The following is a 144,179-nucleotide window of genomic DNA, read 5'->3' as shown; positions in this document are numbered from 1 at the left end:
GTTTGTGTGTGTGTGTGTGTGTGTGTGTGTGTGTGTGTTCCAGAGATAAAACCTAGGTTTTTCATGTGGTGAGGTAAACATCTTTACCTTCTGAACCGTTTTTCTGAGCCTTAGTCTGAGACACTTTGTTCAGTGTTAAGTAGTCCACACTCCTGTAAATAATCTGTCACATACTTCTGTAAAAAAGTCCAATGGAGCTCATTGTACCACCAAAAACAAAGGCCTGAAAGTAAAGAGGACTAATTGGGAAGAGGAAGGAGATCAGTAAGAGTGACAGCGAAGCAAGCCCAGGTCACCTGGGAAGGCAAATACAAAGTATGTGGCATATGAAAATGCCATAAGGATAGAGCAGCGGCTCAAGGAATGGTCATTCAGAGCCTGACCCACATGTGGCCCATATATATACAGTCACCAAAACTAGATAAGATTGACGAAGCTAGAAAATGCATGCGGAAAGGGACTGGATATAGATCTCTCCAGAGAGACACATCCAGAGCATGTCCAATACAGAGGTCAATGCTAGCAACAAACCACTGAACTGAGAACAGGACCCCCTTGGGAGGGAATTAGAGGAAGGATTGAAAGAGTTGAAGGAGCTTGCAATCCCATAAAAACAACAATGCCAACCAACCAGAGCTTCCAGGGACTAAACCACTACCGAAAGACCGACACAGGGCTCCAACTGCATATGTAGCAGAGGATGGCCTTGTTGGGGCACCAGGGGAAGGGGAAGGAAGTCCTTGGTTCTGCCAAGGTTGGATCCCCAGTGCAGGGGCATATGGGGGTGCAATAAGGGGGTTGTATAGGGGAAATACCCATCTGGGGAAGGGGGAGAGGAGGGAATGGGTACTTATGGACAGGAAACCAGGAAGGGGAATAACATTTGAAATGTAAGTAAAGAAATATATCTAATAAAAAAATTTTTAAAAAAGAACATTAAAAAAAAAAGAAAATGCCATAAGGAAACCTATTACTATACGTAAAGTAGTTTATACTAATAAAGTTTTAAAAATATAGTATAAAGTCTACCTAAAAATCTAACTTGATAGAATATTCCCTCTGATCAGAAAAAAAATGTACTCAATGTCATTAACCAATGTAAATTAAATGACTTTGAGAGCTCACCCATTCACCTAGAATGGTTATTATCAAGAAAACAAATGACAACACATGCCTGAAAGGAAAAAAGGGAACAGTGTGCACTTCTGAGAAGTGGCCATCTCTGAGGTCCAAGAGGACATCAGAGTGAAGGTTTCTCAAAAAGATAAAAATAGAACTACCGGGGTTGGGGATTTGGCTCAGTGGTAGAGTGCTTGCCTAGGAAGCGCAAGGCCCTGGGTTCGGTCCCCAGCTCCGAAAAAAAGAATTAAAAAAAAAAAAAATAGAACTACCATTTGGTAGCTCTTCCATTTCTGGGCATGTGCCCAAATTACTCTCTGTATGTCTTACCACAGAGGTTCCTAGTCAGTCTTGTTCATTGCTGCTCTGTACACAATAGCCAGGAAATGGAACCAGTCTAGATATCCACCAACAGATGAACAGATAATGAAAATACAGTTTATATACAAAGTGGAACTTTATTCAGCTACAAATAAAAATCAAAATATGAAACTTGTAGTTAAATGTGGAATGATAAACTATTATATTAAATGGGATAGTCCAGGCTCAAATCCTGTGTTATTCTCTCTCCTATGAAGTTCCTAGCTTCTAACTCTGATGTACTTATCCAGAAGTGAATGTTTAGATCAGGAAGCAAGAAAGGGAGCTGTGAGAGGGGGAAGAGGATTGAAGGGAAAGGGTCAGAAAGGTAGCAGTGTATGTATGGTATGAAGATTGAAGGGGGAGTGGCCAAGATGGAAGGAATAATTAGGGATCTGAATGCTCAACTAAAACTAAAAACACAAGAACATGTTGTAAGGAAAATTGTTATCCTATAAACTAACTTCAAAATATTGAAAAATAGTTAATATGAAATGGTTACAAACATTTGATTATAAATATTTGAGTAAAATTAACAGGACATTTGAAAAGATTGATTAAATAAAGAAAACAGTGGGTCCTATGCAGGAAAACCATTTCCAGATACATTTAAAAGTTTTTGAGACTATAACTCCATCATTTCTCTCTTCCCTTTCCTCCATCCACAGCCTCTCATGTCCCTCTCCTTGCTCTCTTCCAAATTCACAACCTCTTTTACATTAATTGTTGTTATATGTATATAGGTATATACATATACTTATAACTATATTTACTCAGTCTATATAATGCATCTTGTGTGTATGTGTCAGGGATAGCCATTTGGAATTGGATAACCAATTGTTGTGCTTTCTCACCTGGGGATGACTGCTTCTGCCATCAGCATCCCTTAGTTACCTATAGTTCCTTGTGTAGGGTTGATGCCTTAAGGTCTTTAATTCAGATTATTTCTGAAAATAGTCTAAGTGGCATCCTTAAATTGATTTTAATATGTATTAAATCCCTAAACCAAGGACAAGGTAACAAGAAGATAAACATCAGAAAAATGAGAGATTTCTAACATGGACGAAAGGGAGAGAGAAGAAAGAGAGTTGCAGAGTATAAGGAGTGTTGTCAAAGGACAGTGTATACTTGTACAAAAATTTCCTTATGAAATATAAACTGTATTTTCATTATCTGTTCATATATAGCGAATATATATATCTATTAAAAGAGGGAAGAAAGGAAGATTTCTTTAAAAATAAAATTATACTAAAAAAAGCTGAAAGTTAGTCAGGGAAACAGCCCAAATAGAAATTTCTTTTATCAAAGATAAAAGTTAGAGTCATAAATTAAGATGCTTATTGACGAAGAAACAGGAGGGACAGAGAGGGTAGCCGGTAGACAACATGAAAGGTGACATTAAGATTCCACTCTGTGTATTTACAGGTTGTTATTAATATTCTTAAGGGATGGATGGTACTGGGCTCTGTATGTTTAGGTGGGCAATTATATCTTATCAATTGGGTCAAAAAATGCTTATTGAACAGAAATAATACAATTTCAGGAAGAGAGATTAGAGCTATAAGGAGGCAAACAGAGATAGATAGACAGACATATATATATATACTTTGTGCGTGTGTGTGAGAGAGAGAGAGACATGGGGAGAGAGACAGACACATGGACACATAGACACACAAATCTGATATTTAGGTGCATCATCTTGAAACTGTACAAGAGTGATAATGTTGGAAGCTTCGTGGTGTGGTAGAAACAGATTCATACACACACACACACCCACACACACACACACACACACACACACACACACACACACACACAGTGGGCTAGTGCCCATGCTTGCACAGTTCTGAGACAAAATTTAGTGCTCTGACCTCCATTGTATTCACAACTCCCCAGATCTCGGGTCTGTGTTCTCTTAAAATTGTCCTTAAAACTACCTATATTTTTCTCATATCTAATTTTTGTAAACTTACTGCCTGCCCAAGAAGACACATTATTTGTAAAGCTTGTTGTTGTTGTTGTGTTGTTGTTATTAGTAGTATTATTGTTGGGTGCACAACAGAGGTTGGGGCTTTAAGTCTTCCCAGAGCTGGAATTACAGGCAGCTGTGAACCACCAAGGACACTGGGAACTGAACTCAGGTTCTGAGGTAGAGTTGGTACTCACTCTTAATGGCTGAGCCATCTCTGAGGTCCAAGATATTTTAAATGTAGAATTATATACATCCAAACGGGAGGCCTGGTATTTGCTATTATAAAATAATGGGACCGTATTTTCTTCATTTCTGAAGACATTTATTGAGTGGGATTCTGATATTTTCCTTAGAGTCCATTCTTCTCATTGGTATATGCCATCCAAATAGGCAACATGGAGGTATATGGGCTTACTTGCACTAATTTGGGACTTTAAATAAAGTCACCAGGCTGCTATGAAACACATAAAGTTCAGGCAATGACAAACACAGTGTTTAATATCTTAAGTGATTTTTCAGTGGCTGAGAAAGTAGAACCACGCCTAGGGATGGGGGTTTCAGATGGGAAAAAAGGATTTTAAAGATATACCTAAGGCGTAGAGGTGCTAGCTACTAGCTCTGATGATCTGAGTTCAGTCCCTGGGGTGTGCATGGTGGAAGGAGAAAACTGACTCTCTCTGACCTCCATGTATATGCACACATGCACACAGGTACACACACAGTGTTAGAAACCTACTCTTTCATCAATAGAGTTACTAGGGACTAAGAGATGGCTTGCTCACTAAGAGCACTGGCTACCCTCATAGAGAACCTGGATTCAGTTTTTAGCACCCACAATCACAAGTGCCCGAAACTCCAGTTCCAGGGTATGTGTCACCATCTTCTGGCATTTTGAGCACTGCACGCATGTGGCACACTTACAGAAAAAAATACTCAGACTGGAGAGATGGCTCAGTGGTTAAGAGCACTGACTGCTCTTCCAGATTTTGTGAGTTTAATTCCCAGCAACCACATGATGGATAACAATCATCTGTAATAAATCAGATGCCCTCTTCTGGTGTGTCTGAAGACATCGACAGTGTCCAATGTACTTACATAAAACAAATAAATAACTCCTTTTTAAAAAAAAAATCCCTTTAAAAAATACTCATGCACATAAAATAAAACTAAATAAATCTCTAAAAGAAGAGAAAGTTACTTTCCTCTTGCTTCTGTGGGCTACAGTAGTGGTGGTCATGGTAAGAATGTACCACGGTGGGTAACTTAGTATAATATTTTAACTATGTATGGAACAGGAGCTGATAACATTTTCTGTTAAGGGATGACTGTATTTCATACCATGGAGTCTCATGGTCTATGTCTCAACTTCTCAGCTCTGTTGTTGCAGGACAAAGTAGGGCAGATAGACAGCGGGTAATGTGATGGGCAAAGACTTCATTCACAGATGCTGTTGGATCAGGATCCAGACGCAACGGTTACTGCTCCTTGGGTTTAGTTATAGAAAATATTCAAGTTCTTAAGGACCACTTGACTATATTTATGTCTCATATTTTAACTCTTGCTTTTAAAACATAATGAATTATGTAGAAAGCTATAGCACACTGACTTTAGTCTTCAAAAAAATCACTCTGGTTCATTTTGTAGCACCGTAGCAAAATATGACAGACTGGTTCTGGGCAATTTAAAACGAACAGTAACTTATTGTTTCATGATTCTGGAGACTGTGACCAGTGTCTAATGAGCGTCTTCTTGCTCTGTTAGCCCTTGCGGAAAGGGCAACGACAGTTCAGGAGAGTGAGCTTGCCACTCCAGGCTTTTTCAAAGCAGGAACAAGCCCATTAACAACCCCTTCCTATTAGACTCTATTTCCCAATGCTTTCCCACTGGTGATTAAGCTTCCCACTTGTGTCTCTTAGGGGACACATTGAAACCATAGCAACCTCCACATGATGTAGATGTGCTAGAATTCATGATACCATTTTCTGTTTGAACAGTGAAATTTGGCTATCTATTCTTGAGTAATGGTGTCATGTTAATTGTCTTAAAAATCACCTCCAATATGTAACTGCTTAAAGCAATGATCAATTCTTCCGTCATAATTGTAGCATAGCAGATTGAGCATCTTTGTTCTATATAGGCCAGCTAGGTGTAAGTGTGGGACCCACCTAGGGAGGCTGAACTGGCTACAATGGCTACCTTTATTTTTTTTCTCCAGAAAAGACTAATTTTTTATTCAAGTATACTGCAAATAAGAACCCAAAGGGGGATCCCCAGACTGGGACAAATACCAGCCACTCCCATCACATAACAAAGGGGGAAGATGGTCTCCATATCTCTGTCTCATCAAAGTGCCCCTCCTCTGTGCTGCAGCATCCAAGGGGCAGGGCCCCATCTTCCCTGGGTTGGGATAGTCAGTAACAAGCCTGTTGCACCCCAGCCTCCCTTCCGTCTAGAGTGTCTTGGGAAAGATGACTAAGTTTGGTGCCAGGAGCAGCTACAATGGTGGGTGTCAAAGAATGAAAATCAAACAAAAAAAAAAATCAACACAACTGTCCAGAGGTAGTTTGTGAACAGAGGAAAAGATGGAATCTGAACCTTTAGGAGCAGAGAAGAGCAAGAGGAGGAGGGGCAAGGCTAGATCCTCATTAGTGCCCCCCTGGAGCAAGTGATCAGCCTGATGTCAGAGCAGTGGAGTCAACTTGGTGCTCCGTGAAGGCCAGAGAACAGGATCTAACCATGGAGATAGGTGGTACGTTCCATCCATCATTTCATCAGGTCCTACGTGAGGGCAAGGTGGGCGGGGTCAACATTTGCCCGACTTTCTGTAGTCCAACCTAGTGCAGGAGCTAGGTAAAGTAAGGCAGCAGTGGCACAAAACCTACTCGGTGACAATTTGGTGGGGGCATGCTGGGATCTAAACATTGATCACACCTGCTGCTGCCAGGTCAGCCAACTGGGGTTTGTCAGAAGGACATGGGCCCTTGATAGCCAAAGAGCATGCGGCTCTCTATGTGTCGTCCCTGCTCCTCCTCCAAGGACCCCTGAGAGATGACCTCATGTTTCTCCTTCCCTATGTTTTTTGGTCTGCACCTTGGTTTCTTCCTGAAGCTAGGGTAATTTTCCATGTTTTAGCAGCACCTTTATCTTTGCTCTCTTTTAACCCGCTGGCCTTGAGGTCTCTTCAATGTTGACACTTTACTGGCCTCGTCTGGAGGTTGCTTGCCCTGCCTGCCTGGGCCTCGCTTCTCAGCCCTATCCCTTTCCTGCTTGGAGGACAAGGGCTGCTTGGACATTGAGTTGGACTCCCTCATTTCCCCTCTCTATGGAGCAGTCAGAGTGACTGGCTATAATGGCCTTCTTGGAGACTGGTCAACACCAGAAACCCCCCAATTCTGCAATGGCTTTTATTCCCTTCGGAGACTTGTTGGTGTCTTGGGCTCCCCAGCAGGAGGAAAGTGAGTCCCTGGGCACAAACACTTTCCAAGCCTCTGCTTAAGTCATGCTTTCTCCTGTACCATCACAGGTAAGTAGAATTCATAGCCATGTTTTTCACAACGAGTGACATAGCAGACAGAGTACCTACAAACTGGAAAAGGACAGGGGACGGTGAGCAGGCCTGACTCAAAGAGGAGGTTCTGGATCTTCTGGGGTAACTGACTTACTACCAACGCTGTACCGAGTACTTGGTTAATTACCTGCAGAATCCAGCCTGTTCCTAATATGCCTTTGGAATCATGCTGCTTGTGCTCTCCCATTCTAGATCTTCCTCAGCAGCACTGTTTAGAGCGAATCAACTAGTTTAGTCCGGGCCAATCAGTAAGACTAGAGGAAGTCAATGAACTTACAGCTTAGAGATTTTCAGTGTCTATCACCAGTCAGGCCTATGTTTGTAATGTCTTCTAGCTTCCAGATTAGTACCAGGCGGAGACTAGAGCTGCGTATTTGATTAATTTAGCTTTGTACTCCACCTGCTATGGTTAAGAAGGAAGCCACTGCTTTGATTCTCTGTGTTAGACCCCCTGAGAACCAGCAAAGGACATCCTTTTTCCATGTCGGCCCTAAGCTCGACCTCTCAATACCAAGCATCACTTGTTGCCTAGTAACCCTCTATCCAGCAGAAGACTGATTTTTTCTTTGAAGTTTTCCTTAAATACAGTTCTCCCTTCTAGCAATTCTTCAATGCGAGGCTTTTCTCTTCAAGGTGTCCCCTGCTTCAGAGCTTTCATACCCTTGTCCTAGCTGCCTAGAAGTCAGTCTTCTGCTAGCAGCCTTCAGATGAAGATGTAGAACTCTCAGCTCCTCCTACACCATGCCTGCCTGGATGCTGCCATGCTCTTGCCTTGATGATAATCTGAACCTGTAAGCCAGTCCCAGTTAAATGTTGTCCTTGTAAGACTTGCCTTGGTCACGGTGTCTCTTCGCAGTAGGAAAACCCCAACTAAGATACTCGCTTATCCTTTCTGGGACCAACAAGATGGTTCTGCTGGTAAAACTGTTTGTATACAAGCCTGACAGCCTGAGTTTGATCCCTGGATCCCTTAACAGAAGGGAAAAACTGAGTCCTGAAAGGACCTCCATAGTCATACTGTGGCACGCACATGTATGCCGCACACACATGAGGAACAGTAATAATAAATGATTTTATTAAAAATAAGAAAATGAGATTTCATTACTTATGAAAAATAGAAAAATTATCATCAAACATGTATCTAAACAGTTGAGCATAGGTTCTGTCCACCTGTGGTACAGTGACAGAGAGAGGCCCAGCCTGAGCTACAGAGTGATCCCATCAAAAGGCAAAGGGCCTTGTTCGGTTGATTCTTTGTATATTTCTTTTTGTTTCTACTTAATTTCAGTCCTGAGTTTGATTATTTCCTGATGTCTACTCCTCCTGGGTGTATTTGCTTCTTTTTGTTCTAGAGCTTTCAGGTGTGCTGTCAAGTTTCCTTTTGGGGGCATTCAGAGCTATGCATTTTCCTTTTAGTACTGTTTGTGTCTCATAAATTTTGGTATGTCGTGCCTTCATTTTCATTAAATTCTAAAAAGTCTTTAGTTTCTTTCTTAATTTCTTCCTTGACCAAGTTTTCATTAAGTAGAGCATTGTTCAGCTTCCACGTGTATGCATGCTTTCTGTTGTTTTTGTCATTAATGGAGACCAGCCTTAGTCAGTGGTGATCTGATAGGATGCATGGGATCATTTCAATCTTTTTGTATCTTTTGAGGCTTGTTTTGTGACCGATTACATGGTCAGTTTTGGAGAAGGTATCATGAGAAGAAGGTATATTCTTTTGTTTTAGGATGAAATGTTCTAGAGATATCTGTTAAATTCATTTGGTTCATAACTTCTGTTAGTTTCTCTGTGTCTCTGTTTAGTTTCTGTTTCCATGATCCGTCCATTGATGAGAGTGGGGTGTTGAAATCTCCCACTATTATTGTGTGAGTTACAATGTTTGCTTTGAGCTATAGTAAAGTTTCTTTTATGAATGTGGGTGCCCTTGCATTTGGAGCATAGATGTTCATAATTGAGAGTTTGTCTTGGTGAATTTTTCCTTTGACAAGTATGAAGTGTCTTGCCTTAATCTTTCTTGAACTTTTGGTTGAAAGTCGATTTTATTTGATATTAGAATGGCTACTCCAGCTTGTTTCTTGGGATCATTACTTGGAAAATTTTTTCCAGCCTTTTATTCTGAGGTAGTGTCTTCGTCTTTGTCACTGAAGTGGGTTTCCTGTATGCAGCACAATGCTGGGTCCTGTTTATGTATCCAGGGAATGGAATTCATTGATGTTAATAGATATTAAGAAAAAGTGATTTTGCTTCCTGTTATTTTTGTTGTTAGAGGTGGAATTATGTTTGTAAGGCTTTCTTTTGTAGGGTGCAGTTTCCTTTCTTGTTTTGGAGTTTTCCGTCTGTTATCCTTTGTAGGGCTGGATTTGTGTCAAGATATTGTGTAAATTTGGTTTTGTCATGAAATATGTTGGTTTCTCTATCTATGTTAATTGAGCGTTTTGCTGGGTATCGTAGCCTGGGATATCATTTGTGTTTTCTTAGGGTCTGTATGACATCTGCCCAGGATCTTTTGGCGTTTATAGTCTCTGTTGACAACTCTGCTATAATTCTAGTAGGTTTGCCCTTATATGTTACTTACCTTTTTCTTAACTGATTTTAATACTCTTTTTTGTTTTGTGCATTTGGTGTTGTGATTATTATGTGATGGAAGGAGTTTCTTTTCTGGTCCAGTCTATTTGGAATTCTTCTTTATATTAGGGAAGTTTTCTTCTATAATTTTGTTGAAGATATTTACTGGTCCTTTAAATTGGGAATCTTCACTATCTTCTATACCTATTATCTTTAGCTTTGGTCTTCTCATTGTGTCCTGGATTTTCTGGATATTTTGGGTTGGGAGTTTCTGGGCATTTTGTGTTTTCTTTGACTGTTGTCTCAATGTCTCCTATGGTATTTTATGCACCTGTATTCCTCTATCTCTTGTATTCTGTTGGTGATGTTTGCATCTATGACTTCCGATCTCTTTCCTAGGTTTTTTCTGTCTCCAGGGTTTTATCCCTTATGATGTCTTTATTGTTTCTATTTCCATTTTTAGATCCTGGATGGTTTTGTTCAATCCCTTCACTCATTTGGCTGTTTTTTTTTGTTTTTTTTTTTTTTGTTTTGTATTGTTTTTTTTTTTGTAATTTTTAAAGGGATTTTTACTTTTTCCTCTTTTAGGATTCTACCTGTTTACTTGTGTTGTTCTGTATTTCTTTAAGTGATTTATTTATGTCCTTCCTAAATTCCTCTGTCATCGTCATGATATATGATTTTAAATGCAAATCTTGCTTATCTGGTGTGATGGTGTATCCAGGACTTGCTGTGGTGGGAGAATTGGGTTCTGATGATGCCATGTAGCTTTGGTTTCTGTTGCTTTTGTTCCTGTGCTTGCCTCTTGCCATCTGGTTATCCCACATGTTACATGCCCTTGCTGTCTCTGACTGCAGCCTGTGCCTCCTGTGATCCTGATTGTGTCAGAACTCTTTGAAGTCCAGCTGGCTCTGTGATCCTGTGATTCTGGGATAATGTGATCATGAGATTCTGTTGTGTCAGAGCTCTTGGGAGTCAAGGTTTTCAGGATGTCTCAGGAGTGGGTGCAGAGCCAGATCCCTGGGTTTGCTCTGGGCACAGGTGTAAGCTGGAAGGGACCCGCACATCTAGATAGGCGGGATTTCATGTATCCCTGGTTCCTGTGTGGGTCTCAGTTATGCTGGAAAGGTGTTGTGGCCTCAATTGTGATCTTGAGTGTGCCAGAAGTCTAATGCTCCGGGTTGTGTCTGATCTCCTGGGAATCCAGCTTTCTCTGTGATCCTGTTATCCTGTGATCCTGTGACCCTGGGGTTTCAGAGCACCTCTGATCCTGGGTCTATTAGAGTGCCTGGGAGTTGGGCTTTCTCTGGGCGTGGTTGGACTGGGTGCAGAGACAGCGCCCAGGGGACTGGTTCAGATTGGTAGAAGCCCATGCCACTGGCTGGGTCAGGATTCCTGTGATCCTGAGGGTTCCAGTTACTCTGGGTGTGGGGGCAGGTGTTGGGGCAGATGTTGTGGCCTCTCCTGTGATCCTGGGTGTTTCAGAGTACCTGGAAGTCGGGCTCCCTTTGGGTTTTGTAGAAGTGGGTGCAGAGCCAGCGCCCAAGGTCTGCTCAGACACTGGTTCAGACCGGAAGGAACCCATGCCACTGGTTGGGCAGGGTTCTTATATCCCTGGATCCTCCGGGTCTCAGTTACTTTGGATGTTGGGGTAGTTGTTGTGGCCTTCTCACCTCTGATCCTGGGCACGTTAAAGCACCTGGGAATCTGGCTTCCTTTGGGTGTTGAGTCAGTGGATGTGGAACCAGTGCCCCAGGTCTGCTCAGGGCAGTGCATTGTCGCGCGCCCAATGTCCCGCCAGCAAGAACGACGCGCGGCAACAGGATTCTTCTGCGAACAAGCCTTTACTGTGTTACAGCTCTTCTTAGTGTTACAGCTCTCTTGAACAGGGACCCCGAGCAGCAAAATCGGGCTTTATATAGAACAACAGTATGCTAATTATCTCAGGGATTGGTGGGGTTTGGATCACCCCACTACTTGTCCTCCAGGGATTGGCGGAGAATGAATCACCTCATTAGCATATTAACGGGTCAACTGACACCTGGTGCATAAACCGCACATGTGCAGTACCGCTGTTCACCACTAGAGGGAGACCTAGTAAGGAGACAAGCCTGCACATGCGCAGTAAGTCGTTTATATCCAGACAAGGCTGGATGTCGGCGCCATCTTTGTTTTGCTGCGCCGCTCTCTACATCTCCCCCTTTTTTGTTTCATAAAATGACTGGTCTAGATCTGGGTGTCACGTCAATCTTGTCATTGCTCCTGTCTTAGGTCGTTCTCATCCAAACTCGGCCTTACCCGTCATAGAGTTACCCTATTGCCACCGGGCCCCGTGTCTCGGTTTGGTCCGAGCTTGAGGAAAGTTGCCCGTCCCTGGATACAATGACTCCACATGACTGTGACAAAAATGATCTAGGGCGAACTCTTGATCTTTCAAAGAGGCCAGCCATATGTTGGGAGAAGCACCCTTTTTAATGGTGGTCATAGCCTGGTAAACAACCACTTTGTGTCTGGCACGTTCTCTTTTTAAACGGCCAATAAGCCAGAGACCTACTCCGCAACCCAGGAGGACAATAGCTCCCCGGGACAAACATGCCCGCCCACTCCTTGAAAAGGGAGAAAGCATTGTTAATCCATGAGGTAAAGTCTTCAACTGTGATGGGGTCCAGCCTAGTGCTGTTGAGGACAGCAATCTGCATCAGCGATTGTCTTGATAGTTGCTCTGCTTTCATGGACCAGTTTCCTTTCAGATAATTTGAGATTTCTTTGCTCTGTTGAAAATGCTGAGAAAAGTTAGCTCACAAAGGAATAATGCATAAACCTCTAAGGGAGGAAACACAAGACAGCTGTGTCATATGATACAGTGCTTCAATTTGTTCTTGAACTAAATCTAACCTTTGATTGGCTAATAGAAGGCCAGATGCCAAATGGGTATTAAATTCTTCTTGTATCTCTAGCGCCATTGCAGTTCTTTCTACAATCTGATTGACAGTCTCAGCCGTCTGTATTTGATTGGTCATAGAGATTGCAGCTGTGGTAGCTGCGGCAGCAGACAGCACAATGGCTGAAATTATGGCTGCCGTAATTCCAAAATCTCTTTTGGCTCTCAGCAAATTAAGAATAGGAAAGCTATCTGGGTTTGCCTCCACTGGGATTGGCACAAAGGAGGGAATCTTAACCATCACTGCGGTGTCATTGGTGCCATCCCAGCATTCAGCTAAATAGCAGACTACATCAGAGCTATTACAATTTAAAGCACCATTGCTGACATTAGTGCTTATCAGAAAAAAGGTGATCTAGCACATACTGAAGTACTAGTGGCAGTATTATTTACCAAGAGGTTATTATATTGAATATTGATCAACCTGGTATCACTTTTTTCTGGTAGCTGAAACATTATACAGCACGAAGTTCTCTCCCATCAACCTAGCAAAGGGGGTCAGGGATGTATATGCCCCTTGCTCATTGGACAGCACCCATTGAAACCAAGGCCAGAGATTATGCTTGACAGTCTTATTCTCAAAACAGTAGAATTGCTATGAACTGACATGGGTACTGGCCAGGATCTGGCAATAGCCTACAGGGTGAGCAAATTAACCTGTAATACCATTCCCAGTAATAATAGTAGGGTTCGTAGTCTCATCTTCAGGAAGAGCAGAAGGCAATTTTCGAGTCAAGCGCTCAGGTACCAAATTGGATTTTCTTGATTCTGTGGAAAAACACAAATCGCTCCCCTAGATCTCGAAATCACGGGATCTGGGCCACGCCATTCATCAGTTAAGACATCCTTCCACTTTACTTCTGCATTGTAGGTGTAGTAGTAGCATGGCAATCCACAGCAGAGTGGCCATGCATCCAGAATTCAGAAATTTAGAGTAAAAAGAGCTAAAGAAAGTTGTTCTTTTGGTGTTCGGCTGCTGGCAATTCCCCCTTTTTGTTTTTGTATAAGCTCTTTTAAGGTACGATGTACTCTTTCCACAATTCCTTGACCTTGGGGATTGTATGGTAAGCCTGTAGTATGACTGACCTGTATTGTCTGGCAAAATGCCTGAAAGGACTTTGCAGTGTAGTGCATTAGTAATCATTTTATTGATTTCTTTTTTATGGTGTTTGGTTATATTCTGGGTTTCTGACTATCCAGGCAATGGGCTCCCTCTCATGGTATGGGACTCAAGTTTAAGCAGACATTGGTTGTCCACCCCCCACAAGTCCTGCTACATTACCCCAGCGCATCAGTAGGCAGGACAGGTAAAAGGATTTGTTCCTGTTTTATTATCCCAGTCCATTTCTAGAAACATTCACAGGTTATAGAAGATGACTGGCTCAGGTCCATGGCTAGGACTCTTTGTTAGGCTCACTCTCATAGATTCCAGTGAGTTTTTACTGTAGTAAGTTTCCACATCACCCCTCAGTACACTCTCCCTCCATTCCTCTCCAATCCCCATCTCATCTCTCCTGTTCCCATCCCACCAGTCAACAGTCTTTCCCCTTTCCAGAGAGACCTTGTTACTTCGCCTCTCTGCAACTGTGGGTTGCAGTACGATTGTCTTTTACTTTAGAGCTAATGCCCACCTATAAGCAAGGACATACTATGTTTGTCCTTCATGGTCTGGGTTACATCATTCAGGATGTTTTTATAGTTCCATCCATTTGCCTTCTAATTTCATGATGTTATTTCTTTTCATCGATGACTAATATCCCATTGTGTAAAATACATTAAATCTATTTAAAATCCATTCTTAGGTCAAGAGACATCTAAGTTATCCCTAGTTTATGAATATTACAAAATAACAACAACAACAACAAAGCTGCTATTAACATACTTCAGCAAGTGTCCTTGTTGTATGATGGATTTTTTTTGACCATATGCCCAGGAGTGGTATAGCTGGTTCTTGAGGTAGGTAAGTTCCAATTTTTCTGGAAAACCACCATATTTGTTTACAAAGTGACTATACAAGTATGTATGAGTGTTCCTCTTGCTCCGCATCTTTACCAGCATGAGCTGTCACTTGTGTTTTTGACCTTAGCCACTCTGACAGGTGTCAGAATTATGATTTACATTCCTAATGGGTATGTTGAACATTTATGTGTTTCTCTGCCATTTAAGATTCTTCAATTGATAATTGTCTGTTTATATCTGTATCCCATTTTTAATTGGATTGTTTGCTTTGTTAATGTCTAGCTTCTTGAGTTCTTTATATATTTTGGAAATTAGTCCTCTGTGATATATGGAGTTTGTAAAAATCTTTTCCTATTCTATTAGTTGTTATTTTGTCCTGTTGATGGTATCCTTTATCTTATTGAAGTTTTTCAGTTATATGAGGTTCCACTTATAAATTGTTGATCTTAGTGCCTATGATAATGGTATTCTGTTCAGGAAGTTGTCTCCTGGGCCTGTGTGATCAAGGCTGTTCCTTCTATTCTCTTCCATTAGGTTCAATGTATCTGTACTTATGTTAAGGTCTTTAATCCACTTGGACTTGAGTTTTGTTCAGGGTGATGATATGGATCTATTTGCATTCTTCTATGTATAGACATCCAGTAAGACCAGTACCATTTATTGAAGATGCTGTCTTTTCTCCACTGGATGATTTTGGATCCTTTGTCAAGACACCAGGTGTCCATAGGTGTGCAGATTTATGTCTGAATCTTCAATTTGATTCCATTGATGAAACTTTTCTGTTTTTATGCCCATGCCATGTGGTTTTTATCACTATAGTTCAATAGTACATCTTGAGAACAGGAATGGTGATACCTCTGGAAGTTCTTTTATTATATAAGATTGTTTTAGTCATTCTGGATCTTTGTTTTTCCATGTGAAATTGAGAATTTTTCTTTAAGGTCTGTAAATAATTGTGTTAGAATTTTAATGAGCATTGCATTGAATCTTAGATTCCTTTTGGTAAGATGGTCAACTTTACTATGTTAATCCTACTGGTCTATGAGAATGGGAGATCTTTCTATTTTTTGATACCTTTTTCAGTTTCTTTTTCAAAGACGTGAAGTTCTTGTCATACAGGTCTTTCACTTGCTGGGTTAGAGTTGCCCCAAGATAGTTTATGTTATTTGTGGTTATTGTGGAGGATCTTGTTTCCCTGATTTCTTCTTCAGCCTGTTTGTCATTTGTGTATAGGAGGACTACTGATTTTTGTTTTAATTTAATCTTGTATCCAACCACTTAACTGAAAGTGTTTATCAGCTGTAGGAGTTCCCTAATAGAAATTTTAGGGTCCCCCTATGTATACTATCATCTCATCTGCAAATAGCAATATTTTGACTCCTTTCTTTCCAATCTGTAACCCATTTAGTTCCCTTAGTTGTCTTATTGTTCAAGTACTTCAAGTACAATATTAAATAGATATGAAGGGAGTGGAATATGTTTTGTTTCTGATTTTAGTGAAATTGCTTTGACTTTCTCTCCATTTAATTTGAGCAAGAGGCTTGCTTAAATTGACTTTATTATGTTTAGGTATGTCATTGATATCCCTAATTTTTACAAGACATTTATGATGAAAATGTATTGGATTTTATCAAAGGCTTTTCAGCAAGTACTGAAATGATTATGTATTTTTTCTTTCAGTTTGTTTGTTTATATGGTGGATTATATTGACAGATTTTTATATGTTGAATTATCTTTGAATCTCTGGATGAACCTGCTTGATCATGGTAGATTATCTTTTTGATGTGTTTTTGGATTCAATTTGTGTTTTTGAATCAATGTTCATGAGGGAATTTGATCTATAATTTTCTTCTTTTGTTGAATTTTCATGTTGCTTGAGTATCAGGGTATTTGTGGGCTCATAACATGTATTTGGCAATATTCTTTCTGTTTCTATTTTGTAGAATATTTGAAAAGTATAGGTATTAGATGTATTTTTGAAAGTTTGGCAGATTTCTGGGATAAAACTATCTGACCCAGGTCATTTTTGGTTGGGAGACTTAATGACTACTTCTATTTCCTTGGTGAGTATAGGTCTATTTAAATTGTTTATCTGATTTTGATTTAACTTTGTAAAGTAGTATGTATCAAGAAAATTGTCCATTTATTAAAAAGATTTTAATTTTGTGGAGGACTTGTTTTTGAAGTTTGACTTAATGATTCTTCGAATTTCCTCAGTATCTGTTGTTATGTCCCCCTTTTTGTTTCCAATTTTGTTAATTTGGATAGTCTCTCTCTCTCTCTCTCTCTCTCTCTCTCTCTCTCTCTCCGTTTTAAATAGTTTGGATCAGAGTCCTTTTATCTTGTTGATTTTCTCAAAGAAGCAACTTCTTGTTTCATTGATTCTTTGTATTGTTCTCTGTGTTTCTATTTTATTGATTCCAGATATGAGTTTGATTATTCCCTGCCATCTTCTTCTCTTGGGTATGTTTGCTTCTTTTTATTCTAGAGATTTCAGGAGTGTTGTTAAGTTGATGTATGAGAGCTCTCCAATGTCTTCATGAAGGTACCTAGTACTATGAACTTTCCTCTTAGCAGTGCTCTCATTGTGTCCCCTAAGTTTGGGTATGTGGTGCCTTCTTTTATATTGACTAGGAGATCTATAATTTCTTTCTTTGTTCTTCTTTGATCCGATGATCATTAAGTAAATAATTGTACAGTTTCCACGAGTTCATAGACTTTCTGTTGTTGCTGAAATCCAGCTTTAATCCAGGGTAGTCTGATAGGATGCGGGGTGTGGTTTTAATTTCTTGTATCTTTTGAGACTTGGTTATAACTAAATATGTGGTCAGTTTTGGAGATGGTTCCATAAGGTGCTGAGAAGAAGGTCTCTTATATTTGGGTAAAATGTTCTGTAGATATCTATTAGGTTCATTTGACTCATAACATCTAGTTCCATTATTTCTGTTTAGTTTCTGTCTGGATGGCCTTTCCATTGGTGGTATATTGAAGTCTCTCACTATTAATGTGTGGAACTCAATGTATGAATTATGCTTCAGTAATGTTTCTTTTACAAATGTGGATGCCCTTGCATTTGGTGCATAGAACTTGAGAATTGAGGAGTCTTTTGGTGGATTTTTCTTTAGATGAGTATAATGTATCCTTCCATATCTCTTTTGATTAATTTTTGTTAGAAGTCTTTTTTATTAGATATTAGAATGGCTACTCCAGCTTGCTTCTTGGATCCACTTGCTTGGTAAATGTTTTTCTAACCTTTTACTCTTACATAATGACTATCTTTGGTGTTGAAGTGTGTTTCTTGTATGCAACAGAATGATGGATCCTGTTTTCACATTTATTCTGTTAGTCTACATTTTTTTTTAAATTGGGGAATTGAGTCCATTGATATTGACAGCTATTAATGACCAATGGCTGTTAATTTTAGTGGCGGTGATGTGTGTGTGTGTGTGTGTGTGTGTGTGTGTGTGTGTGTGTGTGTGTTTCCATTCTTTTGATTTAACTGGTATGAGATTATTTATAGCTTCTGTTTTCATGGATGTAGTTAAAGTTCTTTAAACAGAGTTTTCCTTCTAGCAACTTCTGTAAGGCTGGATTTATGGATAGATACTGCTTGAATTGACTTTGTCATGGAATAGCTTGTTTATTTAATCACCATCTACAGTGTCTATGGTGATTGAAAGTTTTGCTGGGTATAATATTCTAGGTTGACATCTGTGGTTTTTTAGAATCTGCAAGACTCTTGGAGTCTTTGTGCAGGCCCTTCTGTTTTTTGAGTCTCCATTTAGAAGTCAAGTATAATTCTTATAGTGTGTCTTTATATGTTACTTGGTATTTTTCCCCTTGCATCTTTTAATTTTTTCATTCTGTATGTTTAGTGTTTTGCATATGATATGGCCAAAGAACCTGCTTTTCTGATCCAATTTATTTGATGTTCTGTAAACATTTTGTAGCTTTACAGGTACATCCTTCTTGCTTGTTGTTTTTGTTTGTTTTGAGACATATTCTCACTATTTATCCGTGGGTGGCCCCTAGGAAGACCAGGCTAACTTTAAGCTTACAGTCTCTCCCACCTGAGAACAGGGATTAAAAGCATGTGTTACTATGGCCAGTCTTTGATATATTTATTTATTTATTTATTGTTTTTCAAGACAAGTTCTGTTTGTATAGTTCTGGGTGTCCTGGAACTCACTCTATAGACCTGGCTGGCCTTGAACACAGCAATCCGATTACATTTGCCTCCTAAATGCTATTATTTAATGTAAGTGCCACCACCTCCCAGGCATGTCCTTCTTAATGTTAGGAAATTATTTCTTCTATGATTTTCTTGATTTTTTTTTTTTTTTTTTTTTGCCTTTGAGCTGGGATCTTCTTCTATTCCTATTATTCTTAGATTTGGTCTTTTCATAGTGTCCTAGATTTCCTGGATGTTTTGTGTCAGGAAATATTCAGACTTAACATTTTCTTTGACTGCTGTATCAATTCTTCTTTTGTATCTCCTATACCTGAGATTCTCTCTTCTATCTCCTGTATTCTGTTGATGATTCTTGAGCCTGTTGTTCTTGTCTTCTTCCTGAGATTTTTCAACTCCAGGATTCTCTCAGTCTGTGTTTTCTTTATTCTCCTCTTTTCCCATATTCTGGTCTTGAATAGTTTTTTTTTTTTTTATTTCATTCACTTCTTTGTTTGTTCTTGCCTCTGTTGCATTTTTATTGGTTTTATCATTTCTTCCCATTGTTTGTGTTTTCCTAGATTTCTTTAAAGGATTTATTCATTTCATCTTTAAGGACCTCTGTCATCCTCATAAAATTATTTTTAAGATTGTTTTTTCTTGTGCTTCAGGTGTGTTGGGATATTCAGGTCTTTCTGGAATAGGATAGCATGACTCTGGTGGTGACATATTGCCCTGGCTATTGTTGTTTGTATTGGCCTCTCGGCATCCGGGCTTAGGGTAATTATAGGTTTCAGTGCCAATTTCTGAATTTATATTTGTTGGATTGGTGTTTTCCCATTGGTATCTGTTCCTTTTCTGGTTTTCTGTACTGACTGGCCTATGGTTCTAGTAGTCAGTGAGCCCTCAGGACCAATAGGGTGTCTACATTGGGGTCTGTTGGCCTGTGTGACCTCGGAGTTTTGGGTGCAGTTGTTGCTTCTGGAGTTACGCAGTTCTGAGAGCTGGTATGGCCTTTGGGGTCCCAGGTATTGGTGTGGATTCTGGGGTTCTAGGTGCTGTTGTAGCCTCCCATATAGCAGTGGGCTTCTGCTAGAGTTGTGGGATGGAGTATGGTGACAGAAGGAGGGGCTACTGTTGGGAAGCTGGGTGGACTCCAGAAACAGTGACTACCTTCAGGTGCATACTCTAGTTGTGGATGCTGGTATGGCCTCTGGTAGAACAATAAGTTTTTTGCTGGAATATGGTCATATTCTTTTTAAAGACCTACCTCTGTCAATTCTTGTTTCTCTGATAAACATGAATTGCATGATAGGAGCAGTAGCGATTAAGACATAAACGATCTTTCTAATACATTGTTTATGTGTTTAATTATGACTTAATTTAGCAGATGTGCTGTGGTTTGAATGTGAATATCGTTGCATAGGTTCATGTATTTGCTCTTTTGGCCTCTGGCTGGTGCTGTGTTTAGAAGACTGCAGAACCTTAAGGAAGTAGAGCATCTCTGGAGGAATTGGCTTACTGGGTAAGGGCATGAGGTTTGATATTAAGGCCCTACTTCCTGTCTTCTCTTTTTCTTGACTGTAAAAAAGATGTGTCCAGCTATCTCACACTTCCGGTGCTATGATTCCTATGATGAATTGTGCCCTCCCTAAATCATGAGGCAAAATAAAGCTGACTGCTACAGTTCTTTTGACAGCACTTTATCAAGAGAAGAAAAGTTACTAATATGTGATCAAACCAAGAAATTCAACTAATACATTTGAGTTACTCATTTCCCTTCTGTCATTTCTAGGTGGAGGAACACTGGCTGTTTATCTAATCATTCTTAGAGACTGTTCTATCACGTGTAATTTTGGGAGGAAGTGACTGCCATCCCTTGGTAAAAGCCAGGGTTTAGGGGTGAGGAAGCAGCGGGAACAGGAAGCATTAAGACTGTGATTTGGTTTTGGACAACTAAATGATTCCCTGGGAACCAGTGGGCCACTCTCCTAAGAACACTTAGAAGTTGGCAGAAGATTTCTAAGGTTGTGTGACTACTGCTAAGACATTGTTTCTTGATCCTTGGGAGTAAGTTGTGTCTTGTTCTCTGTCCAAGTCTATTTCTCCAGCTTTCAAGAAAATCTGTAAGCTATTCCAGTACATACCAGTTTACTTACTATAGCAAGAATTGGTTGCTATTTGCAATAACATACCGAGGTGAACTACAAATTCCTACTTTGATTCTACTATAAAACTAAAAAAACAGTGTCATGGTCACATGACTAAAAATGCTTCAAGGAGCAACTTATTTCCAGCTTCTTCTTCTGCTCTGATTCCAAGATAAGGTAATAGCCTTGAGGCTTGACTGTTGTAGGTCGCACTGGTCCTGTTTGTATTCTAATGTTAATTCTGCTTCCTCAAGAGGGGCTACCCATGATGGTAGACCATGTACTTAGGTGATTTCATATAAATCTTCTCCTGTGATTCCCCACTCCCCGAAAAAATAAAGAAAAGAAAAGAAAACTGAGCTCCTGTCCATTGACCCATTGACTGAAGGTTTTGTGTAGCATCAAGTATTGCTTTGGGGGAAAAAGTTTAAATTAAGGAGAACTCTGTCTAGGAAGTATCCAGTCAAGCTAGGACAGTCCTCTAACTCTGGTCACATGCATTTGCATGATTCATTCAGCAGATAACTGGTGCTACTGTTTGGGGGTTATTCACTGACCCAATAGGCCTCAGGGCTTCCTGACTGGTTCCAACATGCTTTCTTACTTATTGCTAGAGTCTGAAAGCCCAGTATAACATGGGAACACCGAAGAAATGGAACTCCTTGTGTGTTTGAGACAAGTCTTAGAATGTAGTCTAGGCTGGTCTTGAACTCATGAGCTTCTTGCTTCTGCCTCCTGATGTGTTTATAAAGAGAAAGAGAGGGGGGATTATGGTCTATGTAAGTGGTATAGTATAGAATAGAGTTTATTCAGGGCATGGGGAATGGAGTTAAGAGAGTAGTAGGGCAGAGAAAGGAAGAGAGACAGGGGCGGGGTAGAGAGGCCGGCCATGAGCATGTGGAGAGAAGGGGGTTGGGGAAAGAAGGGACAAGGGGGGAAGAGGGTAAAAGAGTAAGAGAGCAAGGGAGAACAAGAGAGCAAGAGAGAGGGGAGGGGGCAAACAGCCCCTTTTATTGTGAGTCAGGCATGCCTGACTGTTGCCAAATAACTGTAGGGGTGGAGCTTAGACAGAATGCTAATATTCCCCCATTTTGGTTTAATTAAAAAAGGAAAATTAGAGGTGATGGTGGAGCAGGAATGGGGTGGTCGTGATCTCTGACTACTATTTGGTTCATGTAGCTTATAAGTTTACAAAAGAGATAACGTGAGTGTCTTAGTCAGGGTTTCTATTCCTGTACAAAACATTAGGACCAGGAAGCAAGTTGGGGAGGAAAGGGTTTATTTAGCTTACACTTCCACATTGCTGTTCATCCCCAAAGGAAGTCAGGACTGGAACTCAGGCAGGTCAGGAAGCAGGAACTGATGCAGAGGCCATGGAGGGATGTTACTTACTGGCTTGCTTTCCCTGGCTTGTTCAGCTTGCCCTCTTATAGAACCCAAAACTACCAGCCCAGGGACGGCACCACCCACAATGGGCTGGGTCCTCTCCCTTTGATCACTAGGTGAGAAAATGCCTTGTAGCTGGGTCTCATGGAGGCATTTACTCAACTGAGACTCCTTTCTCTGTGATAACCTCAGCTTGTGTCAAGTTGACACACAAAACGAGCCAGTACACGTGGTCCCTGTGGTCTCAGTGGTCTTTATAGCAATTTGGGGGGAGTCATTCTAACTTTCAAGCTGAGAAGATACAGTCCTTATTCTCTGTGGAATGGATACGTGTGACATGAGAAATAACTTTACCTTGATTTAGATAAATCATTTGATTCGGAGGGTATCCAGTTTTGTCCACTGTGTTTCTCAGTGGTTATTATATCACAATCCAGGCAGACTCCCGAAGCTGAGACTTTGTGGGGTAAACTGTTAAAGGCTTCAGGAGATTCTGTCCATCATAAACTTAAATATATCAATAATTAGGAGATTTTTGACAAGATTGAAGGCTATATCAATCTTGGTTACATCTGAGTTATATAACGTGTGTTTGTTAAATTGCATGTTTGAGACTGTGTAGAGTAAATATAGGGCACTATAATTTAGTGGCAATAGTAAAAATCATTTACCAAGGCAGGATAGGAACAAACATCTTAAGTAACTATGTAAGGTTGTATAGTATAAAAAAATACGTTACGTGGGGGCAGAGGCAGCTCCAGGTGCTGGGCGAGCATTAGAACGGTTGGAGCTGGGCGTGCAGAGCAGCCACAACCCTCACGCACCCGTGACCTGGTCTGCAGAGCTAGAGACAGGTGCATGTGCATGGCAGAGCTGCCTTCCTTTCCAGACAGCGGCGGTGGTGATGGTGGCAACTGGTGTGTTTACTCCAGCCGAACAGGGGTGGGACTTCCTCCCAGCAGCCAGAAGCCACCACCCAGTGCTTCTGGCTATGCGAGTCTGAGGTGGGCTGGGGGTGGGGGTGGTCAGGGGAGTGGGTAGGAGAGGCTGAGAGGGGGTAGGAAGTATTCGAAGTAGCTTCCAGTATCCTAGTAACGAGTGTGCTATTCTTGTGGCGGGCGATGTGCAAGCATGGGAAAGACAGGGGCAAGGCAGTTTTTCTTGAGGCTGTGGGGGACAGAGCACGGGAGCAAAGTCCTGGACCCAGGGAGGATGGTGGCGCACAGGGAAAGGGAGGGTCTCAGCAGGCAGAAACTTTGGCAGGACTCAAGGGACAGGGCCAGACCTGCTCTCCCCCCAATACTCCCAACACCCCCCGCTGCAAACCATAGGCTGCAGTGGCAGTTAGAGTGCAGAAGCCTTGTGTGAGAGAGAGCACCAAGTGTCAAGTGCAGGGGTGGCAGATAGTCATGCTTGCGTGGGAAAGCAAGTCTCACAAACTGAGTCCCTGGCAGGATGCAAGGGGTGGGGCCAGACCTGCTATTGCTACAAACCGGGAGCAGAGCTAACGAGCAAATGAGGGAGGGCGGGAAAGGAAGCCTAAGCTACAGATTGCTAGTTTAGTGGGCATGAAGAGATATTGCTTTCTGCTTATGTGAATTAGACCAAAACATCCCAGCAAAGAGGGACAAAGCAGCGAAGACAGACCCATAGGAGAGAGAATAGGAGCAGGTCTCCCTGAGCCAGAGAGCAGTTTATCCAGGCCTGGCCTGGCATTTTCAGTTGTGAGAAAGAAACGGTTTCAAAAGGAGAGTAGAAAATCTCACCCAAGGGGAAAAGTCCTAGAACAAGGGTCAGTGAAAAAGAAAAAGCTCCATCCTCAAGGGCAGCACAGGGGTAGCTCCAAGCTCAAGGACTCTCCCCTGGGACCATGCGGACTTTTACTCTGACCAGTAGGGGGAGGAGACTTACCAGTTCTCGGAAGTTTAGACCAGTGAGCGCAGGATCTCCATGTGATGGGGAGAGGGAGGGAGGGAGGGGAGATGCAAACCTGTGGAGTTTCTAAATTCGAGTCACAGCACCATATGATGTGTTTATATAAAGATAAAGAGAGGGGGGTTATGTTCTATGGAGGTGTGGTAAAGTATGGGGGAAGAGGGTGCCTCTGCAGGCCCATGCTGAGACATCCCTTCCCCCTGAGAGACCAGCCACACAACAGTATAGAGGCCAGCCCAGAGCACGTGGAGAGAAGGGGGGAGGGGAATGGGGAGAGAAGGGACAAAGCGGTAAGAGGGTAAGAGAGCGAGGAGGGGGGGCAGGCAGCCCCTTTTACAGTGTCAGGCATACCTGGCTGTTGCCAGCTAACTGCGGAGGTGGAGCTTAGACAGAATGCTAACATCTCCCAGTGCTGGGATACTAGTAGTAGTATGCCTAGCTACCAGTCTTTCTTAACATGTAAGTAATAACGAGCATGACACGAAGATTACATTGAACATTGCAGTTTTATAAACAGAAACTCAAAGAACTGAGAGCTTTGAGAGTCTGTGCTGTACATTTGATAATACATTTTAAAGTGATATGTGGACAGACATTAAGTCATGTAAATAATTTCTTACCAAACATTTTAATTGTGATATAATATAGAAATAGAGGTCGGCCACGAGCACCATATATTGTGGTGGATGGAGGCCCATGCGTTTAATCCCAGGACTCAGGAGGAAGAGGCAGGTGGATCTTTGGTTCCAGACCAGCCTGTTCTACAGAGCAAGTTCCAGAACAGCTAGGGCTACACAGAGAAAGCCTGTCTCAAAACAAACAAGCAAACAAACAAAACCAAATATATACACAATTCTAACTGTCTGTCAGTGACAGTGCAGCATCATCTTTAACATCCAGACCCATCACTTCTCTCACCACACCACGCTGGAATTCCGTGTTCATTAAAGAAACACTCTTCAGTCCCCGTCTTCCAATCCTTGGCTACCACAGTTCTTCTTTGTCTATAGATCTGACAGCTGTAAATACTTCATATAAATTAACTCACACAACTTTCTCTTTCCCCCATGTTTTTTTTTTTTTAAAAGATTCATTCGTGTCGGTCACTGTCTCTGGCTGTATGTCCATGCATGTGCACATACGCGTGCGGGTGCCTGCGGAGGTCAGAAGAGGGCATCATCTGAGATCAGAAGAGTTACAGACATTTGTGAGATGCCACCCCAAGGCTTCCAGCTTTCACTGAGTCAAAACTAAGGAGCCATTGGCCCCTGGGTGGCAGAGGGTGCTTTATGTTTCTAAAGCATCTTTGCGGGTTGTGGAGATGGCTCTGTGGGTAAAGTCAACTGCCATCGGAGGGTGCGAGCCTTAAGACACAGTTCAAACCCTGCCACTGTGTGAGAGTAGAAAGAAAGAAAAGAGAATTAACTCCAGAAAGATGTCCCTTGATTTCCACACATTCCCCATACATACATATGACATACACATACACAATAAAACTCAAAAATAAAAGCAAAACAACCTCCCTGCCCCCTCATCACTGGCAGCAACAGCGGACTATAAGAAGTGAACAGAAGCACCGTGGTCAGGTTAGAAAGCAACTGAACAATACTCAGGGAGGAGAGGGGGTAGCAAGGATGAGGAAGAGGTCAAAGATAGGACTAGAAATACAGCTAAGGTGTACAGTGCCTGTAGAGTACTACCAAGCTTGTAAGCAATCCTCAGCCTTGAAAACAAACAAATATCCAAGACAGAAGCAGCAGAGTGCCTTGTTAGGACAGCTATGCAATGCATAGTTGTTAGCTCTACCAACACGGAGGCTGAGTAAACACAAGTGAGCTCAGTAAGGCTCATGACCGGGAGTGTGTTTTGGATGCGAGTTGGACACAGACTTCACTGACATTCCCGTGGAGATGTTGCACAAGGAGACTGTGGTGGTTTGAATAGGAGTGGCCTTCACATATTCATGGGTTTGAATGCTTGGCCCACAGAGAGTGGCATTATTAAGAGGAGTGGCCCTGTTGTAGAAAGTGTGTCACTAGGATGGTGGGCTTTGTGGTCTCCCATTCTCAAGTTATGCCCAGTGTGAGAGTCTCCTGCTGCCTTCAGATAAGGATGTAAAATTCTCAGTTCCTACTCTAGCACCACGTCTGCCTGTGTGCGCCATCACAATAATAATGTTTCCCATCATGATAATAGTGGACCAAACCTCTGACCCTGTGAGCCAGCCCCAATTAAATGTTTTCCTTTATAAGAGTTTCTGTTTCCCTAAATGACATGAAAAGTATGACTTGTAAATGGATATTAGCTATAAAATACAGGTACCGTGCTACAATCCTCAGACCCAAAGAAGCTAAACAAGAAGGAAGGAACAATCAAGGATACTTGAATCTCCAATCCCACACTTACTCCAACAAGGACACTCCCTGGTCCAGTGATATTCAAACCACCACAACCACCAACCAAAGAACTTTCACAGGCTGGATCTAGGCCTCCCTGCACACATGTAGCAGATGTACAACTTGATCTTCATGTGAGTCTTGAATAACTGTAGTGGAAGCTATCTCAAAAGCTGCGTGGGATATGTTCCAGCTGGGCTGCCTTGTGTGACTTCAGTGGGAGAGGAAGCACCTAGCCTTGAAGAGAATTGAGTGCCAGGGTAGTAAAATACCCAGGGTGCCCCCACCTGCTCAGGTGATGGGGAAAGAATTGTGGAAGGGGGTAACTGGAAGGGGAGCAGTGAGTGGGATGTAAAGTGAATAACTAAAAGATAAAATTAAATAAATAAAGAGTTACTGTGTTTATGATGTCTCTTCATAGCAATAGAACTCTAATTAAGACAGAGATCTGAGTTGAAGTAGGGAAGTCAAGGCTATATAAATTATGGAGTTATCAGCAAATGAGCGATTCAAAAAAAGATTTCCCCAAAAGCCACTGATAAACAAATGGTCTGCAATAGAAAGAATGGTAAGATAAAATGTACTCTTTTATCCAGAAATTAAACTGAAAGCCATATATCCAGAGTCAAATGATACTAGACCTGCAGAGCTGTCTGTTAAGATGAGCATATGGAGAGGATTTGTGACCACAATGCTTTAGTAAAGGGGAGAATACCTGACTGGAGTGGAGTTTGGTGTAAAATTGGGAGAGGACTTCTTTATTTATATGGGTTGTATGTGTGTGTGCTGCAGTGTGCATGTAGGTCATAGGACAACTTTTAGTAGTCAGTTGCCTCCTCCCACCACATGGGTCTTAGCAATTGAAATCAAGTAGTCAATATTGGCAACAAGTGCCTTTACCTGCTAAGATGGGGCTGGCCCTTGGTTTATTTTAGAGATGGGAAAATATCAATGCTGGACTTGTGGTGGAAGTTGTCTTCATTGGAGGCAAACTTTGTTTGAGGTAGAATTGCACATTAGTCCTGAGATCTCAGAGGGGACAGGATCTAGTATAGAGGAAACTTAATCCAGCAACATGGCTGCTTTGGCAAGGGATCACATCCAAAGACCTATATGTCTGTCTGTGTGATCCAGGTGGAATGCAGACACACCAAACACCTTTAATCCCTCTGCCTGGAATGCATATATAGCCTTAGTATCCCAAACAATTTGCGTAAGTGAAGAAATAAAGTTTCATAGATATGAGAAACAAAGTTGTAAAAACAAGGTTTTGAGAAGTACATCTGACATCAGGTTGCCTAATGATATGGCAAAGTTTTAGTAGTCAAGAATGACTAGGCTTCACTGACCAAGGCCAAGCTAATTAGGACAAAACAAAGATAACTGTTCTCAGAAAGACCCCTCCTACCCCTCCCTGTGGTAAATCCTGAGAACAACCACAAGATGTCATCCTGACCTTGCCCGACCCAGTTCCCCCACTCCCACCCCTCTAAGAGATGTGCCAACTTAACCCTTTCCCAGTGATTCTCCAAGGCCAAGTGCGGGACTGGATGAGGAAAGTGACCAACTGAGCCAAGAACAGCCCCTTGAGCAGGCCAGCCAATACCTGACAAGACCCTTTGTCCTATGTACCAACCACCAATGAGAATAAGCCAGCTAACCCTGTTGCTGAAGTCTGTCCTCTGTACCGAATAAAAGCTGTGTGCTTTTTGGGTTCAGGGTTGCCTCTCCCTGCGTGGATGAGCAACCCCACGTACATGGATTATTAAACCTCTTGCTATTGCAGCAGTCGCTTTGTCAATTTGTGATCTGTGGGTTGCACTCCTGAGGTAGGGCCACTTCGGGGTCTTACAACATAAATTTATTAAGAAAGCAGCCATATTTGAAAGTGATTGGGGGCTGACAAAGTGACAAATCAGAGAATGATTTGACAAAATGAGTCAGAGATAGGCTATGGCCAAGAGAGGTGAATTAAGGGAGCAACACAGAGAAAAGGGTTAAGAGGGGGGGAAGAGAGAGGGGAAAGAGAGGGGAGGGGGGGAGAGAGGGAGGGAGAGAGAGAGAGAGAGAGAGAGAGAGAGAGAGAGAGAGAGAGAGCAGTTTTACAGGGAAAATTACAGAGAAATGTTGCAGAGAGAACAAGCTAGACACAGATGAAAACAGAATGAACCAGAAAATGAGAAGGAATCTGAAGATTAGAACGTATTGCCAAAGTTAGTACTGGACCAAGCAGAGCAATTCAGTCAGAAGCCAAGAGAAAGCAGATTATATCAGTCAGCTTGGAAATTTAGATTGTATGGAGGTTAGAGGCTTTGAGGCCTAGGCCTAGGGATAGTTAGAACAGAGAAGGAAATGCTCTCTGGCTCAGCCCAAGCTGTGTATTTGTAAAGCTCTCATCTCATCACTTCATCTGAGGAAACAAAAGCTACATTTCCATTTACAATCTGGGGTGGGAATCAGCAGTGATTTTGCTGTTGTTTGTTTTCTTCTGTTTTTCTGTAAAGGGCCAAACAGTATTTTAAAATTTGTGGGCTACATCCCATCTCTGTTGCACATTTTTCCACCCAACAATTTAAAATTATGAAAATTATTCTTAGCTATAAAACACAGTGACCAGGATCTGGCTCCCAAGCTAAAGTTTGCACATGTCTAACACAGGACACAGGTAAAGCCTCTGACTTTAGATAAGGACAGATTGAACCTGTCTAGTCATGCATGTTATCCGTGGGCTGCAAAGCACTGGGTAAGAGCTCAGATGCTGATAAGGCTGCATATGAACAGCAGGTCTCTTTTGATTACTCCATTCTTCTCTAGGAAACAGGAAAAAAGTTATCACTATGAGTAAGACTGGGAGTTCAAAGGTAGGCACAGTGATAGTTGTTTTTTAGAAATAATTATTGTGGCTTGGGGGATGCTTATGTTCATTCTTAGGACCAAGCTCAAGTTGCCGAGCTTGGCGGCAAACATCTCTATCTACTGAGCCATTTTATCAGCCCAGAATGTGATTTAACTCCAGCACCCAGCAATCTAAAGTGAGAACACTGTCAATTCAAAGTCATAGGAGTTATAGAGTAGGTTCTAGGATGTCTGAAGTATTTATCGTGACCATGTCTCACAACACACAAAAAAGTACTAAGTATTTGCAGAAGGAAATATTTTAATCCAAGTCAGGGTGAGTGCTGTGATCTGAGTGCCCCCCACACACCTGTGTTGGAATCTGAACTCCTGAGATGAGGCTTTGGGAAATGTTTTCTCCCTGAGGATGGAGCCTCATGATTTCTTAGAGATGTAATGGATCTCTAAGAAAGATCCTGATGGACAAGGGGAATGCAGAGAAAGGGAACAATGGGGCATATAGGAACACATAGTCAAAGTGCATTATATACTTGTATGAAAATGTACTTATTGGGGTTGGGGATGTAGCTCAGTGGTTAGAGCGCTTGCCTAGGAAGCGCAAGCCCCGGGGTTCGACCCCCAGCTCCAAAAAAAAAAAAACCAAAAAAAAAAAAAAAAAAAGAAAATGAAAATGTACTTATGACACCTAGTGTCATGTATTAATAAGTGTTCTTTTGATAAGGTTTGGGATCCTTCATCTCTAGAATCCAGAAAATAGATTTCTTTTTGTTATTGTTGTTTGTTTTTCAAGACAGAGTTTCTTTGTAATAGCACTCACTGTCTTGGAACTCACTTTGTAGACTAGGAAGGCCTTGAACTCAACAGATATGCACCCTCCTCTGCCTCCTGAGGGTTTGGATTAAAGGCTTGTGCCACTGCACCTGATTCTGGAGAATGGTTTCTTGCCAGTAACCAATCTGGTGGTGGCACCAACCAGATGATTCCCCAAGCCCCAAACTCATGCCTCGAGGTCTGCCCTGACTGCATTGCACTCTTTCAGTTCTACACCTCTAACTACAACCCCGAACACCCACAGTCATCAGCAACCACCGATTTGGTGGTGCCATGATCAAGAATTTTTTACTATAATAAATACATTTCTTGTCCAATGAAACAACTCAGTGGATAAATCCATTTGCTACCAAGACTGAAGAACTGTGGTCACCAGCATCCTTATGACAGAATGAGAGAGCTGACTCACACAGACGGATGGGCACACACACACACATAAGTAAAGAAAGGCACCTTTAGAAAGAACGTCCTATTGTTTATTAACTACCAAGATTTTGCTAACTGGAAGAATGAATAAACTGGAGAAAATCTGATCAGCTGGCAGTATTGTGAGACTGCTTGGAATTCATGCTTCTAAATTTAATATACATTTTTCTTTCACTCATATTCGGCTACACAAAAACAAAATGGAGTAGATAAACTGGACTGGAGTTTCAGTTTTGTCTTCACACATAAAGAATCTGGAGAGGAAATTGAGGAAATACCTAATGGTATGATCACTGACTGACTATGTAATTTGATCACTGACTGACTATGTAATATAATCTGAAGCAGTTAAACAGTGAGAGAATCAAAACATCACAATTCCCAAAGAGAGGAATGATAAGGATCTAGAGTGAGTTAGTAGAAGTACAGGAAGGAGTGGTTAGAGAAAGCTGTGTATGACAGGACAGCAACATGATTCAGTGGTTAAGGGTGCTTGCTGACAAGCCCAATGACCTGATTCACACACACTTCAAATAAATAGGTATTAAAAAGAGAGTGGTGTATTAATTTGAGACAATTGAGGGTTTGCCAGTTCCTAGGAATAAGATTTAAGCAAACAATGACCATAAACAGAGTAAAAGAGGTGTCTGGGATCCTGGGGGGTCAAGGCACAGCAACCATGTGATTATTAAAATCAATAAGACAGGGGTTGGGGATTTAGCTCAGTGGTAGAGCGCTTGCCTAGCAAGCGCAAGGCCCTGGGTTCAGTCCCCAGCTCCGAAAAAAAAGAAAAAAGAAAAAAAAAATCAATAAGACAGCACACATGTCCCCCTAATACTCAGAAGTCTGAGGCCAGAGGATTGTGAAATTGAGGTCAGCCTGGACTACATAACGAGACCTTGCCTCAGAGTATAAACAAGCAAGTGAAATCATAGCAGGAGTAACAAACAATGTGTCAGCCTTTAAGTCATCGAGACACCAAGGCGACCTTGGTTGCCTGAAGGTCAAACCTGAAATCTGAGGAGGAAGTTGAAACAATATTTTGCTTTAATTTACTGAGGGTGTTGACCTTGAACGTGAACTCACTACTTGTGAGTTACAAGATAATGCTTTACAATATTTGTGTCTTATATCATCTTTAAAGGTTCCGTTACTTGTTTGTGTGGGAGTAGGGTGTACTTGTGTAATGGCCCTGGTGCCACATACTGTGGTGGAGGAAGAACACGACCTGCACGTATTTCTCTTTCTTGTTCCACCACGAAAATCCCAGGAATCAACTCATCAAGCTATGGGCAAGTGCATTTGTCTGCTGAGCCATCTGCCAGGCAGATTTCATTGGGCTTTAATGGATGTGGAAAGCTCAGATTGGAGCCAAAGATGGTGGCTTGGATGAGGCCAGTGTTATAAAGAAGAGCAAGCAGAGGGAAGGAGGATCTAGGAAGTCAAACCCATGGGGCCCAGAATTCCATGCTTCCCTTGCCACCACAACCAAACTCTATGGAAGCAACCCCAGGGACGGTTCCATCCTAGGCCTGCTGGTACGGACCTCCTTCCAGCAATGAGGCTAAAGCAGGAGATCATTGTGAGTTTGAGGCCCAACAATGAGCAAACAAACCCTAAAAGGTTAATAGACACATATTTTTTGTTAATGTACAGTAAAACTTACATTCTCATCATTTAAGTGCATGGTCCCAGGACTTGAATACATTTGCAATGTTCATAACCATCACTACGTAGGTCTCAATAATTTTACCATTCAAAACATCAATCTCATACCATGTAATAAGTTTATTCTTGTCTTTCTCTAGGCTCTAGCAACTGCTAGTCCACATCCTGTCACTATAGATTTATTTATTCCAGTTATTACTGGTACAAGAATGGTATCACAGTCTATCGTGCTTTTGCTGTCCAACTTATTTTCACGTGGGATGTTTTTAAGATTGATCCATGCTGGAAGCCAAGGACTACATTCTCGTTTATGGTTGAGCAATAGTCCATCATGTGCATATACCACCGCCTCTTGATTGGGGTGTGCAGTTTTCAACTACTCTGAGTAACGAGTAAGCTTATTGCAAGCTTGTTTTCTTCTTTTGATATTTGGTGATTGAACATTGGCCTTGCATATGCTAGGTAAGTGACCTCTCACTGAACTACATCTCCAGCTTTTACAAATGTTTTTAATATCAATTTTTTCTGTTTCCTTGTATAGGTATTTAGAACTTCTAGATTGTTGAGTATTCCTGTTTAAATACTTTGTTTTTCTTATTTCTATGATGTGTGTAATATGCTGACCATTTAAATGATCTAATACTTATTCCCATAAAGACACAGGAGGCTGATGGGAAAACCTGCTAGCTCAGTGACATAATTTTATTTTCTTAACTATACAAAATATTGATTTATAAGCCTGATTCTATAAACAACTAAGCTATTAGCTCATTAGAAATCTTTCTGTGCCATTCTATCTAGCTAGACTACATTTCTCTTGAGCTCCAAACCCAAGAGGACTCCTTAGCTCTTTCTTAAAACACTGTTTTACTTGTGTCTTGCCAGCTGCTTCTCTGTTGATTTTGCAAACTCAAAGAGAAAATCCCTATCTCTTACCTGGAGCTCCTTCCATGAAAGCTCTTAACAACGCAAAAGAAATAGCTTTCAACGGTCCAATTGCTTATCCAAGACCTCTCTGGCTCCTCCCCTACACCCTTGACAGGACAAACCATGCCACCATCAAGGTGGTGGAGGTGGTGGTGGTGGAGGTGGTGGTGGTGGTGGTGGAGGTGGAGGTGGAGGAGGTGGAGGTGGAGGTGGTGGAGGTGGAGGAGGTGGAGGTGGTGGTGGAGGTGGAGATGGTGGAGGTGGAGGTGGAGGTGGTGGTGGTGGGGGTGGTGGTGGTGGAGGTGGAGGTGGTGGTGGTGGTGGTGGTGGTGGTGGTGGTGGTGGAGGTGGTGGTGATGGTGGTGGTGGAGGTGATGGTGGTGGTGGTGGTGATGGTGGTGGAGGTGGAGGTGGTGGAGGTGGAGGTGGAGGTGGTGGAGGTGGAGGTGGTGGAGGTGGAGTTGGAGGTGGAGGTGGAGGTCGTGGTGGAAGTGGTGGTAGGTGATGGAGGTGGTGGTGGTGGTGGAGGTGGAGGTGATGGTGGTGGTGATTGTGTTTAATAAAAAAGAAAGGAAGAGCCAGGATATGTTTGGTAGAGTAAGGTATGGTGAGGTGGAAGGGGCTATGAAGGATATGGTATGGAAAGTATGGGATAGAGTTTATTTAGGGCATGGAAAGGGGAGTTGAAGGAGTAGAGGCAGGAGAGAGGAGGAGGCTCACCAAGAACACATGGAGAGAGGGGGAAAGGGAATGGTGAGAGAAGGGACAGAGAGGGTGGGCTAGACAGATGGCTCAGTGGTTAAGAGCACTGACTGCTCTTCCAGAGGTCCTGAGTTCAAATCCCAGCAACCACATGGTAGCTCACAACCATCTTAATAGGATCCAATGCTCTCTTCTGGTGTGTCTGAAAACAGTTACAGTGTACTTATATATAATAAAGAAATAAATCTTTAAAAAATAAAAAAACAGATTTATAAAAAAAAGTTAGAGGGCGAGGAGGGGGCAAACAGCACCTTTTATTGTGAGTCAGGCACACCTGGCTGTTTAGCTGCTTCCTGCTTACTTTGGGGCAACGTAAGAAACGTAACGTAAGAAAATTGGTTATGGGGATGTTGCTCCAGTATTAGGAGAGTTGGCTTTCCTTGTTGTTCAGTGTCTGTGGAACTATCTGTGGGTAAGAAGGATCAGGTCGAGTAGAAGTATCAGTGTCTGTGAGAGTAGATTGGAGCATCTGTGGGCTGCTTCTCTGGAGCTGTCCTGGATGTAGATTTTGAGTAAATGCCTGGACTTTGACAATGTGCTGAAATTCACACACACACACACACACACACACACACACACACACATTAAAAGAATATTGAAAGAAAAAGATTTCTTAGGTGTACATTTGAAGCGCTTAGGTCTTGGTGGTTGGGGTGAGGGAGTCCCAGGGCACAGCAGAGGAATCTCGCCCTGTGGAATGGGTAGCAAGTGGGAATTTAGGCTACTGATGGCAGGTAAACTAGGGGAAGGTCTGAGTGGGTGTCCTGCAGCTTATAAGTTTACAAAAGAGATAAATTTATTAGCAAATGATAATTTTTAAAGATGAGCTTAAAAAGACAACAGAACAAAACAAAAACAAAAACAAACCTTTTGTGGAGCAGAAGGAGCAAGCATGGCCTTTTTCTTCTGTCTAGGAGACTGAATAGCATAATGAGAAACATTTTTAAGTTTACATTTAAAAGACAAAGAAGGGCCAGAGAGATGGCTCAGTGGTTAGGAGCACTGACTGCTCTTCCAGAGGTCCTGAGTTCAAATCCCAGCAAACACATGGTGATTGCTCACAACCATCAGTAATGAGATCTGATGCCCTCTTCTGGTGTGTCTGAAGACAGCAACAGTGTACTTACATACAATAAATAAATAAATCTTTCAAAAATTTTTTAAAAAGGACAAAGGAAATGTGAATATGAGAGTTGATCATAGGTTTAGCATGAGAAACACTCAAGTTTATAGTTAAAAGGCAACCAAAGAAAATGAACTTGTAGTTATAAAATGGAATGTTTTTATTAGAGCTAGGCTAATTTATAAGAACTCTATTGGTTAATGTTAGGACAATAGCTATAGTGACTATTCCTGGTTGTCAACTTGACTATTTCTGTATGAACTATAATCCAGAATTGGAAGGCTCATCTGTGATCCTGATCTTGAGGCTGGGAGATATCAAGTTTCTGGCCTGGATCTTGGCATGGACATCTTGAGACATAGTGGCTATGAATCCCAGAAGACTAAGACAAGGAGATCTCTGAGTTCAAGGTCATCTGGGACAAAGGAAGTCCCTGACCCAGGTGTGGTGGTACTTACCTTTAATCTGGGCCACACCTTCTGCTGGAGACCTACATAAGGACATTGGAAGAAGGAAGGTTATCTCTCTTTTCTTCACCTGCCTGCCTTGTGGGACTGAGCAACGGCTAGATCCTTGGACTTCCATACACAGCTGCTGGAGACCATTGTTGGGGAGTTGGACTACAGACTTGTCAGTCATCAACAAGTTCCCTTACTATATAGAGAGACTCCCATAAGTTCTGTGACTCTAGAGAACCCTGACTAATACAATGTCATAGCAAGGAGAGGAAATATGAAGCATTTAGTCTCTGGAAACTGAATTTAGATAAAGTAACTATTTATGTAGCTTTTTGATACCCCACCTAAGCTTTGAGAACAGGTCCATGCCACCACCTCCCACCCAGTTTCCTTTGAATCAGTGGATAAAAGACACACACGGTTGTTTTCAATTTGCCTTCTTAGCACAATTGCTGGGTATTATTAAATTCTGCTAGCATGCCCTTATTAATACTCTCAGCTCTGTACCTCCTGCCTGCCCTAAACTTTAGTGCCCAGTTACATCTAGTCTCTGCTAAACATCCCTGACCACCTACCTATAGGAGCGGCCTGTGTGGCCACTCCATTTCAAGATCTCACATGACTGGCTAACTTCTCCATCAGAAACATGGCAAACTAGTCTCTACTGAGCCCTTGCATCACTCTGCTTGCTTCCAGGGATCCAGAAGTCCCACTTATCCCTTCCACACAGCAATTGGTCCATGGCTTTTTAACTGAGAGATCAAGAACCAATCAGGGAACAGGACAGCATCAGGACCACCCCTACATGTAACAAAAGTTTACGTCTGTGAAATCTTACATCTGAACTTGTGTATCTTTTATGGGGAAGTCTGTGTGCAAGGCAAACCTGCCTGCCTTTGATAAGAGATCTGGCAGTCTTAGCTAATTTACTAATGAGCCAATAAGGTGGTGGATTACCTTGGGGTAAGGAGCTAGAAGTCTGTTTTCTAGTTGTAAAGTTATAGTTACCATAGCTGTCAATGAACACACACACACACACACACACACACACACACATGCACGCACACGAGATATAGCAGTAAAAGTGTGGAGATACCGGTATTCTGAGCAGGATGATTCTTAGCTGTAAACGATTGTTTCTGTACGTCTCTGTCTTTTGCATCGTTGACCACTCACAGCTAAATGTCTGTAATGACCCCTGCTCTCAGGTAATTACCCCTATTCTCAGGTAATGACCCCTGCTCTCAGGTAGGACTGAGAAACGTAGAAGAGATACAAAGAGCTATTGCCCGCCTCCCTCTGAAGCAGCAGCATCCTGAGGCAATCTGCATGGGTGATTCACAGAGGTGGAGGTCTGACTGACTCATCTGAAATAAGAACAGAATAAGAAATAAGAAGGATTACAACCCTGAGATTTCACCTCACACTAGTGAGAATGGCTAAGATCAAAAACTCAGGTGACAACAGATGCTGGCGAGGATGTGGAGAAAGAGGAACACTCCTCCATTGTTGGTGGGATTGCAGACTGGTACAACCACTCTGGAAATCAGTCTGGAGGTTCCTTAGAAAATTGGACATTGAAACCTTACAGAGTGATCTTAAAAGACATAAAAGAACACATACTGGCGAGAAACCTTACAGAGTGATCTTAAAAGACATAAAAGAACACATACTGGCGAGAAACCTTACAGAGTGATCTTAAAAGACATAAAAGAACACATACTGGCGAGAAACCTTACAGAGTGATCTTAAAAGACATAAAAGAACACATACTGGCGAGAAACCTTACAGAGTGATCTTAAAAGACATAAAAGAACACATACTGGCGAGAAAATTGGACATTGAACTACCTGAGGACCCAGCTATACATCTCTTGGGCATATACCCAAAAGATGCCCCAACATAGAACAAAGACACATGCTCCACTATGTTCATAATAGCCTTATTTATAATAGCCAGAAGCTGGAAAGAACCTAGATGCCCTTCAACAGAGGAATGGATACAGAAAATGTGGTACATCTACATAATGGAATATTACTCAGCTATCAAAAACAATGACTTTATGAAATTCATAGGCAAATGGATGGAACTGGAAAATATCATCTTGAGTGAGGTAACCAAATCACAGAAAAACACACATGATGCACTCACTGATAAGTGGCTATTAGCCCAAATGCTTGAATTACCCTAGATGCACAGAACACATGGAACTCAAGAAGGATGACCAAAATGCGAATGCTTCACTCCTTCTTTAAAAGGGGAACAAGAATACCCTTGGCAGGGAATAGGGAGGCAAAGTTTAGAACAGAAGCAGAAGGAACACCCATTCAGAGCTTGCCCCACATGTGGCCCATACATATACAGCCACCCAATTAGACAAGATGGATGAAGCAAAGAAGTGCAGACCAACAGGAGCCAGATGTAGATCGCTCCTGAGAGACACAGCCAGAATACAGCAAATACAATAGGCAAATGCCATCATTAAACCACCGAACTGAGAATGGGACCCCTGTTGAAGGAATCAGAGAAAGGACTGGAAGAGCTTGAAGGGGCTCGAGACCCCATATGAACAACAATGCCAAGCAACCAGAGCTTCCAGGGACTAAGCCACTACCCAAAGACTATACATGGACTGACCCTGGGCTCCAACCTCATAGGTAGCAATGAATAGCCTAATAAGAGCACCAGTGGAAGGGGAAGCCCTTGGTCCTGCCAAGGCTGGACCCTAGTGAACGGTGATGGTTGGGGGGGGGGGGTAAGGGGGGGAGGAGGGGGGGGGGAACACCCATATAGAAGGGGGGGGGGAGGGTTAGGGGGATGTTGGCCCGGAAACCAGGAAAGGGAATAACAATCGAAATGTAAATAAGAAATACCCAAGTTAATAAAGATCAAAAAAAAAAAAAAAAAAAAAAAAAGACAAGGAAGTTTAAAGATAAAACTTTCTAAAGGGATAATTATTTAGTAATAAAAACTCCAACAGCAAAAAAATAAAATAAAATAAAATAAAATAGGGCATGCTCACTATGAAAAAAAAAAAAAAGGAAGTAAGAAGGATTTACAGGAAGTTTGGCTGACATGAGGAAGAGGACAGCCTAAAGGCAAGAAAGGTGGGGTCAAGGAATTTCTTAAAGTAGGATTCAGAAAGTGAAAACAAGTCAGATGAAATGGAAAAATAACGAATCAGCAAGAAAAGGAATACTGAATATAGACAACTGAAAGTGTGAAAGGAGAATAAAAACGGTGAAAATGACCTTAGAAATAGTGACCCTAGAAAGTCAGTAGCCTCATCTGGCTTTCTTCACCTCCCAATAGAGCTCTCAGCTCTGTCTCCAGCACCGTGTCTGCCTCCCTGCATGTAGCCTTGCTTCCCACTAGGACAATAATGGACTAACCTCTGAAACTGTAAGATAGCCCCAATTAAATGTTTTCCTTTGGTTATGGTGTTTCTTCATAGCAATAAAACCCTAAGACAGAAGTTGGTACCAGGGACTGGGGTGTTGCTGTGATAGGCCTGACCATGATTTTGTTTGGAGAAATGGGAATTTTGAGTTAGAAAAGCAGTTGAACACTTTAAGGGGGGCTTAATGAGCCATCTTCGTAGGAGCAAGGGCGACAGTGGCGCTGAGGGTGATTTGAACTGTGTAGGTCTACCTCAAGAGGTTTCAGAGGAGAAAGAAATGGTAGTAGGTATCCTAGAGATTGCTGTTTGTAATAGTTTAATGACGAATGCGGCTGCCTTTTGCCCTTGTAAAGAGAAAATTTGCCAAGGCTAAATTAAAGAGGTTTGGATTAATTGCTTTTCTGAGATTTCAAAACGGCCTAGTGTAGACCTTGTCCTGTGCTCATGCAGATCTGTAATGCAAAGGTACTGGCTGAGCGAGAAAAACGCCAAATGTACAATTTGTACAGAGAAAGGGGGCACCAGGAAATGGAATGGAGCTAAATCCTATGTCAAGGAGATAAACAGATTAAAGAAAATCCTGATGTCACATGGCATAAAGGGCGGGGCTACCTCAGGGCAAGATCCCATCCAGCTAAGATTGTAACAGGCAAAAAGGGATTCTTCTCAAAAACAACTTAGAGGCAGGTGCCGGGGTGCACACCTTTAGCCCTAGCACTCTGGAGGCAGAGACATGTAGATCTCTGAATTTGCGGCCAACCTGCTGGTTTAAAGATCCAGTTTCAGGACACTCAAGCTTAGGCAGTAAAAAGAAACCCTTGAAAACAGAAAGCTGGTGAAGATGTAGTTGAACAAGCGGTCATGTTCCAGCTCCAACAAGCAGCAAAATTTGGCAGCTTTGGCCATGTGCTTTACAGTCAAGGACAGAAGAGAGGGATTATGGGATTGGCCTTCACGACTACGGAAAACCTCGGAGACGAGGCATGTGTCAGGGGCGTCCCTTCATGAAGGTCTACAGAGACCATTGTGTGAAACTGTGGAGGTGATCCCTGGATTGCCTTGGAGAACCCAAAATGTTAGAGACCTGCCTGCCTCTGCCTCCTCCTGAGTGCTAGGATTAAAAGTATAAAGCCACCACAGGAGGCTCTGCTTCCTGAGGAGGATGCAGAATACCCAGCTGCCTCACACTCCTGCCAATGAACAAACCGATTCTCAACGTGATGGGCTGTATACCCGTTAGATTGTACCCCAAACAACCTTTTGTGAAGGGGTAGGTCAGGCGCTTTGTCACGTTAGTGATTAACATTGATCCACACAGTGAGTTTGCATATGTGACAGCAGGAGAGAGGCCTGAGATGCCTTCATTTAGTTTGGAATGAAAGAAGCAATACTACCAAGTAAGTGAAGGTAAGGTAGGGCGGTGTGGAGAGGGTCTAGGGAGGATGAGAGTTTGAGAAATACCTTAGAATAGATGAAAAAAGTCGAAGACAGAAATGGTCATACTGCAGATCCATTTGACTTTAGGCAGCATGGACTGTCTTTTTATGTTGTATTGGGATCTGAACTCAGGTTCTCAATGGCAGATACTACCAGTAAAGCTGCTTTTCCAGCCCAGACCCGTTATTTTAGTCTGCAGTAACGTATTACTATTTGTGTGATCAGAGGCTGAAAATTCCATTAATTCGAGTTGAAGTTTTTCCACACACACACACACACACACACACACACACACACACGCAGACACACACACACATGCAGACACACGCAGACACACGCAGACACACACACACACACAAACACACGCAGACACACACACGGTTTAGAGTATAGCGCTCAGTTTGAGATGAACATTAAAGATTGGTTAGTCCTTCTCTCTGCCTATACATGACTCATGAAGTAACCATTATGTGGCCTCTTACCTGCATTACTTACTTTATTCCTATTTCCTATTCAGGATATATCATATCGATCCATTGCTATCCTAGAGGTTTTCATTTCCCTTTAGAAATATTGTTGTTGGTGTTATACTAACTTTACTCATAATTGAGTTACCACCAACTTGAGAAATCAAAGCTTCTCCTTGCAGTTAAATTTCATATGCTTGAGGTTTTCATTTTGCCTTTTTACTTTTTTAAACTGGGCACAGTATCTTGCACCAGCAAGCCTAGCACCAAGGAGACTGCAACAAAAAGGCTGTCTCAAATTCAAGGCCTACTTGGCCTACAGTTTTGAGACTTTGTTTCAAAAAACAACCAACTGAAAAGATTATTTTTTAAAAACAGATGGCAACCACAAGTAGAGAGTGTATATGCCAGGGATAATCACACTTACCTAATGCCATACACTTTTCAAACAAAATAAGACCCTCCTTGAGGTTAGAGGTAAGAAAACTGTCAGAGTGAAATCACAGTTCTCACCTTAGAGGTGAGTAAGAGCTTGCTCACTTGCACATTCTCTTTTTCCCTCCCCCTCTCTCTCCCTCTCTTCCTCTCCCTCCTTCCCTCCTTCTCCCCCTCCCCTCCTCTCCCTCCCTTCCTCTCTCTCCCTCCCTCCTTCTCTCATTCCCTCTCTTCCTTCCCCTCTCCCTTTCCTGTACCAGTCTTGTCTGCATGTAAGTATGTGCACCTCAAGTGTATGAAGTGCCCTCAGAGGCAGAAGAGGGCATTGGACCCCTGGAACTGGAGTTAAAGGCCGTTGTGGGTCCTAGGAATCAAACTTGGATCCTTTGGAAGAACAGCCAGATCTCTTAATGACTGAGCCATCTACCCAGCTAAAGATAGCTTATTCTTGTTATGTAAATAACCTTAACCCATGTTTCTAGATCATATGAATGTGAATGATCTAGAAACATGGATTAAAGTTGTTGCCAAAGACATGTTCTGCAATGGACCAGGTTACATGAAAATTTATTAGTTACACAACAAAGACTGTCCAAATTAAGGCATATACCAGATACATTGTCATATTATAGCAAAACAGGCAAACTATTACAAGTGTTAAATGCTGTCTGCTGCCATTCTTAGGTTTGGGTAAGTAGAGGTTAGTGGCCTGTTAAGAAAGCATTATAATGGTTTTGAGAATGACAATGATGTTAGGTCAGATATAGGTGTGGTTGTTAAATGGCTTTCCAATGAGCTAAAAATGGCCAAGATAATTTTTCTCTGGTCTGTAACATTTACATTCTCCACAATCAAGAAATTCAGTCATTTGACCTGTAGAATCTGACATAGTTGTGACTTTTTTTTCTGAGAATTTCCTCTGTTGGCCAATTGTTGCTGTAAAAATATAAAAAATGTATTGTGGTCTTTTACCCACTAGGTCCTGTACCTCGGTGCCCAGATATCTGCTAGATATCTTGGCAGAAACACATCCAGCCGCACACTTTCCTACACTCAAACCCTCACATAAAAGAACACACAAGGGGCTGGGGATTTAGCCCAGTGGGAGAGCGCTTACCTAGGAAGCGCAAGGCCCTGGGTTCGGTCCCCAGCCCCGGAAAAAAACAAAAAAAAAAAAAAAAAAAGAACACACAACACAATAATCTTTGACCCAATTGGTAAGATATAATTGCCCACTTAAACATACAAAGCCCGGTACCACCCATCCCTTAAGAACATTGATAACAACCTGTAAATACACAGAGCAGAATCTTAACATCACCTGCCATGGCTTCTCCCCTCTCTCCGTCTTCTCTCCTTCTCTCCCCTGTCTCCTCCCCTTCCTTCAAACTTCTCTCCCGCCCATCCTTTCTTCTCCTCCAATGACAGGCCTCCTTCTATCCTGTACCTGCCCCTCACCAGTACTTTACAAATTCAATGGAGAGGTGGTTCTGGTGAAGTCACCTGAGTTCTGAGTCCTTGACTAGACAGCTGTCCTTGGGGCAGTAGAATTAGCATCAAAATACAGTAACTTCAGGACAAACCACAACAGCCAATCACATTATATCTATGTGGGAGCCATTCTTTTATGCCTAATGGTGCTGGAAAAGGCTTGCTCTTAGAGTTTGCTATAAAACAATGGAGCTGGGTAGGCAGCAAAGCAGTCTTCAGGAGAGAGCAATAGCTGCCCATGTTGTGTACGAACAAATCCCTAGGTCATATCAAATTTATGAGCTATTATGATAGGGTCTGATCTTTCTTTTTCCTGACCTCTGTATCTGACTTCACATTCACCTGTGACATAGTAGGAATATTAGGTAATAGTATAGTAATCAAGAATACAGTATGACCTAAAGAAGTAAAAATATCTAGGGGAAGAAGCATTTTAACCCCTCACCACCCACAATCAGATTGACTCTGTCTCCACTTGTGTCTACGGTTATTTGTATTCTGTAAAATATTTTATTTGATGTTAGGAGGATAAGTTGTTATCTTTTAATTCATAATCTTCTCCTAGGTAGTTTGATTCCATAGCTATACTCTTCTGTGGTGGCTAGTTCTAATTTTTAGAAAAAAATTTTAAATAAATTATCATAACTTCTGGTGATACATAATTTTGTAACTGTCTTAGGGTCTTATTGCTGTGAACAGACACCATGACCAATGTAAGTTTTATAAAGGACAACATTTAATTGGGGCTGGCTTATAGGTTCAGAGGTTCATTCCATTATCATCCAGGCAGGCATGGTGCAGGAGGAGCTGAGTTCTACATCTTCACCCAAAAGAAGCCAGGAACAGACTGAGCATCCTCAGGCAGCTAGGAAGAGGGTCTCCAAGCCCACCCCCACAGTGACACACTTCCTCCAACAAGGCCACACCTTCTAATCGTGCCACTCCCTGGGCCAAACATATGTAAACCATCACAGTAACAAACTTTATTCTGTTAGCACATTAGGTTCCAAGATGGAAATTTAAATGGATAGTCATATTACAGAAGAAATCAGAAATCCTAGTATCCCTTTAAATTTTTTAAAACAAAATATATCCTTTCTCAGATATCAAATAGTGACAGAGATGAAAAGATTAAACTTGTGAGAACTTAGGTTTTTCCATAGATTTTTTGAACATAGCCAAGTCATATTTCCTTTTTTCTAATCAGATAAGAAACTGGAACCCCAATAGAATTAATCTTGCAATATTGTCATTTACTTTCATTGGCAAAATATAAATATTATTCAATTAAAAGTTCTGGGTAATTACGACACTCTGATGACTCAATCAACAAAAACGAACTTTAAAAAAACACACACAACAAGCTTTGTTATCATTGGAAACTTTTGTACAATTGAAATACAAAGGGTCAACCCAGAGCTGGAGAAGTTTCAGTGTAGGAGTTCTTGAAGCTTTTAATTTGTTAAATGTAACATTTTAATATCTGCAGTGACGCAGTTAACCACTTGGCTGGATCCAGATCTATCTCCTTTCTTAGTGGGAAGCAGTGCTTTACCCTCTCCACACATTGGTATTTAAAATAAAGGTATACCCAACATGGAGCTCCTTTTGGAAACTTATGGTTTCAGCAATTTAAAAGTGGTATATTGAAGTCCAAATCACACCATATGATGAGAAAATTGCTTTATGAAGGCCATGAGATTTGAACCATTTAAATACGCATTTATGAGTTAAGTAAAACAAGATCTTGGTAAGCTGTCACGGTAAAACACCATCATTTGTCATTTTACCAAAAGCACCACTATTTCTCACAATAAGAAAACATACTAAGGAAAAATGTAAAAATCTCATGTAAAAATAAGATAAATATAAATATGAAAGGATTTAGAGGTATACGAGGTGAGTATCAGTGGTGAGGCATGAGTCCATGTAGACATGCTTTCACAAGTTGGCACAAGCTTGAAGTAAGAAATCTAAGGAGTTTGTGTACTTAAGTTTTATAGTTAGATGTACCCAGTAGAATCCTTTTCCTCCAGGCTGAAGAGCTTTAAAAGAAATACTTTAAACATTTTTAATTACTATGTGTCTGCATATTTGTGTGTACATGAGTGGAGGTGCTTGTGGAGGCCAGAAAAGGGTATCAGGCCTCTGTGAACCAGTTGTAGGCAGTTGTAACAACCTGACATGGGTGTTGGAAACTGGATTATGGTGTTAACTGACTTTAATATCTATTTCTGTATATACATGTATGTATGTATGTATGTATGTATGTATGTATGTATGTATGTATGTATGTATGTGTTTTTCATGACAGGGCTTTTCTGCATAGCCTGAAATTGACTCTGTAGACCAGGCTGGTCTCAAACTCAGAGATCTCCTGTCTCTGTTTCTGGAGTGCTGGGATTCAAGGTGTGCACCAGAGGCTGGAGAGATGGCTCTTCCAGAGGTCCTGAGTTCAATTCCCAGCAATCACCATGGTAGCTCACAACCATCTGTAAAGGGATCTGATGCCCTCTTCTGGTGTGTCTGAGGACAGCTACAGTGTACTTGTATATATAAAATAAGTCTTAAAAAAAAGGGGGGTGCATTACCATTGCCAAGTTGATTAAGTTTTTATTTTTTTAGTTTTTATTTTTATTTATTCTTCTTTCATATATTACATCCCAGAGTTTACCCTCTCTTCTCTCATTCCAGTTTCTCCTCCCCAAATCCTCTATTTCCCTGAATTTTAATATTTTTAACTATGGTAAACTAATATATGTGTATCTTTCTATTAATTCCAGTCTTTTGTAAACCTTTTAACAATATAATTAACCTTATCCTCTTAGGTTTTTTACCCTTCTCTGTTAAAAGCTCCTTTACTTTAGGAAAGAAAATTTACCATAAAAACCTCCATATTAATACCATGAGACAAAGAAACAAAATAAGGACATTTATTAACTTAATCCAAATTGCATTTGTGGCACAAGGTGACCGAGGGCAACCGCTCACATATAGTTGAGGCTCTTGCAGGACTAGGCAGACTTCACTGCTGCTTAGGGTTTTTAGTTTTTACTTTTTATATTTTAAAGTTTACGTGTATGGGTGTTTTGTCTGCATGCATGAATATGCATCACACGCATGTAGTACCCACAGAGGGCAGAAGAGGATGTTGTATTCTTGGATTTGGATTTACAGATTGCTGTGAACTACTGTGTAGGTGCTGGGAATCGAACCTGGATCAGCCAGAGCACTTAACCACTCAGCTGTCTCTCTAGCTCCTGCCTAGATTTAAAAAAAAGATTAAAAAAAAAGAAAGAAAGAAAGGAAGGAAGGAAGAAAATAAGATTCTTTACTATTTTTTTTAATCTTTGAAGACCCTGAAAGTTACAGAACGTTAAGTTCTAGGAGGGCCTAGCTGAGGTACCAGATGATTTTGAACAATTATTTTACTTTAGTAGAAAAGGCAGAGAGGAAACACAGCTAAATTTCTTCATGTTAACCCTTTAATTAGTTTTGGATACAAAAGCTTTCTGTTCCTCTGAAAAAACTAAGGGGGTTAGCAAATAGTTTTATTCACTAGGCTAAACCGGAGTCTCTGTTGAAAACAGTGGCTGCAGACTAAATCTACAATATTTGTATACCTAAGTGGTTTTTTTAAAGCATATTTTATAAAATATATTCTACAACATTACATCATGTTAAATATGTCAGAAACCTACTCATATAACATTCTATTACATGCAACAGAAGAACATTTTCTGCAAAGATAAATATATATTTAACTTTTCAAAAATTATTATTATGCTGTATATGTGAGTGGGATAAAAGAATGCCATTGTGCATGTGCAAAGGTCAGAGAACAACTTCTGGGAGACATTTTCCTCTCTCCTTCCACTGTGCTTCTGATAGAATTCAGGTATCTCAGGCTTGCACAGCACAAGCTTTTATCTGTTGAGCTATCTCACCATCCGTAAATCATCAATACTGAGTCTAATGACTTAATGGATATAGAGATTCTTAAATCCAATACTGTCTTTTTATAAACAATACTAGTTTTACTCAGATAACTTTAGCATATATATATGTATATATATATATATAACTATTAAAATATCTAATTTTGTAACATTTATAACAGAATGCACTAACTCTTAAGAATGAATTAATGTTGAGTAAAGCTTTGGTTTACTTACTATTGCAAAGATAAACAGCATGACCAGAAGATCTTGGAATGGAAAGGGTTTCTTCAGTCTTGTATGTTGTTTTATGTATGTTGTTTTTGTTTTGTTTTTTTGTGGTCTTTGTTTTTTTGAGGCAGGATCTCATTATGTAGTTTTTACTCTTCTGTAATTTGATATGTAGACCAGGCTGTCCTTGAACTCACAGAGAATTCTGCTTGCCTTTGCCTCCCAAAGTCTGGGATTAAGTTTTTTTTTTTTTTTTCTTTTTTTTCGGAGCTGGGGACCGAACCCAGGGCCTTGCGCTTGCTAGGCAAGCGCTCTACCACTGAGCTAAATCCCCAACCCCACTGAGCTAAATCCCCAACCCCTGGGATGGGCCTTTTCATTTCAACCATAAATCAAGAAAATGCCCCACAGACTTGTCTACAGGCAATTTATAGAGGTAGCTTCTCAACAGAGGTTCCCTCTTCCCAGATGACCCTAGTCTGTATCAGGTGAGAAAAAAATAACTACCACAAGAGACGACTTTATTTTTAAATAGCAAAAGTAGCAAGCTCAACCTAAAAAAAAATGCATATTTCATATGCAAAGCCCAGAAGCATGTAAAGGTGTCTCTACATATAAGCATACATACATACATATCTGGTTCTTTCATTTCTTTTTAAATCTTATAAATTTATATTTTAAGTTTACCTAGAAAAGAGCATCGTAGAATTTTCTTGAGCATTTAATAAGAGTATGTTTTAACAATTTAGTCAATCATTAAGCATAAGATATTAGTTATCTCTCCTGTAAACCTGTAGTAAATATTTTTTGTAGTTTTTCCAGAACTAACATTTGAAAATGCCAGATCTAAATCATTCTATCAAGTAACTCAAAATTAACATTGCAATACCTATAATTTTGTTAGTTCTGACTGAGGTAGTCTTTGTGTAACTCAGATTTTACAGTTGACTCTCAGTTTTCTTTTTTTCCTTTCTTGATAAGTTTTCTCCTAAGAGAGTTGCAGAAGGAAAGGGACAATAACAGTCCATATACATTAATGCCATAATTCTAAATTAAGAAATTATCCTAAAAATGTTTATACACACACACACACACACACACACACACACACACACACACACACGAAGTACATCTTGCTGCTCAGCAGTGTTCAGAAAATTTATGGGCTGGTTTAGACTAAAACCACCACCGAAGAAAAAAACTCAACTCCCAGAATGCATGTCATAAATTCCATAAGCACAATTAGACCATCATTCACAGAAATACAGTAGAAATGTATGTAGCATGTGTGAAAGAAAAGGTGAACACATGAAGCTTGTTATGTGGACTTCAGTCCTATCTATTTTTAACAGTGGCTTGGTAGAAGGGGTTGCACTTACAAATGGAGATTTCTAATTGATGTCAGAAAACACTTTATTGTGCAGGTAGGGTGACTCAAAGTTCCTTGTAAATTTCACCAAATGTGACTCCGTTTTTCAGCCCAGATGTGAAAACTTAGGTTCCTTAAAATTTTCTTTAGTTTGACTGTCTGTAGATTTTTCTTATTTACAGATGGTTCTGAGCCACCATGTGGTTGCTGGGATTTGAACTCAGGACCTCTGGAAGAGCAGTCAGTGCTCTTAACCACTGAGCCATCTCTCCAGCGATTTTTCTTATTTACAATCCTGATTTTTTTTTTGGACAGACTGACCTCTCATTTTAGACTTGACTAACCTCAAACTCAGAAATCTTGACTGCCTGTCTCCTAGGATTAAAGGTGTACACTACCGTGTCTGATCTCTCTTTATGTTTATTCAAGGATAACATAAAATCTGTCCCCTAGACATAGATCTAGCTCCGTTTGGGCATCTCTAGAGAAGAGTGGGATGTGCTGGTGATGAGGTAGCTCCAGGTTTTCTAGTGGAGGGCAGGAAAACAGAAACAGGTGACTAGAAGTCTGAAAAATAATGCACCTTACAACTTCTCTTTATTTGACAGTCTATACAATTTTTATTTATTTTATTTATATGAGAACACTGTAGCTGTCAGACACACCAGAAGAGGACATCGGATCCCAGATGGTTGTGAGTCACCATGTGGTTGCTGGGAATTGAACTCAGGACCTCTGGAAGAGCAGTCAATGCTCTTAACCGCTCAGCCATTTCTCCAGCCCACATTTTTATTTCCAATCCTTTAATATATTTCTTGAATTCTGGTAGTTTTCTAAACTCTCTTATTAACCATTTCTGAGCTGTCTTATCGTTTCTTATTGGATGCACTTAATTCTGAATAAAGCAGACTGCTCAGTGACCATTAGAACCTTCTACACATAATAAATTGCTCAGTTAGCACCTATAATTCTACTGCACAAGACAGCGCAGACTGTGTAGTTACCGGCTATAATATTACTACACAGACCTTGTTTAGAGTGCAAACACCCAAACCAACCAGCCAAATGGAAAGAAGAAAGAAAAAAAAAAAAAACCTAGTTACAGAACGAGGAAAGGCTGTAACCAATGTATTGGTGTGGACAAGTAGGAAGTTACAGCACAGGAGAGGAATCTGTGCTACCCATACACTATCTGCTACAGTTCTTAGATTTGGGATTAATGGAAGCTAATTTTAAAGGTCTTAATTGTCACAAAAATATTAGGTCAGACACAGGAGTGAATAATGACTGGCTTTCAAAGCACCTAAAATTAGCCCAGATAATTTCTCTGGTCTGCAACATTTTCACTCTCTGTAAGCAGTCATTTGGCCCTGAGGAGTCTCTAGAACAGGTGCAGCTTCTAGTCAGCGAGGTGGGTAGGGTGGGGGTGGGGGTGTGCTTCAGTTTATAAAACCCTAGGATTGGGATTACAAGTGAGTGCCTCCCCACCCAGTTCTCTTCTGTTCTTTTAAAAAATACAAAAGGAATTAGAAAACTCCTTCTTGGGGCTGGAGAGATGGCTCAGTGGTTAAGAGCAGTAACCACTCCTCTTCCAGAGGTCCTGAGTTCAATTCCCAGCAACCCATTGGTGGCTCACAACCATCTGTAATGGGATCTGATGCCCTCTTCTGGTGCATTGGAGTTAGCTACTATGTATTCACATACATAAATAAATCTTTAAAAAAAACTTCCTCTTGAGATTTCCATAATTTTGTTATTTTTCTATTAAATAGCTTTTCACTTAAATATTTTCAGACATCTAACAGGTAGCTTTGATTTTAGTGTAAAATGATAATCATGTATAGGAAATGGTGTAAAAATAGGTTAAGTGCCAGTTGCAGGTATTGGATCCTGGGCACTCTAGGCTTTAGGGGTGAAAAAGTGTGATGATTTTCTCAGAAAAATCTCAGGAAAGATCTTCTTGACAAGGTGAAATTTAAGCAAAGCCTACAAGAGGGCTAATATGTAACTTTAATCTTTTCAAATCCTTTTTTTTTTTTAAGATTTATTTTTTATACATGAGTACACTGTAGCTGTTTTCAGATACATCAGAAGAGGGCATCAGATTCCATTACAGATGGTTTACAGATGGTTGTAAGACATCATGTGGTTGCTGGGATTTGAACTCAGGACCTCTGGAAAGAACAGTCAGTGCTCTTAACCACTGAGCCATCTCTCCAGCCCCCAAATCCTATTTTTAATGATGGTTCTTAAATGCTTTAACCTCCCTTGTAGCCCACCACCTACCAGAGGTAGTGGAAAAGAAAGGATACAGAGTGGGGGTGGGGAAGTGGACCTGTTTAGAAAAGTTCTTTGGAGTGCAAGTCTTGAAGTGAGTCTTAACTATAGGGAGACCCTCAAGTGAGACACGAGAACGGAGTTCAATGCAAATGCAACAGGTTTATTTTTTCCAATGTGTCGGGGTGAGCGACTAGAACAAGCAGCTTTTATACTTTTTAGGGGTACAGGTTACATCAGCAAGGTTACAGTTTAAACTTATTGGCTAAGCATATTGAATCTTATTGGTTAGCAAGCATATGACATGCATTTGAACTCTATCTGGGACCAGACAGTCAGGTGATTATCAGTACATTCTGCAGTTTTTCAAGAATGTCCCTACTCCTCCAGAGAACTGTGGGTGGAGAATGGAACTTGGCCTAGCCTTGACCCAAGGTGGGAAGCTGGTACTTGGTCTAATCTTGACCTGAGGAGGTGGGTGTAAGGCTGGCGTAAAGCCCCTAGGGTCCTTCACATGAACCTTATAACCCACGTACTTTCTACCAGGCCAAGACTCTTAATAGCTCTTATACTTCAGTAAGAACTAGGGTCCTTCAGGGGCAATTCCTGCCTGTGTTGTCTGGAAATCGGTGGTTCAGTTCACATGTTAGTAGGCAGCAGCAGCTCGATCCACTCCCAAACACTTTACAGATACACCAGCAGTCAAGTTCTGTGGGGCTGTGTTAGCAACAATGGTAACATGTTAACAGGACCTAGAAGAAACAGCCAGGCCTTAGCCTCAGCTAGAGTCAGCAGGAGGGACCCAGAGGGACACCAGGAGAAATTTATTTTCAGCTGTGCCTCTCTTAGGGAAGCCAAGATCAGTGAAGACTGGAGAACCACAAGTGCAGAGTGGCTAGCTGTACCAGCAAGCCAAGAAGGCTCCTTAGCTCTTTCCTAGAATGCTGTTTCACCCATGTCCTGCAAGCTGCTTCTCTGTTGTTTTTGCAAACCCAAAGAGAAAATCCCTATCTTACTTGGAGCTCCTTCCACGAAGGCTCTTCCAAACCAAAAATGAGAGGAAGCGGCAGAGGGAGAGGAAGGAGAAGGGGAGGGAAAGAAGGAGAGCCCTCTTTATCAAAGGTCCAATTGCTTATAAAAGGAATATCTAGCTCCCACTCAATACCCTTAGCAGGCTGAACCCTGTCACAGAGGTGGTGGTGGTGCTCCATAACAAGTCAGTAGGGGCTGAACCATTTTACCTTTATGGTTGGGTAGGTTGAGGTCACCCTGCTGACTTTGCCTCTGGTCAGACATCAAAGACCACAAACAAGATCTCTCCCAAGCAACTCGCCTTAAAATAGGTAAGAACTTTCCATTTCTTAACATTCTCATCTGTGGAGTCTCTTAGAGGCACACCAGAACTGCATCTCTTCAGGACACACCTACCTGCAGCTGACAAACGCGCTATCTATTTAAACTTTTATATTTTGCTAAAAACTAGGTTTCCCTATGTATAACAAACAAATATCCTATAACAGCAACAGAGCAAAAGTTCTTGAGGCAGATATATTCTTGGTATACTGAAGAAGTAAGAGTGAACAGTGTGAAATCAATCAGTGAGTAAAAAAATCAAATCATGAAATGACAATCCAGATGACAGCACAGATGGGACAGTTTGCATAGCACTTGTGCATTATAAAGTGTTACCTTCTGAAATAGGAACCCACTGGTGTGTTAGGTGAGGAAAGTTTTTGTTTTTTGAGACAAGGTCTCACTATAAAGCTGAGAGTGGTCTAAAAATTTGCCATGCTATCTAGGCTGATCACACATTTGTAATCATCCTGCTGTGTCCTATGAACTGGGATTACAAAATGATATTAATTTTTAAAAGGATCACCTTGACTACTGTGTAGAATGAAGTAGATCCAGTGGACAGGGGCTGACATTCTCATGGTTCAGTGGTTAGGTGATGGAGATTGTGAATAGAAAGCCTATGCTCAATGTCTTTGGACATATATTACTATTGGTACAATTTGCTAACGGGGCTAAACTATGACAGAATCAAGGATGGCTCCAAAGACCATTCTATGGGAGATTAGGATTCTTTCGGGGAGTGTGTGTGTGTGTGTGTGTGTGTGTGTGTGTATGTGCGAGCGAGCATGCATGATTTGGTTTTGAATATACTGACTAATGCACAGTAGACATCTGAGTAATGTTGCTGAGTAAGTCTGATTGTAGTGTTTAAGGATGTGAGGGCTGCAGACTTAAACCATCCAGCTAGTTTTGAGTGTTATCGCCTAGATAAGAGACAAGTACCAGTAATACAATTTGAATCTTGGGGCAAGCCAGGTTTCAGGGCTTAGAAAATGAGGAGGAATGAATGAAGAAAATCAGGAATAGCTTATTCAAGCAGGAAGAGCAGCAAAGGTGGCAGTGTGCATGCCTTGGAGGCAGAGGCAGGTGGATCTTGGTGCTCTGTGAATTTGAGGCCAGCCTGGTCTAGAGTTGAGTTCTGTGACAGCCAACATTATATTAGAGAGATCCTGTCTTGAAACACACACACACACACACACACACACACACACACACACACACACACACACACTTAAGATTTTAAAATGGAGAATACTGATGATCTGGAGCAGAGCTCAGGGTGCGAGGGAATGGTCTGCTTGGGTCTGAGAGAGAGTTGTGAGGGAAAGAGGGAGAAAAAAGGGGAGAGGGGGAGAGAGGTGAGGGAGAGAGGGAGAGGGAGAGAAGGAGGGAGGGAGAGGGAGAGAGAGAGGGAGAGGGAGAGCGCAAGCAAGCAAAAGTGAAAGAGTCCAATAAAAAAATTCAGATCAAGAAGAACAAAAGTAAATAGGAGTCTTCAGAGTAGTGTTTTTCAACCTGTGAACTGAACAACCCTTTCACAGGGGTGACCTAAGAGCACCAGAAAACACACATATCTACGAATTTTAACAGTGGCAAAATTACAGTTTAAAATAGCAACAAAAATAATTTTACGTTCAGGGTTACCACAACATGATGAACTGTATCAAAGAGTCGTGCAGCATTAAGAAAGTTGAGAACCGGGGTTGGGGATTTAGCTCAGTGGTAGAGCGCTTGCCTGGCAAGCACAAGGCCCTGGGTTCGGTCCCCAGCTCCGAAAAAAAGAAAAGAAAAGAAAAAAAAAAGTTGAGAACCACTGTTTTAGAGGGAAATGCAAATCAACCCCCACCCCTTCCACAGATGCTAATTATTATAACTCGTTTTAAGTTGACTGAAGTGATCTGACATCAGACAATTATGTGTAAGTGACAAGTTTGGCTTTGCAGTTTGTAGTGCAGTTTATCAGAGTGATGTGTTCTGTTCTGATGTAGAAAGTTTGTTGCTGCTTTCTGATTTCTATTATCTGGGGTAAGAAGCAAGTCTTTTGAGTGAGGAAGCATTGGTAGGTTTAGAAGATGTTATACAACTCATTAAGAAGCAGGGACATGGATTAACAGACCTAGGGATTTGCCTATATACACTTCAGGAGTCAGGAAAATAACTAACTTCATTCTTACAGGGCGGTTTTTTCCAGCCAAGGTCATCTGTCCTATGGAAAGGTATATATTGTAGTGAGTTAAGAGAACTGTACCATAGGCCGTTAAGGAGGAAAGGAACTGATAGGATTTTCCAAGGATTTATCTAATCGAGGCAATGGAGTGTATATTTATATATTTTATAGGGACTGAGCTCAGGCCCCAGGAAGAACAGCTAGTGCTCTAGACCACTAAGCCTTATTTATCTCCAGCCGTAGGCAATAGTTTTTTTAAAAATGAGTATAATATTTGATTTACTCCCTAGTGAATACATGTAACCTTTATTTGTTGTAGTTCTGGCCAATATGTAAGATAATTTCATGGGTTTGTTTGAAGATATGTTCTTGAAAATAATATAAACATTTACAGGGTACTACTTATGGCCAAAAGCACTACGGGTATGCCTGAATAAAACTAATCTAGTCCAGGTTTTTACCTCTAAGACTTACTACATCCTTACTATGTCTAAGAAAACTAGACAGCATCACAACTATCACTGGTGGACATTTAAGTAACAAAATCACTAAGCACGAGAACTGTGAAAACCATGACAGTACATATATAGTGGAAAGGATGGTTTACAGTATGAGATATCAACTATTGAGGCAGACAATGTTGTCAGCTATGTCATCCTCACATCTATGTACATTGGGTACATGCTGATGTGGGAGTGAAAAATGAATTTTACTGTGTAACTTTGCAATCAATGAGTATCACTCCTACATCTGAACATTCCCTCCATAGCTCAGTCCTGTTACTATTTCAGAAGGGAACAAGGAATAAGAATGATGATGGAAGTCTTCAGAATTTCTGTGTAAGACATGTAATATTTTTCCAACTTGGTGTTTGGGACGGGACCAAAGGACCCTTACAGGAGAGATCTGACAAGCCCCACCAAGGGCATTTTAATTGTTTCTTGTGTTTAATCTGTACCAATGACCTCTCCCTCTAGCCCTTCCCTGTCATTCCAGGCACCGACCACCTTTTTTCCCTAGTTACTGACAGCTTCCGTGGGCACTAAGCAGGGTTTTACTAGTTGCCATAACAATCTTAGCATTTGATAAGTGAATCTGACAAGCCAACACTGCCATCATTTAAACATTTTTTTTTCTGCTATGATTTCAAGATCTCTTTATTTCTAGGTCTATTCCGTTATTACACTATTTAGAATTAACACTGTTGTAACTTTTTGGATACCAAATAGTCTTTTCGATTTTTCTTTTTTAACCTTGAAGGGGTATTGTTTACTTTCCTTATGTGTTTTATCCTGCTCTCTTTACTGTTTACTGCAATTCCTTCTGTTAAGCCCATGTTCCGGGACTGCCACCAAGAAAAGATTGTCACGGATACGTTTCCTCCCCGTGTATCGCAAATAAATTATAGCAACCTCACTCACTACACTGCACGCTTTCTTCACACCCGTCCTCTCGAAAGAATTTCCTTCCAGGGAGAGGAAGAGCTAGGAGGGACACAGGAATCGCGGTAGGAAGGCTCCGTGGCTCCCCGTGGCCGGGCACTTACGTCTGCAGTGCCCAGGCCTGAGCCACAGGCGTGTGCTCCGCGCTAGTCGGTGACAGCACCGGCCGCGACTCTCGGTTCCCGCGGCCGACTGAGGGCGACTTCCGCCGCGGCCCGTCGAGGCTCCGCGAAAACCGTCCGGGCCGCCCAATTAGGGGCTTTCCGACCCCCGCACGGAGCCCGAGGGGCGGGGGCCGCGGCCGCCTCGCGGAGGGCACCCCGCCCCCGCCGCCGTTGCGCCTCTGGGCGCACGCGCAGCTGCCGCCGCTCCGCATTTAGTCCGAGATGGCGTCCCTCGCGCCCCACGGTTCTCCTCCCGAAGGCGGCTCCCACCCCGCGCAGCCAGGAGGCCCCAGGGCCCGCCTCACGCAGGCTCCCGAGCACGACTACCCCTAAAGTGGAACGGGAGTGGCCGGATTCGAGAGCGAGGAAAAGCAGCAACCGGAAGGGCTTGACGGGTCGCGGCGCTAGGAGCCCAGGCCTCAGAGGAAGAAGAGGGCGGGAGCAAGCCGAGGTTTGCCGAAGGCGGCTTTCTCGAGCTGCGCGGGGTGGGGAGGAGGGGGTGTGGCGGAAACTGCCGAGCTTTCCCGAAGGCGGCTGCGTCCGAGTTGCCCGGATGTAGTTGGTGGAGCGGCGGCGGCTGTAGCAGCGGCAGGAGGCGGCGAGAAGGACCCGGCGGCGGGGGGGGAGGAGGGCAGGCGGCGGCGGAGCAGGAGGAGGGAAGGTGCTGGAGGCGTTCGCTCTCCGCGGGGACCGGAACACGGCCTCTCGCCCCCCTCCCCCCGGCTCGCGCTGCCGCCCTGTAGTTGGCACCTCTGTCCCGGCTGACCCTAAGCGGTGGTGACGGAGGGAGATGACCGGGGACCGCCGGCGCCAGTAACGGGGAGGTGCCGCGAGCCGCCGAGGGTGCGCCGAGTCCTGGTGCCGGGGCTGCCCGCCGCCCGCCCGCCGCCTGCGCGCGCGCCCGCCCGCCTCGCGGCCGCTCTCCCCCTCCCCGACACACACACACAGCCGGGCATTGATGGTAATGTATGCGAGGAAACAGCAGAGACTCAGTGATGGGTAAATCGTCTTTTCGTTTCGGGCCGGGCCGCGGCGGAGGGCGGGCAGGCGGACGGGCGGGCGGGCGTCCTTATCGGGAGCTGGCCGCGCCGCCATTTTTGTTGTTAACCCTGATCGGGATCAGTCGGAGGAGGCGGCGGGCCGGGCCGGGCCGGGCGGACAGGCGGGCGCCCTGGGGACCTGGCGGGCTTAGCGAGCGGGCTGCTGCTGCGGCTGCGGCCCGAGTCCGAACCCGGGCCTTTGAGCCCCGGGAGCGTCCGCGGCGCACAGATCCGCGCCGGTACGTTTGTCGCCGGCCCGCGGGGAGGGGCGGACGGGAGACCCGCTTTCTTCCTTTCCCGCGATGTCTCTCACACTACGGTCCTTCTTTACTGTTTTTCAGCTGTCACGACCGGAGGGGGGACTCTCAGCCTTTCCAGGTACCAGCCGATCATGGGGTGGAGGGATTGAAGGGGTTGGAGGGGGAAGGGAGGGACTGCTACTCGAGCGCAGGCTTCAAAAGTCGCTACAGGCCCTTTGGTGCAACAAATCTGAAAGTAGCACCACTGGCCCGCTTAAAATTCCGTATTGGCTTTTATTAGCATTCTCCAAACGTGTCTAGGGACTTATCTTGAGAGCTGACTAGAGGAAGTTCAGGGTTTTGTTTTGTTTTGCCTTTTGTTTTTTGTTTGCTTGTTTGTTTTTAAGGAAAAAAAAATACTCGGAAGCAGGAAGACCTGGCTAGGTTTGAGTGTGAAGGAGTCACTGAGGTGTAGTGATAGGTGACTTCGGAGGCACATTTGCTTACTATCCTGTTGGGGAGCTGAAAGATAAATGTGAAAGTTTTAAAAGTATATGAACGGCCAGAGAGAAGTAACTTGAGTTACTCTAAGTAACGATACTCTTACCATTTTTTTTTTTTTTTTTTTTTTAGCTCAGATTATTCTATTTCAAGGGAAGGGTTTTGTTTTTGCTTCAGTTAATTTAAACCTTCTGTGACTTAGTACTTCATTCTAATAGAAATGATTCTGGGTGTCTATTCCACTGAAGGTTTTGCATGGAAAGTTTTAAAGGTTTGCTAAAGTGTCCTCAGGATACTGTCTGAAGACAACAGAAGTAAATGCTTTATACTCTAATCACCTCTAAAAGAGAAAAGAATAGGAACAGGTCTGTGTCCCCCTCAAGGTTCTGTGGTCCAGGCTTGTGTCCAATTTTACTCCTGTCAGTCTTCTGAATGCTTGATTACACGTGGGAGCCACCAGCCTGGGAAGAGTGCAAGCATGTTTTCTAACCTGGTACAGGAACTTCTGGGATGTCAGAATATTTGCATCTGTCAAACATTATTGACCTCCCTCTCTCCTTCCCTCCCTCTCCCCCTTCTTCCTTCCCTCCCAGACTGATACATTGTGTTCATCTTCAGACACCTGCAGTGTAAAACCATTATTTTGAGAGCATTTAGAATTATGCCTTCTTAGAAACATTGTTCATGAATCAGTTTGTTCTGGCACATATTGTTACTTTTAAAAGTATTTTATCCCTGAAAACTTATAAATTAAGGATAGTGCTTTATTTAAATCAAAAAAAAAAGAGGAAAAACTTGTTTTTAAAAAAATATGGTTATTAAAATATGCTAATTTATAGATGTGCTTGATGTATTTATTAGTTATAGAGATTAAATGGATAGTAATTTAAGCTCTCAAAAAGTGATTTTAGTTTTGAAGGTTTTTTTTTCTAGTGGATCAGTGTGCCAAAATACTGCTTAAAAAGGTTTACATGATCGAGTAGGTTTTTTTTCTTTGTGTGTGTGTTTGTTGTGTGTTTTGTGGTTGCATTTGTTACTAGGAGTTGCACAGTAACTTTTGATCATTTACATCTTCTCTAAATAAAGGAAGTACTGAAACTGGAAATTCTGAGTTTTAGTGTAAGGGAACTTGATATACCAAAACTCGTAATTTAAAGTGAGAATTGAGTTTAAATTTCAATTTTTCTCTCTCTTTGGGGGGGTGATGTTTTACAGACACTTAAGTATTCGTCAAAGAGTCACCCCAGCAGTGGTGATCACAGACATGAAAAGATGCGAGACGCCGCAGATCCTTCACCACCAAACAAAATGTTGCGGAGATCTAATAGTCCTGAAAACAAATACAGTGACAACACAGGTCACAATAAGGCCAAAAATGTGCATACTCAAAGAGTTAGAGAAAGGGAAGGTGGTAAGTAGCTTTCTGACCTAAACTATCATGTATGCATACTGCGAGAGTTCAAGAAAACAGTGCATTTAGCTGGGGAAGTTACCCTGTGCTGATACCACTTTGAATCCATTTTTGTTTTTTATTTTTGCAGGCACTGTTGGAAAATGGTGTTAGCATGAGCACAGTGTTTGATAGTGCTTTTACAAATACAGTCTTAAACTAAATGTTTGCTAATGATAGAGAGTTCCTGAACAGTTTCCCAAGAAAGAAATTTTTAGTTTTTAAGAATTTTGGTTTTAGTTTGAAATCATTGGTCCTTCAAATTATTTCTTAAGGTGTTCAAGTTTTAATTGTAATCATGAATTATATACTTAAGAGGTTTATCAAGATAGCTACCACCACTAAAAAGGTTTTTTGAAATTCAGGAAATTAATTTTTGTTATAACCATTTAAAATTTTATGTTCCACCCCCTGGGGGGTCTTGATGTTTAGATGAAACAGCCCTTTTTTTAAATTCTTACTTGGCCTTTTGTATTGAGGCTAGCCTCAGATGAGCTCTACAGCTGAGGAAGATTAAGCTAGTCTTGTTTTATTTTTTGCAGTACTGATATCTTCCTGTTACCTGCTCACAGATTGTGGTGGGGATGGGAATCAGTACATTCTTAGGCTCACTTTACTTACAGGTTATGGATATAACATTTACTTTTAAAGCCCACATGGTGGGATAAAATAGTTTCACTCAGGTAATTAAAAGCTGTCTATTTTTCTTTGACAATAAGACCTCATTGCTTAAGTAGATAACATTTACTCATGAAGTATTGATTGAATAATGGAGGAGATTCGCAGTAGAATGCCAGAGGCTTATTGCTTTTGTTTATGACTAGTTCTTGATGTCTTTAACTGCTTTTTGAAAATATTTTACATCTTCCATTTTACTCTTTTTTTGTTGTTTATTTTATTTTTTTGCCTAATGGCAGAATCAGCATTATTCGGTGCTATCATATATTGAGAAACACTGGCCTCTGCATTGAGGAATTATTAATGATCAGGAGATTGCTTTAGGATTGAGTAATTGGCAGAAGATAGTTGTATTGAATATAGATACATTTTGTGGTGCTTATGCAGATAAACTTACATGCTTGTAAGTGTAGCAGGTAACTTATTCAAGTATTAGACAATCCTGGGTACTAAAATGACAATTGTCAGTTTTATGGGTGAATTTTCTATAGTTTTGCATGCCTCCTGGGTAGTACTATTGATCAATAACTCTTCTATGTTTATTTTGCACATTAACTATTGGAAGGCTAGACTATACTTTTATTATGCTTTGTTTTGAGCAGTTTTGGTAATTGAACCGCAATAGTATATTGTACTTGAGCTGATAGACTCTCAAGTTGTTTTGTAACAGCTTTACCCAGTTCGGCCATCCATTCTGAAATCCAGGAAGAAATTAGTATTATACACTCAGGAAAGTGTCTATAAATGATTTCATCTACTTACAGTGAGGCAGTGAGTTCCTTTAGAGTTAAAATAGTCCTCACCAGTTTCCTTGCTTATTCATTCAACAACTGTTGTGCCAAGAATTGTGTTATATTCGTGGAAGTCAAGCTATGCTGTGATCCTTGTGACCCTTTGCCTTAAAGCCGTCCTTAGGGTTTTTGACTTGTCGTTTAGGCCTAAGAGTGGGTTAGTTGCTTGTCTTCCCTTTTTGTTTGTTTCTTCACTTTGGTTTTCATTCTCTCTCATAAACGAACTCAAATACTCATTGGCTTTGTTTACTTTTTATTTGTGTCTTTGTTGATTAGTTCCACTTGCAAGCAGATTGTTAGTAATTTTTCTCCCTAGTTACATGCTGAATTATACCTTATTTGGTAATTCACTTCCACCTCTTCTCTGACTTCTGTAGGTAGCATAACAGATAACCATAACTCTATTCTTTCCTAGTTCTTTATGGCAGGAATGGAGCATACTATGAGATAATTTTTCCTTTTTAAATTAAAATTTTGTTCTTTTGAGAGGATCTCACTGGCTGGCTTGAAATGTGATACACACCAGACTGGCCCCCAATCCATAGAGATTCATCTCCTTCTTATAAAATCAATCTTCAGTTCAGGGTACATCTTTGAAGTTCATTATACATGTGTATAATAAGTGTATATATACTTTTTCTTTGAGTCAGGGCCTATGTGATTATCTTACCATCTCAGCCCCCTCCTGAGTTCTGGGATTTGAGTAGTGGTCCACAGTTTCTGGATCTGTTTTTGTTTTCATTGTGTTCAAAAACAAGAGAAAAGAAAGTGTTTGAGAGAATCCTTAAGAGTTTTAAATAATTAAAAAAAAACTTAATGGTACAAATAACTTAGGGTGTATTATTTTTGTAGGGATTCTGTGACACTTCACAGAATTTCAGACTTAACAGTACTCGTTGTCTTCCACGAGTGAAAAAGTATATTTGGAGTTCTTGTTTAGATGAAATATGTATGTATGTATATATGTAGGCACATATGTATTTATGTATGTATGCGTGTACCTACATACACGTGTGTGTGAACTTAGTAAAATTACAAAATTACATATTAAGTACTGCTTCTGAGGATTTGAAGTTTCTAGCTGTATGTTCTGTCTATCCCATCAGTTCTAGAATGTTCTCATCTTGTAATATATTCATTATGTATGCTGAGCATGCCTCATCAGAAGATCTGAAATCCTGTCAAAATGTTAAAGCCTTTTGGATGATGATACATGCTCAGCTGGTAAAGTCTAAAGAGACACCCTAAACCTCAAAAGTACTGAACATTTGGGGTAACATACTAATACGTTAAAGAATTAATCACTACTGATCATTGGAAATTTAAGTCTTCTAGATATAGTTTAATAATGTCTGCATCATTTTATAAAATAATCCTATTAAGTGTGGTCCTATGCTCATCATGGTATATTTTAGGCAGGGTTTTCCATCATTAATAGAAAGCTCTAGTTGTACTTGGCCCTCATGTTGACATTAGAAAGTAGTACAAATAGCTTCGCTATTTTTACATTTCTACAAAAAAGGAAATAAAACAGGAAACTATTGATAGGTGTGTCTTGAAATTGTCTCTTTCTACTGGGGAGTTGTAAACTCCGAAGTGAGACAAACTAAAAACTTATTGATAGTGCTTAATATGGAATGGGTTTGTTTAAAACTTGGCTTTTATCGACTTAGTACCTTCGTTAAGCTGTTTTTAGTGGTTAGTTTTTACCTAATTTGTAATATCAAAGGTAGGACTGAACATTATAGTACACTATATATGTATAGCTCTAGGCCAAGTTGTTACATGCTAGTGTTTTCTATTTACCAAAAGTTTCTTTAGGAAGAAATTATAGTTTCCCACCTGAGAATAAAGCTTGTTTATTTTTTTCTTTTGCTAAGTGAGTTGTTACTTTGGTACAGAATTTAATATGCTTATATATGGATTTTAGAAACTTCACTGATGAGTAATTTTGGTTTTATGAAAACTTTTTCTTTAAAAAGTCATCTTATGTAGTATAGACAGAAATATAGTCATTGAACCTTTAGGCAAGTTACAAAAACAGGAAATACTTAAGTGATCAACAGAGTAAGGTTGAAAGATAAGTAGTCTGACTTTTGTCTTTTCTCTGGGTGGCACAAGGTTTCAATGTAATGGCCTTATATAGTCTTGATGATCCTGTATCAGCATCCCTGCTTTTTTTTATTATTACATTCACACATTTGTGTGTAGGGAGCATGCAAGATGGTCAGAAGTTCTTTCCTATCTTGTGGAGCATGGGGATTGGACTCAGGTAGGGCTTAGCAGCAAGCACCCTTACCCCTGAGCCTTCTCACCAGCTCCTCCCTAGTGTTTTTACTTTTTTGATCATTTTGAAAAGGTGGCCCATGCTTCTCTTGAATTCCTGATTCTCCTGTGTACACTTTTGAAGTGCTGGAGCATATCAGCAGTCTGACAATTTCAATGTCTTAATGTTTCAGCTCTGGTGCTTTGCCCTTAATTTGAGAAAACACCCAACTGTGCACAGTCTAAGCATGTGATTATAAATCTTGATTTAAAAATGTATAACAAGTTATTTCTCTTATAGCTTTTTGCCATACCACTATTTTTCCCTTTTGCTTTATTTTTGGGGAGAAATTGTTATTTATCAAGGTCTTTTTTTGTATTTCTATTTTATAATATAAACATTTGGATGTCCACTTTGACTGTTTAAGAAAATCTCTTACTCAAACTACTTTCTATTTAGCTAGATAACAAAAATAATTGGTGTGATATGCCAATGACTTCGGCTTTATAAGGTATAAAGTTATGATTGTTTTATTTGCTGAAAGCATAACTTTTCCTAAGTGTGTATGCTGTGCGGTTTTGGGGTGACATATCAGTTAACTGATGCTAAAGGGAAGATGACATTGAGCTGGTACCTTTGAGACACTGTAACAAGTTAGGAAACTAATTCCCTTATCATTTCAGAGCCTAGTATTTCAAGTTTATATGTCCACTCTCTTAAGGGCTTCTGTGATACCTTAAAGTTGCAAAGTCCCTCTGATCACATAGTCCCCCTCTGAAATCAGTTCATAGTGTGTCCTGGTCTGCTGATTAAATTAATCAAGACCTTTAGGCCCTACTGTTTAAAGTAGCAAGCCAGAGTCTTCCTTGTACTTAAAACTTTATTTCTGCCCCCAGATTATACTTAAGGTAGCATATACCTTAAGTATACTTCCTACTACCTAGAAAAGGATGGTTTTGTGCTTACTGCCACTTTCTGTGATGATTCCCTGAGAGTGGCCCCTGAGTATTCCCTAAGAGCCCCTGAGTGGTGTTTTTTCTTTTTTGTTACATACTTATTTCTCATACAGGAAGTAGAATTGATCTAGTTAAAGTGCTGTGAAGCCACTGAGGGGATAAAGAGTTTTTCAGTGACTTGAAATTCTTAGACCTGCTCTCACTATCCTGAATGGGTTTTTCAGTTTGTGCTTGTTGCTTCTTGTTTGTTTTTAAGATAGGCCTCTGGCTCTGGCAGTTTCCTGCCAGCCTCTGTGCTGGGGTTATATACCATGCACTCTTCTGAATACTTAAAAGTTAGTGTCAGTTTCAAAGAACTAGGTTAACTGGTTCTTTTAGAGTTAGAAAAGAAAGGAGCGTGGTGGATAATTGAATAAAGAGAGCTATAAAACAGGCTGCAGAGCATTTGTTCACATCCCTTGTGCCATTTGTAAATTTGGGTGGGATGTTTGATAAATAAAAACTTCAGTGAGTCTGGAGAAGTGGTAACCAGTTTTGGCTGCTTGTCAGGATTGCAGAAGAGCTCGCTACAGTTTATTTGATAACGTCTGAACTACTGAGTCATAGGAGTTAGGAGATGGAACCTAGTAAATTGAGTTTTAAATAAAACTAGTTAATGTAGGTCTTTGTAATTTGAAGTTCTCGGGTTTCCAACTCTTGACAACATGAGGACTCTGCCCATTAGAGTGATTATTTGCTAGAACATGTATTCTGCATGTTTTATTCAGCTCAAGAACTTCTCTGTCACCTTCCTATACAAATGGATGGTATTATAATTTGTATGCTTCTTAAATAACCAACTTAATGTCTAGTGGCAAAGGTATCCAGCTAATGTCTGGCACTAGAGAGATTTCTAACTTGTGTTAGCAACTGCATAGATCAGTGGATGTACCAAATTTGGGTAATTTGTAGCCGCTGTTATTTCAGATAAAATTATTTTAAGCACTAGGATAGTTCAGTAGTTAATTTGAGTTCTTCTATTTGAAAACATACAAGTTAGCGTATTTACACTGAGTTAGGTACCAGCAATTAGTTCATATAGTTTATTTATGTGTATTTGTGAGACATTGAAATGAGATAACAGGTCAGAGCACTTTGTAGCACAAGCCTAACAATGAGGTTTATCCTGGGAACCCATGGTAGAAAGAGCCAAGTTCTGAAAGTTGTTGATTGACTGGTACCCTTAAGGTGTAGCGTGAGCCTGAACTAACTTATCTCACACACTGACACACACACTCAGCTTTCAAAGTATTATTAGCACTTAAAGAATACTTAGGATATGTGTGGTGGATAAATTAATAGGCTTAGATTTAAAAAATTTTGAATTCTTAATTTGAATCTGTATGCTGTAACAGCATTTCCTGAAAAAGTTATAAACTATTTTAACCTCAGAAGTCATCTATTCTGGTAATGATAAAAACAATATTTGCAAAGTATGATCTCAGAATATTTTGCCTAGTATAAGGAAAGGTTGCATAAAATATTTTTTACATTTACTATTTGTGATTTATAAGAATAAATTTTAATCTTTATCAATATCAAAGAAGGCCGTGCCTGTTGGAGACAGTTGAATTGTAAAGATGCTTGAGGGTTGTTGACTAAGAATGTAAGAATGTTAATATTTTGGCATAATGAGAAAAGACATCTTTTTGTTTCATTTTTGTATTTAGAGATTTTCTTAATGTTTCCCTGGCTGGCCTCAAAGTTTCATTGTACTGGCTGGCCTTGAACTCACAGACAGATCTTTCTGCCTCTGTCTCCCAAGTGCTGGGAATAAAACTTAAACCATCAGGCCTGGCCATGTATTTAGTTTTGTTTTTTTTTTTTTTGAGACAAAGTCTCAGTATGTATCCTTGGCTGGCTTGAAACTCAAAGATCCCCTCTCTCTGCCACCAAGTGCTGAGATTAACAGTGCGTGCCACCACACCTGGCAGAGAACTTTTTTATATGACCACTAAGTTTTGCTTTGAAAGCTAGTTGTGCTTTGAGAAAGTAGAATTAACATATGTTGGCTAAAAAAATATTGGGCCTGACTTAACTTATTTTGAGACCTGATCTTTAGTAGGCTTGAGTGACTTTGTCTTGATTCCTCTCTCCCCCAAAAAGCCTATTATTGGAACATGTAAAATATGAAGGTGTTTTTTCTTTGTTCATATTGTATAGGCTTTCAGAGTCTAAGGTTATCTTTTTTGTTTGTATCTATGTGATTTCAGTTTGCTTTTTGTCCTTTTTGGCCCATGTCTATATTAATTATTTGTCTTTTTTTTTGTCCATGTCTACGTGAATTATAAATCATTATTTAGTTTTATTTCTGTTAAACTTTACTGGTATTTGCAATTAATAGTTCTTTACATATCATAGATTCTCCATTATCCTAGATACTTTCTATGTTTCATTATATTAGATAATTTTTGTGTTGGGAGTGAAACCTAGGCAGAGACTCATGCTGGGCAGTTGCTCTACCACTGAGTTACACCCTTCCCTTAGGAATAATTTTGATGTTTGAAAATACTTTTTCATTGCTATGATTTCAGTAAATAGATCAAGTTCTTTGCTTAATATCTTTTGTATTTTTACGTGATTCGTGAGTTTCCTCACAGTGGGATAATGGTGCAGTTAGATTTAATTTCTCAGTTTTTAAGGCATAGTTTTTTCTGTGTATTCTGTCTTTGATAATACGTAGAACATAGAACTCAACTTTGTTTCTGGATAGTAATGAGACTGCATATAAGGAAGGTCTTATCAAACTTTAAAAAATGATTTCTTTAAGTTACAGTAATCTTGTTTTAAAATTTTTAATTAATAGGTTGATATTTTTGAGTTTGTTTTGCTAGGTGTAGTTTTTATCCTGGAATTCATCTATGTAGGCTGGTCTTACAGTTAGGATAATCTTCTTTCAAGTGCTGGTATAACAGGTGTGTGCACAATAATATACTTATCAAGTTATTTTCTCTCCTACTATGTAGCTAAATTAATGATTGGTGCAATGATACAAATGGGCGCAATCTGCTATTAAATGCAAATGATCATTGGGGTGGATGTCTCTGACTCTTCAATTGGAGGTTAGGATCCTTGAGTTTAAATGCAGGATATATTTTTGTCCTTTGTAAGAATCTAGACATATATGCTTATGTTAAATGAAGCTATTACTAGTTTCTTCTAACAGTAACAACATACTAGGAAGGACCAGGCAAATAAAAATTAAGAAATAGAGTTTTCCTACAGTCCTAGACTATGTTCTTCTAGGACACTGGGAGCAAGGTGTAGGGAAACTGCCTTGTTGGTGTACTAGCCAGCTTGGCTTTTAGGATCAGCTTGCCCTTTGCTGTGAGTGAATGTAGGGGCCTGGAGTAACAATGACGTAAGAAGGAAGAGACTGGACATTGCTAGAGGCTTGGAGTGTCTCACCAGTCTGTCAGGCCATGATGTCAGATCTGCTTTTGCCTTTTCCAAATGTTCCTTTTCTGTCACCCTTGCCCTTGTCTCTAATTTAGCTGAGTAAAAGTGCATATATAGTCCTGGTATATGCTTTTATATGTATTGTCTCTTTATCTTTATATCCTAACCTTCATGTTGCCAACTTGGCCAAGAAAATAGTATCTAGTTGTTTGTTTTTCCTTTATGTATGTGTCTGTCTGTTTACCACCTGCATAACTGATGGTACAGGAGGAGGAGGCCAGAAGGGAATGTCTGATTCTCTGCAGCTGGATTTGAAGATGGTTGTGAACTGCTTAGTAGGTGCTGGACTCAAACCCAGGTCCCCTAGAAAAGTATCCAATACTCTTAACTGCAGAACCCAGAGCCTTAGGTTGTTTTGTTCCCATTGTAGGAATCTGCATTGATCCTGACTCTGCTTTATGTTATGGCTGGTTTTGTTTAGTATTCCGAGACAGGCTCTCAGTTTGACAGGTGGACCTTGAACTCAACTGTGTCTCGAACTTCTGATCCTTCTTCTGGATCAGAGTGCTGAGATCTTAAGTGTGCACCACTACCAGAACTGTTAAAAGTTTTGCTGCTAAACTGAATGCAGGGCTTTGTGTATGCTAGACAGACTCTCTGAACTAGTTGAGCTACATCCCCACCCCATATTCTAGTGCCTTAATAGTGGTTAATAATATATTGCACTATAGGCTTCTGGTAGTCAGAGATGGTTATTGTATATTACCTATTCCTAAAAACACTGACAGATTGTAGTCTATGCTCTTCATTCTTGAGAACAACTATTCATATTTAAACTAGTGATTTATTGTGTATGTGTTTTATTTCTAAAGTGAGCAATAATAATTGAAAGACCCTTTGAACAGGAAAAATGAGAATGCCAGTATTACATGGCTAAACGTCATTTTTTTTTTTTTTTACAAAAATTGACTTGTGAAAATAAATCCAGGGCTGGGGAGATGGCTCGGTGGTTAAGAGCACTGACTGCTCTTCCAGAGGTCCTGAGTTCAAACACCAGCAACCACATGGTGGCTCACAACTATCTGTAATGAGATCAGATGCCCTCTTCTGGTGTGTCTGAAGACAGCTACAGTGTACTTATATATAATAAATAAATAAGTCTTAAAAAGGGGGAGGGGGAGTAAATCCATCCAAAACAGCTGTTCTCATTCAGCAATGGCTCAATGTTTAAAAAATTTTGTAGGTTGATTTCATTGATGTATGTGGCAAAGCTATTTGGCAGGTAAATCAATGTCTCTTGAGTCACATCTGAGTTTTGACCTGAAAAATGACCAAGTTTTCTTTTGTTTCACAATATGCTCATTAATTTACTGATTTTAGTAGTCAGACCTGTCCTTAGTGATAAAGGAATTGGGTTATATTTGAGTGAATGTTACAGGTTCCTAGGCTTGTTTTTAGAGGAATACTATTTACTGTTAATGTGTTTGTGGTTCTCTATTCCTTTTTTGAATATTAGTGTAATAATGTTTACTTCTGAGAAATCACTACACTATTACCTTTCCAATATTTTTCTGTGTGTTCTTAAAAAAAGATGTCTTCTTACCTAGGTTCATAATTGACCAAAATTATGTTCAGAAATTCAGGGTTGTTGATTCACAGATACTTATGCTTTGGTTTGTTGAACTTATTTTATTCTCCTCTTTAGTATTTGAGGATTTCATACATGGCTGTATCTTGATGAAATCCACTCCTTATTCCCCAAACCTCCTTTCTGTGCCCATGCCTCTTATTCTTCCAATCAGCTTCATAGGCTGCATTTAGATTCTTTAGTTGACTTAGTGCTGACTTGTATGTGCATGGGTAGGACCCTCTCCTTGAGGGAGGGAGCATGGATATCCTTTCAGACCCTATCTCTAAAGAACATTTTGTCTCCTGAAGCCATGATTTGACAAAAGCCTCTGAGATGGGGTGGGACTCCATGCTCTTCCTCATTCATGTTGGGATTTTCCAGGCTTCATTTTGTGCATACATTTCTAGTCACTGCTGGTTCATGGGTACATTGGTGCTGTGTTGACAGCATATAAATGCATTTATAAAAGTGATAATTTTTCTCTATCCTAGCTAGCTCCCAAATAAATTTGACAGAGACTGAGATTTATTTTACAGCATAATATGGCTGAGCAGTTGTTAATCCATTCTATTTCTCTAAGCTAATCTGGGTACCTTTCAGCCAAAATCCCTGAGATACCTGCATTTTAGTATTGGTCTTGTGCTCTCTGTTCCAAGTATGTTCTCACTGTGTCTTCTCAGCCCTCTGGCAAATCCTCTCCCTTTCCCCTGACTGGATTGGAAGTTCGGCCCTATTCTCTCTTCTCTTCACCAATTGACCGATCAACTTAAAAAAAATTTTTTTTTTTAAGATTTATTTATTTTATGTATGTGAGTACATTGTATACCAGAAGAGGATATCAGATCCCTATTACATGGTTGTGAGCCACCATGTGCTTGCTGGGAATTGAACTCAGGACCTCTGGAAGAGCAGTCAGTGCTTTTAACCACTGAGCCATCTCTCCAAACCGGACTGATCAACTTTTACTGACAAGTCAGAGAATAAATTGGAACAGTTTTTACACAACATTCAGGCAGGAGATACTTCGAATAAGCATTACAGTGCCTTGTCCGGATTGCAACCAGGTATGGGAGCAGAGAAATCAATATTTGAATAACACAAGGATAAATCTCTGCATAGTCTTCAATAACATTATGCCTATGATATCCTGTCTGCAAATACATTCTAAACAGCTTCTGGCATTGTTTCTGCCCCTTCTTCCAATTCCATCCCAGTACCTTGGTGGCAGTGGTTTGTAATTTAAGATAAAGCATTTAGATGTGACTACTTCACAGCCTCTTATCTGTGGTTGTGGGTTTCTGATAAGGGTCAAGAAGTGTGCATAGGTATAAAGACAACTTAAAGTGGCAGTTAAATATAGTTTGTGTATTTAGCTAAGTAATAATAGGTTTTGAGGGGGTGTGTGTCCTAGCTAGCTACTGTTTTTTTTTTCTTCCTTACTTTATAGATGTGGGTGCTAAGTTAACAGTGTCAAGTGTGAGTTGTTCTGAATTAATCTGTTTTTTAAAAGTCGTTGGTTATTCCCATAATATTTGTGCCACTATTATACCAGTGGGCATATCTTTCCAGGTTAGTCATTTTTGTAGTGTTCAAGGGTCCTGTAGCATACGGTGAAAGCTAGCCAGTTGGTACCACCTTGGTTTCTCCATGTCCTATGACTCAAGTATTTGGTGTCTTCAACAATGGGGGTCTTAGTGATGTTTGGAGGGCAAGAAGGAGTGTTGTTTATGGATCCCACTGACCAAGAACTCAAAAAAAGGTAACTCATACCTGTCACTGGACCTTTTATTTGATAAGCTGTGGTTTGAGAGCAGGGAGAGACAATGTCTACAATTAAATCCTGCACATAAAACTAGCTAGCTTTCGCAAGTGAGAGATTACAAAATGCAGTATTTTTCCCCCTAGTTCTGGGTTACCTCTCTGAGAATGATAATTTCCAATCCACACATTTACTTGGAAATTCCGTAATTTTTTTTTCTTTTCTAGGTGAACAATTCATTGTATATGTAAACATGTTAGTCTATTATTTATAAAATATTTATGGATGTGTCAAGCTTATGTAAATATTTTAGGAAATGTATTTAGTGTCTTTTCCCTTTTATGCTGTACCTTTTTACATCACAGCCTCATCAACCTTAGCATGAACCCTTACTAGTTTCCTGCTTTTGGGTACTGCGACTTCAACATACAAGGCTAGGTAGCATCTGTATGTGAGAGTACATGCTTTTTTTTTTTTTTTGGGGGGGGGTCTTTCTCAGACTGAGTTAACCTCCCTCAGAATGAGACTTTCCAGTACCACCCATTTCTTTATTCTAGGTGACTAATACTCCATAGTGTATGTAAACCATATTTCCATTGTTCATTAGTAGATGGCTATCAATCTAAGTGGCTTCCATTTCCTGGCTGTTGTGACTAGCACAGCAGTGAAGACAAATGAGCAGATAGCTGTCTAGTAGTATATAGAGTCCTTTAGGACACAGTGCTGGTGTAACTCTGCACCAGAGCGATAAACTGGGTCATAGGATAGGATAAATGCATTCTAGAGTCTTAATGTCAGATGTATAACTGGTGAAGTCTTTGGCCCCCTCCCATTCCATAAGCTGCCTTTTCGCTCATGTGACAGTGTCCTTTGTTTATGAGGTCCCATTTGTCAGTTGTTGGTTTTAATATCTGTACTACCAGTGTCCTGTTAAGATAGTCCTTTCTTATGTTGATAAAATGAAGCACATTCCACATTTTCTGAGATTCATGATATCAGGAATAAATGTTACACATTTTAAAGTTGAGTTTTGTATAGTAGTCCTGTATCTTTGTGTTAGATGCTTTAGCTTTTCATTTAGCATCATTTATGTTGGTATCAGTGGAAGAGGGCAAGTATTATATGGAGTTCTCTTTGGGTTTTGGAAGACTCATTAGTTGATCTTTGGGTCTGTAATGTACCTGTCTGAGTATCACAGGAATGACCAGAAGAAGAAAATGTTGTCAGTGCAAGAATGCTTGTGCGATACTCTGTCCACAGTATTGAGGGCAGAAGTTAATTCATATAGCCAGAAATCTTGAGTGCTGACTGGATTCTGATATTGTGAAAAGGGTCTCTTTTGAGCTTGGCAGTGTGTAGAGGTAAAGAATTAAGTGGAAATAATACCAGGCAGGTCTTTATTAAAATTTGGAGGTTAAACATTTGCTAGATTTTAGCATTTTGACTGAACACATAACGTCTTGAGTACTATTTAACAAAATACAGAACCAGATTGAAATGTATAATTACAAAACTCCCTTGTAAAAAAAGAAATGAGTAAATCAGGAGAAACGAGACTTTTGCTTGAATTTCTGCCTTACTGGGGTTTGCTGTAATTTCCGCAAGCACATGCTAACTCAAATGCCCAGCCAGAAGTGTAGTGTTTCTTTGGTAATATCTTGGTTTTGCCTGTTGGTGTGGTGATGTTCATTTAGTGTTTTTAGTACATAATGTAGAGAACAGCAGACACCAAAACAGATACCTTCGCTATTTTTAAGTTTAAGTTGAAGAAGGCTTAAAGTTTCAAAAATATTGTAGACAGAACCCAGTTTTAGTTTTGTCTGTAGATGCCAAATAAACTTTAAAATTACTGAAAATATTTCAATTTCATATATACTTTAATCTTGACACTGGAGAGGTAGGAACAGTGAGTAACATTACTTTAGTTCTATCTAGAAGCAGTGTGGCTTCTAGTTTGTCTTAAATTGTGTGTTAAATTTACTTTTCATTTTCAAGAACAGAGGTTTCTCAGACCTCCATACCTCCAGTCCCAAAGCTAGAACCAGCTCTTTCTCTTGGACATACATCCAGAGGGATTCTATTCTACCACAGTGATTGTTTTTTAAATTTGCCAATTTTAAAGAATTAAAATATAATTGAATCATTATCTCTAGTTTCTCAACCACCATACTCCCAATAATGATATGGAGACTTTTTCTTATTTTTATTATTATTATTTAGGTTTATTCCCAACTAACGTAACTTAATAATTCCGTCTATACTAGTCCCTGTTTGCCATGTGCTTTATTAACTTCTCATTCTGTCCCTGAACGTCCAGCTTCCTCTGAGCCTGATTCTTTTCCAGAGTTCCAACTCTGCCTGGAAGTTATGCTTTTCCTCTTCTGTCCTGCTATAGGCTGTCAGCTCTTTATTAAAACCAATCACCAACTGATGCAGAAGAATGTTTACAAAAGACTCAGGCAGGTATTTATCCAGTAACAGTAACAATACCAAGGTCAACCCTGTATTCAAAATTATTATCCCAGCAAATACTTTCTCCCTCTAACTCTTCTAACCATTCGTACATTGCTCACTCCTTACCCTAACTCATTCATGCTCTTTTTTTTTTTTTTTTTGTGTCAAGCCAGGAGAGGAAGAAAGAGAGAGAGAGAGAGAAAGGGGGGAAGAGCAGAAGAGAGAGTGACCTCATTCATGTTCTTTAGTTTTTATTTATTACGGTTATATGTATATGTATCTATCTACATACACTGACACATACCCCACACACATAGACGTATATACATACATACATAAATATATAAATAAAAGCTGCTGAATCCATTTGCTGTTGCTTGTTTGTATATTTTCAGGGCTTGGAATTGGATTAAGGGGCTCATCCAGGGGAAGACTTAAATCTTCCTCACTCAGCACAGAACACCAACTCTAGGGGTGAGACCCAGGAGATTTGTAGCATGTCTGTTGGTGTCGTCATTCAGGTTTTGTTAGACAGTCATGTTGAGACATGGGTATAGCTTCCCAGTCATTTCTAGGAAGAAATTTCACAGCAGACTTTCTGGTCCTCTGTTCCTACACTCTTTGCCTGTCAGTGGATGTTCCTTGAGTCTCAGTTTGTTGATCATATTGTAGGTTCATGCCTTTTGCCCCTTCATCAGTTGTTCTCCTTATTTTACCAATTGTGACTTTCCGTAACGCTCTTCACCTGCCCTCCCCCACCCCAATCCCACCCTACTCCTGCAAAGAGAAGCTCTGAAGAAGGATGAGAGCCACATTTCTATTACCATAGGTTCTTGCACATTCATGTTCTATTTAGAATTGTATGGAAATGGAATCACCTCAATGTACATCAGTGGTGATAAATAAGTGCTTCATAAGCATAATGGAATTTTATTCAGTCACAAAGTGAAATTATATAGAAAATGGATACGTGTGGAAATAATAAATGAAGTAACCCTGACTTGGGAAGTAAAATGTTACATGTTCTTCATATATACATCCTAGGTTTTTGTATTTTCTCATTTACCTGGAATTCTAGTAGATTTTAATGGGTGACCAGCATCTCCTTGTTTGTTCCTCCTTTTTACGTGATCACACACTTGGACCACCATGTCCATCTTCTTTTTAAATGGATTCTGAAGTAGAACTAAGGTCCTCACGGTTGTATAGCAAGCACTTTGCTGACCGAGCTATCCCCTCAGTTCCTAGATCTTAGCTTCTTATGATTGTATTTGTATCAGTGACTGTGGCTGTGGGTGGGTCATGAAATTATAAAGGGAGAAAGCGAATATAGGTCTAGAATGGGATTGGGAAAGTCATTAAAGAATGCTTGTGACACGAAAACAGAAAAAGTATTGGGGAAGGTGAGAATGTGGCGGGAGGATCTTCAAAAACATGTTATTTTTTAAAAACAAACCTAAAATATTTGGTATGCTAATTAAAAATACTTTATCAGAATGAGTAGCTTTTACCCTCAAAAATTCTGGCTGTTAATCAAATACTGATTTTTGTTTCTCGTTGGTTTAATTTTAAACTGGAAATGCTAGGGTGGTGGTTTAGAGGGTGAAGGCACTTGCCATCAAGCCTCAGCACCTAAGCTCAGTCTCTAGGATATTTATTGTGAATGGAAGTGTCTGCCTGACAAGTTGTCCTCTAGCTTCCTCAAGCACACATGCGTTATCATAATACAAAAAAGTCTAAGAAGGCATTTTACAACTTTCATAAATTATTTTGATGTTTTATACATGAGAATACTATACTTGGATTGCTTCCATGGCTACCCCCTCCAGCTCCTTCAGTTTTCATGTATTTTTTAGGTTTTTATTTTATGTGTATGAGGATTTTGCCTGCATGTATTTATGTGTATCATCGTGTGCCACATTGGTGCTGCAGATGAAATGCATGTCCGCTGTAAGAGCAAGAGCAGCAGCTGTCCCTGAGTCATCTGTTTGGCCCTAATCTTTATATGTTTATTAAAACTCAAACATCACTTGAATGTTATATATGAATACACTGCATTTGCATTATTTGTACCTTACTCTGTTTAGTTTCTTATATATTTTCCCAGCCATTCCTTTTCAAAGTTGTGATTTATTCCGTTTGTTTTTGCTTCGTATACACTTAACACACACACACAGCCTTAGTCCAGTTACGTTGCCCTTATTGGCATGTGTGTAGGACTGATCACTTAAGATTGAGCTAAGTATCCTAACTTGTTATTTCTTGATGTGAATATTAAAACCTAAATTTCATTATTGATTTTTAGAAATGGATATTTCAAATAGCTAGTATAAGTTCCAGACTTCTCTAACTATTGAGTTTAGAGTACTGAGGTTTAATGAAAATTAGTTATCTTGTTATTGATCTTCACTTACTTTTGCTTAGCCAGGTTTAACTGTCTGTATAGCTGAGGCTGGCCTTCAATTCCTGATTCACAAGCTTCCACAGTTTAGATCTTGGTTTTTGATGCCTTTATTTTTCTTTGTCTATAGCATTTACCACCTGCTTGTAGCAGCTTATGAGTCACATTTCTTGATTTGGATTAAATAGTTGTCACACCCTTCCCCATCTCTTGCAGTTTATTCTCAACCCTGCAGTTACTCTTGCCTGAAACACTCATGATAAAGGAAAAGCACATTTGCTAATGTATATAAAAATCCTTTAGTGCCTTCCTGTTGGTCTTGAGCTAGAATACTAACATTTCAAGGAGTAACTAGCTATAGTGTTTCTTACATTCCTAGCTTGAGTTCCTAGTTCTTGGTAAATATCTAGTCTGGATGTATTAAATGTTACCTCCTGGTCCCCTTTGCCCATTGCTTTGTACTTTTTAGACTTCAATTTGCAAGCTCCTTTCTCTAACCAGCCAAACCAAGCCTAGAATAATGCAACATGTCAGTTTTGGCATATATATTGTCTGGCATCTATTCTATTAGATACTCTATATTTTAATGTGTAAAATTAGCTGCTTGGTTTTCTGTCGCATTCATGCTAATTGTTAAGTGATGAGAGGCGCCTTCTAGTACAGGCCTGGAATACTGACTTGTTTCCTCTTGTGTGTCTTCTTTAGGCACGTGTGAGTAGCAGATTGTTACTATTCATGGTTACTCTTCCTCTTCATTGTCTTGATGGCTAACCCTAAGCTTGGTTAGCTTGTTTGGTCCTCCCCTCTTGTCTCTGGAGTCTTGGTTCTTCACCCTCAGGGTTTTACAAAACCACACCTTTCTTGTAGTCCTGAGAGTATATAAGTCAGATTGCTGCCTTACTACTTACCTTTCTTAAAAAAAATTGATAAATGTCCTGTCATTTCAGACTTTTGAAAGTGATAAATGTTTGAAATGAATAATTCTAGAGAATAGTAACAATTTATTGAAATGTAGTAATCAGAAGGGTCACAGTGACTGATGTGTTAACCACATTTTGTATTCACAACATGAACAGATGGTAAAATGCTTGGTTCCCCTAGAATGTTTTTCTGCATCTACAGCCAGTGATTTAGTCTTGTTAACTTCTCTGTGTGCAGTTTTGTTCACCCAGTTTCCCAGAGGGAGCCCTGTACGTTTTTTTTTGGCATGGCCAGAAATGTTATACAGTTGTTTTTCGAAGTTTGATGATTGCTTGAGGTACATAAAAATGCCATGTATAAAGGCCATGTATGTGCAAAATTGTGGGTGATAGAAACTTAATGTATGCAGGTTTATCATGCTTCCACAGTCACAATGCTCATTCTCAGAGAACTTTGCAAATTGCAAGTATTCTTACAACACTAGGAATTAATAGAGTTCAGGAACTAAGAATTAAATCTCATCGTGATTATTGGTGGGACATCTGGGATAAATAATAAGTTAGAGCCTAAAAAATTATTTAAGTATGCTTAAAACTATAATTTAGATTTTTTTTTTTTTTTTTTGGTTTTTTTTTTCGGAGCTGGGGACCGAACCCAGGGCCTTGCGCTTCCTAGGCAAGCGCTCTACCACTGAGCTAAATCCCCAGCCCTATAATTTAGATTCTTGATGGTAAGAGAACATTGACCCTTATTGTTCAGAGAAGTGCAATGATCTTGGTCGTCCTGGGAATTTTGGTCTGTGTCCCTCTCAGATTAACACCTTCCCTGTTTAAGTCCTTTAATAGAAAGTCTATTTAGGATACTATACACAGATCACCTACAGAATATTGGTGTGTGTGTAATACAGTGTAACATTGTTGTACAGTACAGTAAGCAGTTGCTATGTTGTGCTGCTGAGAAACTGGTAGCGAGGAAATGCCTTCGTGCATGTTCAGTATGACTCTCCCAATTTTTAAAATGCTTATTTTGTGTGTGTGCATAATTGAAGTATGCTATGATGTGTACATATGGCATTTACATTTACAGAATTCTCCGTCCTATTGTCCCCCTCCCCAATACTTTTGCGCTGTGATTGGTTAAAGATAGGGAACCCCCAGATACTGAGATCTGACTTGTATCCTCTTTTTCCTTGTAAGCAATTCTAATGAGATTTAGTAGGACCCATTTGGAAATCATTTGCCCTTTCATTCTTAGTGACTTTTTGACTCTTGAATCATATACCTTGGGGGGGGGGTGTGACATTTTGATTCAAATAGGAGAAAGGTGCATATGGTATTGTAAGATTGCCACAAACTCCATTCTCTAGGAAATAAATACCCCTTGTTTATTTTCTTGAAAAAAAAACTGCTAAAATAAAGTTTTTAAATGTATTTATTTTTTTTTTACTTGTGTGGGAAACTTCCTAGATGTAGGGTTTCTATCTTTTTTCAAAATTCCAGATCTTTAGTAATAGCTGTCAGTTGTTAAATTTTAAATATTTAATTGGCCAAAATGGAGTGTTTCAAAAGTATCCAGTGTGATGATTTGATAAATAATTGTATCGTTGAAAAATTAATATGCTCATTACTAATGCAAGAGACTCACAGAACTTGTTACTATATTCAAAGTGAAAGTTTGTGTGCCTTCGACAGCCTGGCCCCACACTTTTTTCTGTTCTATCATCAGTTCAGCCAAAGTTTCCACATGAAAATTGTATGTCGTACATTGTTTTTCTGTCTTTATGTAGCAAAATCTGTGTTGGTACAAATGGTAGGCTCTTTCTTTGGTGAGTAGGTGAATAATATTCCTTTGTGTGTATGCACCATATTTTCTTGAGTTACTACTTAAGACCGCACATTCTGACTCTTGGAAGCAGTGCATGACAGTGGCTGAGGTGTAGATAACCTGCCTTGGTTTTCTTTGGTTGTTTGTACATAGGTAAGTGGACATTAAGGCCAGATAAGATAGTAAACTCATGGCTAGGTTAGATTCTAATTTAATTATAATAAAGTGCTTTCAATTTACTCATAGAAATGATTAAGAATAGATAAAGTTTAACAGTTCAAATATACTTTATATAAATAGTCTTCAAAAACATCAGAAATCCACAAAATCTGACATTTAACCATTATAATTAAAAGTTTTAACTAGAAACATGTTTGTTCCTGACAGCACTCCCTTCACAGTTCAGAAAAAATATTGCACATCTTTACTTCCAGATGTGGCAAGGTAGCCACAGGGCAAAATTGCCTGTTTCATCTATGAACAAAATACTGCCCCAAATGGACACCCTGCAGAATAGTTGATCGATAACTCTGTTGAGACAGGGGAAACATCCTTTAATTTTGCTTTACAAAGGTCAGATGATCCTAGGCCAAAAGGCTCCACTGTTTTGAGGAATGGGGGACTGTCAAAGTAATCAGCTGTCTCTACATTTGTTTAAATTTGAGAAGCTATGTTTGGTGCTTCCTATATACTCAGGTAATGTTTAATTCCTTCTTAGATTTCTGACAGGGTTGAAGACTACTTATAATAGTCCCATACCATTAAAGACATCATATAGAGTAGAAAACAAAGTTTTCAGATGGTGTTACTTACAGTCTAAAATCTAAACATAATTCAGGAATAGAATTGTAACTCTTAAGTTAGGAATGACTACTTTATCTAATTGACAAATATGTAGACTAGATTTTAATTATATATCATACTTAGTTATTTACATGATTGTTATGGTTCTTCTTAGTTTATGTCTGAGGAATTTTTTTTAATTGGATAGAAAGGGTGAAATGCAGAGGGTGGTTCTGATGCTTTGATTTAATTGGGAATCTGTTTACTGACGAAGGGCCTTGTCATTGTAGTGGCACCCTGGAACTCTCGCTATTAAAATCATTTCTCTTTCCTCTTCTGCAGTGTCCTATGGTTAGGACGGGTGAGATCTATCCTTGCATCTGCACATGTGAATAAATATTTAGAGTACAGTAAGAGAGTATGCTGGTTTGGAACTGGCACTATATTAAGATTTCTTGAAGTCTGTAAAATTCTGTAAAAATCTTGAAGTCTTTAAAAATAATTCTGGTAGTGACCTGGATTTATATTACCAGGATAAATCCTTTTCTTTCAGAGTGCCTTAAATCCAGATAGACTCAAGTACACTTGCTGCTATTGCACTGTGGATATTTCTTGCTTTTCTGGTTATTGTTGTGGTTCATAGGCATCGTGACTGGTAGGGCTATTTACTTTCCTTCCTTGGCAGCTTGAATAGTACCTGTGGATACTGTGAGAGCTAGTCCTCAGTCAGGAGGCTTCCAGGTTAGTCCCAGCTTGATTCCTCTAAGTGCTGGGTCACAAGTGTGGCATCTTCAGCAGAGGGTCAACCAAGGGTGAGGGCAAAAGCCTGGAAACTGTTTTGCTAGTCCCTTCAAACCCCCTGACCAGCTTGAAGGGAGGTTCCCCATGACTGGTACTATGTTTTTATTATCTGGCTTCTTTTTAAGCATTTTTCGTCAAGTGGGATTTTTTTAAAAATATGTATTTACTAACATATGCGTATTTTTAGGATTTTTCTTACATCTTTTCAAAGTCCTTAGTGTTATCTCGCACTTATTTCTCTCCTTTTGAATTTCCCTGCTTTCCATATTTGCAGTTAAGGTATTTCACTACACACTCCAATACCCATCCCCTGCCAGCCTGGTTTTCCCAGTTTCTCCTTCATAGAGCCTGTGTCCTACCATTCCCCTCACTAGAGCTTCTTGTACCCCACTCTCTAGTGCGTTTTAACTTTCCTGGTCTCTCCAGTTAATCCAGATTGTGTACTCACATCAAGATTACAGGTTGGAATCCATGAGTAAGAGAACATTCTTCTAATACTTTACTCAATATATAATGCATTCATTATATATTTTGGATATTTGAATCTTATGAGGTATTTGACTCAAAACCATGCATTCCCATTTTTCAGGGCAGTGTCTGCTGCAGCAGCCTCTGAACAGAGGTGTTTTGTACTGTGATACCAGTTAATTTGTATGTTGTTGTGTGCTCGTGTCATATCACCTAAGAGACAGTTTTCAAACAGTTTTAGAGTTTTCATATAAGTATTTAACCTTTTTGCATATGTTCTAAAAGGCCTCAGTTTTCTTCTTAGAGATGTTTAGATTTCTTGTTGTTTGTTTCTTGTAATGTATTCTTGGTAGTATTTTCTCTGTGTGTTTGTTTCGTATGTCTTAGTGGCAGACCCATCCTAGTTGGGTTACTATATTTTTGTCTTAAAGTTTTATAATTGAAAGTATGGATTATTGGCGCTTTCTTCTTAAAAATGTTCATTTGGTATGTTTATTTTTTGAGAAAGGATAGTTATAAAGATGACTCAAAGTGATGTGATCGTGTCTAATAAACAGTTATTTCTTGCATGAAAATGGACTTACATAATTATGATAAATAGCTGATAAACAAGTGTATAGCTGATAGTCACTATGAACACCGTGGGTTTGGCTTTTTATGTCAGTGTCATCCGTGTCACTCCCTGTCACCAATCTGAGGCTGTACCCAGAACTCAGTGATGGTACAGTCGTCACCTCTGCCCAAGTCCTAGTAGTTAGAATGACAAATGCCTTCTTCAGTGTCTCTCCAGCATCCTTTACCACTGCTTCTCTCACACTCTTCCCACTCTTCACAGCCAGCTCTCTGGCTGCACTTCACCAGCCACGTTTTCCTAGTTCTCGAGAGCCAAGCAAGTAGGACAGCTCCTGGTAGAGTTTGATGCTCTTTGAGTTTACTCAGTATCATCCTGGGGCTTCAGGCTTCAGTGTAAGAGCAATGTGCTCCATTTCATTAAGATAATTAGGATTCCCTTTTGTTAATCACACTGTTCTGACTGTTACATGGAACATTTGTTATGTTTTCTGACAGGAACTAAATATTATATAATTGACTGATCATTGGCCATAACTTAATGAGTTTCCAGCACCAACCAATAATATCTACTTAGACAGTGTAGCACCAATATAAAATTAGTGACATACAGTGTCACCATTAGGTGTAAGAAAGAATTTTTTTTTTACGCATCCCTAACAAAAACCTTAAAGGATAGCTTTAAATGTTCAGAATTCAGAAAAATGTTCTTTTTGTCCTATTTTTCACCTTTGCTCCCTGACCTTTCCCTTACTATGCCTGGAAGGGAGTGGAGGGTTGCTCTAAGAGACCTTTCAGTACACCAAATTGAGAAACTGGCTTGTGGGAAGGGTTTGATGGAAGTTGAGTGATTAAAGTATTTTTAAAAGAATCTGAAGCCTGGAATTTGATTGGTAGTTTCTGTGCTGCAGTCAAAGGTGTTGGAAGGATCAGAGAAATTGAGGTGGTTTTCCTTTGTATTTTTGTTTGTCTTACATCAGAGAGATTGGTAGCTAGATCAGAGCATTGGAGTGGATTTACTAACACAAAGATTTAGAGTTTAAGGGAATCAACTTAGGACTCCAGAAGATGAATGAATACTAGGGTTAGTAGAGTTTTGGTAAAGGTCAGATAGTAAATTTTAGTTTTATAGTCAGTGGGCTTTGCAAATACTACACTGTAAAATACTGTAAGTCAGATGAATGTATTGTGATGTGGCTGACTAGGATTTATAGATTGACCAGAGAGTCCATGTACTAATTCCCTGGGAAAAGATAAATATTTGAAGTACAACTTTTATTGAATTTATATTGATTTCACACCATTATAAAATCATTAAGTGGAACCATTGCTAGTTGGGTAACTTGAATTTATACTTCTAAAACAACCATAGGCAGGAGGATGGGTGTGATCTGATTTAAATGGGGGTTTGCCAACACCTATTTTACATAAAGAAGTGAGGACTAGGGTTTTGCCCTGAAACTTAAGTCAAAGTTTGAGAAAGAAACTTAGCACAGGTGTGAGGTGCTATTGACAGAATAAGAGGAATGTCTGGGAAGGGTGTCTCCTGGAGGGTCAGGAGGGAAAGCAATTTAAAAACTGTGCGTGGGTCAGCCTATGCCAGTGGATAGAAAATGTGAGAATTGGTGACTTGGAGGCCTGCAGGATATGGGCCACAATAAGAGGAGAGTAGTGGATTTGGGCTTTTTCGGAAATTTTGGGCTTTTTTACGCCACCCATAATCTATCTATGTGTTGGATGAAAAGTAGATACTTGAGATCCTGCAAATCGTTTAAGGTATAAGGAAAAATAATGTATGTAAATGATGTCTAGCAAGTCTTATTAGTCTTGTGTAATCTGATAATTTTGATTTATCAACATATTTGCCCTGTTTAATGATACTATGTTTAAGTGAAAAGTCTCGATTTAAGAATAAGGAAAATTGAAGAGATTAAAAGTTGTGCTGCCGCCCTCCCCCTCCCTCTTGTATTTATTTTGTGTGTGGTTGTTTGCGTGCAGCTTGGACTGATTTTTCTAGGGGATCACAGTCCAGTCAGCACTGTGTTTATCTGCTGCCTATTTCAGTGGTTTCAGAATTTTTTTTTAAGTGTGATGTTGTCTAAACCTGTCTTAACAGCATCTAAGCAAACAAGGCTGAGACCCGAGAAGTCTCTTAGCCTAGTCATGCTTCTGTGGGCTGTGATAAAACTCCAAAAGCGGCTTGGGGAGGAAAGGGTTTGTTTATTCGGCTTACAGGCTATCATGCAGGCAAGTCAGTCAGGAACTCAATGCAGAAGTAGAGGCTAGAACTGAAAGACACCAGGGGACTGCGCTTTATTGATTTGCTCCTCCTGGCTTCCCTAGTTTTCTTTCCTGTTTCTTTTATTTTTTTTTTTTAATTGATAATAGATTTTCATACTATATATTTTGATCCTGGTTTTATTTTCCCTAGTTCCTCCCAGCTCTTCCCTTCCATCCTATTCTGTAGCATTTTTTTTTTTTTTTTTGACTTAAGGTCAGAATTCCTATTCATAGCACCACCTGCCCAGTGGTTGTAATGCCTTTTCCCAGATAACTCAAGGTTATCTTGACCAAAACAACACAAAAGAAAAAAGGCCAGCTAGGACTGTTATTAACTGCAGCCAGCCTAGGCTATGGAGTGAGGACCTATCTCAAAATATAATCAAATAAAATAACAACAGCAGCAAACCCTCTTGTAATTGCGTACCTTTATGCATATTCTTTTCAAATAATCTGATTGTTTTCATCAGCACTTTGGAAGATCTGGTTATAAAAGCACCTAGTATTTTTATCTATTGTGAAATTTGGCTTTTTAACCAAGCTTAATGCTTTTGTTGAGGTAGGTATGTAGAACAGGGAAGCTTTGGGCTTGGGTAGGAGCTGCTTCAGGTATTGTATACTTAGTTCTTTATTTCTGAAGCAAATCTCAGGATGACACGTGAAGAATGACATACAAAGTTGTCGTTTGGCCTCTTCTTTAGCACTGCACCTTAAGCACATGTGTGCCTTCCTATGAATACACAAGAAGATTGGGAGTAGTGGAAAGTGAAAATGTCATTAATTTGACTGATTTTTATAGCTATTAGGATCTTAAATGGGCTGATTGAAGTTTTGGAGTAAGATTCAGAAGAGCCATTAAATTAACAGTTACTAGGAATGACTAGTAGTTAGGAGTAGTGTCTATGGAGTGTCAGAAAGCATCTTTAAGCAAGTGAAAGAACAAAAACATAAAACTTGTAAGTGCATGTATTTAATGGTCTGCTTTTTAAATTTTTTTAGCTTGTTAACATTTGTGTATGTGTGTGTGTGCACGTGCACTCTTGCCTCCTCCTTATTGTCTGTGAGATCCCTGATCCTGGGCTGGTTGGTATAGGTGTCCCATTTGGGACTGAGCAGTCAATCACTTGTTAGCCTTTCTGCATCAACTGATGCTCACTGCAGATGCTCACTGCAGAGAGAAGCGTCTTGGTACAAGGTTGAGAACAGCACTAACTTGGGAGGTAAAAACATAAATACTTAGAAGGCAGTTTTGTAACATTATAAATGACATTAGTAGTTTTCTCTCCTAGAAGCTATGACCCTCCCAGGTTTATAGTCATAGCAAGTATGAGCTCCTCTTGTGAAGCAGGCTCCCAGTCAGACTTAGAAGTAGTTACTCACCTCATAACCTTCTCAAGTCCCTGACAGGCAACTGTAGTTTTTATTTTTATGTTGTCTTTTGTACCCTACCACTGACCTTTACTTCCAGGCCCTCTTTGATTATTTATAGTGTACCATTTCTTTGATCGTATCATTAGTTTGTGGAGAGGAAAATCTTTGCTTCTAAGATTTCTTTGAAATATATTTCCTTGACTGGTTTATGTTGTCCCTTTGGTCTCTGTTACTAAGATTATGTGTACTTTCCCATATTCTTGTACATTTAAATGTATTTGTATGTAGGGTTTTTTTTAAAATTGTCTTTCTTATTTTTTTCGGTATCCTTTTTTTTATGTCCTTGAATCTTTTTATAATTGTTTATAATCTTATACAAATACAGAAGAAAGTTTGAGAAATTTATTGGAGCAGAGTGACAAGTGGAGATTGTTTTCTCTGAAGTTTCTAGTATTTGATTAATTATCCTCTCAAGCAAGGACTTCGATATCTTGTGGTTCAGGAAGTTCTTCATCACACTTAAAAAATTTCGTAAGGAGACAGTTCTCATCTTCCTCTTTGGTTTTGAGTGGGGCATGTTTTATGTGTGTCATTCAGCAGCCCTGTGCATTTTTAACAAAGTTTTAAAATATTTGAAGTCATATGGTAATAATAAAATTGTGTCTTTTACTAAAGAAAGTGAATTTTATACAAAAGAGAGGGAATAAAGGACATAATGTATAGCAAACACAAGATTTGCAATGTCAAAACTTATCCAAAGTATTTAAAATAGAGGAAAGAGTAAATTTAACAAAGTTCTAAGATATTTACCTACTTAATGTGTATTGTTGGTGCGTCGCGTCTTTGTGTAAGCACACGTGTGCCTGGTGTCAGAGGAAGCTAGAAAAGAGGCCTGCATGTTGGACTCGCTGGCCTTTATTTGCAGATGATGCCTCTGAATAGCAGCAGCTGTTCCTAACTGTTGAGCCATCTCTCCGGGGCCGGTTTCCCTGACTTTTAAATTGGGTTATTTTTACTAAGCTGTAAAATTTCTTACTATTATAGCAGTTCAAAGTCATTTTCATATACTGTTTATGATTGTAAAACATGTCATATCCGTCCTTATTACCAAAATCTGGATAGAGTTCCTTGTATAAAAATGGCATAGTTTTTTGCATATGGCCTATACTCATCTGTTGTATCATCTATAATTTCTACTATAACTCCAATGCTATGCAATTAAAATAATTTTATCATGTATTGTTTAGTTAAATATATTTAAATGAACCATATGAGAGATGATAGTATAATATTTTGTACTTTTTGATTGAGTGCATAAAACACACATTTATGATAAAGCTCAATTCATGACCTTTGTTTTAAATGTTTACTCACTGGTTGCTATCATTAAAATTATCACTGGTCCAAAGATGGTCACTGACTATCGAGTACAGTTAAGTAAGCTTAGTGTGCGTACACAGACAAAGACGCGACGCACCAACAATACACATTAAGTAGGTAAGTATTTTAGAACTTTATCTATCTTCTAATGTGCTCATTCTCATTAAGAGACATTGGATTAGTTTTGATTTAACATCTCACTACTAGTCAGCTGCTGAGTATTTTGTAAATTACAGTATAATTCAAAGCTAGCTTACCTTGTTCATGCATTGAGACATCTTTTCAAGGCAGAGGATCAGTATTGAAATCACATTTGAAGAGCAGAAGGCAGAAGCCGTTCACTGCTGAGCAGTGGAGCATCAGTTGGAAAGCAGTACAGGCTCATGCTATATCTCCATGCTGTGCTTCTTGGGATAAATATTGAAGAGGGTAGAACTTCGCTTATCCTTTAAATTCTTCAAACCACAAATATAAATGTCACTTTCCTACCCCCAGCGTTACCTTGTAAAGGAATCCTTAAGGTGCTGTACTGTTCTTATGATTCATTTTAATGCTAAAGCTTTAAGGGCTCAGAGGACATTTCATTAAACTTGAAGTTTTATTAGTAATGTGCAGAGAGCATAAAGAGGGCACTAGATTATACAAATAGCTTAGTTTCTGTTTGCTGAATTGGATGCAACATGATGAGATTATCTCTGCATAGGTGTGTTACCTCCCATTGTTCACTTGAAAGGTCACTGGGTTTCTGGGTTGAGCATTATGGATGGTTCTGTTCCTGCTCATGTTATTGTCTCAAACGCTTATTTTTTTCTGTTTCCCTTATAGTCTTTGTTATTTTAAGAAAAAAAATATTTTTCTTCTCATCCTGAAACTACGATCATTGGGTGTGATACAGAAGTTAAATATGACATAAAAACAAGTTAGATTTCATAAAAATTTTGTGTTCAGTACTATTTTAGGGCAGGACTCAAGCCATCACTGCTACCCTGGGGGGTTTGCTCCTCTGCCAGTTGTATTGCTTAAACTTAGAAAGACAGTATGCAGAGGGGAAAGCTCAAAATTCTCCCTCCAAATGCTTTGCTAAGTTATGGCTTCGATTAGTTCCCTTTGTTAAGTTTAGTCTAGTGTATGTTGATGCCTCCATGTTTGGACATGCCATCTGAAGATAGAATTACTTGATTTAAAAACTAACTGATAATCTTCTGTCAGTCATAAAATCCTTACAGTTTTTAAGAGAGTCTTACTAATTGTTGCAATGTTGGGTGGTATTTATGGTTTCATTGATAATCACTAAGGCAAGTAGATTCTTGGGTCTTAACTTTGTGAGACATCATGCACAAAATACTATGTCCATAGAGTAAACCATTGTGTCTTTAGCAAAGCTCTTATTTGATCCTTCTTTAGATTTAACATAGCTTTTTCTTTAAGAAAATGAACAAATGTCAGAGTAGATCATTTAATTCATCCTTATTACTAGATTATTTTGTTTTCATTTCAGGCATTATTGTATGAAAATCCACGTAAGCAACTTGATGAATAGTACATAAAGATACTCTAATGACATGTGTTAATTACTGCATGATTTATCTGCAAATGGAAAATTAGCAAATATTTAAGATTCGCTTTAAAACCTTGGTGTAATAATTGGTAATCGTTATTGTATATATTTGTAATAACCTTTTAGGGCATTGGTTTTCAGCCTGTGAGTCATGACTCCTTTGGGGTCAAAACAACGCTTTTATAGGGGTGGCCTAAGACCATCAGAAAACAGGTATTTGCATTAAGAGTCAGAATAGCAAAATTACAGTTACGAAGGAACAACAGCAAAAATAATTTTATGGTGGGAGGTCACAGTATGAGGAACTGTATTAAAAAGTCAGCAGCATAAGGGAGGGCGAGTACCACTGTCCGTCCATAGGGCCCTTACTGTGGTGTTGAGTTCCTAGGTGCAGCGTAGCAGATTGATTCCAGGGCTTTGTTTCCAAACGTCTCCTACCAAGTAGCCCCTGAAAATACCCTTCATCCTTCCAGTATCAGGTTTTGATCCTAGTTCGAGAAGGCTGTCTCTAACATGCTCAGATTGGATTTAAATTAAATTTTAAGATTGGAATAGTTTTACCCTTTACCTACCTAGCACATGAGAAAATTTATACTCTTAGTGGGAAACTGAAGTTCAACACACTGTATTTTGTGCGTGCAGCCTAGAAATCATGAGCAGTACTTTGCAGAGTTGGGAAGAGTTTCTGGAATGTAGATTTTTCTCATGATTATGTGATTATATTGTGTATGGCCTGAAACTTGGACATTTGCCTACTTCTGCCCAACCTGAGCCTAATTGGTCTCTGATTCTCGTGGTTGTTGGATTTATTTATTACCTATTATATCTAGAAAAAATGGTTTAATACCATATTAGATAACAAGTGCAGTATGTAAGCACATGTAAAAGCCATCAGGCTTCTCTGCTTGGTAGACTTATGGGCGAAGTTTTTCATTAAATTCCTCACACTGGTGTTAATTTGGTTAACCGTACTAATTAATGTTTAAGTGATCCTCTTCCATGTGTGACATCAGTCGATGTTGAGTCTGTTCATGACCTCACTTAGAAAGTGAAGAATCCATATCCAAAAGTAAGTGTTGGCCCCAGCTGTCGCCAACCACTGTTTGTTAGTGCACAGTGAGTGTGTATTCGGTCACCTACTGTTGATCTCACACACTGCTCCCTCTCCTGTTGACTTTTGAGTAGATCAGCTGATGGTTTCTGAGTTTTTGCTTATTTAGATTTGTGTAGCTTGGCTTCTCTTTCATTACCCAAGTGCTAGCAGTTAAACCTGTCGTTTGTCTTGGTGTGAGTGACAAGAACTCTATACTGAATTCCATTCTCAAGGCTCTACATTGGCTTTTCCTAAGATAACAGTGGAGACTCTGTCATCCCTGGTGATTGTTGGGATGTGTAGATGTTGGGTATGACTCGCATTACTTCTAAGAACTACTAGATTGAGTTGGCTCTGGCAAGAGGAAACATTTGATCTCATCCTTACCAACCAGAGAATAGGTTCCTCACTTAAATTTTAAACTCTTAAAAACTTCGAGTGATTTTAGCTTAAAAAATTGCAAGACTATTAAAAAGCAAGTTTAGAGATTATGTTTTAAAAATCAGATTTCAAAAATACTGAAAACAGCTAGTTCTCTATCTCTTGTCCTTTGTTATACTTTCGATTTTCTTTACAAACAGTCTGACAACACGATTCCTTTTCTTTGGTTTTGTTTTGTTTTGAGGAAATGTCTCTTCTTAATTAGTCCTGGCTGGTGGCTGTCTTAGAACTCATTCATGTACATAAGGATAGCTTCAAACTCCTAGAGATCGCACTGCTTCTTCCTATACAGTTTTGGAGTTAAAGACATACACCATCATGCTTAGCTGTGCAGTGTTATTTTTAAGCTATGTCTGTCTATTGTAGGATGACACATTTTCTGTAGTATGAGAAGCATGAATTGTATTCGCTGTTATATCACATACCTGTAATTTCAGCTGCCTTGTGCTGAGACTGTATGAATTCAATGCCAGTCTGGACTGAACAGGGATTACATGTTTTTATGTATATTCAAAGGATATGATACTCAAACAGTATTTACAGTGTCATGGCTTAAAAAAAACAGATGAATTATAACTGCCTATTCTTTGTTCTTTCTATTTAAGGGACCAGTTACTCTCCACAAGAAAACTCACACAACCACAGTGCTCTTCATAGTTCAAATTCACATTCTTCTAATCCAAGCAATAATCCGAGCAAAGCTTCCGATGCAGTAAGTATTAATGTGATGCTGGACTTTCAGTGCACACCGCGAAGATCCTTAGATGTTGTCTTCTAATTCTTAAAATATTCAATTGGAGTTGAGCTTAATGTATTTATTTTCCTTTGTTATATATTTAGTACAAATAATACCAGACCAACACATTTCTAAAGTCATTTAAGGTTTAATTTTTTTAGATTTGCATAAATTGCTTATTCTGCTCTGTACTTTGTACTTTATTAGACAGTGAGAGCAATATCCTGATCCTCAAAGACATGAGAAAAAAACATAATTTTAAATACGTACACAGGCTCAGATTAATGAAATAGTGTTGTGGGTTCAAATGAGATTTTTTTATGTATTCATTTAGCAGAAAAATACTTAAATCAAATATATGCTAAGGTGTCATAGAACTAAGACGGTATGGCTTATTTTATTGGAACTTGTTGGTATCTGGTGGTGACAGAAACGCTATCAATTTAGAATGTTATTAAAACTGTTTGGGGGATCGTTAAGATGATTTCCTATCTCTTCCAACAAGTTGAGTATAGCTTAGGGAGCCCAAGGTTCTGTTTGCTATTAAAGAGATAAAACAGCACTTAAAAAGACATAGGCATATGAAATTGATGAATAGGATGGCACAGGTCAATAATGCCAGAACTTTGGATAAATCTGCCTTAATTACAAGAACTTTGAAGTCAGATGGTAATAATAAAATTGTGTCCTTTACTAAAGAAAGTGAATTTGATACAAAAGAGACATAATGTATAGCAAACACAAGATTTGCAATGTCAAAACTTATCCAAAGTGTTTCATATACAGGAAAGAGTAAGTAAAAGGAAAAGTATTTGGAGAGATGCCTCAGAGGTTAAGAGCACTGGCCGCTCCTCCAGAGTACCTAGCTAGGTTCAGGCCCAAGAGCACACACCCACTGACAGTTTACTAACTGATGCTGCCTTTTAGCTCTGTGGGCACCTGTGCTGCACATAGTGTGTGCATGCAGACAAAACAAAATATGAGTCTTAAAATATTCTTTAAGAACTTCACATAAAGTTTAGTAAATTTTACCTGGGTGATTGTCATATTTTAGATGGCATTGGAAGACAGGTCTGAGCACTGTATTCTCTCTCTCTGGTCAAGTAGCATAGTTGTATAGAACATTGGGATAGCTAGTTGAATATTGTGAAATTCTAAAATGTAAGTTTAGATAATGTGCCAGGTCAAGTTAGGAAAAAAATTAAGCTACTTACTTTAAAACCATGAATTAAATACATGTATATGTAGACTTTAAACAAGGACCCTTCTGACTTTGCTCCTTTAGGAAAAAAAAATGGGTCTGGAAAGATGATTCCATTGTTTAAGGCTAGGATCACAACCAAAGTGATAGAAAAAAAAATGCACTCCTGCTTAGGAACAACTGTGATAGAGGGCTGGAGAGAAGGAAGGCTCAGGAGGTCAAGGCGCTTGCTGTGCATCCTGAAGACCTGTTTAATCCCCACCTAGGAAAGAAGGAGAGACAGAGAACTGACTCTCCAGTGTTCTCTGTCATCCACATGCCCACCATGGCACTCTTGCCTCCAGCCCTCATGCACAGACTGGTGTGTGTGCACATAGGTAACAAAAACAGATGCAGGACACTATAGTTGAAATCTCTCCCCCCACCTCCCCAGGTATCCTCTGCTGATGGAAAGTGCTGTAAATGCAACCTTGACTTTGTGCATTCACGTAACAGCCCTCTTGTTACTAAGTAGTCTTCGTAATTTTGGAGCATTTGCTTATCCTAGACCTTTGCAATCTTCCCCTTTGAGACAGAGTTTCACTGTGTTGCCCTCCCTGGCAGGTCTACAATTTATTATGTAGACCAGGGTGGACTAGAACTCAAAGTTCTAACTGCTTTGCTTTCTAAGTGCTGGGATTAAAGATGTGTGGAACCATGCCTGGCTCTGCTGCCAGTTTTGCCTAGAGACAGACTTCTTTACCTACAGAAAGATGGGAGTTTATCAAGAACTATTGGGACTTTATGAAATTCTTTGTTGTAAGAAAGGTCATGTATTAGATAGACCCATGGCTCCAGCTGCATATGTAGCAGAGGATGGCTTTGTTGGGCACCAGTGGGAGGAGAAGTTCTTGGTCCTGCCAAGGCTGGACCCCCAGTGTTAGGATGGGAAGGGGTAGGTGGATGGGTGGGGGAATACCTTCATAGAAGAAGGGAGAGGGGGAATGGGATGGGGGCTTATGGACAGGAAACCAGGAAGAGGGATAACATTTGAAATGTAAATAAACTATGCAATTTAAAAAAATTAAAAAAAAAGGACATGTGTATTAATGAGCTGTTAGTGAACAACTCTAAGAAAGTGGAGATATTTTTGAAGAAGAAACAGCCACATGTCAGAGATCTGTTCAGATTCGAATTTAAGGTGGGACTAGATAGGTGTCTTGGTAGAACTTCCTTTTATAGGGAAGGTTGTGACTGTCACTTAGCTGTAACCTTGGCTGGCATGGAACTTACTGTGTAGACCAGGCTAGCTTCAAAGCCTTTGAGAGCTGCCTTTCCCGTTCGAGGGTCCTTTTAAAGTCACACATAATTGTGCACTTTTCCTTGGACAGTTTCTGTAAGCTTGATGTTTATTATATATTTTAAAAACTTAGATCATTCAGAATACCTATTAAGCCCATCATGTGTTAATATGCATTTAATAAAACATGATCTTTCTAGAGAAAAAACTATATTGAAATCTGTGGTTTAGTTGAAGTATTAAAGGATTTAATGTCTCCAACTGTGTGTGTGTGTGTGTGTGTGTGTGTGTGCGCGCGCGTGCGTGTGTGTGTGTGTGTGGTCATTCGTCCTGTGTGGCTTCTGGGTGAATGCCCATTTTCTTATGATAGATGAAGGAAGAAAAAGGCAAACTGATTTTAGTAAGTTAGGAAGTATTTTAGTCATGTGAAAAGTTATCTCAAGTATTTCCGATAATACCTGAAAACTGATTGTCTATGAATATAACTTAGAAAATGTGGTGTGTGTGTGTAGGACTTGAGTTGTCAATTTTACATACTCTTTTTTTTCAAGTCCATAAACTTGTCAAGTGCCATTCGTTGCACATTGATATTTTAAATTACACTCTTACTAGAAAAGGGCTGAGATGATAGTTTACTGTTTTCTGATTGCGAAAGTGTCTTGCATTTTTATACAATAAGATATCCCATTTGTACAAGCTGAAATTTGATAGTAGTATTATAGGCCGGTATATTCTGTGATTATGCATGTTGTGTGGTGGGTAGAGTGCTTTACTGTATAGCCAGTGAGGATTACATGGTAGGTAATTTGGGAGCTAGCTTAAATATAAACAGACTATTGCTTTAGGGAAAGCAAAACAAAATAAAAAATCTTGAGACAGATGATAATTTGCAGAATATTCCTTGAAGCACACTGGTTGTTTAGATCCCAGTATCTGCCTGTTCTGTTCCAATGTTCTGAGTTTTTGTTTTTTGTTTTTTTTTCTTTTTTAAAATTGGATATTTTTTTATTTACATTTCAAATGTTGTCCTCTTTTCCCCACCCAACAACCACCCACCCCTTCCTGCCTCCCTGCCCTGACATTCCCTTACATTGGGGAGTGGGTGGGGTATTTCAGCCTTGGCAGGACCAAGGACTTCTTCCTTTGGTGCCTAACAAGGCCGTCTTCTGCTACATACGCAGCTCTCCAAATGTTCTTTTATTATTAGCCTTGAATCTTAGTCTGTTTCTCTAATCAGTCTCTCAATCACAAATTACTTCTTGGCTAATGTTAACCCCTTCTGAACAAATATTTAAAAGCTTCTAGATTCTATAGGGTTGTTCAAACAGGTCCTTACTTTTAATCTGCCCTTTTGTCTTAGACACCAGTTCCATGCAACCTCCCTTCAGGTTTTTCTGATTTCATCATGATTTTACAGGACTATCAAATATCTGTGTAAGAGCAACTGAGAAGTTTAAAAGAACAATGTTAGTTGCAGTATTATACTGCTACCTGTGTTTTCCATTTTTTTCTTTCTGAATTCAAGATGTTAATAATTTCATGTTCTTCATATGCCTAATACAGTCTATATACACTATACTATAATGCATAAAGGTTTTAATAGATTCTGTTCATATATATATTTGTATGTTTGGTATGAAAATTATTAGAATTTTTAATATTTCACATCAAATGCTTAAGTGGCAGACTAATTTTTAAAATGTGTTTTTAAGCCTTATGATTCTGCAGATGATTGGTCTGAGCACATTAGCTCATCTGGAAAAAAATACTACTACAATTGTCGCACAGAAGTTTCACAGTGGGAGAAACCAAAAGAGTGGCTTGAAAGGTACTTGCTTTTAACCTAGTAATACTCCCTAATTCATTCTGTAGGTCACCATTCTGTGTCATTAAACACTAGCTATTGGTTTTTTTACACTAAACTCCCTTTATTTTTCAGTTTTAGTTTTGGTCATATTTCTGTGTCTTCCCTCCTTATAAAAGTGTTTCTTGGACATAAGAGCAACCCATGTGGGGGCCTGGGAACACTCAGTAGGCTAGTAGTATGAATAGCTGACAGTTTCCTTTCGGTGAGAACCATTCTTAGTACTCTGTTTGCTGTATCCCATCTTCCAGACCAGCTTCAGACGTAAACCATGTTCCCTTTTATTCAGTGTACAGTTTTGTGGCGCATTTGGCCAGAAAGTTGGTATAGAGACTCAAGTACTTAGTGTCATTTTTATTCATAAAGTGATGTTTATTCTTTTACTTCTAGAGAACAGAGACAAAAAGAAGCAAATAAGTTGGCAGTTAATAGTTTCCCAAAAGACAGGGATTACAGAAGAGAGGTGATGCAAGCAGCAGCCACTAGTGGGTTCACCAGTGGAAGTAAGTGGTTTCCTTCCTTCCTTCCTTCCTTCCTTCCTTCCTTCCTTCCTTCCTTCCTTCCTTCCTTCCTCCCTCCCTCCCTCCCTCCCTCCCCCTCCCCTCCCCCCTTCTTTTCACTTTGAAACAGTATGTTTGCTTTGTTACTATTGTTTTAATTTAACAGCTCATAAGTTCCATCCGCATGTGTAAATTGGCATGAAAATATACATGATTTCTATTATGCTGACTGGCTTTTCAGCTCTGTTTCCTGGAAAGGAAACAGATGCAGGTAGAATAGGGGTCTGTGTGGTTTTCATTACTCATGTTGCCTGTAGTACAGACTTGGTAAAGAACAAGATTTCCATTTTTAAAAAGAGGATTAGCTTATAGTCTTAAGTAGTAAATGATTGAGCCCCACCACACACATTTATAACATGCTTGGAGGTTTTGACTGTAGGTTCGTATGCATAGCTGACAGCCTTTTCTCCCTTAGTGAGGAAAATCTTGGTCTGTTTTCTGTATCCCACTGTGCAATACTGTCATTTTGGTTATCAAGGAGAAGAAATCAGTATGTAGATGGTCCCTAAAATGGATGTTGTTAGACATTACAATGATGTGAGAGTATACGCAAACAACTCGTCTGTTTTTTGTTTCCTGGGAATACTAGAAAAATCACTTCAGGTAATAATTCTTTAGTAGTACAAAATAAATTTCTTGATTTTGCCTGACTGTACTGAGTTCACATCATGGCTCTACTCCCCCATTCCCTCCTCCAGTAGCGTACATGTGGTATGTTTTCAACGTGTCTCTGGTTTACAATAGTATTGTTGAGATCTAAAACATCATTATCTGTACTTACATGTTAATTCCACTGTGTTTAGAGATCTGTATAAGCTGGATACTGAGGCTTTGAAGAAACATTTAAATCTTTTATAAACTATTTTTCATCCCTTGTTTAAGGGTCCCTTGATCTGTATGACAAACAGGTTATGCCATAATGTTTTATTGAGATTTATCCATTGATGTGGGTAATTGATTCTCAATAAGGGGTATTGATTCTCTAAAGGCAAATGTATTTAGTGTGAACTTTTAACATAGCAACATTAAATCTTCAAAATATGAGTAAGATTATTCTTGATTTTTAGTGACTGATTTCAAGTATTAAGTTAGGGAATTTTATAGAACATTATATTTAATCCTATGTTGCCTCTTGTCTCAGGTAACTAGCTGATTTTGACCAAACAAAAAAAAAGCTAAGGTTTTTATTTTGAAGTAATTAAATAGTATATTGTTTATTGTTACTAGAGCAGTTGGTGGGCAGGGAGCATGGACTAGTGACGTGTGCATGAAAAGATCTTCTAAAATGAAGAACAAGGAAAGCTGTTTTGCTTGTGGACTAGACTCTAGAATGAGTGCTGAATTGGACCAGGTGTTTGCCATTAGGCTTAAGCTAGTAGTTCCCAAAGAGGAAACTTGGTTTCTAGGAATATTGGGTCGCTTTCATTAATTTCACAGTCTGATTTACATCTGCTCCTTAACTGAATTCGTATATGTACAAATAATGAGTCCATGGGTCCATAGCTGGATTCGTGGTTGTATAAATTTGTTTTCTAACTTAAGTTTTTCTATACTGACTACCTTTTAAATAAATTCATTCTTCTCTAAGGTTAAGAGTTTATAAAGGTAAACACTAAGAGACCTAATTTTGAATAAGAGATGGGGAGATTTTTGAATGTTTTTATATGTTGTCATATATTCAAAGTCTAATGTTTATAATTTAGAGTTAGAAAAGCCTAAAACGGTCGTGTACTCCTTTTTACTGTATTAGGGAGGCAAACACAGGCAGATGTATATAAAAGTTAGTGTTAAACTTGTAACCCTATGACCCAGGAGTGTTTTGATGTTCATGCTTTGTTTACTGTGTACATGTGTATAGAAATCAGACCTGCTTAGAACCACAAATGAGATTATTGCTTACCCTGCTTGTTCAGTAGTGTCTCTGGGATCTGCTTTTATTTTGATTCTGCATCTGTTAAACTATTGTCTGCACTATTGAGGATCATTATACCATCCATAAATTGTCTGCTATCTGAATATTGGGCTGGGTTTTCATCTATTTTACATTCTGTGATTCATATCTGTCCCTTAATGAACCTAAGCTCCTGTGTGTACAAATGATGAGTCAGTAGATTTGGGGTTGAAGTAATAGTTGTATTTTTTTTTATCTTAATTTTTAAAGTTTTATGTAATGGTTGAGAAAGATTTTAGTTTTTCTGTCAAATTTCTCCACTAAGTCATATAAAGTGCTGTAGTAATAAAATCAGTATCCCATTTAATTATGTGACATTGTCAAAAACTATTGTGTTTATTGGCATTTGGGTTGAATGATGGTTGGAGTGAGAAGTTTCTTAAAGATAGTAGAAATGTTACCACATTCTGAATTTCAGAAATGTATGGATAAAAATTTTCTTTTGGTGTTAAAGCTGCATCTTGATTATTTTTCTAGAATTAATAATATGCATCTTCTAAGCTCAGAGAATCCTCCCCTGGGATTTCTTATAGCACTAGTAACATTTTGGATCAGGCAATTCTTTGCTGGAGAGACTGTCCTGTGTTTAAATTGTTATTATACCTGCTAAATTAGCTAGTCACCTCCCACCATGGCCTTGAAATTGAAGTGAGTGGGGAGCGGTGGTACAGATAGACATCTCTGTAAATTTCCTCTGTCTAGTGATGGTAGGAATCAGTCGCAGCTCCATCTTCCCCAGTTCCTAATCAACTATCCTTTTGACTTATTTTTTTTAATAATAAAATATACTTTGAAGTAATACTTTAATACTTTGAAGTATTATTTTACGTCTTCTTCTGAACATTTTGATCTTTACATGTTTTGCTTCAGCCATATACAACTAAAGGAGAATTTTCTAGGTTAATGAAATAAAAATAGGTAATTAAGTGGCGTTGTGTTGTTTGGCATGGTGTTATTCCTGTTGTTTCAGGTAGAATAGCATCCTCTTTGTATCAGGAGACTAAAGTGAGATTCTAATAGTCCATATAAGGTAGAGCTATATGTATTTATCTATACAGGATTTTGGATACCACTGTCACAGTTGAGTCTGCATTTGCTATTGGTTTGATAATAACATACCAAGTTATATTAGATACTTGGAGAGTTTCTTTTGATACAGTTGAGGGCTTTTTGGTGGTAAACCACTGTTTTAAAGGTTCTGTTGTAGTTGTATAGTAGTAGTGGCAAGGTGAACACTGACTCATAGAAGTATGCAGTAGTATGCTCCTTGTACCTTCTTTATCTTAGGGTCAGAGGAGTTTGGATTGTGAAAGACATACATATTCATAGTCTTTGAAACTGTCATGATCAAAGGGCATATCCTTTTGATCTTTTAATCTTATGGTTTTTCTTTTTTTTTTTTGATTTTTCTTTTTTTGGATATTACTTTGGAATATTAGTAGGTTTTTTTTAAACTAATGACCTTTGTTCACATAATTGTTTAAAAAATTTCCTCCTTTTGTATTACTTTACAGAAGCAAAGTTACCAGTATTTAAACTGCAGGGTTTTAGCTATTTCCTATACCTCCTTTCTGAGCTTAAATTCTTCTGTTTTTTTTTTTTTTCCCCCCCACATTTTTTCTGGCAATAAGCATGGTTTTTTTTTTTTTTTTTTTTTTTTTGTTTTTTTCTGATTATGCCTGCATGCATATCTTGGATTTCTCTCTTCAGAATAACATGTGACATAAGAATATGCTACTTTTGCCAGCATTATATAAATATTTTAATGGTTTTGTTTGTGACGCACAATTCAGTATATGTTAAGTCATTGAATCATTGAAAGACCTACAGTAAACCCTTAGAGCCTACATTAGCTAGCTGCCTAGATACTCAAAAATTTAGAAATAATGAAGCCAGTGGTCCTTTGTAATTGGACTACTGGATAATTGTTTGACCTTGTGATCGATATATTAAAAGAAACAAGAAAATATTTGCCTTTATATTTTTAGAAACTTTTTTTTAAGTAAAATGTTAGACTAGAATATGAGAATAGATTAATATTTATAGTTGCTGTATTGCTGTTTATATGCCAGTGTTAAAGTTGCAGCCACTAATTGGACTCGCAATTTAAGGAAAGGAAAATAAGTTCAGGTATAGTGTTCAACTAGCTGATGTTCATGTCGTAGGATTCTAACAGCATTTGTTTTTCTTCCCCCTTCTGTCATTCCAACATCTCTTTTGGGAACTGTGAACTACAGTGGAAGACAAGCATTCCAGCGATGCCAGTAGTTTGCTCCCACAGAATATTTTGTCTCAAACAAGCAGACACAATGACAAAGACTACAGACTGCCAAGAGCAGAGACTCACAGTAGCTCTACGCCAGTACAGCACCCCATCAAACCAGTGGTTCATCCAACCGCTACCCCAAGCACTGTTCCTTCTAGTCCATTTACGCTTCAGTCTGATCACCAGCCAAAGAAATCATTTGATGCTAATGGAGCATCTACTTTATCAAAACTGCCTACACCCACAGCTTCTCTCCCTGCACAGAAAACAGAGAGAAAAGGTATGCTGTTACTGCTACACACTGCATGTTGAACTGTAGTTGTAAAGTAGTCTTTCCTTTGGCTCAAGTAAGACTCTTAACTCTAAATTCTTTTCCAGATTTTCAGAGTGTTATTAGTTAGGCTTAGGTCTAAAATTAGAAGTTTAGGTTTATCTTTTAATTTATAATTTTCAAGAACTCAATATTTTGGGTTTTTTGTTGGTTTTTTTTTTCTCATTTGTTTTGCTTCAACACTGAAACCAAGTATTTATTTAGTTCGTAACACTTAGTAGTCGTTTTAAATAACTTGTCAAATTTAGATGGCACAATGCATTCCTGCTGCTTAAAATTACAGCTCAGTCTTTGTAGATACTATGCCCATGTTTCAGGAGCTTCTGGCCTCAGTCTGTATAGTAGAAAGCTAGGTATGAGGCAGAAAAGAAAAGGTATCATACCTTACTTCTAATTAAACCTCAGATCTGAGAACCGGAAGTAAACATTACGACACAAATTTCCTTTATGCAACATATGTAATAACCTTAGCATGCTCAACATATGTAATAACCTTAGCATGCCCAAAAAGTGAGGTAACAGCTGCTTGGGGTGGTGGACAACATAAACAGTATGAGAAGCTCTCATGTGTGAGTGAGGCCTTCATAATCCAATCTGAAAGCAATCCCAATTACATCTATACTAGAACTGCTGCTCACATCAGGTTAATCTGTTGGTCTGTGGTAGTATGCCATATTAAATGATATATGAGCAGGGTCTTTGGTTGTGTGTGTCTCAGTTGATGCTCTCTCCCTGGGCCTTGACAAACATTTAAGACATTTGCTGTTTGTTTTAGATGGTGGACCAGGGTGTCTGGAATAATGGTAATATGTTTGAGTTGGAGAAATGCCTTCATTGGCCATGGTTTTAAAATGTACTTATAGGGGTTGGGGATTTAGCTCAGTGGTAGAGCGCTTGCCTAGCAAGCACAAGGCCCTGGGTTCGGTCCCCAGCTTCCAAAAAAAAAAATGTACTTATAATAAGAGAGGAGTGTATGTGCTGTGCATATAATTAAAGGATCTCACAATAGGTGTAGAGCTATTTAATTTTGCCATATGTTTTGAGAAAAAGCCATTTGTATTTATGTCAGGACAAAAGTGTAGGGAAAAGTGAACCTCATCACTTTTGTAGGAAATTATGTTGGTGTGAGTGTGAAACAAAGGAGTCAACTTGTCCTACATTCTGTGTGTGTGTGTGTGTGTGTGTGTGTGTGTGTGTGTGTGTGTGTGTGTGCGTGCACGCGCGTCTGTGTGTGTGTGTGTGTTTGTGCGTCTGTCTGTGTGTGTGTCTGTCTGTCTGAGTCTTTACCTGTTTAGGTCAGATTGAACATTTCTTGGTTATCTTGTCTTAACATACAAACAAATAGGAAGAGATAGACAGATATACCAGAAATAACTTTTTTTTAATTAAGTAGCACACAATGACCTTTCTTAATTGCTCTCATGTCCCTTCTAGTTGTAAAGTCCTTCCTAGAATTGTGAAATCACAAAAACAAGCCATAGATACAAGCCCTCGTACCTTACTCTGGTCAAGTAAGCTCATGTTAGAAGAGTTCACTGGATTTAAATTAGCAAGTTTTTCATCTAGTAAGTAAAGGTATGATGTGTTTTATGTTCTTTTGCTAACACAAAGCAGTTATAAAAACAGACCTGCTCATAGCGAGCTCTTAGCACAAATTAAGTCTGGTAGCTAACAGTCTGGTTCAGAAAGGGAACAGATAGTCATTCATTGATGTGCTGGGTGAATCTCAGGGACTTAGTGTACAATTCCTTACCCTGTTTTATGGTGTCCCCAAATAAGAGTAAGCCTTAAATTTGCTACGTGTTTAGGCAGTAATGCCCTTTTGTTGCTGACATAAAGAATACGTTAACTAAAGTGGAGCTTTCTCAGTCTTAAGCTCCTTGTTTTTAAAATACTTGTAAGGATCCCAAGTATTTTCATAAAAATTGAGAGATTGGTTAGACAGACATTGCTGAATATATATTCGTTAGTATGGTAAAGTAAATGTTACGTGCAATAAGCTTACATTTGATCAACTTAAAAATGTGAAGTTTCAGAAAAAATGCTTACCTTGTACATTTTTGGTGGCATTTGAAAAATGTAACAGGAACAACCTGGTAAAAAGAATATTAGAAAACAATTATTTATAATGGGAGCAAGGAATATACCAAAATGTTTGCTTGCTCCTTTGCAGCTAATAAATTTCACTGTTAGACATTTACTGACTCTGTGACAGATGAAAAAAAGAAAAGAAACAAGATTGGGAAATATCAATCAGATTTTTTAAGTTTAATGAAATGCATACATTCATGTGTATTTAAACATGTGTAGAAAAAAGTATGTGTGCCTGTACATGTCTCTGTTCATGTGAGCACATAAAAACCCCTGTACCTGTGCTTTACAGCCATTATTGTCACCTTACCATGTGTTTTTCTGCTATAGAAGAAACAGACACTTGAGTTCTGTGTGCCGTGTTGTTAGAACACCACAGGAAATTGATCAGTAGTGTTATTACCTGAGCCTTAAGATCTTAACATATGTAAGAAGGGATTATTTGTCAGACCAGAAAGGTGTGAATCAGAACTATATTTTGACCAGTGTTTTCTCTGTTGGGTAGTTTGGAATAGCTAGGAATACAATGTACTTCTTTTAAGTTCTTACCCCTCTGGCAAAGTTAGAAGAACAAGTCAACAGTTCATAAGTAAAAACATAAGGGAACGTGATGTGTTATCTCTCTTATGGACATATAGTTTAAAAAATGGAGCGTGTTCTGTGCTCTGTATTTCAGTACAAATTACCTTATTAAGGTGATTCTGATAAGCAGTATATTTATTAAGAGCTAGTATTCAGAAGCAAACACTGTTGCATTTTGTGGAACCACTCTCATTATGTCACTTTGGCCGGCCTGGAACTTATTATGACACTCAGCTACATCTGCCCCTGCCTCCTGAGTATCAGATTGTATAGTCCACTTCACTAACTTATACCCAAATCAGACTAGAGAATTCAGGCCTTAAGAGATGTCACTTGCCCTAGGAAGCCATAAATTTTAAGTGGGGACAACTGATCTCCCAGTCAAACTGTTCTGTCTCACAAAACTATATACATGTATTCTTAGCAAATAATCCTATTAAATTTAGAAGTTAAAGCTTTCCATAGCTGTAAGGACATTCTCTAGTGGTGATTTATACTCTATTTCCTCATTTTATAATTTTTATATTATTGATAATTACTATTGTCATTTTTTGCTGGTTATTTGGTGGTTTTCTATTTCAAAACTCTTTGATTAGACAAAGGAGCATCAAAATAAAACTGAAAACTTTGTGTCTTCAAAAACATTAAGAATTGGTGGCAATCTTAACAATGAAAGGAATATAAATACTGATTTAATAATTCATAAAATAGATAAAATAGCATTTGTGTCTTTCTGAAGAAAGGTAAAGAAAAATGCATTTAAGGGATAGGATCTAAAGAAATTTACAAATTGTAATTTATACAAGAAATCTGAACAAATACAAATGAGTATAAGGTGTAATAGACTTAAAATTAAACCAAATTTGGTGACAACATATTTTCCTGAAGAGAAATTGTTATTTCAATGTTTCTTTCCTTTGTCTAAGAACCTAAATCAGCAATGTGTAGAAGTTTTAGGTAGTCTTCTAGTCTCATGACTTGAAAAACCCTTCAGAACTTCTGACCTGATAAATTCATTAGGATGTCCATGAATTGTACATGAAATTTATAGTACTTTTGAAATCTATACATTTAGAGAGATGTCATTCCTAGGTATTTGACCATGGAAGTGATACTATGAAAAGACTAACACTCAGCCTGATTGTAGCAATTCTCAGCTCCTTTGGGGCCATGAAGGTTCCTTTTTTAGTTTCTGTAAGTACAGATGTTTATGATTATCAGTCATAACATGGAAATGATTCTTACAAATAAACATAAACAGTAAGTGATGCTTTAGCAAATGTTGATAGTTTTTTTTTTACATCAGTGTTAATAGGGTAGAAAAATTGAACATTCTGAATTGTCTAATCTACTGTTATCTAAGTGCCCATATTTCTAAAACCCTTTACATGGTTAGTGTTGTGTGACTTGACCTAGATATCACAAAAGGAAGTTTCGCTTTCCTTTCTTGTTGGTAAGCTTGAGTTATTACCAGTTTTGAGTTAAAATAATAGTGCTTAATTATGATTGAATGTGTATGTAGACTCATACATGCACATGTACATAATAAGTATGTGTATCTGTGTCTTTTAAGTTGGCATTTTTCTCTCTGTTTAATGAAATCTAGTGGTGTACTATTCCTGTGTGACAGGGTCTCACTAATGTAGTCCACAGGCCTTGGAATCATTCCTATTCACATTCCCATCCTGCTCTTACAACTTTAAAGACACACAGTCTCGCAAGTTAAATTGGGTTTTAATTAACGTGGCAGGGTAAATGACTTGCTGGTTGTGCTCTCTTCATCAGCAGTAAATAAAATAAAGTCTTGAGGCTTTATAATTCCAGCTTGTGAAACACAGTAACATTACACTACTGGTGCTTTGCGTTCAGGTGCGTTGGCTGTACACAGAAGAATTTGCAACTTTCCATGCGTTGGACATCTACCTTTTATTACCAAATACTAGGAAATGGGGTTCTCTTTAATTTTTACTATTTAATTAAAGGGCCTGGTTATAGATAGTAATGTTCATTATGGTTAAATCTTAACAACCACAAAATGTGTCCTGAATCTTCTCATTCATTATTCATTTTTTGTAGTTGATTTTGGTCATGAATGGTATGGTACCTACCTGATACCTATCTTTTAATGTTATTGGTTGTTGGTTATTACTGTGGTCCCAGGTACTTCTGATTTTTTTTTTTTTTTGAAGTGGCACCTAAGTCTTGTAGCCTTGTTATCTTTGATTAACTTCCTTGTGTGTATGTTTGTATAACCATATAGCAGTGTGAGTTTCAAATGATACGTGAAGATGAAGATTATCAGCTTTTTAAAGTTAAGGAACTAGAATCTTTCATGTTCTAGCTTCTCACTTATCCTCTTTATCAATAGGAGTATAAAATTATCTGTTGAGTGTATTACAGCTAGGCTTATATTTCCTGAGGTTCAGATACAGTTCGTAAGTGTTTAGCACATGGAAGATGTTGCTGTGATGTGGTTGGTTTAGTTTCTGATATTGAAACATTTCTTTCTTTTTTTTTACGAGCCTTTTCTCCCTTTCATGTAGAATCTGCTCCAGGAGACAAGTCAGTATCACACTCTTGCACAACTCCTTCCACATCTTCAGCCTCTGGCCTGAACCCTACATCTGCGCCCCCAACATCTGCTTCAGCCGTACCTGTTTCTCCCGTCCCACAGTCGACAATACCTCCATTACTTCAGGACCCAAACCTTTTTAGACAGTTGCTTCCTGCTTTGCAAGCCACGCTACAGCTTAATAATTCTAATGTGGACATATCCAAAATAAATGAAGGTGAATATACATACTTACAGTTTTTCAACATTATTACCTCTATTGTAAAAAGTTATTTATAAAACTCTCAACTCAAGGAATGACTCTTAGTTTTCTTTTCAAATTTATGTTGGAGTTTTCTGCTTTAGCATTGCCACCTCCAGTGTGCTTGGTGGTGTAACTGAGTTAGTGGTGTTCAGACGGTTTCAAGCCTGTGAATATGAAGATCTTAGAAATCCCATGAGGCAGCTACTAGCCAAAACTGCTAGAGGGTTTTTTTGGGGAGGGGGTGGTGGTTTTGTTTTTAGTAGTGTTTTAGGATTTTTGTTTGTTTTGTCTGTTTAATCATGACTTTGATTCTTTTTCTTTTTACCTTTCTAAGTTATTTGGACCAACACCTCATAGAGCCTGAGCAAAAATGGATTTGCTGTTAATTTGAAACCATTACAATTCAAATGTTAAGTCTCTATGCATTTTCTCATAATAGGTGTTACGTTAGAGCCTTCTCAAACTGCCTGATTTTCTTGTTACTCTGAACTTGAGTGTATTTATTTTATTCTTTAAGATAACTGCAATTTATTAGTTTGTTTCGTTAAATGTTTTATATAAGCAGTCCAAAATTATATAAAGCCATCTGCACAAAACATTCTTAGGCATTAAAAATACATGGCATTTCTAAATACCAGCTGTTTTGATAACCCTTTTTAAGACACGGTGAGTGTTGGTATACAGGGCTTTTATTGGTCAGCTTGTTGAAAATAGTCATGTGAAACAGCATCCCTTCAGTCTTTCTGATGAAGCCCTAAGGACTAACATGCATAGGCTCCTGCTTAACACATCTTGGCAGCTTTGGAGTTGAGATTATCAATTTACCTTTATTGTTAACCTGTTTTCCTTCTTTGACCATTTCAAGTATTTTTTTAATATGAAATTTATTTTTATATATGCATTCGTGTTTTGCCTGCATGTTTTTCTATGTGAGGGGTCAGATCCTGGAGTTACAACAGTTATGAGCTGCCGTGTGGGCGCTCAGAATTGAACCCGAGTTGGGTCCTCTGGAAGAGTAACCAGTGTTCTTAAAGACTGTGCCATTTCTCCAGCCCCCATTTAAAGTCTTTGTTCTCGTTGATTTATTGTGTGTGCCAAGCTTTCATTTTAAAAATTTCATGAAACCAATTTGTATTTTTACTATTGCTATTTGTAAGCTCTGAGTTTCAAGTTAGTAATGTAAGGTGAATTTCTTTGTTTTGATTGGATTTTGAATGTTTTAAGTTCTTACAGCAGCTGTAACACAAGCTTCCCTGCAATCTATCATCCACAAGTTTCTTACTGCTGGACCATCTGCTTTCAACATCACCTCGCTGATTTCTCAAGCTGCCCAGCTTTCTACACAAGGTAGTCTTTCTTCCTCTTGGGTTACTTAAAAGATTGTCTTTCCCTTTTGTTTTGTTTTGAAATTAAGGGAAAGTTTGCTTTTAGTTAAGAAAATATTTGATATAATGGTTTTGTTGGACTTTCAATATGTGTGTATTCTCAGGTCTGTTTATTTCCTTCACTTTAGATTTTGGTGTTCATCTGATTATATGCATAATATATCATATATTTTAATCAAAATATAAATGTATTGATACATTTTACTTGAAGCAAAAAAGTCAAACTGTAGTATGCCCTCCGTCTTTCTGAAACATCACACACACTTGAGGTGGAAATTTGCTTTGTGTTGTTGGAAGTGACAGAGCAGAAGTAACTTAATCCTTTGAACTAAACACGTGCGAAAGGAGAGGTGCTGCAGTATAACGGTCTCTGTCGGAAAGTCCACAGACAAGGCAGACAGCATATTGAGGAATAGAAGTTTAATGGTAGGAATTCATAACTCTTGCCTCATGAGGCAAGGGGCTATAGACAATTCCTATGCTTATGCAGAGAATAAATATGAATTTTGGATGTTTAGAAGGCTGCTGTATGTGAATAAGTACAGGTTCCAGTGTGAGAAGAAGCTGTCCTGGAAGCTTTGATGTTCAGTAAGGACATCAGATTCTGTAGTTTCAACTGGGTATCTGCAGTGTGTGATGTGACATAGACACCTCACTGCATACATGACATTTTGGGGGTCATTTGAACTTAATTACATCATTCTATTGCAGCCCAGCCATCTAATCAGTCTCCAATGTCTCTAACGTCTGATGCTTCATCCCCAAGATCCTATGTGTCTCCAAGAATAAGCACACCTCAGACTAACACAGTCCCCATTAAACCTTTGATTAGTACTCCGCCTGTCTCATCACAGCCAAAGGTATGTCACCATTGTACTAATTGTGGAATCGACTAGTGTTTAGAAATGATAGCATTTTCAAGTGTATAGGCCTAGGAAGTGCCCCTTGAGAATGAGGTAGTGATGGAATGAATGGCAGATGGCTGATATTAGATGGGGCAGCAGAGGTGAGTTGCCAGCAGACTTGAATCTGAACTTCTTTTGTGTACTTCATGATTTATTCCTGATTGGTTTTGGGATTGGCGACATGCAATTTTTTTCTCCCATTATTTCATTTTAAAACCGAACCAACTTCTCTAATAAGAATATGACATTTAAAATTTTTTGCTAGTGAATTGCATGCTCTTTGTGCCTCTTAATAAAATTTTTATATTAATCTAGTTTTTGTAGTAGTAGGCATGAACGGCTATGCTTGGGTAAGGAAAACCTATAAATTTCTACTTAGTACACAGTTATGAAATATAATTGGAATATAACTAGATTTTACTAATGTTACATCAACTTATCACATATCTAACTAGTATTCACTCCGATCTCGCTCTTGTGTTTGTGTGTGTGGGTGTGTGTGTGTGGGTGTATGTTTTAATGGGTTTGTGTGTGTGTAGGCTGGTGAGTACATGTGTGGAGTCATCCTCAGTTGTTTGTCATCTTATTTATTGAGGCAGTGTCTCAGTTGATGCAAAAGTATGAGCAAAAGATTAATGCTAATCAGGTTAGCCAAATGTTCTGGGAGTCCTACCTTTTGAGTGCTGATTTTGTAAGTTGGCCGTTCTGCTAGACTGGCCTTTATGTAAGTTCTGGGGGACTCCATTCACTCTTAAGTTTTGTGGTGTAGCAACATCATCGAGTAATCTCCCCAACTTTTTTTTAAAATTAGTATGTGAAGGTTAGAGCTTGCCATATATTTGGGTTTGTGTTTTGTTGTTTTTAATGATAAAGGTAAGACATTTTCTGAGAGAAAAACTATCTTTTTCATGTAGTACATCTGAATATATGTGTCTGTGAGTGTGTGTGTGTCTGTGTGTGTGTGTGTGTGTGTGTGTGTGTATGTATATGTGTATTCAGATGTTTATCTACCATTTTCAGTCATGGGCCTTGTTTTATCTGTCTATAGTGTACCTTTTTTTTATGATAAATATAATGCACATACATTCTACATACTTGCACACATGTGTTGATATGTGCTGGAAACGAGTATCTGTGTGCCAGTAATATGTATTTTTATAGAATTCGTAAAAAAGAGTAGAAAACTGGTAGCATTGGAAATATGCTTTTATGGTTTTTACCATAAGGTGTTTTGTACAAAGAATGGCTTAAAATTCAATTTTGGGGCAGAAACATGGCTAAGTTGTTAAGACTTGTTACTGAAATGAGATGGGAGTTTGGATTCCAGATTTAATGTCTGTGAGTTATGGATGAGCAAAAGATTAGGTCCAGGGGATCTGATACTTAAATCACACATACATGGGCAAGCGTAAACACAGCAACTTTAATTTGACTTTTTAAAAACTGTTAATTTTATGAATATAAAGTAGATATGTAGATATATGTATAACTAAAAATGTTAGAGTCTCCAGTATTAATGTAATGAAATAAAATTTGAGAATTCCGTTCACCTCTGCAGAATGTTACTGGTATTAGAACTATTTTTTAATTAAATTTCTCATGTGATAAAAAAAACCTGTCTCTCCGGATTTTGACATTTTAGGTTAGTACTCCAGTAGTTAAGCCAGGACCAGTGTCACATTCGGCTACACAGCAGCCCGTGACTGTTGACAAGCAGCAGGGTCATGACCCTGTCTCTCCACGAAGTCTTCAGCGCTTAAGGTTAGTTGGTTGAGACTGTGTTATTATTTATTTTTAATATGGCATCCTATGCTGTTTGAGCAAGGTGTCCTCCATCTCAGAAGAATTTGACAGGCTCATGGATGGCTTTTCCTAAACAAGTCACACAGTTCACAAAGAAGTTTAAAGGCATCTTTAAGCTGTAACTAGATGGAAATAAACTGTGTGCTACTTGTATAGGAAAGGCATGTGGCATCGTGTTTGCCACAGTATTTGCTTTTTAGCCTACTCATAGAAATTTTGAGAGTATTGGTGAAATAAAAGAAAAAAAAATCCTCACCTCCAAAACCAATGTTACACATCCTTAAAGTCTTTAAATCTAACCTCATTCAGATCACTTTTCATATTGTTATAAATGATTGCACTGCGTTTGTACTTTTCTGTGCTCATTCTGAATGGTTTTTTGTGTATACTTGCTTTCTGGCCAAGTATTTCAGAATTTATACATTGAAATGAGAATTTCTTCATTCTAAATGATCCCTTTAGAAGTCAGCAATGTTGCCATTGCTCAGAACAGTTTTGGGAAATTCTTATTTTAAATAATGTTTAGAGGATGCAGTGTTACTTTAAATATATCTTCAGTGATGAAAATTCTTTCAGAAATTTAGTTTTGGGGGATAACTGAAATCTGTTCAGGGCCAAGTCTGGTGAAGCAGGTAGGAAAAAGCTTGTGTGGTTGAGATTTTGGTTTTTATCACCATATATCCCCAAGCCCCGTCCCAGAGTATTCAGATTTCAGGGAAGACAAGTAATTTGTTTGTCCCTTTTTTGGTCTCATTCTATCAATTGTCCACTCAGAGTTCTCCAGTGACATGCTTGTGTTTTTTGCCTGATGTTATTTCAGTAGTCTTGATTCAAGAGTAATTTTGATACCAAACAGACACATGCTGTTAATTAGATGTCTATAAAATAAAATACATGTGCCTTATATTTGTGACTATGAAAATTTGACCTTCACTTCACGTTCTGAGGTTAACTGTTCTGTTATTTGAAGTTTCAGTTTTAAATAAAAACTCCAGTGTTCCAAATGCTATTGAATTATACATGATATACTTTGGATCAGCAGTTCTATTTTATAGTGTTTTATATATATAATTGTAGTAAAAATTTGGATATTTTTTTCATGCCATGTAGAAGCCCATTATATATTCACGTGTTTGTCTTGCAGTAGCCAGAGAAGTCCATCACCTGGTCCAAATCATACTTGTAGTAGTAATGCATCAACTGCAGCTGTTGTACCACAGAACGCATCTGCTAGGCCTGCGTGCTCATTAACACCTACTCTAGCAGCACACTTCAATGATAATCTCATAAAACATGTTCAAGGGTGGCCTGCAGACCATGCAGAGAAACAGGTAATATCTCTATCTTGTCATTCCTCACCCCTCATTTCAGTTTTTTCTTATTTTCTTTTCTGTAATGTTACTGTGAAAGTTGTGTAAATATAAAGTTGGCTTGGAATTTAATGTCATAATCACTTTATCTGCTAGAGTGCTGGGATAGTGTGGACTTAAACAAGATCTGATTGAAACCACATAGTTTTAAGAACCCTGAAGGAAAAAACAAAACACTTTGCTTAAGAAGGTTATGTGCTTATACATGAAAAGTTTTATTTTGTACTTTTAGTGTAAGCCCTTATATTCTTTTTGTGTATATATATTCATATTTTATGTGAGCTTCAATTCCTTAACTGTAGGCATCAAGATTGCGTGAAGAAGCCCATAATATGGGAAGTGTTCATATGTCAGAAATATGTACTGAGTTAAAAAATTTGAGATCATTAGTTCGAGTATGTGAAATTCAAGCAACTTTGCGAGAGCAGAGGTAAGTTATTCAATGTGTGTGTGTGTGTGTGTGTGTGTGTATGTGTGTGTACATAATATAAATATGTATTATATAATAGAGGTTTTGGTTTTGAATGACCTTAGGAAGTCAGATTTGGCCAACAATTTGCGAAGGATCCTCCTGTCTCTGCCTCTCCCATACTGGAATCATAGGTATATACTGCATACCTGGCTTTTTAATATGTGTGCTGTGAATACAAAATCAGATTCTTAAGTTTCTGCTGTTAGTTTCTCTTTCCAGACCCATTTTTTTAGCCCCTGAAATTTGTTATCTTTTCAGAATTAACTATTGTGCTTTTTCCCCGCCCATATCTGCTGTAAGTACATTTTAAGATCCCCCATTAGATACCTATAACCGGTAAGTGGAAAACCACTAAATTAATGCCTTCAACATTAGCCACACAGGTGTTACCTGACTTTATAGCTTTTGCAGTTTTGGTTCCAACAGTAAAACTAGAATGATTCTTATTTACTTGCTAGTCAGTTTTCTAGAAAGAAAATTCTTTTTTAAAGCTTTCTCTCTCTCTCTCTCTCTCTCTCTCTCTTGTTGATGAACTTTATCTTTATTCCTGTAAGGAGGCACTTTGTGATTTGTCAATGTCCTGTTGCAAGTTTTAGGATCTGTGTGTGCACTGGAACTTGCAGCACCGCACCTGCGTTTAGGGTTTTATTTTGGAAAAGAATAGGCTCTTGAATGCAAGCATCTCAACACTGCAAAGGCCAAGCTGATACTCAAGAAAAGGACTGTATGAGGAGTAGGTGGGGGGTACCATGCACAGCTTGTTTATACTGTACAAGATGATGCTTTATACCCTGAGGAGGAGAGGCAGGACAAGAGGGACACGGAGGGACTCACCCATGCAGCAGAGAACACTGAAGTTTCAACTTGGGAATTGTTTATTTCCTGAGTGTTTCTTGTTTAAAAATAGCACAAAAGGTCTAGGTGATTTGATAACAGTTGCTTGGTTAGGTGCCTTTTTGATGTTTTTAACCCTAAAGAAGGGACAGCTTGTGAGTGAATGACTTCAGATTAGATAAGCGTGTGAACAGAAAGTTTATGAGAAGAACCACATGATTATCCACTTTAGGATGGTGAAGTTGATATGGTTTTGGATTAGTTATGGGAATCATGTAAGAGTCAAATTATGGTCTTGTAATCTAATCATACCATGTTCTACCAATATTTTTATAATTTAGTTGGCTTGTGGGGTACTACAGTGTCTTGGTTTCTCATTAACTCATACTCACTTTAGTGGGGTTTTTCTTGTTAATAACTCTATACTCATTGATTTATAACTCTGTGCTCCACTAAGATATGTTACTTTAAGAATGAGATGTTGCTGGTAGCTAATTAGAAATGCCCTTCTTTCTATTTATGTATTTATCTATCTATTTACACACACACGCTCACGTACACATACTTATAGATAGATAGATAGATAGATAGATAGATAGATAGATAGATAGATAGATAGATATAGCGTGATTAAATTGGCTCAGTAAAATTTTAGATTACTGCTTCTATCCTTAGATTGTTTGAAAATAAAGATGATGTAGTACTGTCTAGCCAAATGGGGTGTATCTGCAATCTTAGCTTTCCCTGTGCTTATGATGTTAGGTATATTTGAGACATGTGCTTTGGGAGCAAACTTACTAGTGACATTATAGCTTGTCATGATTTAGGGGAAATACTATTGTCTGCAATCCATAAATATACATCAGTTTGTGATTTATACAGTTAACTTGGAATCTTGTTTTTTTGTCTTTTTCTTTCTAGTTTTTTGTTAATCTAGCGATATTTACTACTTTTAAATATCAGCTGGGATTCTTTCATCGTAGGATTGCTTAGGAATTAGCTCTACCACTAAATCAGCATTGTGACCTAATAGACAGGCATTGGACTTTTTCAGTTGTTTAATGTGCCTTAAAACCATTTACCTGGAGGCTGGAGAGATGGCTTAGTGTTAAGAGTACTGGCTGCTCTTCCAGAGGTCCTGAGTTCAATTCCCAGAAAACACATGATGGCTCACAACCATCTGTAATGGAATCCCATGCCCGTTCTGGTGTGTCTGAAAAAAGGGAGAGTGTACTAAAATATATAAAAAAAAAATTGTAAAAAAAAAAAAAAAAAAAAAATTTTTTTCCTGGTCAGATATCAAGTCAGTATATAATTCATTGTTAATATAGGCAGTGAATACTGTAATCCACAGGAGAGAATAGAGTCTGTCAAATTTGTGACTAACTGTGGAATTGGTGTTTTATTTCTTAGGAGTGCATGCGTGTGTGTGAGAGGGAGAATTGATGTTCTACTTTCAAAATATAGATGGGAGAATGATTAAAGATTGACTCCAGGTCCTCACCTTACCCTGAGTTACACTTCCGGAACAGTTTTTTATTTTTAATTGTCATTTAATTGTATGTATTCTTGGGCTAAATTGTGACATACTCATTAAATGTCTCCCTGATGTCTAGCTTAGGATAATTTGTCACACTCAGTACAGTACCTCAGCTAGCAATTTTGAAATGATGATTTTATTTGGCATCAGCTTTACACACCTACATCTACAGTAATTACTTTGAAGTAATTTTGCCTTCTCTGTTTAATTCTAATCTTAACAATACTATAAGTGTTGTGTTTTATAGAGAAGACGAGAGAAGCAATATGTTTGGTGGTGTGTAGTCATGGATGGGGGAAGGGTGTGCCTCTGCAGGTCCGTGCTGAGGCATCCCTTCCCCATGAAGGATCATCTAAGGGATGGGAGTTACTCAGGGAGTGGGGAGGGGAGTAGAGACTGGCCATGAACACATGGAGATAGAGGAGGGAGGGGAATGGGGACAGAGCAAGAAAGCAAGGTGGGCGGGGCAAGCAGCACCTTTCATAGTGAGTCAGGTACAACTGTGGAGTGAAGCCTAGACAGAATTCCAACATTCCCCTGTTTTGGTTTAATTAAAAGAGGAAAAAAAATAGAGGCAGTGGTGGAGCAGGAATAGGGTCATGGTGATCTTCAGCTACTTCCCTGACTCTGGGGCAATGTCTCTGGGGAACCTAGGAACACGGGTATGGGGATGTCGCTCCAATCTCAAAAGAGACTTGACTGTTTCCTTGCTGTCCAGGGTTTGTGGAACCATCTCCTTAGGTATACATTTGAAGCGAGAAGCAAAAATAAATACATTTACCCCATACTTAACTCCCCACCTACCTTCTTTTTATTGTATATACTACACATAAATTTAAACTCATTCTGTATATTTGAAGTAAATTTTGAAAAATTGCTAGGAAATTAAGAAAATTTCTAGCTTTTTCACTGTTTTGATATATGTGCTCAATACTGTGAACAAGTTGTATTTATTATTCATTATAAAGACTCATTCAGTATTTACAAAGTTTTTTTGTAACAGAGATCTTAATATCTACTTTTATGTTTCAGGATACTCTTTTTGAGACAACAAATTAAGGAACTCGAAAAGCTAAAAAATCAGAATTCCTTCATGGTTTGAAGATGTGAATAATTGCACATGATCTCATAGAGGAACTGTAAATCTGTTGCCCAGTCATAACATTTTGAGCTGCATTTCAGTAGACCATGGACCGTTAAGCTGGGCAAATGAAATGACAAGGGGACGGGGTCTGTGAGAGTCAATTCAGGGGAAAGATACAAGATTGATTTGTAAAACCCTTGAAATGTAGATTTCTTGTAGATGTATCTTCACGTTGTAAATATGTTTTGTAGAGTGAAGCCATGGGAAGCCATGTGTAACAGAGCTTAGACATCTGAAACTAATCAATGCTGAGGTGGCTAAATACCTAGCCTTTTACATGGAAACCTGTCTGCAAAATTAGCTTTTTTTAAAAAAAGAAAAAATTTGGGGGGTTAATTTATCATTCAGAAATCTTGCATTTTCAAAAATCCAGTGCAAGCGCCAGGTGATCTGTGTGTGAGGATACGATTTTGAACCTTATGAGCAGTGTACAAATATCATGAGACAACTGATCAGCACTTGCACCTGATCAAGAGCAGTGCTGCTCCATTTGTTTTGCAAAGAAATGTTTTCATTTCCTGTATGTTCCATTCCCTCTGAAGTCCCTTGGCCTGATTTTATCCATTTTTTTAAAGGTGCCCTCTTTCCTTTCTTGGGGCACTGTTGCTGTGGCACTTTTCTATAACCTTCTCATTCCTGTGTACAGTAGCTGGAGTTGCAGTGATCGAGCATAACCCACGTTTGTATAAATTATTGAAATCCATTTTCACCCTGTAAGAATGGACTTAAAGTACTGCTGGGCAAGTGTGCTGGAAGTACATTGACTGCTCACATACAAGGAAGTGGCCCAATGAACATGGTTGTGGGAGGGGAAAGGAGAAACAAAGCTAGTCAGATGTGAATTGTATCTGTTGTAATAAACATGTTTAAACAAACACAGTTCGTTACTTTTTTTTCCTTCGGTCAGTACATATTAGAATTTGAACTACATGAGGTTCTTTATCAAAACTATTCTTGTTGAATATTTATATCTTATTACAAGTAATAATTCCTTATATGGAGGTTTTGTTTAAAGCACTAACAATAAATTGTGTAAAAGATACTCAATGAATGTGAAATTCAACAAGAATGAGGAGTCACTTCCCAAGTGGTGTCATTTGTTCAACTTGGTTTACTTGTCTTGCTATTCTGACACTTCATTTTGAAGGATGTCTGTGTTGTACCTAACTTTTCAAGTCTGGTGCTGACTGTTGTTCTTAGCATCACAAACAGTTGTGTCATTGAATTTCCTGCTGTTAACAGAAACAACAGGAAAGCTCAGCTTTGTATAGTGTTTCCTAAAGTATATTAAAATAAAAAAGAAACGATTGCTACTATAAAGCTACATGGGCTTTTTCTTTTACCCCCGTTTGCTTAAAAATTTTAGTCAATATGGCCTTAGCCTGACACTGCCAGGATTGCACCAAATCATAGGAGTTTTTTTTTTGTTTGTTTGTTTTTGTTTGTCTTATCAAAATTGTAACATCTGACTTAAGAATTGCCATTGTTGGGCAGATGTGTACTTCCAGATCTACAATCAAGGGATTTTTGTTTTATACCAGAATCAATATTAACTTTCTGAATGCCTGAAATTTAAATGTTACTTCTTTGCTTTGACTATATTTAATTATATTTAAGCTAAAGAAGCTAACATTAAAATTATCTCTAACTTTAATAAATCTGAAATGATAGTATGATGTTTGCTGATGAAGAGGAAGGGATAGCTTTATACAGTAAGCTGACTTCCATTTGTTACTTTCAAAAAAATTTTAAACATTAAGAAAAGACATGTCCTTAGTTATGATGAAATGTCTAAACCGGTGCAGTTATTACCGTTTGCTGAACTGTGCTCATGTATGTTAATGGTGTCTTGGAGAGCCTGTACAGTGTCTGTCTGGGCAAAGGACTACAGGTTTGTAGTTTAAGAGGGGACCATTTCCTAGTCAGGTGCAGCTGACTTGTGAGTTGCATAAGTCAATCCTGTCAGTCCTCCATCTATGTCACTATCCCTCTTTGTTTTAATGACTACAGCCCTATATGGATTAGTTAATATTTTAGAAAAAAAATGTTTAATTTGAAATTTCTTGAAGTATTTTGTAGTATTTGATCCAATTGCATTTTTGTAGTAAAACTTTAAACATTGCCCTTTATCTACATATGGTGTTTGGCTCTTAGCCTCTGGAAGTGACTAAGGCATATGTATCTGTTAGAGCATGGTCAGTAACCTAAGGATTATCCTTAGGTGCCATGAATTTGAACATGTAACCGGGTTTAAGGAATTTGAAAATTAGAAATTCTGCATAGCTCTAGAAAACCTCCCTCCTGCCTATTTAAAAAGTGAATATTTACTGCTCTTCACCACATGGGGTTGTGATAAATCTGATAGAAAAACTTCCCCAAAGAACCAGCAGGTCTCCTTATTTTTCTTGTTCTATTTAGTCTTAAGTTAGTTTTAAAACTTGGGACTGTAAATGTTTTTTAAGAAATACAGAGTACTCTATAATTTTGCTCCCTAAAATAGATGGCATTATGTTTATTTCATGCTTGTAAAATAATCTTATGGAGGAAGTGCTGAAAACAAGCAAATGAGATTGCTTTTCCTATTTAATATTCTGTGTATAAGTACCTTAGCTCTAAGGGAATTCTTCAAAGAGCAACATGCAGGAAAGACCATTTACTCCCCTACCAGAGCCTTGAAGTTCCTGCTTCAAGCTACTGTGTTTAGGTGCTGAGTTTAAATATCCAGAATTCTTTTCAATACCTGTAAATACTGCTTTTATTCTTGTATTTGTACAGAAGTGTGCGAAATGATACAAAAAAGTAATAAAAATGTTTTGACTTTATGGTGCAGTTATTTCAGAACTGTGAAAACAGAATTCAGGACAAAATTGTGTATTTCTGAAGGAAATTTAAAATACTTGTTCTAGATAGCTAGTAAAGTATTAGTAATTGTGTTTAAATGTTCTTCCACAGTCTGAGTATTTCTGGAACTATAGGCATGCAGCCCCAGTTCAGTGCCCTATCTATCTATCTATCTATCTATCTATCTATCTATCTATCTATCTATCTATCTATCTATCTATCTGAATCCGGACTTGATTTCCCTCTCTTCCCCTCCCCCCAATGGGCTTGATCAGAAGCCCTTTGTTTAGAGGCCACGTTGTCCTTCACTGTCTGTCCTAAATCCTTGAGCTTTGGGGTATGCCGCATCCAGATTGCCTAGATGCTTCTGGGTCTGAGTTCCTGACACAGACCTGTAGATAACTGCCATCATGAGGCGAGTACCTATAAAAATTCTCTAGAACAGGTTCCCTGTAGTTACTCAAGCCCAAGTTTTTGCTCCTTGCCATGTGTAGACCTACCCCATCAGCTTTACCTTTTAAGATGCATTCAAAGCCACTCGCCGCTGACGATAGCAGCCCACTCTGCTGTCATCAGTTAAAATCCTGACCTTCCTGCTGCTGCTTTAGGTTCTCATAGGTTGTTGCCTCTCTTTCTATACATACATTGCCCGTTTGGGAAGTAAATGACACCCTGCGTGTTTAGAGGATTTGCCAGATCTGTATGTCCAGTTCGCCACTCAAAAAAAAAAAAAAAAAAAAAACAGCACCCTATATATACATTTTTGTCTATAGTACATAACCCCTTTATGCTGAGTGAATTATAGCTGTCAGAGGCTTTAGGGCAGAACTAGAATTTAGAATTTGCAAAAGTTATTGATTTCGTTTGGAGTAGTGGTAAAGCAAGAAAGGAACAACAAAGAGATGAGGTGGTTTGATAATAGTTGAGTCTAATAAAATTAACCAGATAGTAAACTCCCAATTGACCTTAATGATTAGCATGGTAAGATTTATTTGGGGGCAGGAAGAATCAACCGAGCCTATGAACATACTGTTAGAGTGTTAGTAAGTTAGCCAATGAGAATTAGGACACTGCTACTCCTGGGACCACCCTTGGGGCATGAACCAGTAAGTCTTGGGCCACCTTGGGTAGAATGGTGTGAGGCGCACGGGAGTAGGTGGTGCCTCTGGGTTTTCCAAGATAATGAACTTATGCTTTTGGTTCAGGTGATTTCCTATTCACCCAACTAGTTTCTTCTGACATTTAGGATAAGAACAATATACAGTTTCAAACAGTTATCTTTAATTTTTTTTTCAGATCAATAGTTATCTATCCCCTACAGTCCTCCCCCCAGCAGTTCTTCATTCTATTCCTCCTCCCCCAAGTACATGGCCAAGCCCAAGAGGTGTATCAATGTTTTGGAAAACAAAATTCACGGTTAGAGAAAATAGCACCATGGACAAGTTCAAACCAAGTTTCACCTTTGTTCTTGGCCATTTTATATTTAGGTCACACAGAAAATGGGCCAGAGAACACATACTGTCAATGCTGTGTCGGGCAGAATTTCTGTGGATAAGTTCCATAAGTGGGTTTCCAAAGGTCCTACCTAAAATAATGAATTGATGATGAAACCGAAGATAGCCTCCGGTTTTAAAGTGGCAGAACATTGTTCTACACAATAAGAAGCACCCAGCCCTTGATCCAAGAAGTGATGGCCATAGCGAAAGGAACAGGAGTGTAAGCAAGCACATTTCCTAATCACACTCAGGCAGTCCGGGCTAAGTAGGGAAAATGTTAGGAAGTTGAGTCTGTGGGGTAGGTAGTATATGGGATACAAGTCACTACTTAACCAGGGAGCCTGCTGAAGCTGACAGAATTCTGTCCTCACCTTCCCTCCTCAGTGCCTGCGTTGGCGGATCTTAAGTGGAAGCACTGGGCCATTTCCTGCAACAGCAGAAGGGGAGAGAATTGTTTTAAAGTGTGTTTTTGTGTATACGAGGATTTTATAACCTCATTATACATGTTACACCTGATTAATCATCTACTTCCCATTTTTTTTCCTTACCCCAGGTAGTGAGTGTCCCCTTCAAGTGTTTATACGTTTCACTACTTCCCCTTCCCCCATATATGTGTTCTCCCTCTTCTCGTATTACTTTCTTTTAAAGTTTGCTTGTGAGCCTCGTCTTTAATACCAAGCCTTCTTGCCATTCCTAACTTCTAATTTGTGTTAACTAGTTGCATATGGGTGTACATGTCATGCTTGCATGTGGAGGACACCACTGTGGTGTCAGTTCTTCCCTACCTTTATGTGACCCCCAGGATTTGGACTCATGTCATCAGGCTTGTGCCTCAAACACCTTTACCCTTGGGGTCATATCCTTTCACCCTCTACTTTTTAGGTCAAATAATAAGCTGCTGTTGAACAGTGACCTCTACCAGAACAGAGGAGAAGCACATGTCTAATTTGAATGTTTATTCTTCTAAACATTTAGTTCTAGTTCAATTCAGTGTCGTTATTTTTATACCATCCTGTTTTGTTATATTTATTTACATGTGTTCATCTGTACGTGGAGGTCAGAGGACAAGCAAGGGGAGTATGCCTTCTCCTAGCAGTCCAGCATGGCCAGCCTTGGCAGCCAGTACCTTCGCTTGCTGTGCCACCTTGATGCCTGCCTTCTCACCTTCTTTTCTGTTGTGGACAGTTTCTTAGTTGTATGCAATATGTTGTAATCATACTCCTACCCCTATTGCCTTCTCTAATCTTCCCTCCACACCTATTAACTCCTGTAGAGAGACTACCTTGTGTATTTTACGGTTGCCTCACCTGTCAATTAAAAAGCCTACACTGTGACTTGGGCAGGAAATAGAAGGTGGGACATCGGGGAGGCAGAAAGGATTCTGGGATAGAGTCAGATGCTGAAAGATCAACCAGGAAAGATGTTATGAGATGAGTGCACAGTACCTGAGTACAGGTAACCAGCAGTGTGGCAGAATATAGGTGAGAATAAATGGGATAGTTTAAGTTTTATCTAGTCAGAGAAAAGCCTAGATGTATGGCCAAAGTATTTGTAAATATATTTCTGAGGACATGGGGCTGAGAAGAAGAACCATGATCTAACTTAAAGATTGCACCCAATTTAAGGCAATTAAAATCTAAGTTTACAACATGACGCCTAGCTTAAAGGTGGGGAAAAGTCAGGCTAGCACGAAAAGATACCTGGTCTATTTAAAGAAGATCAAAATCAGAGCAAAGCCAAAGTTTCCCAGGAAAACACAAGAGGAATGGCTGGGATGAGGTTTCCGAAGCAAGGAGCAGGAACCTTCAGAGAGATAGTACAGAAGTCTTTTAAAGGAAGCCCCTACTAAGCTTAAAATCAGAACACAGAGGTTTGGGCTCTTCTCAAGGGCAGAGCACAGCAGCAGCCAAAGGGGAAGAATTAGCTCCAGGTTACACACAGGATGTTGGTGCAAGGGTGGATGGCAAAACTGGTGGAGACTTCCCAGAGGCCACAACTGGGCTATAAGCCACTTCAGGTTCTCCTAAGCTTGGCACAGCACCCTGTTCTGTCCTATGGGAATTAATGCTCTGCACTCTTGGAGAGCAGGGGGCGGGGAGGGGGGGCAGGCACAGCACAGCATGAGTTCAAACAGCAGACACAGGAGACAGAGGCAGATATTTGTGAATTCTACACCAACCTGGTCTACACAATAAAGCCAGAGGAGACTCCCTGCTGATCAATACAGCAGTAAATACTGCAAAGGACAGTCTAAAATTCAAAATGATTCATTTTTTTCCTTAAAGGTGCTATGTAGGTTTTTGCTTAATAATAATTAGAAGTGTCCTTAGTAATTTAAATATAAATACACATCAATCTTAAATTTATATAAAGAAAAAGGCAATATAGATAAATTTATTTGCAAAAGTTTATTCACATAAGTATGTCTATAATTTCAAATTGAAAGATAATGCTTTTTCTTTTGCCGAAAAGCATTTTTCCCTAGGAAAGGTATATTCTGCTATTCAATGTAAGAACCCTGAGTTACGGTTGAGGCAGGTAAGGAATCCAGAAACCACTGGGCAAGGGAAACGTAAAAGAATAATACTGTTAAGCTTATTAACTGTATTGTACATTAATTATCAGTTTGGCAATATAAAAAAAACGGGTTTGTTAGAGGGGTTAAATCAAATAAAAATGGATTTTGTTAGAGGAGATAAATATCATAGAGAATATTATATTGTTTTAAGTTTAACAAGACAAAGGATTAATGCTGGTTGAAGTCTAAATGTGATATATGCCATCATAGCATCCAATAGGATACACTGACGGACAATGGTCTAATGAAAAATGACATAGACTGGGGACTTGCTACCCCCAATAAGGTAGGGGGTAGCAATGCTTTCTAAGCAATGAGGCTCTTTAATTATGGGCTCCCATGGGAAAACTGGTTACAGCTTACCCTAGCGCATGACACATAGATCTAAGGCAAAAACCTCTAAGCAGATGAAATTTTACTTGGGAATATGCTTATACACTAAAATGGAGGGGAATTTGAATAAAGTTGATAATAGGAAAGGATATTAATAAGAGAGAAAAAGCTAAAATAAATAAATCCATGGGGTTGGGGATTTAGCTCAGTGGTAGAGCAATTGCCTAGCAACCGCAAGGCCCTGGGTTCGGTCCCCAGCTCCGAAAAAAAGAAAAAAAAAATCCACATACATAATAATCTCCAAGAAAGGAGAAAGAAATAAAAATTGATATGCTTTCAAGGATACACAGATACTAAATAAATATATCCATATTTTTGATCTCAATACTTGGTAGTAAAAGTCAGGGACATATAGATTCCTTGTGAGTTCAAGGCCAACCTAATCTATGACACAAATCCAAGTTAGGCCATGCTACACAGAAAATTTATATCAATAAATAATACAGTAGTTTTGAATTATCAAAATAAAGATGCTTATATGTTCAATGGTTAGGATGGTATTGCACATCCTCTTTGAGAGAGGTCAAAATGGATCAGACCTGAGTAGAAAAGGATCTTCGAGATTAAATCAGTCTGTACTTCCAATAATTTCAAACTGCTGGACAAAGAACATGCTATGTTGGAAGAGAGGGAGATGCTCTACGTTTGTGGTAATAGAAGAGAAGAAAAGATTTTGGATTCCTTTCAAAATAATAAGGATCATATTTGATAGAGGAAGACCCTCTGCAGAAAGAAAGGGAAAAATGAAAAGGACCAAATGGAACAGAAAGATATAATGCTTTACTTTACTGAAACAACTCTGAAACGGACTGGGACATATATATGTCTCCAGCCAGAACTTCAGCTTACATAACCAGTAAGTCTTGTTGGCTACAGAATTTACATAACTTAATTCAAATGCAGTGAATGAAAATTTATAGTGCAGTTTGATTATATGATCAAACTAACTTCTGAAGAAAAACAGTTGTCTTTCACCTGCTAAAACATAGAGCAAAAAAAAATCATCCTTAATTAATCTGTGCACCCTGCACATTCCATACAAATATCTTTATAGAATTATAATTGCTTGTAAAATTTGTATGTTGCATAAGAGAAGGTCAAAAAAGCAGTCCTGACAAGATCCACCTTTGAGGATGCTGGGATGCCTGCTCCTACCTCAAATACATCAATTCTATTTCCTCTAAAGGGACAACTTCAGAACAGCTAGCTCACTAGCTCTCTCCATCCCTCTGTCTCCCACAATTATGAAGTTGTATGGTGATAGGAAAGGTGAGGGAGAAATGTAATTAAATTATAGTCTCAAAAATAAAATACATAAGATGTTATCAGAATCTCAAAGTGGTTTTCTGGAAACTATAGTAAAAACATACATGAAATAGTTCCTTACTAGGTTTCCAACTCAGAGCTGGAAATGGCCATAAACTTGGTACATAATGCTAGAATAGCTTGCTGTATAAAGAGCATCACAAAAAAAAGTCACAATGCAGAATCTCACCCACCTAAATGTTAGACATGAGTACACATGGAGAATTTTCAGTGACAATGCTGTCATTTACACAAGCAAAAATATGGACAAGTGGGCTGGAGACAAGCAATTGCAATGTTTTTTCACCTACTTAATAATCTTACTGGGACTGGGTGAATGGTAAGGAAGAATTACTTACAAAAACAGCAGCAAACAGGATAAAGAATTGTCGGAGCCATTAAAAGTATACAGTGCTTTTTTTGAGTAGTCAAGCTAAATTCCTAGAACTCAGGCTAGACAGTTCAAGCTGCCTATAATTCCAGCTCCAGGAGATTGAAAGACATTTTCAGGACTCCACAAGCATCCATGCTCCTATTCACAAACCCACACTCAAACACTATGGAAGTGTTGTAAGAAACACACCCATGGGGAAATTACACCTGAGAAAAAGCAAGAAAGTAATTTTCTTGCAACAAACCCAAAAGAAGAGAGCTACATAAATATAATTCCACCCTAACAACAAAAATAACAGGAAACAATCACTATTTCTTAATATCTCTTAACGTCAATGGATTCAATTCCCCCCCCCCCAAAAAAAGACATAGACTAACAGACTGGATACATAAACAGGACCCGGCATTTTGCTGCATACAGGAAACACCCCTCAGTGACAAAGACAGACACTACATCCGAGTAAAAGGATGGAAAACAATTTTCCAAGTAAATGGTACCAAGAAATAAGCTAGAGTAGCCATTCTAATATCAAATAAAATCAACTTTCAACCAAAAGTTGTGAAAAAAGATAAGAAAGGACACTTCATATTCATCAGATTCAAAAAATCCACCAAGATGAACTCTCAATCCTGAATATCTATGCTCCAAATGCAAGGGCACCTACATTCATAAAAGAAACTTTACTAAAGCTTAAAGCACACATTTCACCTCACAAAATAATAGTGGGAGACTTCAACACCCCACTCTCATCAATGGACAGATAATGGAAACAGAAACAAAACAAAGACACAGAGAAACTAACAGAGGTTATGAACCAAATGTGTTTAACAAGTATCTATAGGACATTTCATTCTAAAACAAAAGAATATACCTTCTTCTCAGCACCTAATGGTACCTTCTCCAAAACTGACCATATAATTGGTCACAAAACAGGCCTCAATGGATACAAGAAATTGAAATAATCCCATTCGCCTTATCAGACCACCATGGATCAAAGCTGGTCTTAAACAACAACAAAAAGGATAGAAAGTCGATATACACATGAAAGTTGAACAATACTCCACTTAATGATAATTTGGTCAAAGAAGAGATAAAAAAATTAAAGACTTTTAGAATTTAATGAAAATGAAGGCACAGCATACCTAAATTTATGGGTCATAATGAAAGCAGTGTTAAAAGGAAAACTTAGAGCTCTGAGGGCCTCCAAAAAGAAACTGGAGAGAGCATACACTAGCAGCTGACAGCACACCTGAAAGCTCTAGAACAAAAACAAGCAAATACACCCAGGAGGAGTAGACAGCAGGAAATGATCAAACTCAGGGCTGAAATCAACCAAGCAGAAACAAAAAGAACTATACAAAGGATAAATGAAACCAGGAGCTGGTTCGTTGAGAGAATCAACGAGATAGATAAACCCTTAACCAGAGGTCATAGAGAGTGTATCTAAATTAACAAACTCAGAAATAAAAAGGGAGACATAACAACACAAACTGACAAAAAAAAATCATCAGATCCTACTACAAAAGCCTATACTCAGCAAAACTGGAAAATCTGGTTAAATGGACAATTTTTTTTCAGACAGATACTAGGTACCAAAGTTAAATCAGGATCAGATAAACCATCTAACCAGTCCCATAACTCCTAAATAGAAGCAGTCATTAAAAGTCTCCCAACCAAAAACAACAACAAAACAAGAACAACAACAAAAAACCCCAACAACAACAACAACAACAACAAAAACCCCCAGGACCAGATGGGTTTAGTACAGAATTCCATGAGACCTTCAAAGAAGACGTAATACCAGTACTGTACAAACTATTCCACAAAATAGAAACAGAAGGAACACTACCCAATTCCTTCTATGAAGCCACAATTACACTTATACCTAAACCACACAAAGACCCATGAAGGAAAGAGAACTTCAGACCAATTTCCTTATGAATATCAATGCAAAAATACTCAGTACAATTCTCCCAAACCGAATCCAAGAACACATCAAAACGATTATCCATCATGATCAAGTAGGCTTCGTCCTAGGGATGCAGAGATTATTCAATATACTGAAATCCATCAATGTAATCCAGTATATAAACAAAATCAAAGAAAGAATGCTACATGATCATCTCATCAGATGCTGAGAAAACATTTGACAAAATTCAACACCCATTCATGTAAAAAGTCTTGGAAAGATCAGGAATTCAAGGTCTATCATACCTAAACATAGTAAAAGCAATATACAGCAAACCAGTAGCCAACATCAAACTAAATGGAAATACTTGAAGCAAACCCATTAAAATCAGGGACTAGGCAAGGCTGCCCTCTCTCTCCCTACTTATTCAATATAGTACTTGAAGTCCTAGCCAAGCAATCAGACAACAAAAGGAGGTCAAAGGGTACAAATTGGAAAGGAAGAATTCAAAATATCATTATTTGCAGATGATATGATAGTATACTTAAGTGACCCCAAAAGTTCCACCAGAGAACTCCTAAACCTGATCAACAACTTCAGCAAAGTGGCTGGATATAAAATTAATTCAAACAAATCAGTAGCCTTCCTCTACTCAAAGCATAAACAGGCTGAGAAATAAATTATGGGAATGAAACCATTCATCATTGTCACAAATAACATAAAATACCTTGGTGTGACTCTAATGAAGTAAGTGAAAGATCTGTATGACATGAACATCAAATCTGCAAAGAAAAAAATTGAAGAAGATCTCAGAAGATGGAAAGATCGCCCATGCTCATGGATTGGCAGGATTAATATTGTAAAAATGGCCATCTTACCAAAAGCAATCTACAGATTCAATGAAATCCCCATCAAAATTCCAACTCAATTCTTCATAGAGTGAGAAAGAGCAATTTGCAAATTCATTCGCAATAACAAAAAACCCAGGATAGCTAAAACTATCCTCAACAATAAAAGGACTTCTGGGGGGATCACCATCCCTGACCTCAAGTTGTATTATAGAGCATAGTGATAACAACTGTATGGTATTGGTACAGAGACAGGCAGGCAGATCAATGAAATTCAATTGAAGGCCCAGAATTGAAGCCACACATCTATAGTCACTTGATCTTTGACAAAGGAGCTAAAACCATCCAGTGGAATAAAGATAGCATTTTCAACAAATGGTGCTGGTTCATCAGCATGTAGAAGAATGCAAATCTATCCACTCTTATGATGCTGCACAAAGCTGAAGTCCACGTGGATCAAGGACCTCCAGATAAAATCAGATACACTCAAAGTAATAGAAGAAAAAGTGGGGAAAATCCTCGAACACATGGGCACTGGGGAAAGTGTCCTGAACAGAACAGCAGTGACTTTGCTCTAAGATCAAGAATGGACAAATGGGACTTCACAAAATTGCAAAGCTTCTGTAAGGTAAAGGACACTGTCTTTAGGATAAAAGTGGCAGCCAACAGATTGGGAAAAGATGTTTACCAATCCTACATCTGATAGAGGGCTAATATCTAATATATACAAAGAACTCAAGAAGTTAGAGTCCAGAGAGTCAAATAACGCTATTAAAACTGGGGTACACAGCCAAAAAAAGAATTCCCAACTGAGAATATTGAATGACTGAGAAGTACCTAAAGAAATGTTCAACATCCTTAGTCATCATGGAAATGCAAATCACAACAACCCTGAGATTACACCTCACACCAGCAGGTAAGATAAAGTCAGGTGATGACCGATGCTGGCTAGGATGTGGGGAAAGAGGAACACTCATCCATGGTTGGTGGGATTGCAAGTTGGTATAACCATTCTGCAAATCAGTCTGGAGGTTCCTCAGAAAATTGTACATAGTATTATCTGAGGACTCAGCTATACCACTCCTGGGCGTATACCCAAAAGATGCTCCAACATATAAGGAGGACAAATGATCGTCTATGTTCATAGCAGCCTTATTTATAATAGCCAGAAGCTGGAAAGAATCCAGATGTTCCTCTACAGAGTAATGGACACAGAAAATTTGGACCATTTACACAATGGAGTACTACTCAGATATTAAAAACAATGACTTCATGAAATTCTTAGACAAATGAATGGAACTAGAAAATATCATCATGAGTGAGGTAACCCAATCTCTCTCTCTCTCCCTCCCCCCCCCTCTCTCTCTCTCTCACACACACACACACACACACACACACACACACACTAACAAAACACAAAAACAAAAAAAAACAACACATGGTATGTACTCACTGATAAGTGGATATTAGCCTCAGACATTTAATTATCCAATACCGACCAATGAAGCTCAAGAAAAAAGACACTCAAAGTGTGGATTCTTCAGTTCTTCTTAGAAGGGGCAACAAAATTATTAATAGAAGGAAATACAGAGACAAAATTTGGAAAGTCCATCCAGAAACTGCCCCACCTGGGCATCCAGCCCATACACATACAGCCACTAAACATAGACAATATTGCTGATGCCAAGAAGTGCATGCTGACAGGATCCTGATATAGCTGTCTCCTGAGAGGCTCTGCCAGAGCATGACAAATACAGAGGTGAATGCTAGCAGTCAACCATTGAACTGAGAATGAGGTCCCCAATGGAGGAGTTAGAAAAAGGATTGAAGGAGCTGAAGGGGTTTGCAACTGCATAAGACCAACCATACCAACCAACCAGAGCTCCCAGGGCCTAAACCACCATCCAACCACATGGACAGACCCATGATTCCAGCTTCATGTGTAGCAGAGGATGGCCTTGTTGGGCACCAATGGGAGGAGAACCCCTTAGTCCTGCCAAGGCTTGATCCCCCAGTGTAAGTGAATGTCAGGGCAGGGAGGCTGGCAAGGGTGGGTAGATGTGTGGGAGAACACCCTCATAGAATAAGGAGGAGAGCAGATGGGTTAGGGGATTTATGAACAGGAACCTGAGAAAGGGATAACATTTGAAATGTAAATAAAAACTATCCAATAAAAAAAAAAAGAAGTAATGATATGCCAGACAAAGAACGTATTCAGTAGCCCACAGACTTCAGAGAACATGTATAGTCTGTTGTTTACACAGCAATATGTAGTGGCTTGAATGGGACATGCTTCCCATGGACTCTGTTATCTGAACATTTGGTGTCCATGGTGGATGTTATGAAATCTGTAGGAGGTAGAACCTTGCTCGAGGAAGTATGTTACTGGGAGTTTATAGTCTTTGAGAGTTTATAGTCTCATTGTACTTCTTGTTTGCTCTCTTAATCCTCACATGCCAATGAAAGTGTCATTAGTAATATTTCTGCTACTTCCATCAACCTGCTGCTGGCTGCTGTGCCTTCTCCCCATGGTGGAGTCTTATCACTCTAGAACCATAAGCCAAAATAAACTCCTTCTTAACAAACAAAGAAACAAACAAGAAATATACCCATGGGCTCATTATTTAAAAGCTTAGTCATCGTGGAGTAGCACTATCTGAGAAAAATTAGGAAGTGTGATCCTCTTAAAAGAAGTGTGTCACCCACTGAAGATGAGCTTAGGGGTTGCAGAACCCCAAGTCAGAACTAGTGTGCCTCTCTATCTCTCCCTGTGTAGCTTTCAGCTCCTTCTACAACATCATACCTGCCTACACGTCGCCATTCTCCCACTTTGAAGCTAATGGGCTATGTCCCCAAACTGTAAGCAAATACCCAATTAGATGCTTTCTTATTCCCTGATCATGGTGTCCTCACAAAAATCCTAGGGACTACGACACATACATATAATTGCAAATTAAACAATAACCTTCAAAAACAAAATGACTCAAAAAAGCAAGTAATGATTATTGTGATGGTTTGTATATGTGGATTGCTGTCTATATGTGGGTGAGGGCAGGCACAAGGTAAGGCAAAAGCCTGTGATTGGGCAGTGGAAAAGTAATGCGGGCTGAGAATTTTACAGACGAGTACAGAGAGACAGACAGAGGAGAAGAGTAGAGGAGGAGGCAAAATGGAACCTATAGGAGAGGAAAAGGAGCCGGAACCACACAATCCTGAGAGCCTGAGAGTATTGGGGACCTCTTAGATAGATGATTAAATAGTAAGTAGGGTGGTTGTGTAGCTTGTGTTTATATCAATTGAGTTTTAAGTTCATTGTGCGTGCGTTTTGGATGTTGAGAGTTTACAATATAAATCTGACTGATAAATTACAAGCCTTTGGAGCTTTGATTTTACCTGGTTACAGGGATTTGTGACAGCTAAGCACAGGGGGCAGATGGCTGGGAATGTGAGTCTGCCTGGCTGAGAACAGTCTGGTCTGTCTGCTGCTGCCTTACCAGTGATAGCTTGGTATTCTTATTTAGATTTCACACAACATTTATATGCTTGGTCCAGGGACTGGCAATATTAAGAAGTGTGGCCTTGTTGGAGTAGGTGTGTCACTGTGGGTGTGGGCTTTGATACCCTAGTCCTAACTGCCTGGAAGCCAGTCTTCTCATAGCGAACTTCAGATGAAGATGTAGAACTCTCAGCTCCTCCTGCACCATGCCTTCCTGGATGCTGCCATGTTCCTGCCTTGATGATAATGGACTGAACCTCTGAACCTGTAAGTCAGCCCTAATTAAATGTTGTCCTTATAAGAGTTTCCTTGGTCCTGGTGTCTGTTCACAGCAGTAAAGCTCTGACTAAGACAATTATGTAGAAAGGAAACACTGCATAGGTGGAAAAGGGGACTTCCAGGGACAATTGGGTTGTTGAATGAAAATTCTAGTGAGTCGATGTTGTTGCCTATGGGACTCTCTAAGGCCCCACAAAGCTGAAGGGATACTGCCTTCGTTGCAGTACAGAGACAGGAAGTAACACTTCACTGTTGAAAACACCACATCATTTGGTTTTAGGGCATGGAGAAAGAAGTATTGTGTTTCATACTTCATTTGTACTAGCTGGCTGTCAGAGGGCCAGGCGGTACTATGTGGCTTGCTAGGGAGTAATTATCACCAACAGGGCTGTTTGTCTGTGGCTCCTGTGTGCTACAGTACCAGAATTCCAGTCATGATAGAGCTGCTAGTTCAATTCAAGCCATTAATTTTCTAATGTGACTGTTCTGTGATAATATTGCAGGTGCTTCCTATGTAAATCTTTGCTTCTATTCCTCCTGATTCTCTTACTATCAATAGAAGGTCCTAGTCAATGATATGACAGCACAGTGTCACATTAATTATTCTCCACACATGGATCACGGATAGTATGTGTCTATTAGTCTGTGGTGAACAATACATAGTTCTACTTGATCAGACCTTTCGATTTGCTGCCATTAAAGCCATGAGGAATAAAAGGTTGAAAGCATGTGGTTATTCTCAAGCACATTTAGTACAAAATACTTATTTCTTATCTTTCCCACATTACTCACTCCAAGTCATTGCATTACTAAGAATTAGTTCATTTTTCCACTGGCTAATGTGGACCAACACCCAGTTGCTTCTATTAATTCCCTACTTTTACTTCTTCTTTCCACATTACTCCCCTTTTTCTCCTTTACTTACTCATTTTTCTCAAATATTGAAGAAATCTGACACAGCTCCCTCAGTGACTAGCTGAGAATTACCTGTTGCCCAAGGTTGATAACATGTGTGTCTTCTGATACTTTCACTGCCACTTCAGATTTCTTTGGCTGACTAAAACTGTGTTCTGCTTTACAAGTACACTCTAAGCAATGGGTAATTAAAAAAATGTATTACTATTTTCTACATACATTATTCCTTTTGTGTCTTTCATATTCTCTTTGTTGGTTGAATGAGTACATTCCCCAGCAGTTTCTCAGGTGATATTTGGGTCATTCATATTCTGTTAAATTAGTATTGGTAACATGTTTCAGAAAAATCTTACTGGTGTTTATAAACACATTTTATGTTCTGGATTAAAATTTCTACAATAAAAATAGTAAATATGTATTGAAAACCAACAAGAGATGCTTAGGCAACATTTTCATTCATAGAGAACTCACAGAATACTCCCACTAAAATCGGGAACACAGAAGAAAATTCTCACTCCTCTTGTTCAACTAAATTACTGAAGAAAATTAATTCAAGTAATGCAACATAACAATCTTTTCTCATTTGGTTGGAATTTCTGTAAGAATACAAAATGAATACAGATCATGAATAACCAAAACTTAATTCTGCGTTTTCTGCTATTATGAAGACAAATAGCAAAACCTAGGATCGATGTCAATCTGTCCAGTAATGCCCCCATGTTTGACATGCGTGCAGTGGACATGCTCTACAGACTTGTTTGCCCTCAATTTCAGGAAGAACTCTGACCACATTTCATCCTCACTCCCATCCTGACTGAACAATTTTTCTTCAAATTCTTCAATAAATATGCTGCTTATTGGTATCTGATCTGGTGTTCTTTTCCTGTTGTCTGGCCTATCATCGAACACTAGACCTTCACCTGGAATAGTCCCTCAGCCCGAAGTGGGCTTTTGCTAATTCAGATATTTTGTGTGTCTGGATAGATTACAGAAATTTGGAATTTACAGCATATTGGCACGGAACATTGAGTCTTAAAACACACACACACACACACACACACACACACACACACACACATCCATTAAGGACATTAGATCAGCATTTTTCAATTTCATTTTCTTCACTAAGGTTTGAAAAAGTTAGATTATTTTTGGTTGGTACTTCAAAACAAAGTATCCAGTCTGGAAGCAAGTGTTGCCTTCTAGGCAGTTCTATTGAATGTATGAATACATTCTCTTCTTAAATGAAAACCAAGAAACTTTCCATTGGTGATGACAGGACAAACCTTTCACCTTGGAATGGATGTCTAGAAGTACGACAAGACAATTGTTGTCCTGTGAAGTATCACCCTGTCTTATAAATCCAATTTAGTCTCACCACTTTTATATCCTCCATGTCATAGGTAGACGTAAGCACAACACACCATGATGATGTCATTATATGTAGAGAAGGACTTTGACAAAAATCTAACATCCCTTCATGACTTGAGCCCCAGAGAACCTAGAAATTCGTGAAGCATTTCTTCCACACAATCAAGGAAATAAATAGTAATCCTTTACAGTACTTTCCTACACAGAGAACACACAAATCCTTTCCACTAAATAAGGGTCAGGAGTTGGATGACCATCCTCACTCTTCCTGTTCAATAAAATACTTGAAATCTTACTAGAGCATTGAGGTAAGTCAGGGAAAGGAAGAGGAAATGATGAGGGGAAGAAGTGAAACAAGTTTTATGAACAAATGAAATGTTTCTATATAAGAAAGACCCTAATGACCTCAGGTGCAAACATCTACAGATGATAAACATATTTGGAAGAACCACAAGATATAAATATTACGCAGAAATAAAAGCACTCTATGTGTATATGGTCAAATTGCTTCAAATGATAATCATAAATTGAAACACACTATCAAAATCAGCCAACTGTAAAATGAAAACATAAATATTAGCGCAAATTTGCTGGAATTATCAGAAGTTGGCACAATTGGAATGAGCAGTGCTATAATTTGGCCATCTTTCCAAAAAAAAAAAAAAACAAACCAAAAAACCAAACAAAACATAAAAACACCTTCCACCTCAGAATTATAGTAAAATGTTCCCAGGAATTGTATCCACAATCTTGATTTTTGTATGGATACATTAAATAACAGGAATAGTCAAACCAATAAGCAATACTAAAACACACACACACACACACACACACACACACACACACACACACACGCATACACAAACAAGAGCAGTACCCATCAAAACCAAAATAATAATGTTTAAAACTAATGAAACCAAATGTGCTGTACGTCTTACCATAACAGATTTCAAGTTGCACTTACAGAACAGCAACTCATTGTAGCACTGGACTGAAGTTTAGAAGTCTTGATAAATAACAAAGCATTTCATTCTCTCAAACATCCAAAGTTCCACATCCTTTTTTTTTAAGTAGCCAATAATTCCCACTGAAGAAGTATGGCATGGTCAAAGAATGGTGTGGAACAAACTGGATAGTACCATTTAGAAGACTGCTGCTGGACCCTTCTTTCCACTTTCTACAGACCTCAATTCCAAATGCATCTTACCTGTCAAAATTAGAACTGAAACTAGGAATCGAACACAGGAGAGTACATGATATAAACATAACTCCTTGGCATACTAATGTCTTTCTGAACAGGACCCTGGAGGCACAAGCAATAAGATCAAAAGTTATAAATGGGGCCACAGGAAACTAAACAACTTCTGAGAAGACAAGGGATCCCACTACTCAATGGAGAGCCAAGCTTCAGCACCAATAACACATTTAGCAGCAGGACTTGTGACAAGGGTATGTAAGTATCTTAGAATATACCCATTACATCATTATACAATATGGGTCATGGACTGAAATTTGACTCTCTCCCTTACATACCCTATATTTAGCTATGACATACACAGAAGTGATTTTCAAATTTGGACAATTGTTTGCTATTCATCTAAGGATAACAATAGTATGTGACTGAATTCTAAGAAAATAAGTATAAAATAGCCTGAGTGCTTTCATTGTAATATCAAATTGGTATTCTAGTAACTGTACAAAGTAGTTTAAGATGTATATGATTTTGCATATGGTGATATTGTCAAAACAAACACAATAAAGTCAGTAATGTGAATTTAATATTTAATATTAAGGTACTGGTAGGGTCTCTCAGAGGACAGCCATGCCAGGATTGTCTCTAAGCACATTATAGCATCAGTAATAGGGTCAGGCCTTGGTGCCCTCCCATAACATAGATCCCAAGTTTGGCCTGTTTTTTGGCCATCTTTTCCTTCAGTTTCCTCTCCATTTTTGTCCCTGTAGTTCTTTTAGACAGAAACAATTCTGGGTCAGAAATTTTGACTGTGCTTAGTAACCCCATTCCTCCTTTTGAGGCTATGTCTATCTACTGGAGGTAGCCTCTTCGAGTTCTATCTCCCTACCATTGGGCATTTTGGCTAAGGCCACCCCCATTGAATCCCAAGAGTCTCTTACCTCCTAGGTCTTGTTACTTTCTAGAGGGTCTCCAGACCTCCCACCCCCAAGGCTGTGTATCTCCTTTCATTCTCTTGGCCCTCTGGGCTTCTCTCTTATACGCCCATACCTCATCCTGTTCCCCTTTCCCCTCTTCCTCCCCTCTCCTACCCAGGTCCCTTCATCCTTCTGTCTCCAGTGATTATTTTTTTCTCCTTCTAAATGGAATTGAAACATCCTCACTTGGGCCCTTCTACTTGTTACACCTTTTAGAGTCTCTGGGTTGTATCATGGGTATTCTGTCTGTTTTGGCTAATATCCACTTATCAGTGAGTGCATACCATGCATGTCCTGTTGGGTCTGAGATACCTCACTCAGAATGATATTTTCTAGTTCTATCCATTTGCCTGCAAAATTCATGATGTCCTTGTTTTTAATAGCTAAATAGTTTTCCACTGTTTAATTGAACCCCCCCCCCCGTATCAATTCTTTGGTTGAGGGACATCTGGGTTGTTTCTAGCTTCTGGCTATTACAAATAAGACTACTATGAACATGAGGAGCATGTGTCCTTGTGGTATAATGGGTCGTCTTTTGGGTCTATGCTCATGAGTGGAATATCAGGGTCTTCAGGTAAAACTATTTCCAATTTTCTGATGATCCACCAGATTGATTTCTGTAGTCATACCAGCTTGCAATTGCAACAGTGATGGAGGAATGTTCACTTTTCTCCACATCCTCACCACCATGTGCTGTCACTTGAGTTTTTGGTCTTAGAAATTCTGATTGGTGTGAGGTGGAAGCTCAGGGTTGTTTTGATTTGCATTTCCCTGACTGCTAAGGACTTTGGACATTTCTTTAAGTGCTTCTCAGCCATTTGAGATCCCTCTGACCAGAATTGTTTATCTCTGTACCCCATTTTTGATTGGTTTCTTTGTTTTTTCTGGAGGTTATCTTCTTGAGTTCTTTATGTATTTTGAATATTAGCCCTCTGTCTAACGTAGAGGAAGCAAAGATTTTTTTCCCCATTCTATTTCCGTACCAATACCATGTGATTTCTATCACTATTGCTCTGTAGTACAGCTTGAGGTCAGGGACAGTGATTCCCCTTGAAGTTCTTTTATTGTTGAGAATTGTTTGTGCTATCCTGGGTTTTTTGTTTTTTCCATATGAAGTTGAGAGTTGCCCTTTTCATGTCTGTGAGGAATTGTGTTGGCATTTTGATGGGGATTGCATTGACTCTGTAGATTGTTTTTGGTAAGATGGCCATTTTCACCATGTAAATCCTACTAATTCATGAGCATGGGAGATATTTCCATCTTTTGAGGTCTTCTTCGATTTCTTTTTTCAGGGATTTGAAGTTCTTGTCATAAAGACCTTTCATTTGCTTGGTAAGAGTTACACCAAGATATTTTAGACTATTTGTGGTTTTGGTGAAGGGTATGGTTTCTCTAATTTCTTTTTCAGCATGTTTATCATTTGTAAAGAACAGTTACTTGTTTACTTGAGTTAATTTTATGTCTTGCCACTTTGCTGAAGTTGTTTATCTGCTGTAGGAGTTCTTTAGTAGAATTTTGGGGGCCACTTATGTATGTATATTACCTGCAAATAGTGGTACTTTGACTTACTCCTTTCCAATTTGTATCCCCTTGATCTCCTTTTGTTGTCTAATTGCTCTGGCTAAAACTTCATCTAATAATGGGTAGATAGGGAGAGAGTGGACAACCATGTCTTGTCCTGGATTTTAGTGGGATTGATTCTACTTTCTCTCCATTTAATTTGATGTTGACTGTTGGCTTGCTATATATTGCTTTTATTATGTTTAGGTATGGACTATGAGTTCCTGATCTCTACAAGACTTTTAACATGAAATAGTCTTGTATTTTGTCAAAGGCTTTTCCAGCATCCAATGAGATGATCATGTGGCTTTTTTTCTTGAGTTTGTTTATCTAGTGTACTACATTGATGGATTTTTGTATACTTAACCATCCCTGAATTCCTGGGATGAAGCCTACTTGATCGAAGTGAATGATGGTTTTGATGTGTTCTTGGATTCTGTTTGCAAGAATTTTATGGAGCCTTCCAGTCTGAACCAGTGTCCTGAGCAGACCTTGGGCAGTGGCTCCACACCCTGTCCCACAACATCCAGAGGAAGCTTGACTCTGAGGTGCTCTAACACACCCAGTATCACAGGAGACACCACAGTATCTGCCCTATATTATGTAAAAAGTTTTTGTCTCTGTTTCAATACAAGAAGTTAGAACTTTGAATATTACAGTGTATATTATTCATTATATGAATGGTATTTTCTTAGCGAGTCCCTCTGAAGGTGTTTTACAAGTCTTTGCTCTTATGCAATGAACTTTAAGATTTTGGAGGTAAGTTATTGCTCCAGAAAAGATCCAAAGGTGATATCTTTTTCAATATTTGGGACATCAGTTATATCTTAAACCATATGACACAAAAATTCAGAAAAGATAATTTACTTACTTTTAATGATTTTTACAAGCTGTTAGGAGATGTTAATTAGCTAAAACCTCATCTTAAGCTTATCACAGGAGAACTGAAACCTCTGTTTGATATTCTCAAGGGGATGCCAATCCTGGTTCCCCTAGACAATAAACTGATGAGAGAAAAGTAGCTTTGGAGAAAGTCGAGGAAGCTATTAGCCAACAGCAGATACATTAGATAGACTGTGATCAATTGTTGGCTGTTTGCACCCACAGTTGTCCTTTGGCAGAAGAGACCATTAATGTGGATTCATCTTCCTTCATCTCCAAAGAAAGTTTTAACACCTTGTTATGAAGCTTGCTGTGTTAATACAGAATTGTACGATAGAATCAAACATTTGTCAAAAGAACTTGATGGAATATTCCTTATTGCAAACAGCAATTAAATCGGTTATTGCAGAATACTGATATTTGGCCTATTGCATGTGTAAATTTTTAGGCAAAATTGATAATCCTTCTGTAAAAGATATGTTGTTACACTTTTTCTCTATGCATGCCTTAAATTTCCTGTAAATCTACGCATGTAGGCCATAAAAAATGTGCTTACTATATTCACAGACAGCTCATCTAATGGTAAGGCAGCGTATGTCATTGGATCACATGTTCATTCTCTTGAATTTTCCCCTGCTTCAGCAGAAGTGATTGAACTACATGCTGTAGCTGCTGTTTTAGAAACGTTGAAAAATCAAGCTTTCAGTTTGTATACTGATAGCCAATATATACACCTCATGGTTTACAATTGCATGAAACTGTTCCTTTTTTTTTTTTTTACACACTGCTAATTCCCAAATTTTGCAATTATTTATGCGAATACAACTCAAGTGAACATACTGTTCTTTACTTTTTAGGACATTAAAGAGCTCATACTGAATTGCCTGGACCACTTAATGAGAGCAATGACATAGCAGATTTGTACACTTGGCAGATTATAGGCCTTACACAGGAACAGTTAGCCAAACAATAACATTCTTTACATCATCAAAATAGTAACAGCTTGAGACAACAATTTGGTATTTCTAGAGAATGTACAAGTCAAATTGTAAAGACTTGTCCTGAATGTCCTCAATTTCTACCTGTACCACATAATGTGTTAATCCTTGAGAACTTACACATCTTAAATTATGGCAAATGTAGGGAGCTGCAACGTGCCGTGCCTCAAAGATGGCACTGGTTTCTGCCTTCCACCCTCCCCACGGTGAGCGCTCCTTGTAGTAAACAAGACCTTATTTGGCTATGTCTGCCTGGCTTGCTAGCTTCCGCATAGTGACAGCCTATCTGCATGACCCATGTGGCTTGCTAGGATTGGCCAGCGCTAGCTATTTAAGTGTGGTGCGGGGGCTCCCCGGGGTCAGAAAATTGTATCAAGGTTCCTGAGTAAAACTGCTTGAAGAAGATCTCCTCTGGTCGTGTTTTCCTTGCTGGTCGAGGTTGGGCGTGGCAAGTGGTGGCCCGTACGGGGACCTCCTGAGATCAGAACTTCTTGCAGTCAGGGCAGCGCTGGAAAGATCCCAAGGTAAGGTAGGACCATAAGGACTGTGGGAAATAAGCGGCTATAAAGTCTCAGGGTAGTGAGCAAGTAAAGTTTGCGGTAGCAGCAAACCAAAAGTAAAGTTCGTGGTGGCAGCGAACAGAAAGTAGCAAGACGTGCGGTGAATTTAGCCGTAGCAGTGTAGAAAGTTTTTGTCATGGGGACCTCACAGTCTCGTCCAATTTTTCTGTCTCTTCAAGAGCTGTTTGAGCGAAAGAAACTAAAAATAAAAAGGAGCACCATAGAGAGATTTCTGAGCGAATGCAATGCCATTGCACCCTGGTTTGCAGTCTCTGGTAATCTTACTGTGGCAAGTTGGGAAAAATTAGGGAAAGACCTTGATTTTGCCTGGGAACAGGGGATTCTAAGACCTGGGGTCCGTCCAGTGTGGCGCTTAGTGCGTAGTTGCCTTGAGGATCAAAAATGTTGTCAGGCAGCTATAGAGAAGGGGCAAGCTGCCCTAGAAATGCTTCAAGAGGAGAGGTCAGAAAAGCAGGGAAGCGCAAAGGAGACAGACTCAGAAAAGACAGATACAGAGGAGGAAACAGATGAAACAGATTCAGAAGAAGAGTTACAAGAGTTGATAGACCAAATGCAGAAACAGTCTCTAAGGAATAGACAGAAGAAGAAAAGGAAAAAGCTTAAAATGGCAGCGGAACCTCCTGGGCGGTTCCCCTCGGCTCCTCCTCCCTGCAATGTTGTAGAGGGAGGAAGTAGAGTTTCAGGTAGTACATTCTGCCCAGAAGTGTGGAAGGCAGTCCACACAGAACTACATCTGGCCTATCCTGTTTATGTGGATGCTAATAAAAAAAGGTATCATGAGCCTTTAGACTTTAAGGCCATCAAGTCCCTGGTGGAATCAGTCAGGACATATGGCATTACGGCCTCATTTACCATAGCTCAGGTTGAGGCCTTACACAGATTTTGCATGACTCCTAGTGATTGGACTAACCTTGCTTGGGCCTGTCTTAGTCTGGGACAGTATTTGGACTGGAGAGCTTTTTTTATTGAGTTTGCCAATGAACAGGCTGCCACTAACTTGGCAATCGGGGGCAGCCAGGCTGCCTGGGATAGGGAAGATTATGAAAAATATGGGCTATTTTCCTGGTAAAGGAATAGGGAAATACCTTCAGGGTAGGACTAACCCTATAATTGCCCAACAGAGAGAAAGGAATCAGGACCTGGGTTTTTCCTAGGGGCCACTGAGGAAGGCATTCCCATTACCTGGAAAACAGAGGAGCCGGTGTGGGTTCCTCAGTGGCCGCTTTCCTCTGAGATGCTTGTCGCAGCTAAAGCCCTGGTAAATGAACAGCTGGCTACAAAGCATATAAAACCACCAGTGTCACCTTGGAATACCCCAATATTTGTGATTAAAAAGAAGTCTGGGAAATGGAGACTGTTGCATGATTTACGAGTTATTAATCAACAGATGGAAATCATGGGCCCAGTGCAACACGGGCTTCCTCTTTTATCCTCTCTGCCAGCCTGTTGGCCTGTGGTAGTGATTGATATAAAAGATTGCTTTTTCTCCATACCTCTTTGTCCAAGGGATAGTGAAAGATTTGCTTTTACTGTTCCATCATGCAATCATGAAGAACCTGATTAAAGATATGAATGGGTGGTTTTACCACAGGGTATGGCCAATAGCCCTACTATGTGTCAACTTTTTGTGGGCAACGCCATCGCCCCATTAAGACAGAAGTTTCCCGCACTGAGATGCGTCCATTTTATGGATGATATCCTTTTAACTGCAAAGAATGAAGAGATTTTAGATTTAGCATATGGAAATTTAGTTAAATTGCTAGAAGGTAGGGGATTGATTATTGCCCCTGAAAAGGTACAAAAGGGCAATCTTGTAAATTATTTAGGAGCAAAAGTAAGTCCTTATACCATTATCCCCCAGAAGGTTGAATTGAGGAAAGATAATCTTAAGACTCTTAATGATTTTCAAAAATTACTAGGAGATATTAATTGGATCAGATGTTATTTAAAATTACCAAATTATGAATTGAAACCATTGTATAATACTTTAGTTGTGGATTCGGCCTTGGATTCTCCTAGACAATTGACTGATGAAGCAAGGGAAGCTTTAAAGAAGGTTGAAAAAGGATTACAAGGTGCAATTTTTCATCGATGGAAGGAGGGTACAGACATTGTGCTATGCATTCTAGCCACCTACGTGCATCCCATAGGATTGTTGTGGCAAGATGGCCCTCTGCTTTAGGTTTATCCCAGAGCTTCTCCAGCTAGATCAGTAGAGTATTATCCTATAGTAGTTGCACGATTAGCCCTGAATGGGATCCAACAGTGCATACAATTTTTTGGTGTTTCCCCAACCTCGATCATAGTGCCCTATACAGGTCAGCAGATGAAGATCTTGTGTGGCACTGTGGATGATTGGGCTATATTACACTGTGGATTCTATGGAGAGATAGATAATCATTATCCAAAACACCCTTTGCTATCCTTCTTTAAGGAACATCCCGTGATCTTTCCTAAGGTTACCTCCAGTGTTCCTATACAGGGGGCGCCAAACATTTTTACAGATGGATCCAAAAATGGCTGTGGAGCCTATATGGTTGACCATCAAGAGCCAATTTGTGTCAATATCAACCCGGCTCTCCACAAGTAGTTGAACTCAAAATTGTGCTGGAAGTGTTTAAAAATTGTTCTTTTCCCTTTAATTTGCTCTCTGATTCATCATATGTTGTTAATGTAGTTAAGATATTAGAAGTGGCTGGCCCTATTAAAATTAGCAGTACGGTATGCCAGCTGCTGAGGGAACTTCAGGAATTGATCTGGAAAAGAGGTCACAAGTTTTTTGTCCAACATATTAGAGTTCATACAGGTTTGCCTGGTCCTCTAAGTGAGAGAAATGATCTTGTGGATAGATGTACCCAAATGGAGTTTATCTTCTTAAGCTTATTATTGGATCAAGCCTGACAGTTTCATCAACAATTTGATGTGCCTACTAAAACCTTACAGCAGAAGTTTCATCTGTCTTGAGCAGATGCTCGACAGATAGTTTTAGGATGTCAACAGTGTATCACTTTCCATCATCCCCCTAGTGTGGGGGTTAATCCCAGGGGCTTACTGACTTTAAAGATTTGGCAAATGGATGTAACTCACATATCTGGATTTGGGACTCTAAAATACATTCATGTTTCTGTGGATACTTGTTCAGGTATCATTCATGCTACCCCTATGAGTGAGGAAAAGGCACACAATGTTATTGTACACTGCCTAGAAGCCGGGGCTGCTTGGGGAAAGCCTCAACACTTAAAAACTGATAATGGCCCAGCACACACTGCCCAATGTTTCTAATCCTTTTGTAAACAGATGGATGTGCAGTTGAGCCATGGCCTGCCTTATAATCTCCAAGGACAAGGTATTGTTGAGTGAGCTCATCGTACATTAAAGGAATGCATAGTTAAACAAAAAGGGGGAATAGGCCATGGCAGAACTCCTAAGGAACAGATATCCTTAGCCCTTTTTACTCTTAATTTTTTAATTTTGGATGATGATGGCCTTTCTGCCGCTGACCAACATCAATGTCGGGTGGGCACGTTGAAAGGTTATGTGAAATGGAAAGATGTGATCACTGGCTTATGGCATGAGCCAGATACCGTGTTGGCGTGGGCGAGAGGGTCTGTTTGTGTGTTTCCTCAGGACCGGCAAGATCCGTTGTGGGTCCCTGAAAGATTGACCAGGAGGTGCAACAAGAATGAAGATCCTGCTGTTGCTGACACTTCTCGGTGTGACCCAAATGCTGGTCCAAACGGAAGCCCTGGTGCGGGATAATATCGGTGTTCCCGAGACTCATGCCAATACGTCCACTCCTCTAATTTGTCTAAACAGTTGTCAAGTTATCTTTTAGGTAATTGGACTGGAGAATTTGATTTCTTAATGGATCAGCTATGTGTAGCCATCGTGACCGTGAACTCTACATGTGCGGATGCTAGACTGGCTACGGGATTGTCATCTTGGATTGCTGCTGCTATGAATCATCTGAGGGAGTGGGCGGGTATGGGAGCCCTAGCTGGACTCTTGCTGCTGGTCTCCCTAGTGAGTCTGTGGTGTCTCTGTAGAATGAAGTTTGTTCAGAGGCAGCACGCGGCTATGATGGTACAGGCATTTGCAGCCATTGAAGCAGGACAGTCCCCTCAAGCCTGGCTTACGGTCATTCAGAAGACCTAGTTGCACCTCGCCCCTGAGTATGTGTGAGTGACCCTGCCCAGTGACGGGCAACTTCCCTTCTACCTAAGGCATGGAACCTTGTGGGCGACGAGGTGTCCTGAGACGGGTTTAATGAAGGGATGATCCTAAGACGGGGCAGGGGGTGGGGGTCGCCACGCTCAGTGGTGCCTTTGCCTGCTTGATTAATTAAACAAAAAGGGGGAACTGTAGGGAGTTTCGACATGCTGCGCCTCAAAGATGGCGCTAGTTTTCGCCTTCCACCTTCCCAACGGTGAGTGCTCCTTGTAGTAAACAAGTCCTTATTTGGCTATGCCTGCCTGGCCTGCTAGCTTCCGCATAGTGACAGCCTATCTGCATGACCCACGTGGCTTGCTAGGATTGGCTAGCGCTAGCTATTTAAGTGTGGTGTGGGGGCTCCCCGGGGTCAGAAGATTGTATCAAGGTTCCTGAGTAAAACTGCTTGAAGAAGATCTCCTCTGGTCGTGTCTTCCTTGCTGGTCGAGGTTGGGCACGGCAGGAAAATGGATGTTACTCATATTTCTGATTTTGGAAAAGTAAAATATGTACATGCGACTATTGACACATCCTCAAGCTTTCTAGTTGCAACTGCTTTAACAGGAGAAGCAACGAAAAATGTAATTAGTCATTGCTTAAGTTGTTTGTCTATGCTTGGTGTTCCAAATCAGATTAAAACAGATAATGGAACTAACTATTGCAGTCAAGCATTTGAGATGTTTTATAGACAATTTAATGTTACCCATATTACTGGGATTCTTCATAATTCTCATGGACAAGGTATTATGGAACTTTAAAACAATATCTTCATAAAGTAAAAAAGGAGGAGTTAGATACCCATACACCACACAATTATTTAAATAATGCATTTTTTATCTTAAATTTTAAAAATCTGGATGCCAAGTAACTCTGCTGAATGTCTATGGCTCCCTACAACTAGGCATACTTATGCCTAGACGAAACGGAAGGACCCACTTACCGGCATATGGCATGATCTTGATCAGGTATTTAATATGGGGAAGAGGGCATGTTTATGTTTCTTTCTGCAGGATGCTGAAGGAGCATGGTGGCTTCCAGAGTGATTGGTGAGACATGCTGATGCTGGGACAAAGAATGATTCTGACTTGTAAGCTTGCCGAGTGCCCTGACAAAGATGATGGAAAGTTGTATTGGACATAAGTGCCTGACCCACCTTTGCTTGCCTATATCTCAGACTGGACAAGCTGCCTTGCTTCAAACTTTTAGACCTTGTGGGACAGAGAACATGGAGACTGTGGAAACTGCCTTCAAAAACTTAAAAAGAGAAGATATGTTGACTCTTCTCTTTCCTTTATGTGACAAGTTATTCCATCTCAATCATGGACTGGTGTAGAAATCAATACAATACTGGAAGAAAGGAGATGGCAGTCTTCATTTGGAAGGCTGGTTCTGGATCCTTTCAGAGACATAGTTGGAAGTTAGCTACAGTTCTTTGTGAAGACATGTCAGCAATAGATAAAATTGGAACCAGATCTGCAGTTTGAAAAAGTGTTAATGCATGTGCTAAGGCTCTTAATCTTTTATTAATTGATCATGTTAAAATTACTTTTGTTTATTCACCAGTATTTAATGTAAGTTGTATTGATTGTGCACATTCTAATTAATGTGTTGAAATCTGTCATGTCTGTTATGGTGGTTTATCAACTAGCTTTTGTTTTATTGCCTGTGAGTATTACAGGAACTTGGTATTGTGAAAAAGGCTTGCAGATACTGGAAGAAGTGAGTCAGGTTTTAAACAGAAGCAAGAGGGTAGTGGGCTTGATTATTGCTGATACAGCAGCTTTGATTAATACATTAGGAGCTAGCACCACTGCTTCTGCAATTGCTTTGACATAAGAAGTCAAGACAGCTACTTTTGTTAATCATTTAGCAAAAAAAATGTTACTAATGCTCTGAGTATTCAAGAGGAGAGGCGTTTTGATGTTCTTTATGATTTTACTCAAATTATTGGAGAGGAGGTTCAGAGTTTAAGAGGAAGAAGCCAT

The 144,179-nt window shown here is 39.3% G+C and overlaps 1 protein-coding gene and 1 pseudogene across 9 annotated transcripts; one reads left to right on the top strand and one right to left on the bottom strand.

Moving 5' to 3' along the window:
• Positions 1 to 6,414: 6,414 nt before the first annotated feature.
• LOC116883980 lies at positions 6,415 to 6,762 on the bottom strand (annotated as a pseudogene).
• Positions 6,763 to 56,084: 49,322 nt separating this feature from the next.
• Wac (WW domain containing adaptor with coiled-coil) lies at positions 56,085 to 116,789 on the top strand. 9 transcript variants are annotated; one of them, XM_032884938.1, is made up of 14 exons: positions 56,085 to 56,198; positions 57,129 to 57,165; positions 58,743 to 58,938; positions 89,446 to 89,552; positions 93,769 to 93,884; positions 94,311 to 94,423; positions 98,669 to 98,977; positions 104,224 to 104,490; positions 105,742 to 105,864; positions 106,614 to 106,762; positions 108,450 to 108,568; positions 109,755 to 109,941; positions 110,283 to 110,410; positions 113,859 to 116,789. In XM_032884938.1, exons 3-14 carry the CDS (start codon positions 58,800 to 58,802, stop codon positions 113,926 to 113,928), a joined length of 1,827 nt encoding a protein of 608 aa, XP_032740829.1. In that variant the 5' UTR covers positions 56,085 to 56,198; positions 57,129 to 57,165; positions 58,743 to 58,799; the 3' UTR covers positions 113,929 to 116,789. The 9 variants fall into 9 exon arrangements, with proteins under 9 accessions (XP_032740829.1, XP_032740824.1, XP_032740828.1 ...); XM_032884933.1 differs by lacking the exon at positions 56,085 to 56,198 and adding an exon at positions 56,287 to 56,746 and having other exon boundaries at positions 58,725 to 58,938; XM_032884937.1 differs by lacking the exon at positions 56,085 to 56,198 and adding an exon at positions 56,288 to 56,746 and having other exon boundaries at positions 104,245 to 104,490.
• The last annotated feature ends 27,390 nt before the right edge of the window (positions 116,790 to 144,179 follow it).

This window comes from Rattus rattus, chromosome 14 (assembly GCF_011064425.1).
Source record: "Rattus rattus isolate New Zealand chromosome 14, Rrattus_CSIRO_v1, whole genome shotgun sequence".
NCBI lineage: Eukaryota > Metazoa > Chordata > Mammalia > Rodentia > Muridae > Rattus > Rattus rattus.
Note: the sequence above shows the minus strand (reverse complement) of the source record. Positions and strands in the feature narration are given on the sequence as shown.

Bases quoted from the DNA above. Each gene is read 5' to 3' on its own strand.
- Wac (XM_032884933.1), top strand. From the start codon at position 56,706: ATGGTAATGTATGCGAGGAAACAGCAGAGACTCAGTGATGG. The intron at 58,939-89,445 runs GTAAGTAGCTTT...TTTCTATTTAAG, and splicing joins AGTTAGAGAAAGGGAAGGTG to GGACCAGTTACTCTCCACAA. The intron at 98,978-104,223 runs GTATGCTGTTAC...TTTTTTTACGAG, and splicing joins ACAGAAAACAGAGAGAAAAG to CCTTTTCTCCCTTTCATGTA.